This window comes from Sminthopsis crassicaudata, chromosome 2 (genome assembly GCF_048593235.1).
Source record: "Sminthopsis crassicaudata isolate SCR6 chromosome 2, ASM4859323v1, whole genome shotgun sequence".
Classification (NCBI taxonomy): domain Eukaryota; kingdom Metazoa; phylum Chordata; class Mammalia; order Dasyuromorphia; family Dasyuridae; genus Sminthopsis; species Sminthopsis crassicaudata.
The window spans coordinates 296,262,495-296,403,169 of NC_133618.1; the positions used below are offsets into that span (position 1 = coordinate 296,262,495).

Genomic DNA, 140,675 nt, shown 5'->3' on the forward strand with positions numbered 1-140,675 from the left:
TTTGCCTTAGTTTTTTTTTTAATTAACTCAATATTCTTAATATTAACTTATCTTTCACTTTGTCATAAAGAACAATTTTTGTATATTGACACATTCTGTTTTCCAGTAATTTATTTAACATTTTGACATTTGTATGTAAGTCCTCATTAATGGTACTGTTCTGTGGGTCACTTTCTTTGCCTTATTCCCTGGTTTGGGAAATAGAACCATGATTAGTTCATTGGAAGACCTGAATAGAGAATCATTATTCCCTATTTTTGAAAATACAGTTTATATAACATTGAGATCATTTAGATACATGATAAAATACATTCTTGAGTCCATCTAGTCCTGGTGACTTTATATATTAGTGGTTTGTTTGATTTCTTTTTCTGATTTTGCTTTGTCTTACTTTTGAAGGACTACTTTGATTTTACCTCTTCCCAACATGGCCTGGTACATCTGTGCACAAAACTCTCCTTAGAATCTTTCTTGGGGCATCTAGGTGGTGCAGCGGATAAAACACTAGCCCTAAAGTCGGGAGGACCTGAGTTCAACTCTGACCTCAGACACTTTACCTGGCTGTGTGACCTGGGCAAGTCATTTAACCCCAATTACCTCAGCAAAAAAACAAAAAACCAAGAATCTTTCTTCCAGAATTGAAAAAAAAATACTGTTTGTCTGGGGCTTTTATGAATTCCCAGAATTCATGAAGTTAGTTTTTAGTTCCTTTCCCTGCAGAGGAAAGAATGAAATCCCAATTATACTAGAGCATTCTCTTTCCTCACACCTGACACTTAAAATCCTGTCTTCCTTCAAAGTTCAATTCAGGTACCACCTCTTACCTGAAGATTTTCCTATAACTCCAGATTGCCTGTACTCCTTAAAATTGTTTGTTTTTTTTTTTGTGTGTGTCTATATTGCTTCCTCAAATAGAATACAAGATTCTTAAAGGCAATTATGCTTTCATTTTCACGGTATTTAATATATTCACATGTATTCACAGTATTTAACATAAATGACTGAAACACCGTGTTTAATAAATGATTGTTGAAAATTGTTATGATCAACTATAAATAGACTTGGCTCTTCTCAACAGGACAATGTTTCATGGCAATTCCAGTAGACTTGGGACAGAAAATGCCATCCACATCCCGAGAAAGAACTATAGAGATTGAATATAGATTGAAACATAGTATTTTCACCTCTTTTTGTTTGTTGGTTTGTTTGCTTTTGCTTCCTTGCATTTTTTTCCCCCTTTCTGGTATGACGTTTCTTATATAACATGACAAATATGGAAAATGTTTAAAAGAATTGCACATATTTAATTTATATCAGATTACTTGTGTTGAGAAGGCAGGAGGTAAGAGAGAGAGGGATAAAAATTCAGAATTCAAAGTCTTACAAAAACGAATGTTGAAAACTATCTTTACATGTATGTGGAAAATAAAATACTATTGAAAATTAATCAATACGGAAACTGGGGGATGATTGTTGAATTGCTATTAAATAATACAGTTTTGGAGTAAAATCCAAGTTCCTTTAATTTTTTTTTTTTTTTGTAAATTATGTAGACTGGTGAATATTCCAGATAATACTTGAGGATTGCAATAACAATAAAAGTTCTCTTCATTTCCTATTTTACCTTGTTGTGTTTTTTTTTCAAGGCAATTGAGATTAAATGACTTTCCCAATATTTCCTAATATTAAATATTTGAGGCCGGATTTGAATTCAAATACCCTGACTTCAGGGCAGGTGCTATTTTGCCTTCTTTAATCTTCAGGTAGATAGATGGCAAGAGTGTAGCAATTTTTATTTTGCCCAGTAGGTGACACTCTATCTTATCAACCCAGTGGTCCTATAAAGATCCCTTTGACACTTGTTTTAAAGGTTCTTTCATTTTTTCTGCCCATATAGAATATAATCAGCCCAATACCAACAACTTATGGATCATAGGGAACCAGGCAAAGAATAAGTAAGCTATTGACCAGGTCTTGAATTTAAAATGAAATATGAAAAGGAAAATATTGCCTTAAAATTTTGATAATATACTCATTGGCTCATTTTTCTCATATTCCATCTCTTCTAATATGGATAATTTCCTAGCTCAGTTTCTATCATCTATATTTGCATTACACAAGCTGTCACTTTTATGTAGTCACATTTTTTACATCAAAAAATGTTTAATCTGCAAAGAAGCTTCCTTCACAGAATACTTTGCACAATCTTTCTCCTCCACCCCAACCCCCCACAAAATATTCTTCCAGTATTTCCCTTTAGTATATCAAAGGGAAGATTCCAATGTACTCACATTCCTTTCCCCAAAGATCATGAGAAAGACCAAGGTAAAAGTTTACCCATTTAGAACTCACCAGGGTCATTTCTAAAAGCAAGGGAGAAACAAAGAAAATAACTCAGGGTTGGATTGATCACTCATTACTTACAAAGATGTTTTGGGAAAGTGCTTATATTTCTACTTACTACAGACTCGTCACTACTACTCATCTTACTTTTCCAATTGGCTCCTATGGCTAATTAGGTCTCAAATTGGGCTATCTTGATAATTTCTAACTATCTCTTGGTTCTCCCCCTTTTTTGGTAAAGTTTTGGAGGTTAACAGTATATTTGGGCAAGTTGAATTTGACATTCCTTTTTAAAACTGTATTAGATCAATAAATATAATAGACTAATCCAGTCTGTTCCTTGACTTTACTAATTCTGTAAAAATGTTCTTATTGATTTTTATGTGGGATACATTTTTTCCTTTGCATTCTTCAAATGATTCTTGCACTTTTTCTCTGAGTTCTTCTGTTCTGTCATTTTTGCTTTTAAATTTAAAACAAATTATCAACACTTTAAAAAAGATTGCTATTACATAAGAATATTACATTCTTTTTGCTTTCAATTGCAACTATAGAAATATAGTTAAACAGAACAAACTAAGACATTGAACATGCTTAATAGTATTATACTTCATTCTGAAATTGTAATCCACCACTTCTCTAAGAAAGGAAAAAAATAAGCTAGTTATCTCTGAGCTAGACTGGTTATTGTATGGATCTGAATTTGAATGTCTTCTGGTGTTATTTACATCACTGTGGTTATTGTGTGCACTTTGTTCTTAGTTCTATTTCATTTGTTCTGTACTAATACACTTATCAAATTTTTCTGAATTCCCCATCTTCATTGTTTTTAAAACTATAATAAGATAATATTTCATAGCATTTATATTCAACAATTTCCTCATTTATTCCCCCAAATTAAGTGCCTGCTACAACTAGTCACTGTGCTAAGTTGTTTTCCAGCTGCTTCAGTTAAGTCTAACTATTTCTAATCCCGTTTGGGGTTTTCTTGGCAAAGATACTAGAGTGATTTGTCATTCCCTTTTTTTTTTTTTTTTCTTTCTGAGGCTGGGGTTAAGTGACTTGCCCAGGGTCACACAGCTAGGATGTGTTAAGTGTCTGAGACCAGATTTGAACTCGGGTCCTCCTGAATTCAGGGCTGGTGCTCTATCCACTGCCATTCTCTTCTAAGCTCATTTATAAATGAGGAAACTAAGGCAAACTGAATTAGGTAAATTGCCAATGGGTCATATAGCTAGCAAGAGTATGAGGCTACATTTGAACTGAGGTCTTTCTGACTCCAGACTAAGCCACACAACTGCTCCTGGGAATACAAAAATATAAGTAACATATTCCATGCCCTCAAGGAACTTACAATCTATTGAGAAGATAGGTCTTATATAAGTATATATAAAATAAATTTCAAAAAAGTATGAATTAAAAATTTTAAGTCTAATTAAATTAGTTTAGTTTTAAAAGAATAGTTAATTTTTTTAAAATTTAGTTGGAAAAACAAAATATCAAGCAAATCAAAGTAAATAAAGGGGGGAAAAAAAAGGAAAAATATTTAGCAATACCAAATCTTAAACGATATTATATTATCAAAATTATCTGGTATTAAGAAATAGAAATGTAAATCAATGGAATAAAGTAGATATGCAATTTATAGAAGCAAGTAAGGATAACAACTTTATATTTGACAAGTGTAAAGAACAGATTTGAGGATGAGAATTCATTATTTGGGAAAAAAACAATGTTGGTAAAACTGGAAAGCAGTATAGCAGAAACTGGACATAGAGCAATATCTTACACCATAAACCAAGATGAGGTCAAAATGGAGACATGACCTAGATATAAAGAGAGATTTCACAAGAAAATTAGAATACAGAATATATTACTTATCAGACTAGTAGAGAGAGGTGAACTATTTATGAATAAGCCAGAAATAGAGAGCAAAATTAGATATAAAATGAATAATTTTGATTATATTAAGTTAAAAAAGGTTTTGTACAAATAAAACAAATTTAACAGAGCTCAGAAGGAAAGTAGAAAATTAGACAGTCTATCAGATAAAGGTCTCCTATCTAAAATATATAAAGAACTTCGTCAAATCTATAAGAATATGAGTCATTCTCCAATTGATAAATGATCAAAAGATAATGATGTAAAGCATTTTTTCCTAATGACTATAAATTGATTTCTTCATTAGAAAACTGCCTATTCCAAATCATTATTGATTAGAGAAATGCAAATTGAAACAACCTTTAATTATCATTTCATATCTAACAGTTTGACTAAAATAACAAAAGAGGAAAGTGACAAATGCTGAAGGCCATGTGGAAAAATTGGGATACTAATTCATTATTGGTGAAATTATGAACTAATCCAGCCATTTTGGAGAACAATCTGGAATTATATCCAAGGAATTATTAAACTTCCTATATCCTTTGACCCAGTAATAACACTACTTGTCTATTTCCAAAGACAGAGAGACAGAGAGAGGCACAGAGACAGAGAGAGACAAAGATAGAAAGAGAAAGAGATAGTAAGAGACAGAGACAGAGAGAAAGAGATCGAGAGACAGATTGAGAGAGATATCGAGAAAGAGAGAGAGAGAGAGAGAAAATGTACAAGAACGCCCTCATGGCAGGCTTTGTCATAAGAAAGACTTGGAAAAGATCTTCATCATATTTTATTTTACAGGGGAAATAGAATCTTGGGGAGATTTTTTTCATACTTCATAATTCATAACTCAAGAGCATTAGGGAAGAATTTGGTAGCTCAGAGGGAGGAATCAAGGAGGAGTCAGGTGGATTCTACCTGGCTGATCAAGTCCCAGACTTTTTTAAAGATATGCTCATCAATATCTCAAAGGTTATTTAAAGATGCTCAGAGGTTGGAGGGATAGACAATGGAGGACAAAAAAGAATTCCATCCTTACATGACTGATACAAACAGGATAGTCTGGGACTTAGTTATGCCTGATAATGGCAGAGAATAAGCCCATTTCAAAGTCCACATCATAATGGTGTCTAATTCTAGGGAGGCAGGGGGAAAGAATGAAAAAAAAATTTACATGACAATTTTATTGTATATTTAAGAGAAATAGCAAGTTGTTCATACTAGAGTTGCAGTTTCATGGACATCTTTCTATTGTACTATTATATAAATATTTGTTTTATTCCATAAATTAAAAATAAAGCTAAATTAATTAATTAAAAGGTGATTTTTGAGCAAGAAGAACAGCTAGATGAAAGGGGAAAGAAAATCAGGAAAAACTTCATGTAGAAGATGGCACCTCAGCTGAGCTTTGAAGAAATCTGGACAGTCTAAAAAAGTCTACTAAATGTGCAATTTACTATATAGCTTCCTAAAAATTCTTCTAACTTTCTGGACAATTGTTTTAAAAAAAACAGTTTAATAAATTAAAATCTTTATTAAAGGTGTGTGTGGCTTAGCAGCTCTTTTCTTACTCCCTTCTTTTCCCCACCACATTTGCACTGGAAAATAAACAAATTGCATTTGCAAAACCTCAGTAATTTAGATCTCCTTCCTGTTCTTTCTTCATAAATAACTGAAACAGGTCCTTCTAAAACACGCTATACTGGCACCTACTTAACCCACTTTTCAAAGAATTCTTCCTATACAGTTTTTTTTAATTACATCCTTTACACAAATAATATCTTTGTAATATTTTACAACACTACTCATCTATGACTTGCTTCATCTTCCTGTTTCCTTTGGAACCCCCTATTATGATACATGTGTTCCTGCCTGGGACAGGCCTTCTGCGTTCACTTCTCATCCAAATCTACTTCTGATTCTCCAGACTTTTCCACTTTGCCTTGTAGGAAAAAAGGATGAGTGTGGGCTCCTCACACTTTTCATATACTGTTTTTCTCCATTAATATGTATCTTCTTCTTAAGGTCAAGAACTATCTTTTTATTTATTGTATTTGTTTTTCAACCTTTACCTTAGTGCCTGGCACACAGTAATCACTAAACAAATGCTTCATTTATCCCTGTTTGATTGTTATCAGAGTTTTCCTTAAATCTTTCCATTATGAGATGTGTCCCCCTATTAGAATATGAGGTCCAAGAAAACAGAGATGTCTCATTTTTCTATTTGTATCCTCAGAACTTAGCACAGTGCTTGGCATATATTAAGCCCTTAATAAATATTTTCCATTTCATTCCATTCTCTTCAGGCTTCCCATTTGTTATTTCTACCCTATATATAATTTAATCCACTTTGCTTTCTGGTCATACATATTCTCAGTCATGATTTTATATAGTTTCATGTTCACTGGGCATCATTGTTAATATCTGGTTCTTTCTTATATTTACTTTATAATAAATATAAAGAATGTTCCATGTACATTTTATTTCTAAATCTGCTAATGCTCATAAAAGCCAAGCCCTGTTGCATAATGGTACATCTTGCTCAAGATTATAAAAGAAATAAACTAGACTCTTCTCACCTATTTTCTTTGCCAGAAACAAATGCAAAGGCATAAATACTAAATTGGTAGAAAACTTATAACTGGGCAGCTAATTAGTGCAATGGGTAGAGCACTGGGCTTGGAATCAAGAAGATTCCTCTTCATGAATTAAATCTGACCTTAAACATTTAATTAGCTGTGTGATTCCGGGGCAGCTAGGTGGCAAAGTGGATAGAGCACCAGTCCTGAATTCAGGAGGACCTGAGTTCAAATTTGATCTCAGACGCTTAACACCTCCAAGTCAATTAACCCCAGCCTCTGGGGGGGAAAAAAGAAAAAAGGCTGTGTGATTCTGAGCAAATTAGTTATCTCAGTTTTCTCATCTGTAAAATGAGCTGATGAAGGAAATAGCAAACCACTGTAATATCTCTGCCAAGAAAACATCAAACTGGGTTACAAAAAGTTGAATATAACTGAAAAACATTTTCTCATATCTCTTTAAATGATAAGATTTCTAAAAACAGCTCTTCTCTATCCAGAATCCAATTTTACCTTTATAACAGGAGAGTACTAACATTGCCTCCTGTTTCTTTAATTTTCCTTCTTTTCTGAAGATTTGTCTTGTTGATTCTTTCTCCATAATATCTAGCATCTGTTGTTCCCTTATCTTTACTTTTATGAATACTATGCTACATTCTCTTTAACTCTCACCTAAAATGTTGTAATAACTTACTAATGGGTTTTTAGGCTTTAAAAACCATCCTCCACAGAACTGCCAAAACAATCTTCTTAAAGCATGTCTCATTAATGCCATTCTGATGTAAATCCTGAAATCAGCTTATTCTCTCTCTTTTAAAAAAAAAATACTAAAATGTTCATCCTGGGAACTTAGTTTCCCAGATTGTCTTATTGCCATGGTTAACGCAATCATGATGTGCCCACATTGCCTTGTCTTTAAGATACCTTTAAGATATCTATGATGGAAATTTTCCAGACTGTTTTGTTTGTTCTCAGAGGAACCAAGTTTTCCAATTTAAGACAGTCTCAATATCAATACATATCCTTTATCTCCCCAACTCTTCCCTAGTATTTATTTCTCCTAGTCCCCTGAGAAATCACCAGCCTTATATTTCCTCTCTAAAAGATGTGCTTATGATGATGATTTTTGCTAAGTCTTTTCAGAACCAAGCCTGCTCTGAGGTACTGTTTCCATCCTCTTAGCATTTTCCTTTTAATAGTGTCTTTCTCTGTACTATAGCTAACTCTGGTAGGTCTGCTAAACTCCTGTACGGCTTTAGCCAATCAGTCAAGGGCAAACCCAGACTAATGGCTTATTCCTTTAATGGTTTCTTCCAAACTTCTTTCTTTGCTAACTCTATTGCTCTCCCAAATCAATATTACATATTTGCCATTCCTGGTGCCTATTTTACTTCTTCATTCTGTCTGTAATCTCTTCTCTCAAATAAATGTATTTTTGGCTATGAGAAAACCCTTGTGAATTTGTTACTTGTACTCAGTGCCTTGTATTTTGAATTTAGAATTTCTACATTGGTCTCAACAAATATTTTATGTAAAATCTTTTCATTTTTCTATATAGCTTCTGGAAAATAATGACAATTAAGAAACACTACCACCTAATAAACAATAACACTTTCTTATCTTAGCATTTTTTTTTTGTTTTGTTTTTTGCTGAGGCAATTGGGGTTAAGTGATTTGCCCAGGGTCACATAGCTAGGAAGTGTTAGGTATCTGAGGTCACATTTGAACTCAGGTCCTCCCTGACTTCAGAGTCAGTGCTCTATCCAATGAGCCATCTAGCGGTCCCCTTATCTTGGCATTTAAATCCCTTTACAATTTAGTTCTGGCTTCTCTATTTCACAATTAAGTGACAGTGGATGACACAAAGGATATAATACTTGGCTGGGAATCATAAAGATTTGAGTTCAAATCCAGCTTCAGACACTTATTAACTGAGTGCCTCTGGGCAAGCTATATAATTTCAGTCTTTATCAGTTTTCTCAACTATAAAATTAGGATAATAATAACACCTACTTCCCACAGGTTGTGATAATCAAATTAAATCCCTTTACAATTTAGTTCTGGCTTCTCTATTTCACAATTAAGTGACAGTGGATGACACAAAGGATATAATACTTGGCTGGGAATCATAAAGATTTGAGTTCAAATCCAGCTTCAGACACTTATTAACTGAGTGCCTCTGGGCAAGCTATATAATTTCAGTCTTTATCAGTTTTCTCAACTATAAAATTAGGATAATAATAACACCTACTTCCCACAGGTTGTGATAATCAAATAAGATTATATTCTCAAAGGGCTTGGTCCAGTGTTCAATACAGAATGGGTGGTTAAAAAATGCTTATTCTTCTCATTTGTCATCATATTCTCCATGTTCCAGCCAAGCCAATCTATTTGCCATTCCTTGAACTTGGCATTTGATTTTTTTGGTTATCTTTGTCTTTGTATGAAATATCCTCTTACCCTGGAATTCACTTCTTTCTCACTTTTATCTCAAAATCTTTGACTCACTTCACTTGCCATTTCTTCTTTAAAGCCTTTTTTGAGCCCCCTAGATTTTAGTGTTATTTCTGTCCTCAAATAATAACATTGGAAACTATCTTATTATATTTTTATATTATATCATGTTTATACTATTTGAGTTTTAAGTAAGCTTCTTGGAGAGAAAAATTGTTCATTTTTTCATTGCATTCCCAGAATACCTCACAATGCATTGTACATAGGAGATATGGAATGAAAGCTGTAATTGGATGTCAATGTAATATATATATATATAGTCTTTCAATCATGTTATAAGAGGTAGGCAGGTGGTTCAGTATACAGAGCCCTGAGGTTAGAGTCAGGAAAACCTGAGTTCAAATGCAACCTCAGACACTTACTATCTGTGTGAGCCTGAGCAAGTCACTTAACCCTGTATCTTTGCCAAGAAAACCCCAAATGAGTTCAACTACTGCCTCAGAATGTAGGGCTCTCTCCCTTGCTATCATCTCAGCTATGAATAAGGGAAGATTAGCCCCACCCCTCCCTTATTATCTTCTCCTCCATCTCCCCCACTATGTAAAGAATCCCCTTACTGTGGTCACTGAGAGTATACAGGAAATAACAATACATCCTGTTCAACAGCAGTTTTTACAAGGAAAAACAGGAACTGAATGTGCTTATAGACAGGCTGCTTGAATATTCCTGGAAGATCTCATTTTCCCCAGTTATGTTTTTGCATCAAGTACGTAATGTAATTTGTCAGGATGTCTTCCTTCTCTCATGAAATTAAATCAAATCAAGTCATGTCTTTATTGATCTCCTATGTATGCTGAGCCTGAGGATCTAAACATTTTCCTCATGAGTGTACCATTCATAAAAACTCTTCTAATATTAGGCTTTCTTTAGATGGCTGAAGGACAATTAAATCTACTTTAAAATTACAATTATGGAAAATATTTGCAGAAAGTATCATCACCATTATCATCTCTATCATTACCCATTATTCTCTGGACATTTTCTAGGTAGTTAACTTTGTGCCCAGGCTTTTCACAATAGATTCTATTCTTCTATTATTCATGTGAGAACACTTAGTGAAATGCCTGCTTAAATGTTCCCTAAATAGATAATATATTGATAGTCACTTGGGATGTGATTCTTAGATCTAGTTTTAAATTCCCCGAAATCATGTAGTTCATATTGCCAGATAATTGAAGCTAAAAGAAACAGAACTCATCTGGTACTACCTTCAGTTGTGAGATGGGTTTTTAATCTGGACAACAATTTGATTCACCCCAATTTTACAATCAGCTGTACAAGCAGAATATAGATACACATATACACACATATACATATCCCATAACACACATATATTTTACATATACATATGTGTATACATAAATAGAAATATGTATATATACATATCTATGTGTATATATCTATACATATATATATATATATATATACACACACACACATCAATAGTGGTTTCAAAATTAATAAAGGCCTTCACTCTCATGTCTGTCATTCAAGTTCCAATTTTAAGAAGTCTATTATAATTCAAGGTCTTTTATTTCCTTTTTCTTTTCTGGTCTCATTTTAAACTTTAATTAAAAAAAAACTTTGTTGGATATATATGAAGAGTCAAATACAACTAATCAATTAAATAACAAATAGAAATCTTGGGAAATATCATCTTAGTGGACAGTGCAGGAGGTTATTATTGCTATGAGAGGTTAGATCTGACAAAGGCTGGCCTAGTAGTGTAGATTTTGAATTAAAATAAAATAATCACTTGCAGATCATTTAACATTAGTAGAAGGAGGTTTACACAGTATTATCCAGGAAAGGATTACTAACTCAGGAAGATGTAGTACCCTTTTTTCCCATACAGAAATATGATGGGGTGACAAAGGGTAGTGTGGGATATCTATCAAGTTGAAGAATACTGACTTCTCTTGGACTGGCCTTTTATATTTCCATTGGTCAAGACTTCCCAACATCTTTTTGGTTCCCATATTCCTTGGTCTTCAGTAAGCTATCCAAAATTCCTTAAGGAAAGTCTATCAGTTGATAAGCATTTATTAAGTGATTTTTAGGTACTAGGCATTGTGCTAAGTGCTGGAGATACAAAAAAGAGGGGGGAAAAATTCCTGTTCCTGAAGAGCTCACAATCTAATGGGAGATACAATATGAAAAGAACTATAAACAAAAATTTATATTTAGCACAAATAAGAAATAATCAAGACAAGGCAACAGAATTAAAAAGTTCCCCAATTTCTCAACCAAAGGAACTCCAAATCTCCCCCACCTCCAACCAAGGCACTCCCCTCCCAAAGAGGTAAATTGATATGAAAGAAGGAGTCTGGGAGCCTTGGTGTGATTATAAAAGTCCTTTAATAATCATCTGGGTTATTTATATAAGGGCTGTCTGGGGAGCCTACTAGGTGATTCAATGGATCTCTGATCTCCCCCTTGCAGTCTGGGGCAGCAACCAGACTATTTGGTGTATCCCCATGAAATTGTAGAAATCAAACAAAGGAAGGAGGAGCTGTAGAGCTTCATAAATACATTAATGTGTTTTGGCTAATGTTTTGATTTACTACTTGGAAACTGGGCTTGATTCCCAAGACCCAGAAGCAAAACCATTACAGGTAGTTTAGATGTTCGGACACACAGGCTTAGTATCCTGGGAAGTTTCAGTAAGTTCCCAGACACATACAAGGTTATTTGCTGGATATTATATCCTTATAATGACTTCCTTGTTCTTGGAATGGCAAGGAAGCCAATGATATTGAATTGAAAAATAAGGAGCATGGGGTATAAGTGTAAAAAGATGGAAGGATGTCAAGCTAAGTTAGGAAGGCCTTTGAATTCCAAATAGAGGGTTTTGTATTTGATCCTAGAAGTGGTAGGGAGTTTTTCGAATTTGCTGAGGAGGCAAATGACATGGTTAAACTTGCACTTTAAGAAAAATCATTTTGGTGGCTAAGTGGAGAATGACGAGAACTGGAAGATACTTGTAATAGGCAGGTCAACCAACAAACTATTGCAATAGTCCAGGTGTAAAGAGTTGGGGATTCTCATCAAGGTTGTAGTAGTATCAGAGAAGAGAAGGGGATATATTTAAGAGACGCTGCAAAGGTAAAATTGCCAAGCCTTGGTAATAAATGGGATGGAATAGGGGGAAGATAGTGAATCAAGGAAAATACCTAAATTGGGAGCCTGGGGGCACCGGGGAGGATGTTGGTGTCCTTGATAGTAATAGAGAAGTTTGGAAAAGGGGAAAGTTTGGGAGAAAAAATGAGTTCAGTCTTGGATATGTTGAGTTTAATATATCTACTGAACACCCAGTTCAAGATGTCCAAGAGACAGAGATATAGGACTGGAGGTCAGCATAGTGGTTATGCTAGATGAGTAGATTTGAGAATCATCAGCTTAGAGATGACAAATGTATACATGGTAGCTGATAAGATCATCAAATAAAGTTGAATGGAGAGAGAAGACAAGAGCCCTAGGAAAATCCCTATAGGATGCCCATGTTAGTGGTAGTCATCCATCAAAGGAGACTGGGAAGGAGTGGTCAGGTAGGTAGGAAAAGAAAAGAAAATTAGACAGAAGAGAGGGTCTAGGGACCATATCAAAGGCTTCAGGGTAATCAAAAGGATAAGACTAGGAAAAGACTATTGAATAAGAATAATTAGTAATTTTGAAGAATGCAGTTTCAGGTGAATGATTAAGTGAGAAGTATACCTGTAGAGTTAAGAGAATGAGAAGACAGAAGCACCTATTACATATGGGCTCCTTGAGGAGTTTAGCATCAAAAGAACAGAAATTCAGGAATGAAAATGAGGGTGGCAAGATCACATGAGGGTTTCTGGAAATGGGGAGACAGGGGCATGCTTATAGGACGTATTGGCTTTCTAAAGCCAGTAGATAAGGAGAGGCTGAAAGTAAGGGAGAGTGGGAATTGATAGAAGGAACAATCTGCTGAAGAAGATGGGATGGAGCAGAATCCATTGTCCAAGTAGAGGAGTTTGCCTGGGCAAAGATGACATTTTCATGTGAGACAAGAGTGAAGGAGGAGGTGCTAGCAGAGATATTGGAATGAGGTGAGGTGAGGAGTAGAGAGGATGGAGTTTTCAGGATGCCTAGATTTTTTTCAGTAAAACGAAGCAAAGTTCTAAGCTGAGAGGGTGAGAGGATGTCTACTATAATGCTAATGTTTTTGACATATTTCAATAGGATAATAGAATTATTTACCAAATGTTCCCACATACCCCTTAACAAGCTTCTTTTACTCTCTGGAGATATTCATAGATTGGGAATCTCTAATTTAGGTGACCAGGGAGATTTAGAAACAACTGGACCCTTAACTCCCTGGACCAAACAAGGATGGGAACAGTTTTCTTGCTTTTAGGGGAAAAAGAAAACTTGTCTTAATTTACATGAGAGGTAGGTAGCCTTGGTAAATATTGTTCATAATACAAATTTGTATGATTGGTAAATAAATATTACTTATACTGGCCAGAGCTTAGTGTTTTTAAATAAATTGGGTATTTATAAGGAGAAATTCATACTCAAGTAATAATCAGGTTTAGCTACATTGCCTAATCCTTGGAAATACTTTTGCTGTGGTGTCTCATAGACTCCACTGCAGTACTTAACACAGGGAAGCCTCTATGATATCAAATGGTGCTTAATAAATATCAATTAAATGAATGGTTAAGAACCTTTGTTGTTGTTAAATAACTTTAAACTCTTCAAAGTACATTTGATACAAAACATGCAAAGTTATTTATAGCTGGGAATACATAGTATTAATTGAGGGAAAGGGCTCAATCAAGAGCCTTTTGCAGGGTATAGAAAAACAAACAAAATCTAATCTTTTTTGCCATCTTTACCAGAGTGACATATATAGTATTTTTGCTTTCATGGGTTGAAAACATGATCCCAAACACTTCTATTTAGGAACAAGAAACCAATACAAGTAGACTTAAAATGTCAAGAGAATTCTTCCTAAAATAGGTAGAACAATATCAGCACCTAGTGGCTATAGGAATGACATGTATGTTTTCTAATCATAAATGAAGAGAGAAAGAAAAGAATTGTTTGTTCTTAGGATTCTGTTTTTTTTCTTTCTTTTTTTTCTTTGGCAGTCAGAGAAGGTTTAGGGAAATAAAGGAAGGATTTGAACGAAAGATAGGAACTAATGAAAGTTGCAAAAAATAAAAAGGAGAAAAGAAATAAAATTGTTAGAGTATCTTTTAGAATCCATAGAGATAAATTAAGAGGGAAACATCAACAAATAATACAGCTTTGAAAGTAATATGTTGAATTGCATAATTTCATATGTGGTTTCTTAATTGTGGGTAGGCATAAGGGAAAGAATCTAGAACTCAAAAAAAGTTTATATAAATGTAAAAAATGGTCTTAAATGTAAGGGGAAAATATTAAATAAATCAAAAAAAGAAAGCATGTTGAATTTATTACATAGTAATATTGTAGTAAATACAATGCAATAATATTGTTGTAAATTCAACCCTATAGAATTTATAATATTATTAAAGCAAGCTTTATGTCATAGAAATTCATGGTTTCATATATAAAAATTTTTATTTTACATGTAGAAATGTATTTTCTTTCATTGTTCTTTAATTCAGAATTTTTAAAAAGTTCACAGGCTGGAAAAAGGGGAAATGTGGTAACACTTGTAGTAGGCTTTGGACTTTGCTTCAAATAGACTTCTATGGCCCATCTCAGAGATCATGTACTAGGGCTTCCCCAGGAACTTCTAGGAACTCAGTAATGGTGTAATATTTTAACCAAAACTAATTGAGGACTACTGGATCTCAATGGGTATTTACTTACGTAGAACCAGGCCAAAAAAATCCCACAATGGAAAAGGGACAACCTCAAACTTATTTAGCTGATACATTTTATTCATTTATATCTTTCATACTTCTAAGTGAAAGGGGAAACAAGTTTAGTTCCTTAAAGTGAAATTGTGTAAGGTATTATTCTAAACTACTTTTTTCTTCCTCAAAATATCTCTTATTAGCCTTCTTTTGAAATGTTGGTGTTTTTCCCCTGAAATCTGACTTGTTTAGAAATATGTATCTAACAAGAAGAAATCAGAAAATAAGCTTCTTGAGGGCAGGAGACATTCATTTTTCTCTCTAATTCCAGTGACTAGTAACACAGTGAGCGTTGATAAATGCTTTGTTGAATATAACTGATTTTTTTTTAAAAAATGGATTAAACAAAGATTTTTCAATGGAATTAATAAATTCTGTCCAAGAGCAAAGATAAAAAATTGAGACAGCCAAGTGCTTCTCATAGCTTCCTTTTCATTGTCAGTGGGAAGAAAACCTTCAAATTATACACCTTCCTGTAGATTTACAAAGATGTGAAAATACTCAGGTTTTTCAATTCTGGGAGAGCTATTTTTCTTCTTGACAAAAGATAGTTGATAATAGAATTCTCAAAAGGAAAAACATTTTATAATTGTCAAATAGATGGCATATAATAGGATTTACTGAAGGAACCCAAGTTCTTGTACATACATGAGTTAGTTGATGGCTAAGCACAGGTATTTTGGTGTGCTCTCTATCGGAAGAACAACCTTCTAATTTCATGCCAAAGTCAGATGTTGTACCTAGACAAAAGATAATTTTATTATTACAGAGTCCTGCACAAAAGAGTATGTTACAATATCTCTTGTGTTTCTATAGCAACCTCTGGATGGTTTTATCAGAGTAAAAATAAAAGCTAAATGTATGGCAAGCAGAATGGTGAAGATGACAGAGGGAGAAGGTACCCTGGCACATATGGTAAGATAAAAGTTGTAAGAAGATAAGGCTTATAGTATGTTAACATATATTCTATTTTTAAAAACCAGATTTTGTAATTTAAAATAAACACCAAAGAGGGGAAAAAAAGGTAGCTCATTTCACAATAGACTTTTTTTGTTGTTGTTGCTCTTGTTGAAAAATAAAACTGTAATGGCATGGGGAATTTTTCTTGCTTTGAGACCAGACAAACTTTAAAAGAAGGTAAGGAATGAAATAGGTCAAATAAAGGATATACTGTCATAAGACGTTCAAGAATCAGGGAATATTAAAGACAAAAGTTATCACAGATTCTGGACTCACCTCATATAGGAAGCCTTCTATAGTGGGTGAGAAGAGGTTCCTGTACCCCTCAACCCTTTCTCTAGTGAAAGATGTTCAATTTGTGTTTATAAATCATAAATATCCTTGGGGAAAAAACCCAGGAACTGTAAAACAAGAAATGAAAATGACATTTTAAGTAGTGATATTCCTATGATTAATATGTAGAGATAGGATTGGAGGAGTGGAGAGTAGTGTACCAAATTCCTCCCATAGCCTTCCTTTATGGAGGGCAGAGAAACTGCTTTGGAAAGGAACAAATGGTCTATGGGGGCGGGGCTATACTTTTAATTCAACAGAAGTATATTTAAAAGTATCACTATGAGCCAGAAGAAGGAAAGCAACTTGAGGCCAAGGACAATTTAATTTTTTTTCCCCAAACAAATCTTTAGAACTTAGAATAAGATCTTATACATAAACAGTGTTTATAAAATATTTGTCAACAAAATTGAATCATCAGGTTTTTTTCTCCTTCCTAGAATGTCCTGTCTCAAAATTATATACATATATATGTATATGTGTGTATGCATGTAAGTAGATTCTATGTATATGTATAAAATATATACAATCTAAACACATACACATTACACACATGTTTATATGGTTAGATATCTTTCTGCTTGTGCATATGTGCCTAGACATACATGTATACATACATGTTTAGGTATGTGTGACAGGTTTTAGGATAGCATGTATGCTACATATATGTGTATATGTATACACACATACACACAGATATATACACACAGATATACACATATACAGAAGAAAAAAGATCATAGGGCAAAATGGAATTAAAACATATTTTGTCTTTTTAAAGTTAATATACATATTCTATAACAAAGGACAAAAATTTGAGAGTTTGTTTTTGTATACTTTTTATTTTGTTTATTTGAATACGCTTGGTATTTGCTAAGTTTGTTTAAAAAAGAAAGAAAGAAAGAAAACAACAAAACTCATGTTGGACATCTTTTGTGAACTAGAATATTTATAGTATTTTTAGATTTTTAGTCCAACCTTATCAGTGTACCTATTAGAATGTAAGCCCTGGGCCTGACACATAGTAAATACATAGCGAATGCTTTTTCAATTATTCAAATAAGTTCAAGGCTTCTAAAGGCAGAGACATCTTGCTTTTGTTAATGATAATTTTGCAGAATAGGATCATATCTTTTAGAACTCTCAGATTTCTTTTTTTAGAAATTTCATAGGTCATTTACTTAAAAACCCTCTCATTTTGACTTTGAGGTTCAGAAAATTCAAGTGACTTGCCCAGTTACCCAGGTGGTAAATAATGGACTTGGAGAGGAGGTATCTAGATGGCACAGTGAATAGACCACCCTGAAATCAGGAGGACCTGAATTTAAATGGGACCTCAAATACTTAACACAATAGCTGTGTGACCCTGGGCAAATCACTTAATTGCCATTGCCTCACCAAAATAAATAAATAAATAAATAAATAAATAAATAAATAAATAATATGCTTGAGACTCATAAGACTCTCTAATTCAAATTTAATTTTCTTTCCATTAAATCGTGATGTAAGTAAAGCCTGATGGATAGGTATAAGTGTATATTTTTGTATATGTGTGTCTTAGTGGTGAGAAACAGTTTGGGAAGGTTAACCATAGGAAAGTGAGTATAGGCAGCTCCAGTAGAGGAAGTCAAAATAAAAGATGAAAAAAAAACAACAACTATTTCAAAGTTCTAGAATTTAATTTGGTTGAGACTGGGCAAGGAAGGAGAATAAATTTACCCAACTTTTACTAGATGCTCATCAAGATAGGACAGTAAAATAATAGTGCCCTTCAAAGATTTAACATTATAAATTTGAAGTACAATTGTTCTTTCATTTAAAATGTGATATAACAAACTTCTGAAGTTTAAAAATGTACTTAAAAATACAGTAAATTTATCTAGAGGTTAGTTTTCTGGCAAACTCAGCACTCTGGGTTGGAGTTGTGAACCTGAAGTTAAAATTGAAGCTCTGAAAGGGAAGAGAAGTCTCCTGAAATAGATGAAACTGCTAAATTTCACCCACATTATTTTATAAAATGTGGTTTGTTGTTTTTATTTATTTATATTTAAAGCAAAAAACAAATATATTTAATTTTTTGATTTCTAGGTCCATAGAAGCAACATTAGAGAGGTACAAAGGGAGACAATGAAAGCTAGAAGTGGCAGGTTACAATAGATAATGATTACTTGCATTCTGCATCCTTCTCTTTTAGGAGAGGAGGAGGGAGAAAAAATTTTTGGAACACAAGGTTTTACAAGAGTGAATGTTTAAAACTACATATATGTTTGAAAATAATAAGTTTTTTAAAAATAGAGAATGAAAGAGGAGAGAGAAAACTTATAAAAAGCAGACAAGAACTAAAAGTATAGTGTGAGTGAGTTCATTCCTGGGGGGTAAACAACCCTACATAATTTGCCTCATTGTACTATAGCAAGATACAATAATTTTAGCTCCTGATGATAATAATATTATCAAGAAAAAAAATTCAGGGTTTCATTTAATTTACTGTTTGAAAAGCAGAGATGTGATACCTTTGATAAACTCTACCTTAAAAATTATTGAAATATTAAAACCTAGAAGATTGGCCAAGTGTCTTAAATAATCCTAACAGACTTTCTGTTCAACCTAATGTGATATCTAGGTCTTACTCACACTCATCTCACACTTCTGGGTGATTAATTGAGATGGGTTATATTAAATAATCCACTCCTGGAATGCTATTTAACTTATGTGTTATTCTAACAGATTTTTAAATCACCATAATTTTATCTTGATGACTTGAAAAAACATTCCACTTTTTGTTGTGAACTATTCCAACTATATTGGACAACAATTTGGAACTATGCTCAGAGCTGTAAAACTATGCAAAGCTTTTAATCCAGAAACACCACTACTTGGTCTGTTTCTTAAAGAGACAAAGAAAAATGTAGAAACAAATGAATGGAAAAAAAAAAACCTATATGTAAAAAAAAAAAAATTACTGCAACTTCTTTTTTTTGTGGTGGCAAAGAACTGCAAATTGGGGAGATATCTATCAAGTGCTGAATGACTGAACAAGTTGTAGTATATTGTGATGAAATACTATTTATTGTTTTATAAGAAATTGATGCTGTATGGGAAGCGGAAGAGATCCCCTCTGCTTGTGAAGGTCCAAATGCAAAAGAATTCCTGAACTCCAAAGTTTGTGGCAAAAAGGAAGTTTTTATTTTTCATTAAGAAGCTCTCTTAGAGGACAAATCTTTTAATGCAAAGAATGAGTTAACAGAAACCTATGTCATGAGCAGATCTTGGCAGTCAGTTTGAGCTGATTATCAGACCAAGACCTCCCAATTGAATAAAAATCACTTTGAAGGCTTTTTTTTTCAGAATTTAGAGTTTCCTGAATGGGGATCTGGCTACCCAAAAGATCAATGAGGGATGATTTGCCTGAGATTTCCAACTGAATGATGCTGCTTATTTTAGGAAAAGCTTTTTCTGGAAAATATGCCTTCTCCCAGACTCTCTGGAGTCTGAGGCCTTCCTTTTTTTTTTTTACAGATCAAAGGGGACACAGTTTTTACAGATTAAAAGGGACACAATTTCACAGTTCACCCTCGTCAAAATGACAAGCAAAAGGAGGGTGTCAGAAAAATCTGGGAAGACATATAAACTGACGCAAAATGAGGTAAGCAGAACAAGGAGAACATTATATACAGGAACAATAATGTTGTGATGATTTTAGCTATTCTGATAGAGAAAATGATCCAAGATAATTCTGAAGGACTCTGCTTATACAGAGAGGACAGATGAAGTCCAAGTGCAGGTTGAAATAGTTTTTTGTTTTGTTTTGTTTTGTTTTTTGTAACATGGGTAATATGGGAATATGTTTTGCACTTTAGCCATCTAATTAATAATACATTGCTTGCCTTCTCAATGAGTGGGGAAGAGATTGTAGAGAATTTGAACTCAAAAAAAATTTTAAATGAATATTTTTTTTAAATCCTCCATGGAAGGAGATGAAGAGAGAAGAAAAACTTTATTCTGCTATTTCTAATTCCATACTGTATTTTGTAGACATAGAGACTGTCATTTTTCTTTGAGATTTATGTGATGGATGGCAGAATTTGAATATGTTCCATATATCTGTTCTTCCTGTCTCACTTACAAAACAGTATAAAATTGGATCTGCCACACAATTTAAACTCGTCAGGGCAACAGTGATTCTATAAAGTTTAAATATCTGCTTGCCTAAGTTTGGGGTGTATATTCTAATACTTAGAATCAGCAACATAGCATGAAATGGGGTAAAGCACAAGAAAAAAGTGAGTGTGATACTTAAAAGCAACTTGACGATCCTCTTCTTTTCATGATTCTCTGTAGCTTGATTATGCTTTACTGCTTGGTAGACTTTTTGGTTGCAAAATATAATTATAACCAAGGGTATCATATAACCAGTGCATGTCCGAAAGATGTTGAAGTCACTTTGCCATTTATCCAAGGGGTATTTGTCAAAACACAAAGTATAATTCTTATTAGTATCACAGAGTTCAACAGATGTTTCGTCTTTCCAGATAATGATGGCATTGAACATTGCTTCTATGATCCAGATTGATAGGCTGATGGAAAAAGCAATTCTTCTTGTTCTTAGGTAGGGAAATTTCAAAGGATAGACCACTGCCAAGTATCTATCAAGGGAGATGCAAGAAAGGAAGGCAGTGCTACTGTAGAAATTCACATACATCAGGAAAGCACTCATTTTGCACAGGGTAGAAGAAAATTCCCAATTGTCTTCATTCCAAGTGTAATGTATCCAGAGGGGTAACGTTGATGAATAGAGGAGATCAGAGAGTGATAAGCCAAAGAGGTAAACTCCTAATTCATTTTTCTTCTTCACTTGCATACATGAAACACACAGAGACCCAATATTGGCAGGAATGCTGATGACCATCACAAAAATATAAATGATGGGGAACAAATAGTGGTCTATATGGTGCTGTTCTTCAATACAGTCAGTTTTATTCATGATTTGTTTTTGTGGTTAGAACTTCAGTTCTGCTGGGTGGAATGCTGAGTGGAGCTCCTGATGTGGAGTCAGGAAGGCCTGAGGTCAAATCTGACCCCAGGCCCTTACTGGATGCATGACTTTGGACAAGTCACTGAACTTATGCCTCAGTTTCCTATCTGTAAAACGAGGGATAAGAATATTATCTAACTTCCAAGGTTGTTGTAAAAATATAATAATATTTATAAAGCACTTTACAAACTTTAAAATGCTACAAAAATGCTAGCTATTGTTGTTATTCTCTGAAAATATAAGAAAAAGAAGTATCTTTATCATTAGCTTTTTTTTTCTGGTCATATAAAGGTCATCAGTTAATTTTATTTTGTAATGTCATTAAATACTTGGGGCCTAGAGATTTTCCCACAAATACCTATGTCTTGGTGTCTGGCCATTAACTGAGACAAGCAGTTGTATTGAAACTTGATATCATGTAATCATAGTTCCAGAAAATTGACAAAAGCAATCAGTCAATTCATCACATGAACTTTACATAGGACCACATTTTGTCTCTCAATCTCTATAAACTTGTTAGCTTAGGCACAATAAGAATAATTAATATTTTGTTTTAGCAAAGGTTGAAATTTCTTCTTAAATGCCTTTGGTTCTGTAAGGAAAGATAAAACAATTATGACATATTTTTTATACTTCGGCTCTAGTTTAAAAGGAAGTATTCCTTAGTTATTTTGTGATTTTCAAAATATCTTTTTTCATTAAATCTCCTACAGATATTAAAAATTCCTTGATGTATAATTCTGATATTTTAAAAAAGCAAAATCATAGAGTTTAAGAGGTAAAAAAGAAACTAAATAGTTGTGTCTGTCATAGAGGAACATATAGAAAATAAGTTAGGTTTGTAATTATTATTTTTCACAAGGGGAATGAATTCCAGGATTTCCCCCCCCCTTCAGAGGATTAATAATATAAGATTGGAAAAGTATTTCTTCCCTGCCCCTCACATATACACACAGACACAAATATGCACAGAAAAGAAATAGTAAAACCATATCCATAAGTTGCACTTGTCAGTACAGAAAACATGGGGTCAGAAGATTTCAAACAATTATAAATATCATAACCACTACTAAAACATCTGTAATTTTTTAAAATTACCAATCAAAAATCTTAACAATGTACTGAATGATTTAAATTATGTATATTTAGACCAGCAGTATGAATACAGAGAGGCTGGGAGAGACTTACATGAACTGATGCTGAGTGAAATGAGCAGAACCAGGAGATCATTATACACAGCAACAACGATACTGTATGAGGATGTATTCTGATAGAAGTGGATATCTTCAACAAAGAGAAGATCTAATTCAGTTCCAATTGATGGACAGACTCAGCTACACCCAGAGAAGGAATACTGGGAAATGAATGTAAACTGTTGGTACTTTTGTTTTTCTTCCCAGCTTATTTTTACCTTCTGAATCCAATTCTTACTGTGCAACAAGAAATTCGGTTCTACACACATATATTGTATCTAGGATATACTGTAACACATTTAACATGATTGCCTGCCATCTAGGGGAGGGGATGGAGGGAAGGAGGGAAAATTCGGAACAGAAGTGAGTACAAGGGATAATGTTGTAAAAAATTACCTATGCATATGTACTGTCGAAAAAAAGTTATAATTATAAAATTAATTTAAAAAAAGAAGAAAAAGAAAGCATGACAAGTGGCAAAAAAAATTTAAAACCTCACGTAATTAAAAAAAAATATGTATATTTAACATATGATATATCAGACAAAAGACCATTAATCTTTTTGTTTTGCTAGTTAAATCACTTTTTCACATGCTCACATGCACAGACACACACACACACACACACACACACATACACACACACACAGATGGTGAAGGGGAATAGCATTCATCAGAAAATCAGCACAAAAGTTGATTTTGTTGCTAGCAGATAAACACAGTAAAGGTAGGATTGCATACCAGAAGTTTGAGTGAGAAAAGTATTGCTCTTTTCACTTAGTTTTTTTTTTCCTATCCTTTACATACTAATAAGTTTCTTGGGGGTCTTCCTTCTCTTGCCCACCTCTAACCCCTCCAAGATGCTCTGAAATAGACCTTGGAGATACAGAGTCCCAATCAGAAATAGAACTGAATTTAAAGAATTTCCTAACTCTAAGTCAGATAGTTAACTGGCTCATGGACTTCATCTTAGTTCAGATACTGACAGAAAAAAAAAAAAAAAAAAAAGACTAGAATTAATCTTAACCTTGGGGCTATCCTTTGTTAATTCTTTCAGGATGGAAACTTGTGCTGCCCTGTCTCTTTTTGAGACACAGATACCCTGTCTCTTGCTGAATATTTCTTCTGACCTCAGAGTTTATTCCCTGATATTTTCAGCAATCTGCTCCCATCTAAATATAGTTAGTTCTGCTAAAATCAGACAATCATAAAAATCATCATGCAATAAAAACCACAACGCTTATGGGGAACAATGGGGTGAGGAAGCCAATGATTAAAAAAAACTATCAGTCAACCATTAAAAGAAAAATATGAATTTAATAAAAATTAAAGCATATTTGTATATATATTAAATGGTTAAGAAATACATAAACATGACATCCATAGTCTTCCATATTTCCAAGGGGCCTAGGCTGGCCAAATTGATGGTTACATGGGAGAAGTTGACCTTGGCTAGGTGCAACGGGAGTAGTGGAGTAGGGAGGGACCATGACCATGACCAAAGTGGGGGACAGAGTGTGTGAATGAGGACCAGTACTTCTGTGTCCACAACTACTGCTACATCAGAAGATATACTATAACTATGGAAACTTTTCTTTGAAAAAGACCTGGAAATGAGTGTCAAAAAAGTAACAGTTTATGAGCTATTATGAAATAGTGGTTTTCTTCATTCTTGCTGTTTTTCTCAGAGTAAATCAACCATTACCAACTCCCAAATTTTTGCTATGTTCTAGTTGTTCCCTAATTTGTCACTAGCTGGATATAATTGGAATAAATTTATATCTTCAAAACAAGCATTATAGCAGAACCAAATTTACTGTGTTGTGGTGACTATATAGTGTATTAGTTCAAAAGATAAAAAAATTAGCTGTTCTAAAATGAAAAACAAGATACATGAATTTGTTATTTTATAAAAAGCATCTTTTTGTTGTTCTAATATTTGACAGTATTTAAAACAATATCTTTTTTTTTTTTTTTTTTTTAGCCTTGTTCAGTTTTTAAAGTCTGGGGTATATTTTACTAGTTCATTCTTTAATAACAAGCTTAATATCAAATATATGAACCTGTATAATGAACCTACTGGATATTTTACTAGCCATTTTCAAGTCCATGGAGACAGGCTTATAGTCTGCATATACATATATAAATGTATAAGATGTTCAAAGATAAGATGACAAAGAATGTTTTTGGCAAGATTTATAAAGCTCTAGTGGCAAGATTTATAAAGCTCTCCATATCCCCAAGCTAAGGCCCTTCCCTGTCATAGATCATAGGGAAACATAATCTTGATAAAACAAGGTGAGATTTTACCAAAGCTAGATGTGAATCTCCACTGATTTTCTTGAGACCCACACAGTTGGGGTACCTGTACTCTTAAAATTTATATTTTTAATAGGGGAAAGAAATGTTTCCATGAATCATCTCTCCACAGCCTAGAAAAAAGCTTAAGCAATAATAATGAGTATAAATGCAGTTTGATTTCTCTACTAGTAAACTGTTGAGAGATAATAGGTGTCATGAGAATTGCTATGGAATATATGCTTCTCATAATTTTTGTATCTTTTAAAATAATTTTTGGGTAATTTTAACTGACTTTGAGGAAAACTTTTAAAGAGTAGTATTGAATTAAAATTTTTTAAATGTTCTACTTCCTTTTTACTGAAAGTAAATGAAAATCTGCATCTCAAGAAGAACCTGAAAATAATGAGAATCTAACTGCAGGTTAAAGAAATATGAGTTTTTTTTTCAAAATAAGAAAATATAAGAATCTGATCATAACTAATTAAAATGATAGAATACATGAAGAAACTGTGATTTCCCCAGGGAAAGAACTCCTAAGGTGAGAAAAATTTAGTAAATACACTCTAGGTACCCAAAGGTTAAATGACTTGTTCAGTGTTGCATACTAATGAAGGTAGTTGACAATGTAATCAAAATACAATATTTTCACTGAACTTCACAGAAGTACTCAGTTTACTTTTTCTTTTGTTCTAAAGTATACTCCATAACAGTTAAAAACCTTCTAATCTTTGTGATATTTAGTATGAAAAAGAATCATTACATCATTTTGCAGATGAGGAAAAAGTAAAAATAGTTTTAAAAGCTAGAAATAGTTCCAGATAGCTAAACTAGCCTGCTTTCTTCTAGACTACATGAACTTAAACATAAACAATAATTTGCCAACAAATTATTTGAAAAAGAAATTAAATGTAAAACATCAGGAAAGGTATTTTTTCATTTTTCTTTCTTTGGATCTGGAGATTTCTTTCCTTATTACTTCTACGTTGGTATTTTAAAATCTGCTGACTATTATTCCTCAGGGTAGAGAAAACTTCTACTCTTCCTCATTTATGCCTTGCTATAACAGTGACTTGTTAGATTATGTGAACACATAAGTAATATTAAATTCTCTTTCTAAATGCTAGTCTGTTTATATAAAAATACATACATACATAATCATACTAACAGAAACAGTTTTTTAATTGTCTTCTCTCTACTTACCCAGGTGTCTCTGTGGTAGTAACTCTTTCGGCTGAAATACTTAATAAATCTGCTCACTTAAAGAGAGAAGAAAAAAAGCAGCACTGCCTACAAAGACAGGAAATTGCATAGTAAACCAATGAGGAAGCAGCATTTTGATATGAAAAAATGATCATAACTCAAGTTTAAGGGACATCGCCCAGAGAGTTCATAAGCTTGTTTTATTTTTCTGAAGTAAATTAAAGAAAAATGGTCAATTCCTTTCTCATTTTTTTTTCCTGTCTCTTTCTAGTTTTCATCTGAAACAGTTGGTTTATTTGTTCAAAGTATGACATTCAATGAAACCAGTATCTGCTTTAGTCTTATAGGAGCCAGTTTTGATCAATCCAAAACTGTGAGGTTTTTTTTTATTATAGGAATGCTCATTAGAAGGAAAATATATTTAATTTTATTTCATGCAATAATTTTTAAGTTAGAATGAGAAGAATTTTTCTTTAATCAATCTTTATTGATAGACTGGCTGACTCTTTGGACTATCAATAAAGATTGATTAATCATGTCTTGTGCTAGGCATTGTGCTAAGTGTTGGGGATATAAAAAAATGTAAAAGACCTCAAGAAATTCACAGATTAGGAAAAGGACTGTTCAAATCACACACAAACACACACATATATAATACACACATATATGATTTTATATGTACACATGTATGTACACATACACACAAACATATACATATTATGATGAAGTGAAAATAATTAATATTAGACTTAAGGGAGATTGTGAAAAGTTTCTTGTGGGATATTTAGTTGAGTCTTGAAAGACACTAGGGAAATATGAAAGTAAAATACAGAAAGAAGAAAGTTAGAGGCATGTGTAATGCCTGGACTAGCTCTCTGGAGGATCTCTGGATGAACCTTGGTTTTAGGTGGAGGAATGATGAAGGCAGGAGAACCACCAGGAGGATCTCTATTTCTATCTCTATCTTCTGTGGCTCCTCTGTGTATGTGTCTGAGTCCTAAGTCTGAGATCCGAGTCTGGATCTGAGTCTGAGATATGAAATCTCATCTTCAGTCCTCTCAGCCCTTAAATAACTCAGTATAATTACATCATTATATCACACTTAGTATATGCAACTAAAGTAATTACATCGTTATATCACACATATTACCTCATCAATCACACTGAGTAAGCACTCTGGAGTTAAGTATCCTTATTTCAAGTAGTACAAAGGTGGTCGCACCTTCCCTGACTTCTCAGAGAGGAAGGTGAGAAATTCCATAGGGAAAATGGGGAGCCAAACCAGATATTTTTAGCAGCTTTCCTCTGGGCTGAAGGGTCTTAAACCTTACTCAGAGTTCCCCCACTATCTGTGGCCCTCTACAGGCATGGAAGACTTTTTACTGTTACAAATTCCGCTGTTGAGAAATTTAAAAGGAGGTAAATTCGTATTTAGAACTTTTGGAAAAAAGTGTTTATTTCAGAGAAGTTGCTTTCAATCTAATTTTAAAATCTCATATGTGGTTCATATCTGAATTGATGTGCCAATAAAGAAAGAAACAATCATTTGAGAAATGGAATTCCCCTATTTTTTATTTTAGAAATTTATTGCAATAAACTTTTGTTGAGTATTTGGAAGTAATTACAAAATTATTAAACAGGTTCAAGAGATTCATTGTAGAAGGTACTAGGGATGCAAAGATAAAAACAACAGTTCCATTCCTCCAGAAGTTTATGACCTATTACGGGGGATAATATATATGCAAAAATAAGTATTAAACAAAGGAAGAATGTGATAAGAACAACACAAGGGTTATGAGAATTATGAGGAAGGAGTGCTGCTCAGAGAAGCCTGAGTAACTCTTCTTTGAAAGGGCACTGAATATTTTTAAACCAAATGGGGAAATAATTATCTTGCAATAAATGCAAGACTTTTAATTTTAATTGTATCATTAGTAGAGAGATCTCAAGCAAAGGGAAACTGCTAAAACATGGGAGTTAAGCTATATTTTAACAACTATGATATGTAGGAGCATAGAACTAAAGCTAAGTGTTAGATATCTAGTCTAACTCCCTAATTTTCTTTTTTTTTTTTTTTAAATTAAAGTTTTTTTTGTCTGCAAAACATGGGTAATTTTTCAGCATTGATCCTTGCAAAACTTTCTGTTGCAAATTTTCTCCTCCTTCCCTGCACTCCCTCCCCTAGATGGCAGGTAGTCCAATACATGTGAAAAATATTAAAATATATGTTAAATCCACACTAAAAAGATATATATATATATATATATATATATATATATATATGTATATATATATATATATATATATGTATATACAGTTATCTTGCTGCTCAAGAAAAATTAGATCTAGAAAGAAAAAAAAAAAAAAAACCCAAGAAGGAAAAAAAAAATGCAAGCAAACATCAACAGAAAGAGTGGAAATGCTATGTTATGATCCATACTTATTTCCCAGTGTTCTTTCTCTGGGTGTATATGTCTATCTTCAACACTGAACAATTGGAACTGGTTTGGATCATCTCGTTGTTGAAGAGAACCATGTCTATCAGAAGGGATCATCGTATAGTACTGTTGTTGAAGTGAATAATGATCTCCTGGTCCTGCTCATTTCACTCAGCATCAGTTCATGTAAGTCTCTCCAGGCCTTTCTGAAATCATTCTGCTGTTCATTTCTTACAGAACAATAATATTCGATAACATTCATATACCACAACTTACTCAACCATTCTCCAACTGATGGGCATCCATTCAATTTCCAGTTTCTTGCCACTACAAAAAAGGGCCGCCACAAACATTTTTGTACATGTGGGTCCCTTTTCCTCCTCTAAGATCTCTTTGGGATATAAGCCCAGTAGAAACACTGCTGGGTCAGAGCAACTCCCTCATTATCATAACTGTGGAACAGAAGCCCAGAGAGATCTCTTTCCTGAATGAGGTGAGTTATCTAGTTCAGTAAGTTAACATTTTTCAAAACCGAGATATGAATTGACACCTCTAACTCAGAATGGAGTATTCTTTCTATTGTACTCTAATACCTTCTAAGATCTTACCTCTTTAATAACATAAATGTTAAGGCCTACATATTATTTACATACCCAGTCCTACTAATAAGTATCAGTAAAATGAAGACAATCATTTACTTGTTTGTGATTCTTTTCTAAAAAATATATTTTTGCTGTTTGCACCTCCCCTTTTTTCTCTGTGGTTATAAATGAAGATTATTCCATGATGATACAATCTCTTACGTTAATTAAATGCATTATACTTCTGCTTTCAGGGAGAAGAAAAATTTTGCGTTTACCTCAGATGTTTTCATACTGTTCTAAAAAATAAGGATGTAAATGACATTCTGTTAAAACCCAAGAATCATGTGTCTCCCTGATTCAACAGGAGACAAGCAAAATGAGGCTGACCTAGAAAGCTAAAGATTTACCAGCTCTTTAGAACATATGGTTGGTATGTCAAGGCAATTAGGGCCCAGTCCTTTGAGAAGGTGGAATCTATTTCATCTGTGACAACTCAGAATGTGCTTCTAGAACTTCATGAGGGTTGTGTACTATTTGTTTTTGTTTGTTGAAGCAATCTTGCCCAGTCTAGAAGTGGTGCAGCTATATTTGGGCTATATCATGAAAGCTTTAAACTTGATCTCTTTCTAATGTGGGTGGGTTCCCCTTTTTTAGACAGTCCAGACTCCCATGACCTCACTGCAGTGGTTTTTGACTTAAGGTGGATTCCCAATTGGCTTTTGGCATACTATAGCTAAGAACTATTGAACTTTAGGGATCCATTAAGCTCAGTCTTCCATGAGAACTGGAATCAGAAGTATTTGTTGCCATGCCCAGAAACATGGTGTGCAGTGGTGATCATGTATTCAAAGAATGAACATGTATTCTGTGACTATCTCTTCTCTCCTTCTGGGGGGGTTCATGACTTCTGAATTAGAAATGAGAGTGCATAGAAAATTACAGTGGATAATACATTGTTGGTAGAATTGTGAATGGATCCAACCATTGTGAAGAACATTTTGGAACTATGCTCAAAAAGTTATCAGACTGTGAACACCCTTTGATCCAGCCGTTCTACTACTGGGCTTATATCCCAAAGAGATCTTAAAGGAGGGAAAGGGAAACACATGTGCAAAAATGTTTGTGGCAGCCCTTTTTATAGTGGCTAGAAACAGCAAACTGAATGGATGCCCATCAATTGGAGAATGGCTGAACAAAATATAGTAAATGAATGTTATAGAATATTTTTCTATAAGAAATGACCAGCAGGATGATTTCAGAGAGGTCTGAAGAGACTTACATGAACTGATGCTGAGTGAAATGAGCAGAACCAGAAGATCATTATAACAACAAGATTATATGATGACCAATTCTGGTGGACGTGGCTCTTTTCAACAATGAATTGATACAGACCAGTTCCAATGACCTTGTGATGAAGAGAACCATCTACACCCAGAGAGAGGAATGTGGAAGTTGAGTATGGTTCATAACATAGTATTTTCTTTTTTCTTTTTTTCCCCTGAGGCAATTGGGATAAAGTGACTTGCCCTGAGTCACACAAGCTAGGAAGTGTTAAGTGTCTGAGACCAAATTTGAAGTCAGGTCCTCCTGACTTCAGGGCTAGTGCTCTATTCACTATGCCACCTAGCTGCCCCATAATAGTATTTTCACTCTTTGTTGTTGTTTGCTTGCATTTTATTTTCTGTCTCATTTTTTCCAGTTTGATTTGATTTTTCTTGTGCAGCATGATAATTGTATAAATGTATTTATTAGATTTAACATATATTTCTACCATGTTTAACATATTTTGGACTACTTGCCATCTAGAGGAGGATCTGGAGAAAGGGGGGAAAATAAGAAAATAAGGTTTTGCAAGGGTTAATGTGGAAGAATTATCCATGCATATGTTTTGAAAAATAAAAAATTTTAATAAAAAGAAAAAAAAGAAAATGACAGTATAGACCTTTGTCTTGTAAATTACTGTGGTCCTCAGGGAGAAAGAAGAGCCTTCAATTATTTCTTACCCAGTATCAAGGATCCATAAATGAATATTTTATTTCTCTGATGTGGCTCATTGTTTCCTCTTCTTAGGGAATGAGTGTAGAAACAGGGAAGCACTAGGTTATGGCCTCAGTAACTTCAATAGGTTTAAAAATTTGAATCTATACCAGTTTGCTGAAAACGAGACCTAGTGAGGAAAAAAATCTGCTTGATCCATTTCCCAGCAGTGGATTAACTTGGAAGCTGATACATTATGTCCTTGCAAAAGTGTTTTATCGTTCCATTATGCCACATTCAGAAGTAAAATTAGTGAGAGAAAAGATTTGTGTAAATATACTTTGATTTCAAGCTCACTCTTTCTAGGGATCAAGGTACGGAAGGTAGAGTGTGCCTTAGTTTAGAGGTGAGAGATGTTTTGTACTTGGTTCTTATAATATAATTTCTGATAAAAAAAATATATATACATATATATGTACATATTTATTTTATTTGTTTGTTTTGAAAAAGTTAATTGATGTTATCAGGCTATTAGTGATCAGTGATTGACCCGAATGGACAACTGCTATTTGGGGGAATGTACTGATGAAGGTTCAAAAGAATATTAGAGAAAAAAATACCCTAACCCTTTCAAGTTACTGCTAGATCCCTTAGTGTCATAGGAGCCTTTCTTTGGGGATCCCAACTGTAACTGAGAGTTGCTGTTCATCTTTCCTTCTTGAAGGGGATCAATGTTATCAGGAGGATGACTTGTGCATGAATGGATTCAAGTGAGGCAGACCTGAGCAAAATCTTCAGCCTCAGTCTCTCCTCATTAAAGTTCAGTGGCCAGACAGAGGTAAAGATGAATGGCATTGGGAGAGCATTCTCCACAGCTCATGAGGACTATGTTAACTCTTCTAACAATGTTGCTTTTTATTTTGAATATACCTCAGAAATGTGGCAGCATATTTTGTAGAGGGTCACAGACAGTGAGGAAACTCTGGGTAAGGTATAAGAATCTTCAGACCGGAGGGAACCTGCTGACAATGTCTGGTTTGTCTTCCCATGTTCCCTAAGGGCTCTCGGCCTTCCTGAGAAGTCACAGGGCAATAACAACCTGTATTGTGATTGAAGCAGAGTGATACCAGGTGGCAAACTACATACAATAGCAAGCTGTTTATGTGGTCCCACATTCTCAGTGTTGTTTTTGTTACCTTATATAAAAGGGAAAGTCCTTGTAATAAACGGACTCCATTTTCCCCCCATCCTTAGGAGTCCCACCTCATCACTTCTCCACTAGGAAGGTATATTTAATCACCTGGAGTGGTGGCTCTAGAAAGCAATAGTATGTTTTGTCACCCCAACTTCAGGGCTCTAGAAAGTAGGACACAACAGTATTTGACCACCATCTTTCCTCAGACTCTGATGGAAATAATTCAGGACTAAGAAACTAAGAGCCTTTGGGACATCAGTGAGTCCATCCCATTGCTCAAAGCCATCAACCTGGGAAACAACCAGAACAACCACAGATGGTTGATTCTCTGGCAACTCCTGCTGTAGTGGTTTCAGGTACTAAAGATGCAGAAAAGAACCTTCTTGGCACCAAAATCCTTAGCATTATATAAGTTCCACATCAGAAACTGCTATGATTTTATTGGTGGAAAAAACATTGAAGAAAAGGTGCTACCATCTGTTTTGTCAATGCACCCTGAGGACCATGGGACCTTTTCTGACTTGCATGTAAAACTTTTCATGTGTTGAAAGCAGAAACTGTCTTACTTTTCTATTCCTATTCTCAGTGCTTAGCTTAGTATTTTTCATATGACAAGTGCTTAATGAATGTTTTATTCATTCATTAACATGTTATTCTAACGGTTTTTGGTGGTTTTAGAATCTTGAACATACAACACACTGAAATGATGGGAATTGGGAGAAAAAGTCAAATCATAAGGATCCTGGGTCAGTTCAAATGGCCCTATAGGACTGACCTAAATGGGTCTTAGGCCTAAAGTTTTTTAACTGAAGAAAAGCAACAATATTGTGGCAACACAGTGGATATAGATCAGGCAGCACGGTATAATGGAAAACATATTGAATTTATAGTTAGGACAAAGTCTGCTTGATAATTATTAGCTATGTAACCATGGGCATGGAACCACTTCATCTCTCTCTGAGCCTTATTTGTAAAATAGGAATAATAATATTTAACAGGGATTTGGGCCATTCCTGTTGTGCAGAGATGACAGCAGCAGTTGTCAGCTTTATCCTCCTCTAATTCCAATATTTCTAGTATTTTTTTCTGGTGCCTGAAAACTTTAGGTGCAAGTTTCCTGATCTGGTCTTAGTCAAGGAGGTGAGTTGGAAGCTGGAGTGATAGGAATGAGAAAAATGAATAGAAGGGAGTATATGTTCCCTAACTTTAAAAACAAACAAAACCCACCCCCATCACCACCACCACCACCACCACCACCCCCACCCCCACAAAAGCTCATTGCCAATTACTGGTTTGCTAGGGTGACATACTGTGTGGTTGCAAAATCTGGGAAAAGATAAATGGAATTCAGTTAGCCTACAGCTAGAAAAGAAAGATTTTAAATAGTTGAGTCATCTTCACAGACACAAGAAGGGCCCTTTTGTGGAAATGCTTGACCAGGGCTAGGAGTTCAATAAAAACAAAAAAGGTGGAAACATGTTAGTCCCAGGGCATATGGTCCAGACTATTTTATTGCAAGAACTATAAAAATTTCCTGAGGAAGGGGAAACAGCTGGCAGCAACAGTGAGGAGGCAGAGGTATTGGCAGGACAGTAAAGTAATGGAACCTCTAAGACTCAATGGAAACAAGATAGTGGAGGTAGTACTGAGTCATACACAATCCAACAACAGAAAACAAACAAATATCACATGGACCTGAAGAGGGTGGTGGTAAAATGGCAATAGTGAAAGAAATAGAGAGATTACTATAGTAGAAGACCCCTGACCTAAGAATTGGATGAAAGGTGAGAAACTCGAAGTATTAAGTATGGAACTGTGATGTGAAGGAGAAAGCCTAGACCCAGACCCATGAAAAAATGGTATTTATCAGTAATGTGGAGAAAGAGATAAGTCTTGTCTCTCTAGTAACCAGTGCTTTTCCTCCTTATTGGTGAGCCATTTCAGTTGTGAATGATCCTTTATGGCCCCATTTGGAGTTTTCTTGGGAAACATATTGGAATGATTTGACTTTTCCCTTTTCAGCTTATTTTACAGATGAGGAAACTGAAATAAACAGGGTGAGATGACTTGCCCATGATCACCTAGCCAGTAAGTACCCAAAGGTGGATTTGTATTCAGGACCAGAACTCTATCTCAGATCCACCCAACTATCCTTGCTTGAGGAGAGCCTTCTTCCCTGGGTAGAACTTAAAGAGTAACTATATAGGTCCTTATGTAAAGTGAGCCTACCCAAAGGAATGGCTTGCTTTACCCCTTTGATCCCTTTGATTCTTTCTCCATTTATGATGGGGTGGGGATAAAAAATGATAAAAAGCTTTAGAGTGACCATTTGGATCCCTGAGCAAGAGGAGACTCACCAGAGAAGAAAGTATTCTTGATTTTTTTTTGAACCAAGCCTGAATTAAGCTAGATTTTATAATTTAGGCTCAGGATTGGAATGAAATAAGTATGGAGGACTAGCCTTTTTTTTTAGGCCTCGGGTGACTAGAAAGTATTGTTAATGTTTTGAGCTCTAGTCCCTTAAAGTAGTCCAATTTCAGAAGCATCTTTTCTGACTTTTAAGGCAAAACTAGTCTGTCCCATGGGTCAGGAACATTAGTGAATGGTATAGCCATGCAACTGTCTATGGGCTTGGTTAAAAGTAATTCATACTTTGTTATGTATAAGAAATTTATTCAATATTCTATTGTTAGTTAAATGCTTGCAAGAGAACTAAAGATCTCTGGGGACAGCAAAAAAAATCAAATTCAGATGTTTCCAGGAACTGAGTCCTGGATGGAAGCAAACACAAGCCGTTTAGATGATTAAAACACTCCAAAACAGAACCTGTATTTTTGTGAAGAAAACATTATATAAATTAGAGCTAATATTAGAATACCATATTCTTACTCAGTGATTGCTTCCTATTCTGCATGATTAAACCATTGTTCTCTGCTTCCTTTCCTATAATTTTTCTTGTACCTAGCAATAATTTACTTGAGCTAATCTTATAATATTAAAAATCTCAATTTCCAAAGTTAGAGAATGTCTAAGCTTGATGGGGCAGAAAAATATAGTTACTATTTATTTCAAAATAACATCCAAGTTTTGATTCCTCGTAGATAATTTTTCAAAGAACCCTAATGTTTGCAAAATCTATGCACTAACTACCTTAGAATGTTTTATAATGTACATTTTCTCAGATAAATGATCCACAAGTTTGAAAGGAAGATGTTGTTCAATATTAGATACAAAATGTTTTATAATTTTATTGAAATTTATTGTGGGGGGGGGCAGTTAGGTGGCACAGTAGATAGAGCACCAGCCCTGAATTCAGGAGGACCCGAGTTCAAATCTGGTCTCAGACACTTAACACTTCCTAGCTGTGTGACCCTGGGCAAGTCACTTAATCCCAGCCTCAGGAAAAAAAAAAAAAAAGAAATTTATTGGGGATAAATCTGTGGCTACCTCAGTTGATTAGAGCATTATGCCAAGATGGTTTTTATGTGGGCTTTGCTATTTTAACATCTATATTGTATAATCTTAGAAATTATGTTATTAATAAAAAGGGAGAAATTTCCACCAATGAAGAAGAAATTAGAGCAATAATTATTTTGTCCAACTATATGTCAATAAATTTGATAATCTATGTGAAATGGAAGAATATCTACAAAAATATAGATTGCCCATATTAACAGAAGAGGAATTAAATTACATAAATAGTCTCATTTTAGAAAAAGAAATAGAACAAGCTATTAATCAACTCCTTAAGAAAAAATCTCCAGGGACAGATGGATTTATATGGGAATTCTACCAAACATTTAAAGAGCAATTAATTCCAATACTATGCAAACTATTTGAAAAAATATGGAAAGAAGGAGTCCTACCAAATTCCTTTTTGGACACAGATATAGAACTGATACCTAAACCAGGTAGGGTGAAAATAGAGAAAGAAAATTATAGACCAATTTCCCTAATGAATATTGATGCAAAAATCTTAAATAAAATATTGGCAAAGAGATTATAGAAAGTCATCCCCGGGATAATACATCATAACCAAGTAGGATTTATACCAGGAATGCAGGCTGGTTCAATATTAGGAAAACTATTAGCAGAATTCACTATATCAATCACCGAACTAACCAAAATCATATGATTATCTTATTACATGCAAAAAAAACCATTTGATAAAATCCAACACCCATTCCTATTAAAAGCACTAAGGGTATAAAAGCAAATGAACTTTTCCTTAAAATGATCAGTAATGGCTATTTAAAACTATCAGCAAGCATCATTTGTAATGGAGACAAACTAGAACCAATCCCAATAAGATCAGGGGTGAGGCAAGGTTGCCCACTATCACCATTACTATTCAATATTGTATTAAAAATGTTAGCTTTGGCAATAAGAGAAGAAAAATAGTTTAAAGGAATTAGAGTAGGTAATTAGGAAATCAAAATATCACTCTTTGCAGATGATAAGATGGTATATTTAGAAAAGCTTAGAGAATAAACTAAAAAACTACTAGAAATAATTCACAATTTTATCAAAGTTGCAGGATACAAAATAAATCCATCCAAATCATCAGTATTTTTATATTGTATCAACAAAGTCCAACAGCAAAGGATACAAAGAAAAATTCCATTTAAAATAACTGTAGATAATATAAAACATTTGGGAATCTATCTGCCAAGGCAAAGGAAAGAACTACATGCATAAAAGTACAAAATACTTTCTACACAAATAAAGTCAGGCTAATCAATTGGGAAAATATCAAGTAGGCTAAGCGAATATAATAAAAATGACAATACTACTTAAATTAATTTACTTATTCAGTGTCATACAAATCAAACTCACAAGAAATTATTTTACAGATCTAAAAAAAATAATAACAAAGGTTACCTGGAAGAACAAAAGGTCAAAAATTTCAAGGGAATTAATGAAAAAAAAAATGTACATGACAGTGACTTAGCTGTACCAGATCTAAAACTATATTTTAAAACAATGGTCATCAAAACTATTTGGTACTAAGAAATAGAGTAGTAGATCAGTGGAATGGGTTAGGTTCACAGGACAAAATATTCAATGACAATAGTAATCTAGTGTTTGACAAACCTAAAGACCCTAACTTTTGCAATACTCATTATTTGACAAAAACTGATGGGAAAATTGGAAACTAGTATGACAGAAAGTAGATAGATGTTAGGTTCTTACTAAGTGCTAATGAAATAATAAGATATTAGGTTCTTACTAAGTGCTAAGTCGGTACTTGACATTTTCTAGTTCCGGCCTTTCCTGGGAGTTTGACTTGTGAATTCCTGGGGAAGAGCTTGTGTGCTTGGGAGGAGCAAGTTCATTGGTTGAAGTGGTTCTTCCCAGAAGCCCTTGCATTATCCCATGCCCATTCTCTGGGAGGATAAAGAGGGCAGCTCTGGAGGAAAAAAGTCAGTCTCTGCTCTAGACCAGGCTTGACGCAGCTCTCTGCAGGAAGGGAAGTCACTTCTCTGGATGAGAGTTAACGGCAACTGTCTGGAGACAACGGTTCTCTACAGGAAGAAGATCTGTCCGAGAGATTTGAGTTGACACAGCAGATCTCCTCCCAGAGAGCGAGCGGCAGCTTCTGGAGACAACAGCACATTACAGATATTGACCCACACCTAACACCATATACCAAGATAAGGACAAAAGGTGTTCATGATTTAAACATAAAGTGAAATTATAAGCAAATTAGAAAAACAAAGGATAGTTTACTTCTTAGATCTGTGGAAAAGGAAGGAATTTGTGTCTAAAGAAGAACTGGAACTCATAATTAAACACCAAATAGATAATTTTGATTATATTAAGTTAAAAGTTTTTTGTACAGACAAAACTAATATAGACAAGATTATAAGGGAAGCAATAAACTGGGAAAACATTATTACATTCAAAGGTTCTCATAAAGACCTCATTTCCAAAATACATAGAGAATTGACTAAGATCTATAAGAATTCAAGCCATTCTCCATTTGATAAATGGTCAAAGGATATGAACAGACAATTTTCAGGTGAAGATATTTGAAACCATTTCTAGCCATATGAAAAGATGCTCTAAATCACTATTGATCAAAGAAATACAAATTAAGACAACTCTGAGATACCACTATACACCTCTCAGATTGGCTAAGATAACAGGAAAAAATGTGAGTAATGTTGGAGAATTTGTGGGAAAACTAAAGACACTAATACATTGTTGGTGGAGTTGTAAACTGATTCAACCATTCTGGAAAGCAATTTGGAACTATACCCAAAGGGCTATCAAGCTGTGCATACCCTTTGACCCAGCAGTGTCATTACTGGGCTTATATCCCAATGAGATCTTAAAGAAGGGAAAGGGACCCACATGTGCTAAAATGTTTGTGGCAGCTCTTTTAGTGGTGGTGAAATGGATGGACACTGTCCCCTGTCCTGCACTTCTGAGACCATGAGAATGTTACCACCTGTTTGAATTCTGTCTGAAGTCAGAACTGTGTCACCAGCTCTTCACTCCCTAATGCAGGTGGTATCTCCTGTTTCCAATTACAGCCACATATGGTCCCCAGATGTGCAGCTCTAACTTTATCAATAACCAAAGACCTTGACAATTTGACAAGCATAAAACTGAAATAAATATTGTTTCCTTGTTAACCTTTGCTGCTTGTCTGAGAATGGAATTTTAGTGTGATAAATGTTTCAGAACTTTCTTGTGGTTTTCTCCTATAAATATGTGTCCCTGAAACTACTCAGGGCTGACTACTCTAGTCTTGTACTAGGATGACTCAGTTGCTGGCCAGCTAATAAACACTCTTAAATTTACATTATTTTGGCTGTCCTGTATTTTCTCTTGCCTGGGTATTTCAGTGGTAAGAAACTGGAAACCGAGTGGATGCCCATCAACTGGAAAATGGCTAAATAAGTTATGATATATGAATGTTATGGAATATTATTGTTCTGTAAGAAATGAATGAATTTAAGAGAGACCTGGAGAGACTTATTAATGCTAAGTGAAATGAGCAGAACTAGGAGATCATTGTATATGACAACAACAAAATTATATAATGATCATTTCTTATGATCCAGAATTTTCAACAATGAGATGATTGAGGTCAGTTCCAATGATCTTGTGATGAAAAGAACCATCTGTACCTAGAGAGAGGACTGTGTGGAATAAGTGTGGATCACAACATAACATTTTCACTCTTTTTGTTATTGTTTGCTTGAATTTTACTTTCTCATTTTTTCCCCTTTTTGATCTGTATTTTTCTTATGCAGCAAGATAATTATATAAATATGTATGCATATTACTGGATCACTTGCCATTTGGGGGAGGGAGTGGGAGGAAAATTGGAACACAAAGTTTTGCCAAGGGTCAGTGTTGAAAAATTATCCATGCATATGTTTTGAAAATAAAAAAAAAAAAACTTTAATAAAAACAAAATTATGTAGTATTATGCAATTTCCAAAATACTGTTACATACATTATCACATTAGATTGTTGAAAGGAAAGTTCTTCATTTGGTGTTTTACCCTAAATGTAAGGACAAAAGTAGTAAAAAAAATTTATTACTCGGGACAAAAGAATTTAGAGGATTTTGTTCTAAGTACATCAAGAGAGCAACACATTGACAGGATGATCACTGAGGACCAAGACTAGCAATGGCTTCAATGTGGGGACAGCTTTTATAAATAATTTAAAGACAATCGGTATAGGTCCCCCTTAGCAGAAGAGGTTGGGTCCTTGCATTTCAATTCCTCTCCTAGATAGCAAGGAGACATTTTATAGAAAAGGGTATATAACAAAGAGCAGGTAATTCAAAAATCTTCAGACTTCCCAGTCAGTGCCAGCCCCAGAACTGATTGAGAAGCAGGACTGGTAAAAATAGAATACTGAGTTACCATAATTTTCAATGAGATCCTCACTTCTGGCTCATAGAATTCTTAATTTCCTTCACAGTTTAGCTTATGGACCGTTTCCTGCATAAGGCCTTTCTGTTACCCTTGTCAAAAAATGAGGAACACGCAATTTTCCAGAGCTAAGGCCGAGAAAGCAAGCTGTGCCCTGAGCTTCACATAACAACAATCCTTTGTGCTGAAATTCTGGATGATATCACTCTCCAGCAAATCTCAGAATTGTTTCACATAATTATTGTATTGCTTTCAGCACCAGGTGTTCTCTGAGCTCAGACAAGCCCCTAGTGTATCCATGTTCTGGTCTGGAAGCCCTGCTATGAACAAACTTGGCACATTGTTGCTGTTATGGCTCATTATCAGGGTTACAGTTCATTTAGCTGCCACAGGTAGAAGTACTAAGACCTCCCTAACACTCCCCCAACAAGATACAGGGTTCCAGAACATGTCTAATCTGCCTCTTTGCTTGCAAATCTTTCCTTCACTTTGATATTTAACTTCTTTCTCTAGCTTGGTTCTAAGCCACCCACAGGTCAGAGGCCATTTCCAGCTGGTACACACCCTCAATTATTGATTACTTTCCCTTACCCCTCCAAATTACTTTGTATCTTCCATTTATTTAGTTGTGTTCATGCTATGCACCCTCCCTCAATTCTACCCCACAGAATGCAAACTTCTTGAAGGCAAGGATTATTTCCTTTGTATCTTGATATCATATGTATCTCAATTAGCATCTGATACATGTTAGTTATATATGTATTAAGAATGAAAAGAGTTCTGGAGTTTAATGATGTTGATTCAAGGCCTATCTCTTCCACATCCTTGCTGTGTGATCTGGGCCAACTCAATTAACTTCTCTGGGGATTTATTCTATAAAATGGAGGGATTGAATTTGATGACATTAAGGCTATTTAGCTATAAATTTATGCTCTTATGGATAAATGCTTATTTAGAGGAAGCAATGTAAAGAATGTCATCAAAAAATAGGTGGTCAAAAAATAAAATGGATTAATTTGGTAGTGAGAATGAAGGATGACTGGTAGATGACTATGTTCTCCCTTGTTATCCTGATGATATTATGAGAGCATGAGAAATGTCCCAAGTACCTTAGGTGACACCTACATGGGTGGGTACTTAGAATTGTATTACATTGGCTGGATTACTCTCTTTATTAAGTGGGTAAAGGTAGGATCAAGACTATTTGCCTCAGATAAGGTTCTATTTCCTGTCATAGATGGCTCACTTATTTGGGGACTTCTTTGACTAATCTCTTTAAAATCTATGATCTAGCAGAATTCCACAATAAGACCCTGTTATCCCAGGAGAAGACAGCATTGCTCTTTGCTGAGGTAGACTGCATCCTCAGGGCTTACAAACTTGAAAGAAGGGATAGATCTAGGAGTGTTCTGGTAAATGCTTAAGAGTTTGAGGAGGTGAGGGTGAGGCTGCATACAAATACATACATACTCTTTTAAAGTTTAATCTGCTTTATGAATAGACTCTTTAATCTAGAAAAGTAGCAAAATAATTGTACTGCTTTATAATAATTACTCATTTCTGAGATGTACAATGGAGCTTTTAGAGCTCTTCCAGCAAATTTCTAGATGGATCATCTATAGCTGCCATGATCTTCTATCCTTCTCATGATCTAGCCTTGCCAACATGACACAAAAACCTCAGAATGGTTACACTACACTGAATGACTTTCATGAGCTGAGGAAACTAGATCCATGAAACCAATGATCAACAATGCTATCAATGTACATAGTCCAAAGATTGACATCCCTCTCACATGATGAGGTTAACAAGACTAACTCTTCCATTTCCCAAAGTGATCCCATTCTTTCTGATTTCTTCTATCAGATTGCCTCCCTATCCTTTCTGCTCTAATCAATTTTCAGTCTCTTATCTATTGGCTCATTACCTACTGTCTACAAATATGCCTATCCATTTCTTTTCTGCCCTTAAAAAAATCCTTATTTAAACCTTCTATCCCTGCCCCCTATCCTGTTTTCTTTTCCCCTAGTAACTAAACTCCTTGAAAAGGATTGTCTACAACTTCTTAACCCCTCATACTCTGGCTTTTGACCTTATCATTCCACAGAAACTTATCTCTTCAAAGTCATCTATGATCTCTTATTTCTTAGTCCTTATTCTCCTTGCCTTTTGTGACACTCCTCTGACACTCCTTTGACACTCCTCTGACATTTTCTATCAGGTTATCAAGATAGTATTCTCTTGATTCCTCTCCTACCTATCTGACTACTTCTCTGTCTCCTTGTTGTGCCACAATTCTCTTTTATTATCCTGACTCAGTTTCCCTAAATTGTCCTACCTTGGTTTCCCTAATTGTTCTTTCTCAGTTTATACTTGTTCTGCTCAATCCTTCAAAGCCACCCCTCCCTCTTAATAAGAATAATTGATAAGGATAAAAAATGTTATATTTTAGAATATCAGAATGCCTCTGCCCATCCCAAGCTATTAGAATATCAGATACTGTCTTATCAGTACTGCTCATCTCTGGGGTGCCTCCCCCCATTATGTCATCATTAACTCCGGAGGCTTACCCCACCCTGTCAGAGTCTCATTCCCACTCTCAGCACCCTGACTCCACCCCTTCTTCAGTCTATCCCCTGTGTCGGAGCCATGTGTGTATATGTCATTGAGAACTCAGATTGTTTGCTGGATCTTGGAGATGATAGTCTCATTCAGCTCTGGGACCAAAGCATGGATCCATTTGGTCCCAGTAAATCTCTCCCTTTTAAATAAATTATTAAATATTTTCTAACTTCTATCTTGTCTCAGTTTCTCTGGCATTACATCCTTTGATGAATCCTTCTTCAGGTAACATCCTTTAACCAGAGGTACTTCTTAGGATTCTTGTTGGAGTCCAGCTCTAGTTAAAACCCAGAGTGTGAACAACTGAGGCTAGGTGGAAGATATGCTTTGCAGTCTTGGTTTAATTTATCTGAAATGCCAGTCTTAAATATACCTGTTTAGACTAGTGTTACATTAGTTACCTTCAGTTGACATTATCATTCCAGGGTTAGTGCACATTCCATACTTTGACATTTCAGTATCCAACTTAACTATCAATACCAAGATACTTATCAACACAGAACTATAAATAGCCTAGTTGTGATGCTCATCAACATCAACAGAATTGTAAATAACTTGTAAATAGCTTTGATGTTTTGTCAATGCCAAGATATTTGTCAAAACAGAATAGTAAATAGCAGAAATTATCATACTAATGCATTTACCTCCAGTGTGTTCTTAATTCATTATTAAGGGGTAAATATTATAGTTAAAATGCTGGCTTGCAGGGCAGCTAGGTGGTGCAGTGGATAGAGCACCAGCCCTGAATTCAGGAGGAACTGAGTTCAAATCTGGTCTCAGACACTTAACACTTCCTAGCTGTGTGACCCTGGGCAAGTCACTTAACCCCAGCCTCAAAAAAAAATGCTGGCTTGCCTTCTAAATTTTGCTCAAAGTATGTCTTTCAAAGATAGAAGAGATGTCAACATAGGCAAAAAAGATTAAGGAAAAAGATTAAGGTATCAGTTTTTACTGACAAGGTTCTCAGAAGTCTGACCTAAAATAACTATAGAATTTTAAAAGTAGTGACAAACTTCTTTTCTGTTTTCCTAGGGTTTCAAAACTCTTCTATTAACAAACTATCAGTGCAAAAAAACTATCATCAGTGGGCTTTATGTTAAAATTGCCTTTATGATCATATCTCAAATAACATATTTCAGTGAATTATGTATGTTTTCTTTTTCTCCCTTCCATCCCCTTTTTCCAGTCAGGGAAGAAGGGAAGGAAGAAGGAGAAAGAAATTCTATGCACTATCTTCCTAGGCCTGGTGAGGTCTTAATTTAGTTGAATTTGCTTAATTTAATTTATACATATGCAGAAAACATTTCTCAACATTAGCATTGTATATTGGTCACATCTAAAAACCCACAAAATTATGAAATATGATGCAATTTTATACAATGAAGCAGTTAACATTATATAGCAGTTTTTTTTGTTGTTATTAAATACTTTTACAATCGTGTGATCTTCACAACATCATAATTAGTTATCTTTGCAAATCAGAAAAAACTGGGCAGAGATAAAATAATTTGCCATAAATTATATAACTAATACATTTCTGTAATTAAAATAGAGAATGCTAAGTTTACCGAAAACAGAGCTTGAGTGGCTTTTTCATATCACGACGCTATGTTGGGTACTGCCAGGACCATACAGATTTTTCTCAAGAAGTTGTTGGACAGAACCTGATGAAGGCTGGGGTGACTGGTGCCAGAATGATAGTTTCAGGTGCCAAGTCTTAGAGAATGCTGACCATGGGACCTGACCCCCACTCCATCGCCATTCCACCAAGCTGTGCTGAGGTATTTTGGGCAAGGGTTTTGAGTGGTCTCCATAGGCTGCTTTCCCTAATTCTACAAGTAAGGCAGAATTTGAATTGTAATCTCATCTGAGAGAAGTTAGCAAATAGAGAGATTCGGGCTGTATCAATTTTGTTAGCAATCTTTAACCCCAATGGAGTAAAAAGAGACTCCAGACAAAACAGAAGTCAAAAAATTGCTATTTTCCTAATTGTTGTTTTGATTAGTTGCCAAATTCCTTAATCAATTTGTCTCAAAATTTTGAGAATTTGCTTAGATGTTTTGCTCTCAAAAATTGAGAATCTGTAAAGATGTTATTTTAATTTTAATTAGCTAACTTTTTTGTGTAGTCCTTCAGCTTGGGCAGAAATGAAGTTCACAGAAAAAAGTTAGGCTTTTAAAGAAATTTTTCCAGCATTCTAACTACAGCATAGAGGGTTTTTCTCACTGGTTAACTTTGAAATCTTTCCAGTCACAAAATGTAGTTCACAGAACAGACATGACACAGATGTTCTGAGCAGAAACACAGATACAGACAAAAATGACATGGAAAAAGACTATTCTGGTACTGCCAAAAGCCATGAACTTGAAAAATAAAAACTATTTAGTCATTAACATTGTGCAAACTCAAACCATTCTTTTACACAAAAGAAATAATTACTATTAAAGACATCTCATTTTAACCAGCAAGATGTCCAGGCCTGAGGCTGTTTTATAAACAGCAAATTTCTGTCTGAAAAATATTAAGAGGTTCTCGAGCAGTATATAATGCAGTAATAATTGCATATAACTCATTCTGCTGTGTATATTCAGTGTTAAAAACATATTTAGAAGTAGGATGAATATATATATATTTACAAATGTAAATACCATCTACTACTTGCAGCTGATCCTCAGACTTCTTTTTGAATTAGGGTTAGAATCTCCTCTTAAAATTTTGAATAATTTTGTTAATACATGTGTTTCCAATTTCAAATACAGTTTTATCTAATGCCCCTCACCAATTTTTGATAATCATTTAGAGTAACTAAATTAGTCCTAATTTCTATTTTAAAATTGGCCTAGAATGAGTGATAGATTGCATCCAGAACATCCTTTTTCTCATACCTCTAAAATCTTCACTACCCCGAATTTTTATTTTTTATTATGTATACATGTTTTATTTTTATGCTTTTCTTATTTTTTGTAAGGTAATATTAATTTTGCTATCCTCTCCCCTATAAAAAAAAAAAGTCAAGGTGAGAAGTGGCATAGCAAAGAATATGTGTTTTCCCCCAAAATCAGAATCTACTCTCCAGGCATAACCGTGAACCCTAGCAATACCTGTGAACTAGATCCTAAAATGATACTTAGCATACCAGAAGATATCTGTGGTGATGAAGTGCAACTTTTTGAGTAATACATTTTTTCCTTGAGAATTTGAAAAATTTTTAGATAGTAATGTGTACAATAGGTACAAGAACCCCTTCCCAATTAACTAATCAGAGACATCATCAGGTACAATGAGAAAGCATTTATTTAATCCTTGCAGGGAGAGGCCCAGACATACCTGGGAACCATCCCAACTCCTAATATGTGTTCCTGGAACCTGGCCAGCTTTCAGCTTGTCCAGGTTTAAAAGCAAAAGGCTCCAGGCTTCTCATTGCATAGACTAAAAGCATGTAACCATCCTTGATCAATGGTAACCAATGTTGGCTGCCTCCCACAGGTCACATTACTTCCTGCAAATTCCTGTATCTCCAGATTCAAAGTTCATCCCTCTAGAGATCAAGTGACCTCCCCAAAATCCCAGTTCTGGGAACAGGGATCATATGACTCAATACAGAGAAATACTTCATCCAATGAGTCCCATTCAGTAACTTTTCCAGATTTTAATGCAGCCACTTGAAAAGTAGAAGCCTCAATATTCTAACACCTTTAATTCATTCCTAATCATTTTTGATTTCCTGCCCAGCTAATGCTTTTTTTTTTTTTTTTTTTTTTTTACAATTGGCATTAGCATTTTCAAAGGCAAGTTGTTTCAATAAAATTTAAGTTGCCTCAGCAAAAGTCATATCAGGTCCCTGTTCAGATTCATACAAGGAACCAAGAGGAGGGAAGTAGGTGAGGAAGTTATAAGTCATGCTTATTCTTCCTTTTTATTAGCATTTAAACATTCTATAGTTTTGCTTATTTCTTCTTCCTCCAGACTACTGATAGAAGAATCTACTTTAAGGATTTTTGTAGTAAAGGGAACTGTTTCTGAAGGTTGAAGACATATTTTCATAAAAGTCTTCAAAAAACTATTGAGGAGGAAACCCCAAAACTCTGAAAAATCCTTAAAAAAGAAAACCTCTTTCGACTCTGCCTCAGGGAGGGGACTCCACCCCAAGCACAAACAGTTTCATCTTTTTTTTTATCTGGCTCAATCCAGAAACTGGTTGAATTCAATTCAAATTCTAACCCTGGCTGAAACCCAGCCAGGAACCAATCTGGGACTCCACCCACAGGTCCTGTTAGCTAAATCTCTCATTATAAAAGAGCCAAGCTGCAGTGTTCTCTTTGCAGAAGTCCCAAACATGGCGGCCTTACGCCTGGCATGCCCAGAATCTCTGACCACTGGAAGCCTGGTTATGGTGCCCTCTTATTTCTACCTTCAACTTTACTAACTAAACTTTACTTCCAAACCCCATAATAAATATTTTTTATCCATCTAGGTTTTCTGGTCTATAAATTCCTTTACGGGGACTCTGCACCACCACTAGACCTCATTTAACTCTGTATCCTTGCGCCAAATCCAAGGGAGTTCCATTTGACTCCCTGTACCTTGAACCTGCCACTAGATCTCAATTAAAACCTAATTTCATTTAGGTATCCCCAATTCTAAACCTCATCACTATAATTGGAAGAGCCCCTTGTCATTTTTCCTTGAAATATTCCCCTATCTGTTTTCCTACCATATCCCATTTTCCCAAATAAATCGTTCCTTCTTGAGGAAACCAAGGATATTTCTACATATTTCTACAGACTCCAGAAATTCTTGTAACTGACCTGGGTAATTATCAATTCTTTTTCTTTAACTAATTTTTAAAATATTTTCAGATAATATTCTTATCCCTACTACCTGATTAATTTTGCCCCATTCTGATTCAATATATGTACTGCATGGATATCAGCTGGACAAGAATCAATTATACATTTTATCTAATTTTATATATATATATATATATATATATATATATATATATATATATATATATATATATATATATATATATATATATATGATATCTAATATTGTATATTCTATACTTTATATATTTATATCTTATTCCTAGTGGGTGAGACCAGGTGAAGTTTTCTCAGAGTCTATGAAAGTAGGTCAGACTAGACCTAAGTCGTGATCTCTATTCCCTGAGATCTGCAGGGCAGGAAAATCAATCCTTGGGCCCAGGTTGCAGGAAGTCACATGTTCTTTAGATCTCTAAAGGTCAAACCCTAAGTCAGCTTCAGGAAGTGACCCACACAAAGCAGACAACATTGGTGACCATTGGTCAGTGATGGTTACTTTCTTTTTAGTCCATGCAATTAAAAGACTTGGGTCTTTTGTTATTTAACCAGCTTTTCTGTTTCCTGTTTTCTGTGTCAGATCAGGCACATGTTGGGAACTGAGATGCTTCCTGGATGTGCTTGGGATTCTTCCTGCAGGGACTAAGGAAATGCTTTCTCTTTGTGCCAGAAGATGTCTCTGACTAGTCAATTTGCGGAAGGGGGTCTAGCACCCATCCGACACATTCCTGTCAACCTCCTGATAAATTATTTTTAGTGATAAATTATTTTTAGTGATAAATTATTTTTGGTGATCACTTCTTCCTTACTTTATCTTGCTTCTTTTATAAATTGCTCCCCCCTTATTTTATTGTGAGCTTCAAGAAGGCACTCTCCTGTTAGACATTCAAGTCCATTCCTGTTCAGGAGCCTTCTTTTGGAGACCAGCTCCAGAGAAAACCCAGAGTGTGAATACCAGAGGCCAGATGAAAGATATGCTGTCTTAAATATATCTGTTTAGACTAGTGTTACAACTTTAGCTACCTTCAGTAGATCTCATTATCATTCCAGGGTTAATGCACATTCCATACTTTGACATTTCAGTATCCACATTAACTATCAATACCAAGATACTTATCAACACAGAATTGTAAATAGCTTAGTTGTGATGCTCATCAATATCAACAGAATTTCAAATAGCTTTGATGTTTTATCAATACCTAGGTAACTTGTCAAAGTAGAGTAGTAAATAGCAGAAATTATCATACTAACGCATTTACCTCCAATATGTCTTTAATTCATTGTTAAGGGGTAAATAGTATAGTTTAAATCCTTTGTTTCCTGTGGCATGCCTTCTAAATTTACCCAGAGTATGTCTTTCAAAGATAGAAGAGATGCCAGCATGGGCATGGACTTACTGACCTTCTACATCTGTTAGAGATAGTGAGCCAGTATGGGCATGGATCCACTGGCCTACAGGTTCTGTCCTGAGCTTTCTTCTCCTTCTATACTACTTCACTTAGTAATCTCATCAGCTTCCATGGATTTAATAATTATCTGTATGCTGATGATTCTCAGATGTACCTATTTTACCTCAATTTCTCTGATGACCTATAATCTCACATCTCCAACTGTCTTAAAAACATTTCAAACTGGATGTATAGCAAGCATCTTAAATGTAACTTGTCCAAAACTCATCTTTCTCCTTAAACTCTCCCTTGTCCCAACTTCCCCATTACTTTTTAGGGCAACATTATTTTTTCAGTCCTTGAGGTTCACAATCCAGGTCATCCTGGATTACTCATTCTCTTTCACCTTTTTGCCCACTGCCTCCACCCTCCAAGATGCTATCAGGATCTGCTGATTTCACCTTGGCAACATTTCCTGGATTGCCCTCTTCTGTCCTGGCACTGCCACCACACTAGTGCAGGGCCTCATCCCTTCATACAATTATTATTGCAATCTGACTGCTTCAAGCCTCTACCTGTGTTAAAAGGAAAATTCTTCATTTGAGCTTTCACCCTGACTAACAAACTCAGGACAAAGGAAATTCAAAGGATTAATTATAAGTATGCCAAGAGCAACATTGAAGATCAGCAATGCCTTCAAGGCAGGAACAGCTTATACAAGGCAACTTTAAGACAATTCAGATATGTCTATCTCTGGAAAAGAGGCTGGGTCCTTGAATCTCATTTACTCCCCTAGGTAGGAAGGACAGGACTATGCAGTTAAGGGTACGTGACTAAAAGCTGCTGATACAGAAAGCTTTATACTTGCTGTTCCCTTCCCCAGTAGAGCCTCCCCTCACACTGGTTGATAAGAAAGACTAGGAATGATGAGCCAACATAATTTCCAACATGCACTGCAATCTGTTCTCCATTAAGCCACTAAAGTAATTTTCCTGAAACACAGTTCTTATCTTGTCACCCTTTACTCAATAAATTTTGTCACCTCCAGGATCAAATGCAAAATTCTCTTTTTGGTGTTCAATTCCCTTCATAACCTAGCTTCCTCTAATCTTTCTATATATATTTTTAAACCTTATTTTCCAACATGTACTATTTGATCCAATGACACTGGTCTGGCAGTTCCACAAACAAAACACACTATCTGGGTCTTTTTCCTGACTATGAATGCCTAGATTAAATGTCTGGTTGATTGGTTGATTGGATGGAGAGCTGACTCCAAGGAATGTGATTAAGAGCAAGCAATGGGCCTGGAAAGTAAGTAAGATTATGCCTAGGTAGGTATAGTGCTATTGTTAAAACTTTAATAAGTTGCTGAAATGTTATACTGATTTCAAAACAGGAGTTCCCTGGTACCAACAGAGCCAAAGGAATACGCGAGAACTGTGCAATTAGTGTAAGAAAATTAACTAAATGTGGTGTTGGAAGAGCTGGATTTCAATTCCAGTGCTCTGTGATTTGGCTCTAGGATTGAGAAAATCATTTTATCTTCCAAGGCTTCAGTTCTCATCTATAAAAGAAGTAGTTGGACTCAGAGCTGTCAAACTCATATTCCCAGGTACATTATTCAGTTTTCAATACTCCCAAGGACTCCCTGAACCAGATTAAAATGTAATTGAGAACTTTTTAATGAAATACAATGAAAAACAGATAATGTTATTATGTGGCTTCCCAAGTCAGTATGTGGCTTCTGGGGGTTCTTTGTGTGTGCTTTAGTGGTCCAATTTCTATTTTAGTTTGACACCATTAGAATGACAGCAGTAGAGAGTAGAGGCCAACCAAGTCAGTAAGCATTTATTAAATTTTTACTTTGTGCTAAGTGCTAGGAATACAAATCCTAGCACAAAGATAGTCCCTTCCTTTAAGAAGCTTACATTTAAAAACAACACATTTAAAGTAAAGCTGGAAAGGGGAAATGGGGTGGTAGATGGCAGGTTCATGTGCCAAGTAGTGCTCTTATAGGAGTGGGGGGAATGACTATTCTACTTCTCTGCCCAGCTGCATTGAAACTAGTTTCATGAGGTAGCTAGAGCAGGTATATAGATAAATTGAGTCTAATCCTTGGAAGCCTTAGCTGCCTCTTCTTTGTTTTTCCTTTTCTGAGTATAGGTTATCAATTAACTTAAGATAGAAAGTGTCAGGAATCCCAAACCATTCCTCTCTTTTCTTGCTACTAGGAGACACCTTGTTTACCAAACCAAGCCAGCTGTTCTTAGAGCTTGGAATAACAGTGCTGATGTGGGTTGTGGTCCCTTTAAGAAACTAATCCTTTCAGATGGATTTATTCCTTTCTGATTCCCAGCCCCTCCTAGCTGATGCATTAACAATTCAAGAAGCTAGGACTTTTGATTCACAAATCCTGGTCAAAAGCACCCCTTTGAATTCCAATGGAAGATCTGAGCTCTCCCAGTCCCCATGGGATCTGAGCCAACTTGGGACCCTCTACCCATGGGCCCCTTTAGCTAAATCTCTTATTATAAAAGAGGCAAGTCGGAGTCCTCTCTTTGCAGAGGTTCCAAACATGGCAGCCTTATGCCTGGCACACCAAGGATCTCTGTCCACTGGAACACTCTTTCTGCACTCTTAACTCTACCTTCAACTTTACTAACTAGACTTTAACCTTACTTCCAAACCACATAATAAACATCTTTTATCAATCTAAGTTTTCAGGTCTGTAAATTCCTTTACAGAGACTCTCTTTTTTTTTTTTAATTTTTTTTAATTTTATAATTATAACTTTTTTTTTTTGACAGTACATATGCATGGGTAATTTTTTTACAACATTATCCCTTGCACTTACTTCTATTCAGCTTTTTTCCCTTCCTCCCCCAACCCCCTCCCCCAGATGGCAGGCAGTCTTATACATGTTAAATATATTACAGTATATTCTAGATACAATATATGTGTGTAGAACCGAATTTCTTGTTGCACAGGAAGAATTGAATTCAGAAGGTAAAAATAACAGTTTACACTCATTTCCCATTGTTCCTTTTCTGGATGTAGCTGATTCTGTCCATCATTAATCAATTGGAATTGGATTAGCTCTTCTCTATGTTGAAGATATCCACTTCCATCAGCATACATCCTCGTACAGTATCATTGTTGAAGTGTATAATGATCTTCTGGTTCTGCTCGTTTCACTTAGCATCAGTTGATGTAAGTCTCTCCAAGCCTCTCTGTATTTCTCCTGTTGGTCATTTCTTACAGAACAATAATATTCCATAACATTCATATACCATAATTTACCCAACCATTCTCCAATTGATGGACATCCATTCATCTTCCAGCTTCTAGCCACTATGAAAAGGGCTGCCACAAACATTTTGGCACATACAGGTCCCTTTCCCTTCTTTAGTAGTTCCTTGGGATATAAGCCCAGTAGTAGTATAGCTGGGTCAAAGGGTATGCACATTTTGATAACTTTTTGGGCATAATTCCAGATTGCTCTCCAGAATGGTTGGATTCTTTCACAACTCCACCAACAAAGTATCAGTGTCCCAGTTTTCCCACAGCCCCTCCAACATTCATTGTTATTTGTTCCTGTCATCTTAGCCAATCTGACAGGTGTGTAATGATATCTCAAGAGTTGTCTTAATTTGCATTCCTCTGATCAATAGCGATTTGGAACACTCTTTCATATGAGTGGTAATAGTTTTAATTTCATCATCTGAAAATTGTCTGTTCATATCCTTTGACCATTTATCAATTGGAGAATGGCTTGATTTCTTATAAATTAAAGTCAATTCTCTGTATATTTTGGAGATGAGGCCTTTATCAGAACCTTTAACTGTAAAAATGTTTTCCCAATTTGTTACTTCCCTTCTAATCTTGTTTGCATTAGTTTTGTTTGTGCAGAAACTTTTTAATTTGGTGTAATCAAAATCTTCTATTTTGTGATCAATAATGATCTCTAGTTCTCCCTTGGACACAAACTCCTTCCTCCTCCACAAGTCTGAGAGGTAAACCATCCCATGTTCCTCCAATTTATTTATGATTTCGTTCTTTATGCCTAAATCTTGGACCCATTTTGATCTAATCTTAGTATGTGGTGTTAAATGTGGGTCCATGCCTAGTTTCTGCCATACTAATTTCCAGTTTTCCCAGCAGTTTTTGTCAAATAAGGAATTCTTATCCCAAAATTTGGGATCTTTGGGTTTGTCAAACACTAGATTGCTATTTTTATTCACTATCTTACCCTGTGAGCCTAACCTATGCCACTGATCAACTAGTCTATTTCTTAGCCAATACCAAATGGTTTTGGTGACTGTTGCTTTATAATATAGTTCTAGATCAGGTACAGCTAGACCACCTTCACTTAATTTTTTTTTCATTACTTCCCTTGAAATTCTCGACCTTTTGTTGTTCCATATGAATTCTGTTGTTATTTTTTCTAGGTTATTTAAATAGTTTCTTGGAAGTCTGATTGGTATAGCACTAAATAAATAGATTAGTTTAGGGAGTATTGTCATCTTAATTATATTCGCTCGGCCTATCCAAGAGCACTGAATGTCTTTCCAATTGTTTAAATCTGACTTCATTTTTGTGGCAAGTGTTTTGTAATTTTGCTCATATAATTCCTGACTCTCCTTTGGTAGATATATTCCCAAATATTTTATACTATCAACCGTTATTTTGAATGGAATTTCTCTTTGTATCTCTTGCTGTTGGATTGTGTTGGTAATGTATAAAAATGCTGAGGATTTATGTGGATTTATTTTGTATCCTGCCACTTTGCTAAAATTCTGAATTATTTCTAATAGCTTTTTAGCAGAGTCTTTGGGGTTCTCTAAGTATACCATCATGTCATCTGCAAAAAGTGATCATTTGATTTCCTCATTTCCTACTCTAATTCCTTGAATCTCTTTCTCGGCTCTTATTGCCGAGGCTAGAATTTCTAGTACTATATTGAAAAGTAATGGTGATAGTGGGCAACCTTGTTTCACTCCTGATCTTATAGGGAAAGGTTCTAGTTTATCGCCATTACATATGATGTTTACTGAAGGTTTTAAATATATGCTCCTTATTATTTTAAGGAATAGTCCATTTATTCCTATACTCTCAAGTGTTTTTAGTAGGAATGGATGTTGGATTTTATCAAATGCTTTTTCTGCATCTATTGAGATGATCATATGGTTTTTATTAATTTGATTATTAATATGGTCAATTATACTAATAGTTTTCCTAATATTAAACCAGCCCTGCATTCCTGGTATAAATCCCACTTGGTCATAGTGTATTATCCTGGGGATGATTTTCTGAAGTCTATTTGCTAATATCTTATTTAAGATTTTAGCATCAATATTCATTAAGGAAATTGGTCTATAATTTTCTTTCTCAGTTTTCGATCGACCTGGTTTAGGTATCAGTACCATGTCTGTGTCATAGAAGGAATTTGGTAGGACTCCTTCAATCCCTATTTTTTCAAATAGTTTACATAGCATTGGAGTTAGTTGTTCTTTAAATGTTTGGTAGAATTCACATGTAAATCCATCTGGTACTGGGGACTTTTTCTTAGGAAGTTGGTTAATAGCTTGGTCTATTTCTTTTTCTGAGATGGGACTATTTAGACTATTTACTTCTTCCTCTGTTAATCTGGGCAAGCTATATTTTTGAAGGTATTCTTCCATTTCATTTAAGTTATCGAATTTATCGGCATAAAGTTGAGCAAAGTAGCTCCTAACTATTGTTCTAATTTCCTCTTCATTAGTGGTGAGTTCACCCTTTTCATCTTCAAGACTAACAATTTGCTTTTTCTCTTTCCTTTTTTTAATCAGGTTTACTAAGGGTTTGTCTATTTTGTTGGTTTTTTCATAGAACCAACTCTTTGTTTTATTAATTAATTCAATAGTTTTTTTACTTTCAATTTTATTAATCTCACCTTTTATTTTTTGAATTTCAAGTTTTGTGTTTGTCTGGGGGTTTTTAATTTGTTCCTTTTCTAGCAATTTTAGTTGTAAGCCCAATTCGTTGGCCCTCTCTTTCTCTATTTTATGCAAGTAAGCCTGTAGAGATATAAAACTTCCCCTTATTACTGCTTTGGCTGTATCCCACACATTTTGACTTTAACCTTACTTCCAAACCACATAATAAACATCTTTTATCAATCTAAGTTTTCAGGTCTGTAAATTCCTTTACGGAGACTCTTGCACTGCCACTAGACCTCATTTAACTCTGTATCCTTGCGCCGAATCCAAAGGGGTTGCAGGGAGCTCTATTTGACTCCCTGTGCCCCTAACCTGACACTAGACCTCAAATAAACCCTAATTTAATTTAGGTACCCCAATTCTAGACCTCATCAGTGCCTTTCATCCATTCTCTGGATGAACTCTGCTGTAGCTAAATCACAGAAAATTACAGAATTGGCTGAAACCAGCACCAGGTGGTAACCAATCTCAGACAAGCATCTGAAGGAATCGTATACTAGTCATGAAGCCCTGCTAGGCAAAGGACTAAAAGACAAATTAGGCAAATTTATCTCAATGTTGCTGTTATCTCACTGCTGTGATTACATCTCACTGCTTGATTCTTTGTGGAGCCACACATATGGTCTCAAAGCCTTGGGTCTCTAGATCCTAGAGCAGACTCTGGTACATGTATCTAAATCTCCCTCTTCTAATGTTCCCTCTTCGTTTGTTCTTTTATGTGAAGAATATAAAACATGTGCTTTGTAGTTGATTCATATTAAATACTGATTAACTTTCTACAGATCTCTTTGGGGACACTGAGGCTGTTAGTAACTTTTTTCCTATGGTTGGAGGGATAGTGCAAAAGTCAAAGAATGTAGCAAAGACTTTATTCCTTCTTTTAGGTGAACAGGTTCCCTCAGGACAAAACTAAGTCTGGACAGTGTGTTTGGAGCCTTCCTTAGTAAAGAGGGAAAATACTTCCTTGAACTCAGGGGCCAATAATTTTAGATGTGCATGTTGATTTTCTCCATATTTGAATGTAAGTTCCTTGAGGGCTGGGAGTTGTATTTTTTTCCTTGTAGAGCTTGTATGCCCTCATACAGAGCACAGCGTCTGCCATGTAGTAATCACACAATAAATACTTGTTGATTAATTGCTTGACTCCCACTTCAATCCTGGAAGTGTCAAGTCAACTTGGTGGGGTTTGCCAAGATGTTGGGGTAACATGGGTTTTGATATCATCTCTGAAAGAATTCAGGTTTAGAACGTTTTCATATCTAGCAAGGGCATTAATTTGGGCATTTATACTTTTGGGGTAAGTGGTGATGCATCCTTCAGGTCTTCTCCTTAAGGGAGGTAGGCAACCCAGCAGGGTGAGGAGAGAAGTAAGAAGACCAAAAAAAAAAAACAAAAAAAGAAAAAAAAAAACCAAAACAAAACAGGAGAATTGGGTGGAGCAAGAAAATTGGATGATTTCAGAGGAGAGTTTGGACAAACTCAAAAAAGCCTAAGGGATTGAATTAAGGCATGCATGGAAAAGGTAAAAGGGCCCTTTTGCTTTAATGAAGTCTATGAGAAAAAGAAAATGAGAGTATTATTGGGATTGGAGCAGCAGCTAAGATGGCACCAGAGGCATTTATTAATCAACTATTCTAAAAAAAAAAAAAAAAAGAGTGAGAGAGAGAGAGAGAGAGAGAGAGAGACAGAGAGAGACAGAGAGAGACAAAGAGAGAGAGAAAGAGAGAGAGAGAGAGAGAGAGAGAGAGAGAGAGAGAGAGAGAGAGAGAGAAAGAAGAGAGAGAGAGAGACAGAAAGAGAGAGACAGAGAGAGAGAGAGAGAGACAGAGAGACAGAGAGAGACAAAGAGAGAGAGAAAGAGAGAGAAAGGTGCCTTGAAAGTCCAGCTTTCTCTGACAAGAGCTTGTTCTCTCAGCCTTGCTGTACAATTGATCCAAAGCTTTTTCTATTATCTACCTATTCTACCAACTTACCTACCTATTAGTCTGTATATCTATCCTCACTTCCTTTCCATTTTTAGGCTACCTACTATCTACCTACCTATCCATCCATCTATCCCTCCTCACTCCCTGTCTTTTTGATTAACACTATTTATTTTAAAAACATATGCATATGTTAGATAATTTTCAACATTCACCTTTGCAAAGCCAAGTGTTCCGAATTTTTTTTTTCCTTCCCTTCCCTCCACCCCTTCTCCTAGATGGCAAGCAATCCCATATGTTAAGCATGTACAGCTTTTTTTAAATACATATTTCCACAATTATCATGGTGCACAACAAAAATCAGAAAGAAAACAAAATGCAAGTAAACAACAACAATAAAAAAGGTTGTGATCCAAACTCAGTTCCCACAGTCCTCTCTCTCTCTGGGTAAAGATGACTCCAAGACTATTGGAACCGGCTTGAATCACCTTGCTGTTGAAAAGAGCCAACAGAGTTGATCATCATATAGTATTGTTGTTGAAGTATATAATGATCTCCTGGTCCTGCTCATTTCACTCAGCATCAGTTCATGTAAGTCTATCCTGTTGATCATTTTTTTTCTTTTTCTTTTTTTCTTTTTTTTTCTTTTTTTTTTTTTTTTTTGCTGAGGCATTTGGGATTAAGTGACTTGCCCAGGGTCATACAGCTAGGAAGTGTTAAGTATCTGAGATCAGATTTGAACTCGGATCCTCCTGAATTCAAGGCTGGTGCTCTATCCACTGCGCCACCTAGCTGCCCCTGCTGATTGTTTCTTACAGAACAATAATATTCCCTTATATTCATACCACAACCAATTCAGCCATTCTCCAATTGATGGTCATGCATTCATTTTCCAGTTTCTAGACCTATGAAAAGGGCTGCCACAAACATTTTCCCTTTTTTATGATCTCTTTGGGATATAAGCCCAATTACAGGTCAAAGGGTATGCACAGTTTGATAACTTTTTGGGCATAATTCCAGATTGCTCTCCAGAATGGCTGGATTCTTTCACAACTCCACCAACAATGCATCAGTGTCCCAGTTTTCCCACAGCCCCTCCCACATTCATCATTATATTTTCCTATTATTTTAGACACTCTGACAGGTGCCACACTCCCTTTCCATCCTTAAAGCCTTTCTCTTTATCTTCACCCCCTTTACATTCTTAAAGACTGTCTGTCCATCCATCTATCCTTTCTCTCTCTCTGTCTCTCTCTCTCTTCGTCCACCCATCCCTTCTCACTCCCTTTCCATCCTGAAAGCCTCCTTGTCATTTGCCTCTCTCCACATGATCCTGTGCCCAGATGGCGCTCCCTCACTCAGGTGACTACCTAGCTTCTAGTTTCCATCTACCGCCTTCTCCCGGTCAGGTGACCCCGGCGGCGGGATCATGTGACTAACATAATGGCCCGGGTCTAACCTGCCGGCACTGGCCGGCTGAGGCGTGCTGAGGGATGGAGACCTGCGAGACCGGGAGCAGCCTCACAGGGGCGGGGGGCCGGTTCCTCCTGCCGCTGCCGCTGCGGCTGCTCTCCTTGTCGCTTCTTCTGAGCCAGGCCGGCGCTTCCAGCGCGCGGTACTTTGACAGACATACTCCGCGCCGCGACCCCAGTTACGTCCTGGATGATGTCTCCGGCCTCGGGCGGGTGTTTGACGGCGTCGGCGGCCTGAGCGGCGGCGGGGTAAGCGCTGGAGCTCGCAGCTGCTGCGGGAGCGCGCGGCCTGAGGGCTGGAGGGCGCGCCGCGGGGGCGTCTGTCCCCGTTCCGCCGGGGGGCTGTCACGGACGGAGGCGACGGCCCCCAGGGGCCGTCCGTGCAGCCACTGCAGGGTGTCTCCTAGCCCTCTCCCCTTCCCCCCCGCAGCGGTTTGTGTGAGGCAGTGAGGTAAAGAACGCCGAGCGCTGTTACAAACTTGTAAAACCGGAGTGAATTTGCACTCAAATTTGTCATTAGTTCCCACGTACAAGATAGACACTTTGGGGATGCAAATAAAGGCTGTACAGGTAGTCCTGCCCCTCGGCCCTAAGGGGACCGGAGAAGATGTTTAAACAACCGCGTTCCCACTAACTACGCACAGAATAAATAATCCCTGGAGGGAAGGGACTAATAATCCCTGTTAAGGGACATCGGAATGACTTCTAGGGAACTGCAGAGCGCTGCCTGGGAGAGATCCCGACGGCGCTGTTTGTAAACTCCCCCCTTTCTTCGGACCCCCAGGGCATAGAACTGGGTCCGACACAGGGATTGCAGCATAGAACTTATTATGCGCCAGACACTGCGGTGCACCGGGACTGCCAGGGGACAAGTGCAATTCCTTGTCCTGAAGAAAGTCAGACTCACACGCATGTACAGATACGTTTTCCCTTCCCTTAGGAGGGAGCCAAACACCCGCCACACTCGTATAAGAATGCTCTGACGAGCTATTAGGTCCGGGAATGCTGCAAAGTGGTTAGGGGGGGGCAGGGTGCGAGGTCAACTTATTTATTTATTTATTTTTTTGGAAGGTCAACTTATTAAAGGTCTGCAATGCCGGAAGAAGATTTTATTTGTGATCTTAGCAGGAAGGGGTACTTATCTTCTGAGTAATGTGATTGACAGGTTACGTCATTTAACAAGTTCAGAAGATGCTCCTTGCAGATAGTCATTGTTATTGGGTAGACTCAATCAGAACAATTTTATAAACTCTCCTACCTGTCTTTCTTACACAGTTCCATACAGATCAAACTACAGAGAACTACTTCATAAGCTAATATATATATATAATATATAAAAATTCATCTGGAGTAGCAAAATCTGGGGAAATGATGAAAAAAAGTGGCAAGGTTTCAAAACAGTCACCAACAAGATCTTGTAGAACTGGGAAAGACTCAGGATAGATCAATGGAATAAACAAAGAACACAGTAGGTCTGATAACCTAAAAGATCCAGTTTTTCCCCCAGTTGATAGTATTTATTTTTCCAAATACACGAAGAGATAGTTTTCAACATTCATCCCTACCAAATCTTTTCTAAATGTTACTCCCTCTCCAAGACAGTGCTCAACCTGATAATAGGTTAAACTGGGGCAGTTCTTCTAAATATATTTCCATATTCGTCATGCTGCACAAGAAAAACCAGATCAAAAGGGAAAGATCATGAGAAAGAAAAAAAAAACAGATACAAAATGAATAATTCTGATTATATTAAATTAAAAATTTTTTGTACAAAAAATCCCATTGCAGCCCAGATTAGAAGGGAAGAAGAAAACAGAAAAAATTTTGTATACAAGAATTCTCATAAAGGTTTCACTTCTAAAAAACATGGAGAATTGACTCAAGTTTATAAGAATAAGAATACCAGTTGAATGGTGGAAGGATATGAACACACAACTTTCAGACAAATTAAAACCATTTCTAGTCACATGAAAAAATTATCTAAGTCACTATTGATTAGAGAAATGCAAATTAAGACAACTCTGAAGTACCACCACCCACCTCTCAGATTAGCTATAGTGACTGGAAAAGATAATGATGAATGTTGGAAGGGATGTGGGAAAACTGGGACACTGATTCATTGTTGGTGGAGTTGTGAACTGATTCAACCATTCTGGAGAGCAACATGAAACTATACCTAAAGGGCTATAAAACTATGCATACCTTTTGATCCAGCATCTCTACTGGGTCTGTATCCCAAAGATACAAAAAAGGAGGAAAGACACACATTTGCAAAAAAAATGTTTGTAGCAGCTTTTTTTATGGTGGCAAAAAACTGGAAAGTTGAGTGGATGCCCATGCTGATTGTTTCTTATAGAACATTAATATTCCATAACATTGATTATGTTATATTATTATATTGATTATGGTATATCAACATTATGGAATATTATTGTTCTATAAGAAACAATCAGCAGGATGATTTCTCTAGGCAAAGGCCCGGGGAGTCTTATATGAACTGATGGTAAATGAAGTGAGTAGAACCAGGAGATCATTGTACATGCCAACAGCAAGATTATACGATGAATCAATTCTGAAGCCAATTCCAATGGTTTTGTGATGGACAAAGATATCTGATCCCAGAGAGAGGAATGTGGAACACAAGCTAATTTTTTACCTTTTTTATTGTTTGCTTGCTCTTTTTTCTCTCCGTTTTGATTTGATTTTTCTTGTACAGCATGATAATTGTGGAAATATGTATAGAAGAATTACACATGTTTGATGGATATTGGATGTTTACCGTGTAGGGGAGTGGGTGGGAAGAAGGGAAGGAGAAAAAAGTGGAACACATTTTGCAAGGATGAATGTTTAAAGCTATCTTTGCATATTTTTTAAAAATAAAAAGCTTTTATTAAAAAAACATTAAAGATTTAGTTATTGATGCAAGAATTTACTGTATGTCAAAAACTATTGGGAAACTTGAAAGCAGTCTTGCAGAAAATGGGTACAGCCTTAGTCAAACTGTACGAGATAAGCTCCAATTAAATATAGACAGTGACATTATAAATAAATAAAGTATAGAAGTTATTAGTTAGACTTATAATAGTAACAATAATTTATAGTGTCTATTAAAGAAGAATGGGGTTATAAATACTCAGTACACTCAGTAAAAGAAGCACACTTCCTGCTTTCAAGGAGTTTTCATTCCAAAGGGGAAAGACGAACTAGTGGTGTACTGAGGAATACTGATGAGATGACTATGAAGATGTGTTAGTATTTATTTTACATAAGGACATAAATTATACTTCTAGAAAGAGAGAAGGTGGGGGAGGATGAGGGAAAGATTGGGGAAGGGAAAAAAAGGGAGTGGGGGAGAAAGACAAAGGATTTACCATTAAATCTCTTGGGGACATTTCTTTTCTGAGATGCACAAAACATTTCTGATAAACTAGTAGAACTAGAATCTAATGTCTGGAAGCAAATTTGACAGTTGAGGAACCACTGAAAGTTAATAAAGCCCTTTTCCTGGAAATTGGTTCTGGAAGGGAATGTTTTTTCAAAAGCAAACAAGATCAGTAAAATGGAGCTTAGTAGCTGTGTGTGTGTGTATTTTAAAATTTAATTTTTTCAATGAATGAACATTTCATCTTTTCTCCCTTCAACTTCTCACCTCTATTGAAAAAGAGAAAACAAAATCTTTATAATAAATAATGGATATTTATTAGAAGTTCCATTTTAGAGAGGCGTTGTTGTTATTGTTCAGTCCTATCTAACTTTCTATATCCCATGTGGACTTATCTTTGCAAATATGCTGGAGAGGGCTGGCATTTCCTTCTTCAGGTCATTTTATAGATGGAGAAACTAAGGCAGACTGTTTAGGTGACTTGCCCAGGGTCACACAGCTAGTAAGTGTTTGAGAGTGAATTTAAATTTATTTTCTGATTCTAGGCTTGGAACTCCTACCTACCTTAAGCTATGATTTTGTTCTCTAGATTTTTTTCAAGTCCAGAGGCTTTTCCTGTATCCTTGTCTTTTCCTGCAGCCTCTTTCTTCCATTGTTGACTTTCTGACATCTCCATTTTGAGGAAGATTATAGAATGACTATGATTCATTTTCTGACCTTGCCAATATGTCCCATTTTGAGCACTATGTTCCACTCCTTTTCGACTTCCTTGGATTTGTTTCCTTTCCCCTTTTTGATGCTAGCTTCTTATGAGCAGGTGGTATACTTTTGCCTGTATTTATATCCCCATTCTTCAGTAGATTATATACATATTAGCTATTATTACTATTATTATAGATCAAACAGCTTTAATTTGTTTATGGTGTCATACTTCATATCTAATTTGTATATCCATTTGGAGTTTATTTTGATCTACAAAGTAACATAGTAAGCTATGCCCAATTTCTGCTGGATTGCTTTCAGGTCTTAATGTAAATTTTTGTCATATGGTGAATTTTTGCCTCTTTGTATTATCATCACCCTTCTCCCACTCAAAAAAAAAAAAAAAAAAAAAAACCCAACCCAAAAGACCAACTAAAAATAAGGCTACTCTGCTCCTTTGCTTCCATATAGTTAAATTTATCAAAAGGGTACATAGTTTTACTGTCCATTTTTCCCTCAAGTCATTTAAATTTTCCTTTAAATATTTGGTTCATTGTTATTGTCTATGATATCTTTCAGCAAAATGTAGTTTCCCCTTTTATGTCTTTGGTTAACTTTATTTTTGATCATGGTTGCTAGACTTGTGTTTTTTTGTTGTTGTTTGTTTGTTTTTTTGCTTCTGTTGAAACATTGAATTCTGATTTCTGATCCATTCTGCTATCCTCTTGTTTTCTAAGTGAACTGATCTCATTCACTTCCATAATCATGTATTCTCTTCTTTCTTAGGTTAGTACATTTTTTTTTCCCTAGAGGAGAAATATGGTTGGTGCCAATGTTTATTTTTGCACCTGTAAGTACTTTCCCTTCTTTTATGATCTCTTTGGGATAGAAACCTAGTAGTGACATTCATTGCTGGGTCAAAAGATATGCAGTTTGTTAGCCCTTTGGGCATAGTTCCAAATTGCTCTCCAGAATGGCTGGATCAGTTCACAAATCCACCAACAATGCATTAGTATCCCAGTTTTTCTATATCTTCAACTTTCATCATTATCTTATCATCTTGTCCAATCTGATAGATGTTTTAACTTGCATTTCTTTAATCAGTAGTTATTTAGTGCATTTTAAATATAGCTTTAATTTCTTCATTTGAAAATTGTTCATATCCTTTTACCAATTATTATGTTTTTTTTTCTAAAAATTGCCTCAATTTTCCTCTTTATCCTTCCTGGCCTTTCGAAAGAACTGTCACATATAATAAAGAATATTTTTTTAAATGAAAAAAAAGCAGAAAAATTAGCAAAGTCAATCAAATGAAAAAAAAAATCTGAAAAATATTGCAATGTTCCACACTTGTACACCTTCCTCCAGAAAGGAAAGACTTCTCATAGCTCTTCATTGGTCTTTGGGACCAATCTTGAGCTTTGCTTTGCAACTTTTGCAAATTCACTGTCAGTTGTTTTCTGGTTGTTCTTTCTATTTACATAGCAGCTGTCTTTGTCCACCTTGTTTCCTTGACTTTATTTACAGCATTCTTTATCAGTTCATTAAGTTTTCATGCTTTTCCATTTTCATTTTATTTGGGATTTCATTGTAATGGAATATTATTCCATTATTTTCATGTGCTGCTAGTTGTTTAGTTTTAACCCAGGCAGTGGGCATGTTTTGTTTTCAGTTCTTTTTATAACACAAAAATTCCTGCTGATATTTATGGAGACTTTTTAAAAATTCAATCACCTCCTTGGGGTATATGCTTAGTAGTAGAATCTCTTTGTCAAAGTGTGTTGATATTTCACTCATTTTGTGTAATTTCAAATTGTTTTTCAAAATGTTTGTACTAATACATAGCTTCACCAACAATGTATTCATCTTTTTGTCTTAAAACCATTCCAACATGGATTATTTTCTATTTTTTGTCATCTTTACCAATTTGCTGAGAGTGCTTAGAGTTGTTTCAATATGGATTTTTCTTATTAATGCTATGGAGCATTCTTTCATGTGGTTGTTAATAATATTCAATTCTTTTTTTTGAGAATTTTTGTTTATATTTGACCACTAGTCATGTTAAGAGTAGTATTATATTTTAAGTTGATATACTTTTGTGAAAAAAATATAGGGAACAGAATGGAGAAGCATGGCAGTGAGTATTTGGAGTACGCATCACAGAAGAAAACACTTATTATTGATGTAGTACAGAGTAGCTGGGCAGAAAGATCTTTGGTAAACAATTCATAAGCCTAAACCCAAGTATGATGTATTAATAATGGAAGACTGCAATTAGAGTTTTCTCTATGCAAAGATAGCAGCTAGTATTTTTTTTTTTTTTTTTTTTTTTTACTCATCTTAATGAGATAAACATCATTTAATAGACAGAGGAACTAATCAAGGAGACTCGTATCCCAGAGATGAATCTTATTAACTTGAAGGAATTGGTTGTTGAAGGGAATCCTGGACAGACAGTACTACTTCATCTTAGAATTTGAGGAGACTCAAAACCCGAAATCTGTGTGACAGAAAAGGGAATTTTATTGTTCACTAAGAAGGAAGCTTTCTTAGTGGGCAAAACTCCTTATTAGGAATTTAGCAATGAGAAGTCAGCTTTGTTAGGAAGACAGACTTCTTAGTGGCAAGGTCCTGTCAAGAAGGCAACAAAGATTAACACTGAGAAGAGAATATCCCTTCAGTGAACAGAAGTCCTGGCAGGCAGCTTTGCCAAGTCAGCTTCGTTGGCAAGCATAATCCTGCTTAGGAGTTCTGCAAAGATTCAGGGTTCAGAGTTGAGCCGCAGAGCTTTGGGCTTCAATGCCCTAGGCCTAGATTTCCAGTGGGAAAAAAGATTACTTGGGGGTTTCCACTCAATAGGACTATCAGACCAAGATCTTCAACTGAGTGAGACCACTAACTTGGGGAGGGCTTTTCCCAGGGGAGAGCCTGAGACCCCACTCACCTTTCTTTTACAAATTAAAAGGGACACAGTTTCAGGGTTCACCCCCAACAAAAATATCAGTTGAATCATATGAAACAGTCAATTAGGGTTAAATGTAGATGGATATCTAGTATGTAGTGAAACCCTAGCTGTGATTTATAAATTATACAATAAGCCTAGATGGGCAACTTGGAACTTAGGACCTACTCTTATTCAACTGGTTTTCTTTGACCTTTATAGCTTTTGCAACCTAATTTTCTTCTACTCTTTTTGATCTTACTGTGTTTTTGATTTGTAACTTTCTAAAGCCATTTGTTTAAACCTTAGGCAGCATGTGGGTTATGACCTAGCAACCCTACGTTTTAAAGGTTATGATTACTTCTTTATTCTTCTGGTCTCAAATCCTAAAGCTGAAATAATGAATATAAACTAGGAATAAATTCAGTTATTAAAAATTAACACTAGAAGACACATAGCTCAAAATGGGACTGTCAGACCTAATAACACTCGTGAAAAGTTTTTTTTTTCGAGTTTTATCCTTGTTAATAACATTATCTTTTATTAGTATATTCTTTATATTTTTTTAATATATTACTTTTACTTTTTATATTATCACATTTTGTTTTGCAACAGTTTTGAAGAAGTGTGTTTTGTTTATACATTTTACAAATGAGTAAAAGACCTGGTTCAGTGGGCTTATACTGTTTCTAAAATGTCTTACTAGCAAATAGCACAATACATTGGTATGGTCAATTCATGGTTGAGTATAATTCAAGACTGATGGTTTTTGCTGGTGTAGATTAGAGTGTGCAGACACATTGCTTCTTTCTTTCTTAGCTGAAACTATAGAGACTTGTCCTGATGTGTCCCCCTTGAAATGCTTATAATTTCTTAAAAAAACATAAGAAAATATTGTGTTATATCAACAATATTCTAGAAATTTATTCATATGCTAGGAAAATGATTACCTTATTGATATTTCTCTCCCTTTTTTGTTTTTTTGCTTGATTTAAAGTTGACTTCAATTTCTGATTGAATAATATACATATCTTTCTTGACTCTTTTGCACTCCCCCAAATTTTAATGTTAGCAATATATCAGTCTTTTAAACTGAATCTATTTCTACTTCTAATATATGACTAAATATGGATAAGTTGGGTTTTTGGTTAGGTAGCTTTAATTGTTTTTAAAATTTTTCTATATTTAGTTTTTTTTCTTTGAAATCTCTTTTTTAGGCAACCTCCCGACTTCTGGTCAATTATCCTGAGCCATATCGTTCTGAAATATTGGATTATTTATTTAAGGTAATATTAAAGTAGGCATTTAATGGTTGTGTTAAGAGCTGTTTGGGAACTTTTAAATTTTGTCCATTTGGAATTAACTGCCATAAAAGTGGTTATAAATTTTAATTCTGTCTTTAAATTTTATATTGTCTTTCTTGCTTATAGAACCTGGGTGATTTTCTTAAAGTACTTTGAGCATGATACAATAAAGGATATTGTTGATATTGTTAATTCCTTTTCCTAGCCAAACTTTGGTGCATCTTTACATATTCTGAAAGTGGAAATAGGAGGTGATGGACAAACAACAGGTAAGAGTTTTGAAAAAAAATGAGATTTTGTTTTCAGCAGTGCAGTTAATGTTTAATTTTAAAGTGCATTCATTGTATTGGAATGTAGACATCCCTATTTTTTGTCTTGGAGCAGCTAAGTGGTACAATGGATAAAGTGCCAGGTCTGGAGTCAGGAAAGATCTGAGTTCAAATTTGTTTGCAGACCTTATCTATTGACACTGGGCAAGTCATGTAATCTTATGTGCCTCGTCTGTAAAAAAATAATCTGGAGAAGGAAATCATTGCTGTATTTTTGTTGAGAAAACTCCAGTTGGGATCACAAAGAGTCTGATGGAACTGAAAGACAACCAAACTTTTTGTCTCCATTGAGAAACCTTTATCATCTCACTTATTTGCTATTTAAGTACCAAAGATTGATTCCAAGTTAACAGAAATTAAATCATTAATGGGAAATAAGAGGCTTTAAAGATGATAGATAAAAGTGTAAAGTTTGGAATTTCACAGAAAATTGAAAAAGTGACAGTGATGATAGAAAAATGCCAAAAAGGAAAGGTTAGTCACTTAAAAATCACATTTCTCATAAAAACAAGTTATTTAACACTTAAAAAATATAGTTGTAAAGGAATTATGCAAAATTTAGAACACCTCATGCTGTTGGAATTATTGTTTTGATTAGACATGTCTGCCATGTATTATTAGCTTAATACTTTTGGAACCTTATACTTCAAATTAAAAAAAAATGTTGTGGATAATTTTATGAGCTAGATCCGATTATGAAAAGCTCTATGGGAAACTGATTCATTTTTGTTGCATGGAAATTCAGTTTTATACAAAGAATACCTACTTAAAATGAGTAGGTCAGTAGTGGAGGCCTATAATTTTTTTCATGAACATAATTTGTTTTTGTATTTGAGAAGAATAATAAAGGACCAAAAGACTAATTAAACTATGACTCTTCCAAAAGGCATCAAAAGGAAGTTATGTGCTTATTTTTCAGCCAAAGCTTAAACCTATAAATAGAACCAATCTAGATTAAGAACTTGAAAGTTTTAGAAGTCATCTAGTCTAATCCCTTCATTTTACATATTTAGAACTGTGACTTAAAGTTGTAAAGTGGCCTGTGGAAGGTAGAGCTAAAATCTGATCCTCATTCTTTGTATTGTACCCCAGTGACACCGAGGCTAGGAACAGAACTCTTCATCTCCTCCTGGCAGAGCTTGATTTAGGGACACCAAAAATTCCTTCAGATTGGGTATCCAGGACAGTGTTAGCCAAAGTAGTTCACCAAGTCAAGCTGTAGCAGTTCATTTCCTCATAGTAGGATAGATGAAAGCCATATGCCATGCAATGGAATTTAAACATTAATCCTAAAAGTGAGGAGAGAGAACATTTTTAATAGTGTTAAAAACTGAAATGCTTTGCAAATGCCAGGAAATTCAAAGGTCACAGAATTCCTTTAGCTAGTATAATATGATCATTTGTAACAGTTGTCATTGTTAAACTGAAAGCAATCCTTATTGTGTATATGAATATAAAGGGACTTACATGCTTACTACCCACCCACTCTTGAGGCTGATAGTCACAGGGCTTTTCATGTTCAGATTACAAATTTAGAACTAACAGACTCCTTCCCAAAACTGAAATCTGCTACTTATGGGAACAAAAAGTTTACACTGAAATAGAGGAGAATAGTTAAAGTCACTGTTTTTACTCATTTCCCTTCCCTCTCCCCCTCTGCTCATCCAGCCTGATGTTAGTCATGTGACCAAAAGTCAAAATAAGTTTTGCAGCAAATAATCTTTGGACTCTCTGATGATTATTAAACATCTTATCAAAAGAAAATGAATAGTGCATTGTATGCATAACCCTATTTCAAAATTCATTGCTTCCTTTTCAGTTAGTAAAGACAGGTTTACAGAATGAGAGCAGATAATTGTGATTATAAAATAAGGCCTTTAAAGGCTGGCTGGAACCAATTAAAAGCACTTTGTGTCTACTACCATTTGGTATTTTTTCTTTATATTCTTTTAGTCTTCTCCAAACAATTACAGCTTTTAAGACCATTAGGAACTCTGAACTGGGACTCATATAGAATGGAAAAAAAAATTTTTTCATCACAAGCTCAAAATTGAAACCGAAAACTGAGGGAAAAATCAACACTGTTATGAAGAGAATGAAAATGAAATTAGGGATTGTACCTCAGTTGAATGAGAAAGTCTAGGAGTAACACTTTAGAGATTTCAGATAGTGTGTATATATATATATATATATATATATATATGAAGATCAAATTAGATAAAAATTGTAAAGTACCTGGAACATAGTAAACACTAAATAAATGTTAGTTATTATTATTATTTAAGTCACCTTAAAATTTTTATTGATTTGTTTGTTTTTACACTATAGACATTTACAGATTTTTCCACAATTTTTACAGATTACAGAATTAATTATAATAGTACAGTATAGTATGCTTTCTAGACCTCCCAAATTGGGGTGCCAAAAAATACTATGCTTTCTAGAGCCCCCACCCTGGGGTGCCAAAATATACCATCGGACTAGCTTTCTGGAGATTCTCAGGACCATCCTTGGTCTTAGTGGAGGAGTGAAGAAGGCAGGAGACCCATGAGGATGGTCAAAGATAAGAGTCCCTTTATTTCAAGTCCTTTCAGCCCCTAAATACCTTAATACCTAATAGGGGCTATTAATACCTTAATAGCCCCTAAATACACTGAGCATGTGCCAATTATAGAACCATTACATCAACACAGCACACTGTGCAAGTGCTAACTATAAGCACTTATTGATATGTAAATTCCTCTTTACTGTAAATATCCCTGCCTTCCAGAAGAACACAGGTGGTCATGCCCTCCTTGACTTCTCCGAAAGGGTGAGAGGTACTAAAGGGAGATGGGGAGCTGAACCAGACATTGTCAGCAGGTTCTCTCTGGGCTGAAAGGTCTTATATCTTACCCAGAGTTCCCCCATTATCTGTGGCCCTCTACAGTACAGAAACATAATATAAAAGTACAGAGTACAATATTCCATATCTGTATAACACTCTCTTTTCTTTTTCTGAGACTGGAGTTAAGTGACTTGCCCAGAGTCACACAGCTAGGAAGTGTTAAGTGTCTGAGACTAGATTTGAACTTGGGTCTTCCTGAATTCAAGGCTGGCGCTCTATCCACTGCGCCACTTAGCTGCCTCCTAACACTCTCTTTTCTTAAAAAAAAATCAGCAAAGATTTATTTTTTTTCTCCTTTCTCATTCATATCTGTACCCCACTGAAAAAAAGGAAAAAAAAATATTCTGAGAAATATATATATCAGGGGTTCTTAAACTACAGCCCATGGGCCAGATGCGGCCAGCTGAGGACATTTATGAGGCCTGCCGGGTTTTGGCAAATGGGCTGAGGGGCAGAGACAGAGTGTGAGGTTTTGCTTTTACTATAGTCCCGCCCTCCAACAGTCTGAGGGACAGTGAACTGGCCCCTATTTAAAAAGTTTGAGGACCACTGATATATATAGTCAAGCAAAGCAAATTCCCTTAATGGCTGCATAATATACCCATACCCACATCCATACCCCATACACAGTCAGACAGATGTTTACCCTCCTTCCCGTCTCCATTACACATGCATATCTCATTCTGTTCTCTAAATTCTTCACTGCTCTATAATGAGACTAATATTAGAGGTGTCAAACATGTGGCCTGTGGGCCAGTGCAATCTGCAACATTCCCCCTGCTTCAGGAACCAAATTAAAATGTTTATGGGAAACAGTTAACAAAATAATAACAGTAGAACATAGTAAACATGTGGTTTTCTGAGTCATTATGTGGCTCATACAATTTCATCGCTGGTCCTCTGTGATCATGGTTATTGGATTGATCATAGTTCTTATAGCTTTCAAAGATATGTTTTTATATTGACATTTTTATTGTATGAATTGTCTTCTGGTTCTGTTCATTTCCTTTTTTATCATATAAAAATCTTCAAAACTGTCCATTTTTATAATATTGACATTTTAAAAGACTAGATTGTGGATAGGAACCAGGTAGAAGACATTCCAGGCAGAGTAAAAACTTCATAAGCACAGATGTAGACATAGAGTATAAGGCAAATTCTAAAGACAATAGGCTCTAAATATTTCTTGTGTAGAGATTATTTAATTTCAAGGAAAAGATATGAAATATTAAGTTTTGATCATTAAAGAAATCCTTCTATAAAGTATTCTCAGATTTCAGGTTTGAGCCTAGAATGTTGTTTCTTAAAAGTATGTATTTGGATGAATATAACTTAATGTGAAATGCTGTAAACTATAAACTTACTTCCCTTTTCCCCTCTGTCCTATTTAGATGGCACTGAACCTTCTCATATGCATTATGAAGATGATGAGAATTATTTCCGGGGCTATGAATGGTGGCTGATGAAGGAAGCTAAGAAGAGGAATCCTAATATTAAGCTTATTGGTAAGAATTTTAACTTTTGATTCTCCTTCAGAGCTTCCCTATGATCCTAATGAGGAAAGACCTTATTTTTATACTGGAATTACTCTTTAGTTTTGAAAAGGAGTTTGATTTTGAAAATCAACGAAATGTCATTTGGAGTCATATCTAATAGGTTAACTCACATATTTATTGAACATAGCCTCAGAGGACTTGGATGATTCCTGAAATGAACTTTCTCAAAGGATGAACATTAATAACAATTTTTAATTCTATAATTAAATGTGATTATGAAGTCATGGTATTTTTTAAGAATATGTTTCATAAATTCAGAATACTTATAGAAAAGTCCTTCCAACAGTGCTGTCCACAATTAAAGGATTATCAGAATAATTATAGTCTCAAGGTGTCTTAAGTTAATCTCAGTTAATGGATTCTCACTTAGGGATATCATCTTGTATATTAGAGGTGTTCACTATGTGTTTTGATTTGGTGTGTTTGCTAAATCAGCTCAGTTATTTTCTGTTTTCATGTTATTAATACAGGCCTGCAAGGGAGCCTAGAAATCTTATAGGCCAATTATTTTTAGAGTGAGGAAACTGAAGCTTAGAAAGGTTAATTGTGTTGTGATATGGGAGCCATCTGCCAGTGGCTGCTGGAGGTCTAACTCACACCTGTGGTATGGATCTCTTCATGTGAGAGGATGATGACGATACAAGGAAACTGAGAGGCATTTGTGTTCTTTGACCTCCCTCTTCTTCCTTCTTGCCTCTAATTTATTTTATTCCCAGTCTACAAGGAACATCTGCATTAGCAAAGGCTGCTTTGCAACTCCTTCAGGGATGTTATGATTCACAGCAATGGAGGCTGTTGGAGAATTGACCTGCCCCCTCACTTAGGCATGGTCCTTAACAATGAAGTTTCTGTCCAGTGTGGATTTTCTCATGTTTACTAAGACTGTGGCGCCAAGTGAAAGGCTTTCCACATCCATAAGGCTTCATCCCAGTGTGGATTCTATGATAGTTTACGAGACTGTTTTTGTATTTGAAAGTCTTTCCACATTGCTTACATTCATAAGCTTTCTGCAGTGTGAATTGTCTGATGGGAAGTAAGATATCTGCGCCATGTGAAAGCCTTTGCACATTTGTTATATCCATAAGGGAACTGACTTATTTAAAGTCACACAGGGACTGAGGAAAATTCAAACATGTTTATTTGTATGCCCTGTTTCCTCCCCTCCCCAGGTGATATATATGTATGATATATATAAAACAATAAAATATAACATAATATATTGGTACAAATTCACTAAGACATTATTAAATGAATATTAAATAGTAATATATATAGTTACTATATTATACATATTTTATAATGTCATATAAGTGATATATGTCCACATCCTATAAAATATGTAATATACACATATAAAGTATATATGTAATATAAAAATAAAAGTAATGTAAGTCTGTACATTATATTATGCTTAGTATATTATCAAACACCATAAAATATATAAAATACATGCAGTATATGCATTACATATAAATATATGATATAGTATATAGTTATATTATATATAATATACTATGTAATAGTACAAATATATGAAGTGATATTTTACTGAAACATGAGATTTTAATGTACAATAGTATATATAATATAGTTGGTTGGTTCTTGTCAGTTCTTGAAGACCACCAAAATGACATCATTATGTTGGAGTCAGGGTACAGTGTATCTGTGGCTGATCAGACCAATATAGCTCTAAAGGCTCTAGCACAGGTCAGGCTAAGAGTTTATGTGAACATTTGGAGTGTTTCTTTGGGGCTACTGCAATTCTGCTTCACTCACAAGTGTAACATCTTCTTTGGTGGATGTGGACATGCCATGCTGGTTAGGCTTGCCAGTTTCCAATGTCAGAGACATTGGGCATGTCCTTGTGTCACTTCCTCTGACCGCCACATGAGCACTTTCCTTATGTGAGTTTTCCATAAAATAGTCTTTTAGGCAAACTTATGTTTGGCATTCAAATATGTATGGCCAGTGCATTGAAATTGTACTCTTTGAAGTCGAGTTTGAATGCTTGGCAGTTTAGCTCAAGAAAAAACTTTAGTGTCTGGTATCTTATCCTCCCAATGATCTTCAAGCTACTGCCATTTGCAATCTTGCTTCATTCTGTTGGTCACTGGGAAAGCTCAGGAGCTTATCACATATTATTTGGAGCTTGTGCAAGCATGCCATCATGAAAAAAGTATAATCCTGATGAATTTCTCTGGGCAACCAAATTTTGACATAATTTTTAATGAGCCCTCCTGACTGATAGGCCTTGGCCAGATCAATAAATGTTTTTTATAGACCTCTGCTCTGTTTCTGGCATTTCTCCTAAAGTCGTTGGGCAGCAAACACCATATTGATTATTCCTCAATCCTTTTTGAAGGCACACTGATTCTCAGGTAGATGATTGTCTTCCAGGTGAAGGATCAGCCTACTAAGGAAAACTCTGGCAAGAATCTTGCCATCAAGTAGTTAAGAATAATGACAATATTTAATCAGTCATTCTTTGTAGTGACATAGTAATCATTTAATGATCTCTTGTATTTACTAACCAAATTTTTACTAATATTCAACTTAAAGTTTAGAATTAGATAGATTTAACTCTTAGAGTAGATCCAAATAAATTAGATAGATACCAACTCATAAAATGTTCCCTTTTCTCTTTGAAGCCATAGGCATGTTTCCCAATTATTTTTTCTTTTTCAATAAATTTAAATCAATAAACATTTATTAAGTGCTTTCTATACACTAGGCACCATGCTAAGTTCTGGGGATACAAATAAAAAGAAAGTTCTTGTCCTTAACAGAGTTTACAATCTAATGAGAAAAGACAAGCTGAAATGGAGTACAATTCTAGGAGGTACCCAGTATGGAGCGTGATAGTCTGTGGAGTATAAACATAGATGGAAACAAATGGAAAATGGACAGTTACGTGAAAAGTTCTAAGTCTTCTGAGAAAGGAAGCTTTGAGAGAAGTTTAATACCCTAACTTCCTCTTCTCCTATTTATTTATTTATTTATTTATTTTTTATTAAAGCTTTTTTATTTACAAAACATGCATGGGCAATTTTTCAACATTGGCCCTTGCAAAACTTTCTGTTCCAAATTTTTCCCTCCTTCCCCTCACTGCCTTCCCTAGATAGCAGGTAGTCCAATACATGTTAAATATGTTAAAATATATGTTAAGTCCAATATGTGTATACATATGTATATAGTTATCTTTCTGCACAAGAAAAATCAAATTTAGGAAAAAAAAAAACCTGAAAAGGAAAACAAAATGCAAGCAAACATCAACAGAAGGCGTGAAAATGCTATGTTGTTTACACTCAGTTCCCAAGATTCTCTCTATGGAAGTATATTGCTCTCTTCATTACTGACAAATGGAACTGGTTTGAATCATCTCATCGTTGAAGAGATCCATTAAAATTGATCATCATATAGTCTTGTTAACATGTATAATTATTATCTCTTGGTCCTGCTCATTTCACTCGGCATCAGTTCATATAAGTCTCTCCAGGCCTTCCTGACATCATCCTGCTGGTTGTTTCTTACAGAACAATAATATTCCATAACATTCATAAACCATAATTTATTCAGCCATTCTCCATTTGATGGGTATCCACTCAGTCTCCAGTTTCTGGCCACTACAAAAAGGGCTGCCACAAACATTCTTGCATATACAGGTCCCTTTCCCTTCTTTAAAATCTCTTTGGGATATTAGCCCAATAGTAACACTGCTGGATCAAAGGGTATGCACAGTTTGATAACTTTTTTGGCCATAGTTGCAAATTGCTCTCCAGAATGGTTGGATCCATTCACAATTCCACCAACAATGTATGTGTCCCAGTTTTCCCACATCTCCTCATTATTTTTTCCTGTCATCTTAGCAAATCCGAGAGGTGTGTAGTGGTATCTCAGAGTTGTCTTAATTTGCATTTCTCTGATCAATAGTGATTTGAAACATCTTTTTATATGACTAGAAATCATTTCAATTTCTTCATCTGAAAATTATCTGTTCATATCCTTTGACCAAATTCCCTACCTTCTTGACTCCATCATAGAAGTTGTGGAAAGAGTTGAGAAGGTGTTGGGTGTGAAAAAAAGTTTTGTTCTCAACTTAGAAAAAAACTTAGCATTCAGGATTATTATTGGAAAAGAACATAGATGCTATTCTATGACATTCACCAAATGAAAATTTATTAACTTATCGTGTGTGTGTGTGTGTGTGTGTGTAAAACTAAGTATTACTTGTGTATATATCTATAAAACTAAGTGTTACTTTTTATGTAGATTAGACTTGATCTATTAACTTAACCTTTTATCTGTTGATAATCTCTTTCTTTAGGATTGCCATGGTCATTTCCTGGTTGGATAGGTCACGGTCAAAACTGGCCCTATGCCCAACCCCAAATTACTGCTTTATATGTTGTGTCTTGGATATTGGGTGCTAAACAACATCACAATTTGGATATTGATTATATTGGGGTTAGTAATATATTTAAAATACTTCTGATTTATTTATTTTTTTTTAACCATATGTGTTTAAGATTTTATATTTATATTTAGACCCAATTTACATTTTATTTTTTAACTGGTCTTGTCATAGGCTAAATTTTCCTTTGATAGTTGATAGTGATAAAATAAAATAACAATTACATTTACTTTTTTGGAAATGCCATCCAGTTTTCTCTCTGCTTTTATTTGGAATGCTGCAGAACCATGTTTTAGTCCTATTCCTGCCACTGAAGAACTGAGATTTAGGGCAAGTTACTTACCCTATGGGATTTGATTCCCTCATGTAAAAGGGAACATGGTGCTTCTAAAACTCTGTGATTGTTTAATCATAATGGAGTTTGTTCCTATTTCTTGTTCCTATTCTTCCCATGGTCATTAAGTATTTGATTTTTCCATTTGGCTCATTAATATATTTTTTCGGTATCCATTTAGTTTTCTGACTAATTCTAACATGGCTTCCTGATTAATTTTTTAGGCCTGGGATTAATTTTTTTATCCTGTTGTCTAAGTTCTAGTAAATTATGCAATAAATGCTTGATTGCTTTAAAACAAAGCGTTTTTTTGTTTTTGTCTTAAACAGGCATCCTGGTGCCTTATAAACTATAAATGTATGAATTTCATGAGGAGGGAAAGTAAAAAAAGCAACAGTCAAATAATTTGAAATATGGGAAGGGAATAGAATGGTCTTTATGATAACTCTTGTTTTATATTCAAAATTTTATATTTTAACCTTATCTTTAAAATTTTTGTTTTGTAGATTTGGAATGAGAGATCATTTGACAGTCAATATATAAAGGTTTGTAGTACCTTGAAAGGCTTTATTTCCTTGCTGTTGTTGGCAGAAGAAAATCTTTATGTTCCCCTGAAATTAAAGCTGTGGCAACTCCAAAACATTTTATTTTGTTGCTTGTAAAATTATTGCAAAAAAATCTCCTTTCATTTTGGTGTTTTAGCATTTGTTTCATGTCATAATGACAAATTAATTCCATAGATGACAATAAATTTTCAGCCCTTTTTTCGTGTTGGTATATTTCAGCAAAGAAAATTTTGAAAAAAGATAGGAATAATTTTTTTTCTTTTTTTTTTTTTTTAGGAGAAAAGCAGGGATAGGAAATAGGGGTTGTTTAGATTTTTGGTTTCATTAATGTAGGGAACTTGCTGAGAAGAATCTGCCTCTATACATGCAAATGTCTCCTGTTCTGCAACTGAGAGTCTTAAAGGGCTGCTAGAGAAAGAGAGAGATGTAGTGGTCTTTCTGAGTATTAGGTCAGCTCTCGCTACCCCTTTCCTAGAGGAATGATTTCTGTTTGTCAAATCATTCTCAGTATTGAGATTTGAACACTTGTAAGTTTTTATTTATAGGAAATAATCTCTTTAAAAGTACTTAGTATAGCAAAAGAATAAAAGATAGTAGATAAGCTACCTGCCAAAAGGAAAAGATGAACATAAACTCATAATGTACTCTAACTTTGAAATAATCAAGAAAAAAAAATGGTGTAAGTTAAGACTATTGAAACATTTCTCCTTACTGAAATTTAAATTAAATAAAACACTTTTATTTAATATTATTATAAGAAACAATAGCTTATTTTTTTGTCTTTCTAGTTGGGTTCATAAAGATGTGCCTAAATTATTATCAGAACCATGTTTTCATGAAGTCAGAAAACTTCGAAAAAAAATCCTGAAACATCTTTATTGAGCATAAAATTTAAAACAGATTTTTTTTTCCCATCCATTGTTTCAGACTGTATTTGCAATTACTTTGTTTTCCTTTGCAGTGTGAGCATGTTTGCTAATCTTGTTTACTGTATTTCTCTCTCTCTCTATATATATAATTGGACCAGAATTGCACAGTATGATAAGGCATGGATTAAATTTATGCTATGCACTGGTTGTATGCAGTACTCATAACATGAGATCATGAGTGCATTGTAATTATTGAAGTCATTGATTTTATTTCAGACAATAATTTCTCTCATTTAGCTTAATTATAGTTATTTAAATAAATAGCATTTGTCTTATGATAGAACTTTAATTTTTTTTTTTTTTTTTTTTTTTTAAGTATGAGGTAGTTTAGTATAATTTATAGAACACTGAGCAGGAAATCAGGAAGACCTGAGTTCTAATCTCTCTTCTTTTTTTTTTGTTTGGTCATAGTTTTCAGAGATCTAATGATTTTTGAATTAACTTTTCCAAGTCAATTTCAGTTCCCTCTATTTTTCCAGTCTCAACTTTAATCTAATTGTCTTGTGCAAATTGTTGAGTTCTGTTTATTCCATTTTATTTTTCAGGGAATTCACTGCTTGAGTAAAGTTCTTTTCTTTTCTTCTTCTTTTTTTTTTTTTTTTTTTTTTAGTATTCTCTTCTAAGCTAATATCCTTTCAGTTTTTTTCTTTTGAGATACTAATTTCATTTCTAATATCATTTTTTAAAAAATTTATTTCCTTTCTTCTAGCCAATTTTGTAGTCTGTGTGGCCATGTCATATTTTTTATTTCTTCCAGGGCTCTGCTTATACTTGTTGTAGTGTTGTTTTTCTTATGGATTGACTTTTTGGTTCACACCTGATAGTATTTGTCCCTTGTTTTGGACATTTCTTTTCAGCCTTGGCTCTGGGTTTGGCATTTGTGCATAGATTAGTCCATCACAGTCTTCTTACTAGGTCAAATGAGCCTTGTTGGGTCCTGTGCCGGACTGTCCGTGCACACTATTCTAGACTTCCAGGGCTGTACATACAGTCTTCAGGATATTCCTGGATACACACGAAGATAAGCCGATCTTGAGGTGCAAAATAGCCTTTCTTTATTGGTAATCTCAGCAGGGGTTAGCAGGAAGTAAACAAGAGAGTGCAAGAGCAAGTGTAGCCTGCATCTCTGAGTTTATTTATATTTATTCTCCTCTGGGATTACCCAGAGCCTAGCACATTGTGTAGGTGGATCCACAGAAGGGAAACACCTGGAGTTAGTGCTGCTTCCTAGGTGGAGATCTAGTAACAGGGCACACCCCTCGCCATCTCAAGGAATCTATTAGTAGTTCCTTTAACATCTACCAGACACAACCTCCTGCCTCAGAGGCCAAGCCCTTTTTTACTTCCTGGGCCACCTTCCACCTGACATGGTGTATATGGCTATTCTCAGAGAGAGAGAAATGTCCCTAACATATCCCCCTTTTTTATTAATAAGGCTGAGTGTTCTTATGTTTATACTTTAAGCACCTCTATAGATTTTCTAAAAATATGTAGAAAACAGCAGGCAAAAGCAGAAGAAGCAATAATATACAATAGAGGGGATGAGAAAGGAAGTATGTTTGATCCAATAAGCCGCTGTCATCAGGGTCATATTGCCATCAAGGCAGGTATTGGTAGCAGAGAATTAGGTGAGGCTATGGAAGGATTTCCCCAACTTTCCTATAAGGGGCCATCTCAAGCAGTCCAGACCCAGACCCATCTGTGGGACAAAGGGACAAAAGTCTCATCTTCTGGAGCTGCTTTTGACTGATAAGGGGCGTAGAGCTGGCCCTACCGGTGGGTCTGGACTGAACAGGGGAGATGAGTGAGTTGTAGGCAGCAGGGTCTGGTGCGGAGTGTCAGAAACGGGTCTCAGGTGATTTCAGGTTGACCAAGTGGTTGGAATTTTTTGCCTCAGAGTCTGGAAGAATCAACTCTCCTTGTTCTTTCGGGATTCCATTAGCTTTCCCCAATATGACCTGCAAAATGTAAATATCCTGGCCCTTTCCAAAGTACTAAGGATGGACCTTGCCAGTGTCCTTCATCCTTCCGAAGGACCTTTAGAATGTTCTCTGGTTCTTGAAGTGTTATTTTTGTGGGGTCTGGTTTTCTGTCCTGTTTATAAGGTTGTGCCAAACGTATCATTCCTGGAGACAAACCTGTATCCCTATTCAGGTAACGTAAAATTGTAAGTATGTAAGGCCTTATCCACATCTGTCTGTGTGGGCCATTAAGGATTCTGTCTACTTCCTCCCCTTTTCTGTTTAACAAGGGTGGCCTTTAGGATGCAATGGGCCAGTTCACTAGGGCTTTTTCCACTGGGAGGGGCCATTGGGATACTCAAACTGGTTTGTTAGATTTCCATGTTAATGGTGTGGGTGTATGAAAGGTGGTGCCCAAACACCCAGTGACCCCAATTAAAAATTCTGTGCAGGTGGTATATAAACTGAGGCTCCATAAGCCTTCAATTTATCTCTACCCCTTAGATTGTACCTGAAATCTGCAACCACCAGGGGTGTGAATATCCTCTGTTTATCAGTAAACTGCCAGGGCAGGTCTTCTGCTGCAACCTATGCCTACTGTGCTCCTCTACCCCATTAACTATTGTAGCATCTGCACAAACCTGCCATAAAGGGGGCCAGAAAAGCTGTTAGATAACAGATCTATCAGCTCCAGTGTCAATTAGCCTTTTAAATGTTAATATCAGAGTCTGGCTCATCTAAGAGTACTTATGCTATTAGCTCACCCTTATCTAAAAATGCTGGCGGGTCATGTGTATTAGTTACCACAGCCTGAGATTGTTCTGTTGTAATCACTATGGTGTGGACTATAACGGGATATAGATTGTCAAGCCCACCATAAGCACCACTCTTAGAGTTGGGTCTAGCATGGTTATGTCCTGGGTCAGTTTGGAAACTTCCCCCCATTGCAAAGGGGAAACCTGAACCACCTGGCAGAATTCTGAGATATTCCTGCTGTAGTCCTGATTAAGTTGCTGGAAAATGCCTTTCCTCCACCTGATAAGCTTGTTGTGGGGCCCTCCAGGAGTCCTTTATCCCATTTCCTGAATTATTTTTGCGGCACTCTTTTGCATAATGTCCTGGTTTATTGCAATTATGGCATATCCCTTTTGAGCAAGTTCTCCTACCTGTCTGATGGCACTGAGCTCTAACGTGACCAGTTTTCCCACACTGATAACATATCTTGATTTTCCTAAGCTTCATTCCCTCTGGGACTCCTTTAGAAATAGCAGCTGAGAGGGCATCCTTTTGAAAAGCACTGGAGCCAACATTCACATCTTTTTATCTCCTCAAGGCTCACGTCCCCATCTAAGGAGAGCATGACTTTCTGGCAGTGGGCATTAGCATTCTCCCTAGCTAATTTCCTGAGAAGAACCAGCTGCTTCTCCTTTACCTACTAACCTCTTAACAGCCACCTGTAGGCAAGCTACAAAAGCAGGGTCTTTTGGGTCTTGTTTAATTTTTGTCATTGAGGCCCTCTGCTTCGAGATGCCTGAATTTTGCTAAATGCTCCTTGGGTACATTGGGACACAACTGCATACACAGTTGCATCATAATGAGTTTGATCCTCATTTCTTTCATACCTTCCAACTCCTACTATTTTATGGAAATCAAATTGAGGGGTGTGGCTCTGAATCTCTTACAAAGAATTTTGGTAAATGCAAACAGTCATCCATTGCAGATTCCCCAGGTCTAAGGCAGACTTTAGCAATAATCTTCCCATCTTTCGGGGTTAGTATACTGCTGGAGGGTAAGAGAGCCAACAGCTCCCTAAAGTTTGGAGATTCAGGTATTAACTGCCTCTTTTAGTTCAGTAAGGATCAGCAGGGAAGCATTCCTCTGGGAAGGTGGAAAGTGGGGAAGTAGAATATGCCTTGGAGATGACCTTCCCTCAGTTCACCTGTTTTTTTCATACCTCCCTGTTTACTTCCTCATTCCTCATCTTAATCCCTGCCTTCTCTTGTTTTATCTTACTATTTCTTGCTTCCTTGTGTTCACATCCTGCTTTTATCCTCATTACCTCTTCCTGTAAGGTCACATCTACTTTTGGCTTGCTTGCTTTAGTGTTCTATAAACTTCTTACCCCAGCATCTCTCAATCCAGGACCCTAACAAAAACCTGTCCCATTTTTCATCCTGGACTTACTATCAATCTTGGGGTCTATTCTAGACTGCCAGGGCCATACATATCAGTCTTCAGGATACTCCCAGATACAGACGAAGGCAAGCCCATCTCAAGAGGTGCAAAATAGTCTTTGTTGGTAATTTCAGCTGTGGTTAGCAGGAAGTAAGAACAAGTTTATGTATCTGCCTGCATCTCTCTCTCAGTTTATTTATACTTATTCTCCTCTAGGATTACCCTGTGCCTCAGCACTGCGTAGGTTGATCCACAGAAGGGAGATACCTGGAGTTAATGCTGCATCTTAAGAAAAGATCTAACAAGAGGACACACCCCTTGCCATCTCAAGGAACCTTTAACACCTGCAAGACACAATCTCCTGCCTCACAGGCCAAGCCCTTTTTTACCGCCTGGGCTTGCCCTACCGGCTGACATGGCATACATGGCAATTCTCAGAGAGAGAGATACATGTCCCTAACAGGGTCCTGTTGACTATCATCTGGATGCCCTTATCATTGGCAATCCAGACAGGGATGCTCATGTTAGGGTTTAGTTGTTAGCATCTTTCTGTCTTGTTTAGCTTCCAGTGCTTTGAGGAGTGCATAGTGAGGTGATAGCTTCCTGACTGATGGTTTTTAGGACCTGGTTTTGTCTTCATTTCTATTTTGACAGGTTAGGATCTGACTGAAGGCCCCTAGCTTGCAATAGCTTGCATTTTTTAGGAGTAAAGGCAGACAGTCTTTATGTGCTTTTGTGGGAACTCATGTTGCCTTCCCCAGTATAGCTTCTCTCCTGCATCCTCAGTTTCTTTTACTTGTGCTCCCATTGGTTTCCCTATAATGGATCCACTTTTCAGATATTGAGATTTCCATAGAGTTGCTGCTGGCTTCCTTGGTAAAGCTCATTTCTGCCTACTTTTTTTTTTTTTTTTTTAATGCAGTTTTAGCTGGATAAAGGAAATTGCTTCTTTTTTTCTTTGGTTTCCTTTAACATTCATCTTTTCTTTATTTCATATATTTGCTGGTGTTTACATGGGAAAGCTGAACTTTCATGTCACCATCTTTAACTGAAAGTATTAATGGAATTCTTATCAAAAAAACTTGTGTCTTATCAAAATCCCAATCATCCTTCATGCTCTACTTCCTTCAAAAATATTTCTTTAGTTACTTATCTGTAAATGTGTTTGTACCACCCCCAAGTAAGCACAAGCATTTTCACCTTCAGCAAGGAATAAAATGATTTTTCTCTTAATTAAGAACAATATTTTTAGACCAGTCTTTCTCATGTTTGGATTTTTTTTTTTTGTCACGTTGTATAGATTAATTTTAAAGTAATGACATTAATCGTTTTTTTTAAGGTAAAGTTGTATTGAGACTTAAAATTATGTTTAAAACACTAAGCACAGTGCCTGGCACATAATAAATGCTGTCTAAATATTGTTCAGTTATGTCTGACTTCAATGAACCCATTTAGGTTTTCATGGTGAAGATACTGGAATGATTTGCCATTTCCTTCTCCAACTCATTTTATAGATGTGGGAATTGAGGCAAATAGTGTTAAGTGATTTGTCCAGGGTCACATATGTACTGTCTGAGACCAGATTTGAATTCAGGAAGATAAGTGTTCCTAATTTCAAGTCCCATATTCTAGTCACCTATCTGCTATATAATATTGGCTAATCCTATTAATAAATAATAAATTATGAATCATAATAACTGAATTAAGTTAATAACTATTATAAAACAACAATTATAAAATTAATTTATTGTTATATAAATATATAATTATTATAAAATAACAATAATAAAATATTAATGTGCTAATTTTTCTTTGCTTGGATTCTTAAGAGTAGAGATTACATTTTTACTTTGTACCACCCCCAAGTAAGAACAAGCATTTTCACCTTCAGCAAGGAATAACATGATTTTTCTCTTAATTAAGAACAATATTTTTAGACCAGTCTTTCTCATGTTTGGATTTTTTTTTGTCACATTGTATAGATTAATTTTAAAGTAATGACATTAATTGTCTTTTTTAAGGTAAAGTTGTATTGAGACTTAAAATTAAACATTTTAACTATAAATCTGTGTATATAAGTGAAATGTTTAAAGTATCTTTTATTTTCCCATACCATAGCTCTTCCTTGAACCTCTTTTATAAAAAAAAAAAAAAAAAAAAAGACAAGGAAAAAAATAGTTCAGCATAACTGCTTATCAGAACCCAAATCTAGTAACTTATGCTGTTTTGCACATCTCTTGCTAGCCACCTTATCATTAAAGGAAGAAGTTATATTTTCCCCAACTTTTTCTTGGTGTCCAAGTTGGAAATTATAGTTGGACAATATTCAGTTGTAGTTTTGTTTTTATTCTTATGTTGTAATCATAATGTATATTGTTCAACTGGTTTTTCTTTGTTCTCAAGAATTATTCACCTTTATTATTTCTTACCATGTAGCAATAGTCCATTATATTCATGTACTACAATTTAAGCTATTCCCTGGCCAGTGAACACTTTTTTTTTTTTTTTTTAAGTTCTTTACTACTACAAGAAGTGATGCTATGAAAATTTTTATATCTATAGGACCATTTTTTCCTGTCTTTGATCTCCTTGAGCTATATTATATTACCTTATGGTAGGATGTCCATACTGAAAGCTTTGGACTTTTTAATCATTATATTAGGGTATTATTCTTTTTTGTTGTTGTTGTTTTTTTTTTTTGTTTTGTTTTTTGCTGAGGCAGTTGGAGTTAAGTGACTTGCTCAGAGTCACACAGCCAGACAGTGTTAAGTGTCTAAGTTTAGATTTGAACTCAGGTCCTTCTGACTTCAGGGCTGGTGCTCTATCCACTGCACCATCTAGCTGCCCCTATTACTCTTTTCTTTAAAAAAATAAATCATTAGCTATTTCTGAGAGCTATTAACAAAATTGAAAATCCATTTAATACTTTTACTTTTTGTTTTATGTGTGACTTTTATCTCTTTAAAGGTATTAAGAGAAATGCTTTCTCAGAATGGCCTGAAAAGAGTGAAGATCATAGCCAGTGATTACCTCTGGCTGCCCATTTCCTTTGCTATGCTACATGATTACGAACTCATGAAAGCTGTTGATGTTATCGGGTAGGAAATTCTTGAAACTAATTATTTTTTTCTATTTGCCCTTTATTTGTATTTGTATTTATTTTGAGTTTATTTTTTCCACATTAGACTGTAACTTTACAAAGTCAGCATCAGTCATCTGTTTCCTTTAATTAAATATACTTTTGATAAGACATTTATACCAGAAAGATTGTGCTTTTGTTTTTAACATGTTAGTATTATTTTTAGCTCTTTTTTTTTTTTTTTATCATAGTATAAGTATAGGTAAGAAGTTTTTGAGAATTTGCAAATCTGTGAAAAGTCTTTTGAGACTTGGTAGAAGTCAGTTCATTAATATAGGATACAGAAACAGTTCTGTGTTAAGGTTTGTGGCCATAGTCCACTGTTAGTAATATAAAATTCTTATTAAATAAAATTTCCCTCCTTTGATGTGCATATTTTAAGACTATTTGGGTTCTATCTTGCCTTGATTCAATTTCTATTGTTCTTCCCCTCCCCAGTCCTTTCTACTTCTTTTTCCTTGCTAATTAGCTCTTTAATCCCAGTTTAAAATTTTAGCATTTTCAAACAGAAGTGATCTTAGATAAAATCTATCCCAACCATCTAATTTTATAAATGTCAGCACAGTGCTTAGCACTTAGCACTTAATAAACACTCGTTAAATTGCTATTGACTGACAAATTAGAAAACTTAAACATTTATTAAATGCCTACTTTGTATAGGAAATATTACTAGTTTCTGGGGAGGATATTAAAAAAAAAAAAAAAAAAATATATATATATATATATATATATATATACACACACACACACACACACACTTGGTCCCTACCTCTATCAGTTCATTAATCAACAAAATTTATTTAATGATTGCTATGAGGCAGCATGCTAAGTGCTGGGAGTACAAAGAAATGAAATAATTTTGCCTTATCCTGTCAGGGAAGATACATATAAATAAATACATACTACAAAACAGCAAAAATTCAAGTTTGGCTGGAATGTCATAAACAGAGTGTGTGGAGGGGAATAATATCTTCTGACTTACTGTTTGCTGTTAGATCTTTTGTATTCATGTGAGATGTTAAATATAATTTTTAAGTCTGAAAAAATGACCTATTTTCTATGTGTTCTATGATGTTTGGGTGTGTCTTACTACCTCAATTAAACTAGATAGCTGCAACAACTGCATAATAAAAGGAAAGTGCTAGGTGAACTGATATTATCTGTGTGACCTTAGATGTCTTTCAGTCCCACTAGATTTGTTTTCTCATCTCTAAAAGAGTGGATTTAATTTCTGGATTATAAGGACATCTAGTACCTGTCCCTCATACTGTTATTTGTGGGGAAAAACTCTGACCATGAATTTTAATCCTATAATAAAAGTGGTAATGGCTTCTCCCTCCCTGTAAGTAGTAGTAATGACATTCATAGTACTATTACTGGTAGGTATTTATTAAGTAACCTCAGGAGTTGACATTGCATTAAAACCAGTAAAAAGTCTGTAAAATATTTTAAAAATCTATTTTCATTTTAGAGTACTTTATTTCTAGAAGGCTATTGAGCTGATATATTTACTGTTCTGTTTGCATAGTTATAGAATCCTTTATTATGATTTAGAGGTAGAAAGCCCCTTAGAGATCCAATTCCTTCATTTTATTGAGGGATAACTAAACATCTACATTTATCTTGCTCATGAAACTTTAATTTTGTTATTTTATTTTTATTCTAAATTTTACAGATGTCAAAATAAAATAAGCATTTCATGAAACTTTGTTACTCAGTAGTCTCATACTGGTTGTTCCTTTTAAAATTTAAATTTGCTTTTATCCAGCCAGTCATCAATTTATCTGTATGTCTGTGTAGCTGTCTGTCTTTTTATCCATCCCTATTTCACCCAAGTTAAAAGAACAAAGGCCACTTATAAGCTGATAGCTTGATGATTGATATGGAAGTGATAGAACCATTTTCTACCTCCTAGGCTAGTTCATTTTTCTTTAGGCAGTCTGGTTTCCCTCTCTCCCCACCATTCCCTCACCATATTGGTGCTGGACTCAGCACAGATACCTTATATTGTGTTTGCCCTACTGTTGGTCAGAATTTCTAAGTTCAAGTAATCTACCAGTCTCAAATACTTTGGCAGAAGGGACCCAGCTGGGTGTTCCTTGGTAGAGGAGCATCTTCTGTATCTCACTTCATGTACTTTTTAGTAACTAAGCATTGAAATGGATGCTAACCTTTGAATGAACAGAACTTTCTTATTAGTGTTCTAGATTATTGCTTTTAGGCCTTGCTTTCTCTCTACTTTGTCATGTTGCCCCTTGGGTATATCCATGTTAAGTACTTCTTGCTTTTAATTGATGGACAGAGGAAGCATGGTAAAATAGAAAGAAAAACAATTTTGGAGCCCAAAAGATCTGAGTTCAAATCCCTGACCTGTATATCTTCAGGCAATCTTTGAAACTCACTGAGTTTCATTTTCCTCATATGTAAACTGTGGGGGTTGGACCACATAACTGTAAGTCAGTAATCACTTTAAATGGAGTCCTAGGATCCTCTGCAGTTAAAATAACTAAGTAAATGCACACAGTGATACTTATTTGTTGTGTTCTTGTTGAGGTTGGGAAGGTACCCCAAAAGGTTGGGGTCACAGATTGATGTCACAAGGTATCTCAAAAGAATTTGTAGGAATTTCCTAGTCACAGAGTAAAATTTTTGGCAACTCTAGCACCAATTGAAGTGGTCTAAATTTCAAGAGAATTTAGCAAAGAAACAGAAGCATACAGACATATTTATCTAGTTCTTCATGTTATAGATGTGCTAATTTTATGACCCAGAGATAGTAGAACTAAAGAGAAGTCTCTGAAATTTGGCTATCACTGATCAACAGATTATTCATCTGTCAATAGATAGAGAATTAGAACAATTGTATTCATAGGTTGGGTGTAGGAGAAGCCAGAGGACTTAGAATCACTGACTTATTTTTAAAACAGAAGCCCCCTAAAGCCAGGGGACCTTAAAATTATTGCTGTCTCCCCTAGCAGCTATCTTACATAATTCTCTTTTCTTTTCACCAAGATAATGATCCATGAAATAGGTAGAGTGGAAAGGGGAAATTTGATCAGATCTAGACCCAGAATGGAGTCCTGCTTCTTCAACTAATGTATGGGGTGGTCTTGGAGAAGTCACTTCCTTTCTCTAGGTTTAATTTCCTTGTTTCTGAAATATGGGGATTACATTAGAATGCCTCCAAGGTTCCTTCCAGCCCTTATGTTTCTATTTTTTTCTATGATTTTTTTTTGGGGGGGGTTAATTTTTCAGTTGTGTCCCATTCTTTTCATGAACCTGTTTGGGCTTTTCTTGACAAAGTGACTGGAGTGGCTTGCCATTTCCTTCTCCAACTCATTTTACAGATGAGGAAACAGGTTTAAGTGACCTGCTCAGGGTAACAGTTAGTAAATATCTGAGGGTATATTAGAACTCAGTAAGGTAAGTCTTCCTGACTCCAGGCTGGGTACTCTCACTGTGCTGGCCATTTTTTTCTGATTAGCAATAGGCTAAAAACCTGGTATTCTGGGTTGACACATTTATTTGCAAGCTAAGTGTTCAGCTGATTCTTTTTGTCTTCATTAGGGAATGTTAGCTCATTAAAGTAGAGTTTTAAGCCTGACAATGTGATAAACTCTGTTTACTCCTTTCTAGGGCTAATTTTGGAAATATTCTTCACCAACCTAGAGCCCCCTAATGAGTATATTTAAGGCAAACAAAACATTTGCATGAGAAAAGAAATGTTAGTATAGATTGTGTTAAGGCTATTCACAAGCTGTGGGCCTATAGATAAAATTTATGTAGGTTTTGAGCTACATAAGGACTTCCACATACTTATATAATCTTTGCCTTTGAAAGGGATTCACCACATTTAAAAAGTAATAAAAATGTAACAGAAAGGGATAGAGCAGGGGACATCTTTATGGAAGATAAAATGTATAATCTGGAGAAGTAGAATATGAAGTATTTTTGGTTACAAGGAGAGAACGTCATTTCCAAATAAAACAGTCCTAGTTTTCTTTAATTTCAAGCTAGAATGCAGAAAATAACATCAGCAAATTAAAAGGTTTATGCAGTTCCTATTCCAGGTTAAGTTATTAATAGAAAGTAACTATATCCATATTTATTTGTTTGTTTATTTCTTACAGGTTTTGACCATTGTCTTTCAAGTAAGATAAAGATGAGGTTCTAATTGATGAGATTAGATTTTGGGGTCAGGGAATCAAATGATGAGAATAGGATTCCTGTGGTTAGGGAGTTAAATGATGAGGTTAGTGGCAGATTTAGGGTTCATGGAACTAAATGAAGAGATTTGGCTTCCCTAAATCCCTTTAGCATTTGGTGCATGGCAGGGAGTTGTGGGAACCCCTTCTAGCAGCGAAGAGGTTCTTTGTAAAGGGATTTACAAACCCAAAAAGCTAGACTGATAAAAGTTTATTATAGGCATTGGTAAGTCAGCCTTTGCTATGCATGAATAAAGACTGAATTCCTTAGTGGCAAGGTCCCAGAAGAGAAGTAAAGTTTCTAGTAGAGAAATTCCAACAGAGATATATAAAGCCTTATCTTAAGTTAAGAGAGTTAAGAGAGGGTAACGCTGAAAGAGAATATCATTTCAGTGGGCAGAGGGTTCCTTGGCATAGCATGGCATGGCATGTTAGGTCCTCTGCAAGGACTGAGTTTAAAGTTGCCGTTTTTATAAGGAAATTTGAGACAAGTTTCAATAGAATGAGATTCCCTTAATGCTGTCACTGCCCCAGGCCTAGATGAGACCACTTACAGGCAGTAGTTTTGAGCCAACAATAGGGGTCAGTAGAAATCCAGATGTCCAGCTAAATGAGATTACTTCAACTAGTCCCACCAAGATAAACCACTTTATCTTAGTTCCCTGGGGCTGTCTCTCACAGAGGTAGGGTTCAAGGAAACTCTCTCTTTCAAGGAGCTTCAAGTGGCTCATTTCCTAAGTCAGAGAGAGAGAAAGAGAAAGCGTTTCGGGGCTCTCCTCGTCAAAATTAGGTTTGTGGATAGCAAAAAGGGCTGCTATAAATGGCATAGTGGACCTGGAGTCAGGAAGATTTACCTTCCCATGTTCAAATTTGGTCTCAGACATTTACTAGCAGTGTGATCTTGGGTAAATCACTTACCCCTGTTTGCCTCAAATTTTAATCTGTCAAATAAGCTGGAGAAGGAAATGCCAAAGAAAATCCCAAATGCCAAAGAAAATTCCAAAGAATTGAACACAAGTGAATAGTAACTAATTTCCCCCCATTGCTCCATGATGTTTCTTTTTTGGTTGAAAAGAAATCTGCATGCTTAACTGTGATTTCGTTCCTCATTTCTTTGAGATGTAGAGCTGATGATGTGTATATGCAATAGAAAATGGTGGTTTGGGAACATATTGTAAAATAGTCTGCTTTCTTCCCTGAAACTATCCTAGTTAAGTATATTGAAGGCCAGAACTATTTTGGCTTTTCTTTTTGTACCCTCTGAATTTAACTGAACTGTGCTTGACACACTGGGTACTTAATAACTACTTGTTGAGTGAATCTTAACCATACATGGGCCTGAGAGAGATGGCAGGTCCAAACAAGGCTATCCATATTATATCTCAGGGAGTAGAGAATTTATTGTGAAAACAACCGAAAGAGAGGGAGGGAACCAAATCTTCCTATCATTAAATCTATCTACCCAGACAAGATAAAATGCTTCATTGATGAGTGAGTCATATGCAGATATCACTGAAGTTTATTAAACATGGAGAAACCTCCTTCCCATTGCTTTTTAAATATTTCCTACTAATTCTCTTGTTAGGGAGAGTAATCCCTATAGACTATATTAGCATATAGTCTGATTAAAAAAGGAATAACAGATCATCAGAAGGTATCCAAGTTCAAAACAGGAGCTTTCTTATTTCTCTCATTTTCACAGAAATATTTACAGAATCAAGATTTGGTCAACATTTTTGAGGTTGTCACTTCATAAAAGCAATCCTGTGACCCTCATGCTGGGAGAGGGAAAAAGCTCCTTGAGGGCAGGGATTCTGTCATTTTAAAAAACTTTTTATTATCTTGTTTACTTAGCCCTTACATGTAATAATCAATTAATATTTGTTGATGTAAATTGGTTCCATAATTGCACAGTATTAGGTGAAACATAGTTATAAAGGAAATTAAATTCACAAATATGTGTCTCAAATTATTGTCCAAGCAACATTGCTTTTGGGTTTTATGGTTCTATGGGGTTTAATAATAGTCTATTAGTGATATTATTGTGAAATGATTTTGGTTAGAATTAAGGTATGCCTGAAATACAGTTTTTACAAAGTTTTCATTAAATATAAAATAAGTTTGGAATTTCATTAAAGGTTTAGTCCTGAGCTGTCTGGGGTATTTAGTTCTCCAGAATGACTCATTCCTTAAGGGTCTTAAGTATTTGAAATTTTACTGTTTTAGTTAATTCATATTTTAGATTTGTTAGGTATCCAGTATAAATCTCTAAATATGCATTTTATGCTTATTTACAACTGTTTCTCAAACTTCTCACCATTTGTTTTGAAATGGAAAACTAAGGCACAAATAGCCTTGGTCTTTGTTCATTTTCTCACACTTTTTTGTCCTAGGGCTCATTATCCTGGAACTCATACTATACCTGAAGCACTGAAGACCCAAAAAATACTTTGGTCTTCAGAAGATTACAGCACTTTCAATGATGAAGTGGGTGGAGGCTGCTGGGCCCGTATCTTGAATCAGAACTATGTGAATGGCAACATGACTGCGTGAGCACATTTCTATAACAGTACACTGAAGTAGCTATACAGGGATATCCTGCAACCATCTCAAATGCCATACGAGAGTTGATTGTTAAATTTTCGTTATGAATGTTTGCACCTTATAAGTTGGCAAATGCTGTAAATCAGGCTTGATTTATTGTTTTGTTGACTGTCTAGATTTTAAAAAGGGATGAGTAAATGTTAATAATACAGATTAAACTTAAAAAGTGTTTTGTGCATATATTTTCCCTCCTGGAAAGCTGGTTGTTAAACATTTACCAGCATATTCATGTGTATAGTAATCTATAATTTGCTATAAATTAGCAGCTCAAAAGAAAAAAATACAAAACAATATATAAATTCACTTTTGTTTAGTGAGAAGTATCAGAAGTGGGAAAAGAAGAACATTTTTGGTTACAATTTTTGACAGTTCTTGACTTTACTATTTTTCTTTCCCTTGAAAAGAAGGAAGTTTATCTAAGAGTTTTCAAAACTGTTGGTGTTAGGGACCTTCAAGCTTCTACAAACTTAAATTGTACTATAAAGAAGTTTTGATCTTGCTCATTTGCCAAACCAATTTTCCAGCACAATCGCTTGGAATTTGGTGGCTAGTTACTATCAGCAACTACCTTTTGGGAGAGATGGATTGATGACTGCTCAGGAGCCCTGGAGTGGACATTATGTTGTAGAGAGTCCTATCTGGATTTCAGGTAGGTATCAAATTCTTCCTGGTAATCTTCCTTCAAAGAGATAAAATACTACGTATTTAGAATAAACTTAGGGCAAATTAACCAAAGAAATAGTTTTTGTTGCAAAGATTTTATGTAATGCTATGTTCAGTCAAAAACTTTCAACCATTCAATGTATCAATCAAACTGAGCTTACTTTCTGCTTTCTGAACTTTCAATTCCATTTCCTACTTTGCAGATACTATTATTCCCTCTGCCTGGAATATACTTTCTTCTTACTTCTACTTCCTGCTTTCTTCAAGGATTAGCTCAGGTTCCATCCTCAGAAAAATCTTTACCGAGCCTTTACTGTGGTTGTCTACATTCCTTCCCACAATTATCTTACATTTATTTATCTATGTAAGGGTTGTATATAGAATATAAACTTCAGGAAAAAGTTTATTTTTCAATTCTTCTTGGCTCATGGTTAGTGCTTAATAAAAGTTTGTTGAATGTAATTGTTGAAAGACTTTTCCTTCACAAATTAAAGTTATCACACCATGTTTCACAACTAAAACAGTATTTAACATGAGAATAATGAGTTACAAAAAGTGTAACTTATGGAGTATTGAATTGGTTGTTTAAAAAATTGAGAATTTTATTCATCTAAAAAGAGGATATTTAAAATATAAACTGGACTTCAAATTAATTCAGTAATAAGTTATACTAATCTACTGATTATTCATAGTCCTCAATCTAATCTGTACCATAAAGATTAATTCCAATAGGAGTCAGAAGCTAGATTATAATCAACTTTAAGAGCTAATCTAAAATATTTTATTTTATCCTGGAGATTAATTAATAGGAAGCTAATGAAACTTCACAGGTAGGGAAATGATATATCCAGAATATGGTATAGAAAGATTATTTTATTGTTGTGTGGAAAATGGATCAGAGAGTAGAAAGACTAGAACCTAGGAGACTAGTTAAGGTATTGGAATAGTTTCAGTAAAGGGGATGAGAGCTTGCAGTGTGAGTGGAGATAGGAGGACAGACGGCTGAATTATTATGGATGTAGATTTGATGGCACCTTATTGGATGGGGGAGGAATGGCATGTGAAGGTAGGGTAAAGTTCAGAATTATTCCAAGATTGTAAACTTGGTTTCCTTTAAGGATGTTGGGGCTTTTAATAAAAATAGGAAAGTTTGGAGAAGGAATGGATTTGGGGGAGAATTTCATTGTAAACATTTCAAATTTGTGATGCTTATGGGATTTCTGGCAGAAGATATCTAGAATAATTAAGGGTGTTTCGTGATGTGTGTGTGTGTGTGTGTGTGTGTGTGTGTGTGTGTGTGTGTGTGTGTGTGTATGTGCGTGTGCATGTGTACAAGAAATCAGTCAGTGTTTTTTTATTCAGTGGTAGGGGTTAGCTCCTATACCCTAAGTGGGTTTTCCTCTCCTTAAACCATCTGATCTCAATGCTGCTGATGAAAAATAATTTCTAATTAGTGATCTTCTTTTAGATGTACAATATAAGCTCCACATTATATATATGTGGACATGTTCCAGTCATGGTTATCTTTTACAATGTGCCATACTACCTTTTACTCTACACTAAATTCATTTGTCCTACTTGCCCAAACTCAAGATTAGAGGTATAAACATACCAGCTGGATGTAATTGAAATAGTGCAGAATTTAAGTGGGAGTCAAAGTAACTGGGTTTTAGTCAGAATTTGCCATTGAATTTAGACTCTGAATGCACTTCAGTTACTGACTGCTGTCTGTGTGAAGTTGGCTGAATCACTTAATTTCTCTTGGCTATAATGTTCTCATCTTTAAAATGAAGGGATTGAGTTAGCTGATCCTTTCTTGATTTAAATCAAGTTCTCTTATTAGAAATGTGACCTTGACTAGATTACCATTTTGGATTTAACCCAAAAAGAGATTATCATACTTGTTTGTCAAATACTTTCTCTGTAACTTTGTTAGATACTAGGTAAAAAAAAATGGACTTGATCCTCTCTTTCAAAATCCAGGCAACAATCTAGTGTTTGACAAACCTAAAGACCCCAGCTTTTGGGATAAGAACTCACTATTTGACAAAAACTGCTGGGAAAATTGGAAACTAATATGGCAGAAACTAGGCATTGACCCACACCTAACACCATATATCTAGATAAAGTCTAAATGGGTTCATGATCTAGCTATCAAGAGTGGTATTATAAGCAAATTTGAAGAACATAAGGTTGTTTACTTCTCAGATCTTTGGAGAAGGAAAGAATTTGTGACCAAAGAAGAATTGTAATTCATGATTGAACACCAAATAGATAATTTTGATTATATTAAGTTAAAATTTTTTTGTACAAACAGAACTAATGCAGACCTGATCAGAAGGGAAGCAATAAATTGGGAAAACATTTTTACATTTAAGGATTCTAATAAAGGCCTCATTTTAAAAATACATAGAGATATATTTATAAGAATTTGTAAGAATTCAAGCCATTCTCCGATTGATAAATGATCAAAAGAAATGAACAAATGATTTTCAGGTGAAGAAATTAAAACCATTTTTAGTCATATGAAAAAGTGCTCTAAATCACTATTGAGCAGAGAAAGTTAAATTAAGACAACTCTCAGATACCACTACACACCTGCCAGATTGGTTAAGATGGCAGGAAAAGAAAATGATGAATATTGGGGGGGATGTGGGAAAACTAGGACACTAACACAAAAATCCAGGCAACACAATAGGTGTATTTGGGGTGGGATACAATGGCTTTTTAGGGACAACTCCATATCAATTGATATTTAAAATTCAGATAGAGCAAAATTTAACTGAAATAAATTGCAAATTGTTTTTGTTTAGTAAGTTGAAAGAAGATTTTTTGATAGATTATTTCTATACAAGTAGGAAATAATTAGATTTGAACAAAAAATATGGTTAACACGGAATGATGCTCATTTCTTTTTTGAAACAAACTTTGAGCTTTTGTTTTAAAATTTCTTTTTGCCTTTCCACAGCTCATACCACTCAATTTGCTCAACCAGGATGGCAATATCTAAAAACAGTTGGCCATTTAGTGAAAGGTGGCAGCTATGTTGCTCTTACTGATGGCTTAGGTAACCTCACTATTATCATTGAAACCATGGTAAGATTTTTAAAAACTGATTTAATTAACTGGTTGCTGTAGAAAGGATTAGTATTTACAAAAATATTTTTCTTATGTAATTTTGTTTCCCACAACTACTGAAGCATTTCTAGCATTTTTTTTTCTTTAATTTACTCCTCCTTTCTTAGGCTTTTCCTTCAGCTAAGTCGTTCTTATTGCTGTGCTCTAAATATATACTTTCTTGCCCCTTACTTTACCTCATATGACCATCTGACTTGTATGTCCTTCCTCTCCACTAAACTTTTTTTTTTTTTTTGAGGCTGGGGTTAAGTGACTTGCCCAGGGTCACACAGCTAGGAAGTATTAAGTGTCTGAGACCAGATTTGAACTCTGGTCCTTCTGAATTCAAGGCTAGTGCTCTATCCACTGCGCCACCTAGCTGCCCCCTACTAAACTTTTATCTCTCCTTTTAATAATCAGCTTAAATCTTGTTCGTTGTGTGAAGTGTTCTATGACTACTTCCTCCCTACATCTGTGCTTCCATCTCCTTTTCTCTTATAAATTTCCTGTGTGTCTAGTAGATTTACGAGATGGAATGTCTTATATGAGGAACAGTAAATAGGCCAGTGTCATTGGATCCCAGCGTATGTAATGGAAGAATGTGTGGGAAAGTAGGAAATGTAAGGAGGAAAGGGTGAAGGCCTTTGAATGCCAAACAGAGAACTTAATATTTGATGCTGGAGATGATAGGAAGCCACTGGAGTTTACTGAGTAGGAGGGTGGAATAGTCAGACCTGAGGTTTAGGAAGATCATTTTGAAAGCTGAGTGATGGATGGACTAGAATGGGGAAGAGACCGAAGGTAGACAGAGTCACCAGCCAGCCTATTGAAGTAATCCAGATGTGAGCTGATGATGGACTGCAGTAGGACGAAGACAGTGTCAGAAGAGAGAAGAGGAGGTATAGGAGAGATGTTACAAAGGTAAAAATGAGAGATTAAATATGAAGGCACAGAATGACAAGAACCTTGATAATGTTTTTTATGCTGCTTCTCGTATATGTATACAGACTCTTTGAATCTCAGAGTGGGAGAGAATTCGGAAGGTATGACACAAAACTCCATACCTAACTCAGGTTTCTTTATTAAATGTCTTGACATTTAGTCATCCAGTCTTTGATTAAAAATTTCCATTGAGAGGGAACTTACTGCTTCTTGAAGGAGCCCATTCCACTTTAATTATTAGGACGTTTCCCCCTAAATCAAACTTAAATTTGCTTCTCTGCAATTTCCCAACTTTTACCATCTTCTCTTGCCCTCTGGGGGCAGAGTAGGACAAATGTATGTGACAGTACATTTCATCTATTCAGCAGTCCTTCAGACATTTGGAGGCAGTTATTATATTTCTCCAGGCCAAATATTATCAGTTTTTTTTCAATTCTTTGCCTTTCTTTAGATCCTCTAATTTGTCAGTGTCTTTACTAGACTATGACATTGAGAAGTGAACATAATACTCCCAGTCATATTTTCCTCCTAGTGTCAGTTAGGGGAGTTCACGTTTCACACTGATTTAATTTTGAGTTCATATACTGAGAGGTTTAGTAAATATCAATTGCATATTAACCAATCCCTTCCCCTCCCCTGGCATTTTTCAGATGAACTCTGTCTTGTTCCATCTTTCTTGTTCTAAAATTATGTAGTTGATTTTTTTTTGGAATCCAGGTATAGAACTTTTATCTCTAATATCATCATATTCTTTTTGGCTAATTGTTTTGCCTGATGATCTTTTTGGATCCTGATTCAAATATTCAGTTTATTAGCTTTCCACCCCTGCTTTGTATCATCTGGAAGCATGCTATTTATGGTATTATCCAACTTAGTGGTAAAAATGTTAAACAGGATAGTAAGTCATCGTTAGTAATATATTGTAACCTGTTTATAATTTCTGCCCTTTTTTCAATTTACCCTTTAGGTGTTATTTTAATTCTTCTAAAATGTGTTCTATGATTTTTAATTACATGATATCCTGGGGAGAATGCTAGTACTTAGAAACAATTTCTTTAGGAGTATGCATGACAGAAACACACAATTTTCTCATTGCAGTCAAACCTATTTGTGCAAGTATTCTGAAAAGCAGCTTTCAGTTATGCAAGAGAAAGTAATTACTTGTTCATATCTTATATTGCAGAGAGCATAGATACCAAGAACAGCACTCATATAAAAATTTTTTTCATAGGAGCATTATTTTTTTATAACAACAAGCCAGAAACAAAAATTTATTCTCATTGGCTGGAAAGTAGATGAAGAAATTATCATATGTGATATGATATGATATGATAATATGAATTATTCCTTTGTCATATATAAAATTTAGAAAAAAATTGAGTAGATTTGCATGAAATGTTGCAGAGAGAAGAGAGCAGGGCCAAAAGAACAATACACCTTAGTGAGAAAATTGAGGCCATTTGCTATGAATTTTACCTTTCCTACTCTGTATCTCAAAATACCTTGATGTTATCTCCTGTTCTCTCTACCTTACTCTACTCGAGTTTTTAATGGAAAGTATAAAAGAAAAAGAAAGAAAAGCATGTAGAGACCTTCCATCTCCTTCTCCATGTCCTCTGAGGGAAGGAGACAAAAGGATGGAGCAATGGTTTCTGCCAACACAAGGCAACTTCTGCTGCTCTCCTGATCATCCAAGTGGATGCACCTCAATGCAAAAAGGCTGCAAAGAGGAACAACCTTCCCTTTAGCCTCAGGCCTGCTGCTGGGCTTATTTCTTGAGGGAAGAGGAAGAAAAGAGGCAGGGGAGGCAGGGGAGGCAGGACTCTTGTCTCCTACTAAGTAGTTTCCTGCCTAATCTTTGGCCTTCCGAAGAAAGGCTCTCTCTCTGCACCCTTTCACAATCTTAATTTGCTCCTCTGAGAATCTCTTCTCTCCAGGCTTTTGGGACACCATTCTATTGCTTCTCTGCTTTATCTTCCTGCTCCTCTGTCTCCTTTGTTGGATCCTTTTCCAGACCACAGATATCTCTCTGGCTTCTGTCTTGAACCTTCTTTTCTTTTTCTTCTTTATTGTTGATGTCTCTGCTGACTTTCAGTCTTGCATCTCTAACTGACTTTCAGACATCTCTCATTGGATTTCCAGTAGACATTTTGAACTCAACATGTCTAAAACAGAACCCATCTTTCCCCCTAAATCCTCCCTCTCTGTTCCTACCTTCCTTCGTCCTGGATTTCTCATGATCTCTTCCAAGCTGTTAACAAGACTTGGTGATTTCATCTTGGAATGTCTCTAGAAGAATCTTCAGGTGCAGGCCCTTGTTACCTCATCCCTGAATTGTGGGACTGCCTATCTCAAGTCTCTCTCCACTGCAGTCACTAAAGTGACCTAAAGCTCAGATCTGATCATGTTACTCTTCTATATAGTAAACTCCAGCACCTTTCTATTGCCTCTAGGAGCAGATATAAAATTGGCATTTGGAGCTCTTCAACCCATAGGTCCCTCCTTCCTTTCCAGTCTTTTTATACCTTATTTCCCTCCTTCTATCCAGTGACCCTGACCTTTAGCTATTTCATGAACAAGACAAGTAAGGATAGAAGGAAGAAAGGCTGTTCAACAAAACTAACGATTTATCAGCCAGGGCTGACTGACAATACATGCAATTTGCCTGATGCATATGAGTGATTTACTCTATTGGATATTTTTGTGGCCATATACCTAATTGAAAGGGATAAGTCAGTATCTTAAAAATGAAAATTAATACATATTTCATATATAATTGGGAATTAACTTTTAAAAATCTTTTTCATAAAATTATTATTGAACTTTCTGATATAAATCAATGGGAGATTAATGAAATATTTTTTCAAGTGAATTTGTTTTGGATAACTAATCTTGTGACATATTAAAATTTGGAATAATAAATATTTAATTACTTTTCCTCATTCTTTTTTCATTTAAGAATTCCCCCCCCCTCCTCGTGTCCCGAGGTAATTGGGGTTAAAGGACTTGCCCAGAGTCACACAGCTAGGATGTGTTAAGTGTATGAGGCCAGATTTAAACTCAGGTCCTCCTGACTTCAGGGCCATTGCTCTATCCGCTGTGCCATCTAGCTACCTCTCCTTTTTCTTTTTAAAGTATAGCAATAAAGATGACTTAGTACAATAGAAATGAGGTAGTAATTATGGTCAAGGATAATCTATATTTGATACTGGTTAATCATAAACCATTTACTTTCTCAGCCCCAGTTTCTTCATCTGTAAAATAGAGTTATTAATAATTATGGAACCAATTTGCACAATGGTTTTAAGGAACAAGTAGAATAACGCATATAAACTATAAACCTTAAAGTGCCACACAAGTATCAGTACTATTCTTTTTTTCTTTTTAAACAAGGGATGTTTAGTTAATTTAGATCTTATTTGGAATTGTTTGATTTTTTTTTTCCAGACTCATAAGCATTCAAAATGCATAAGGCCGCCTCTTCCTTTCTTCAAAGTGTCAGAACAAATTGCAAATTTCTCTCTTAGCGGATCCTTTGTAAGTATATATATATATGAAATAATAGGACAAATGTACCAGAAGTCATGTGTTATCTCGTTTGACTAATGTTAGTCATCTTGCAGAGAAGCTTATTATAGAAACTGCCTTTTAAAATATATTTCCAGAAAAATTACATGGTCACGTGCTTTGAAATTTTTAAAAATAATCATTAATAGCTTAGATGAACCCTTTAAATAAAAAGTTATCCTGAGAACTTTGTACATAAGAAGAAATGGAATTATACATTTTATATAAATGTTGCGTTTAAAGATTGAAAAAATAAGTGTTTCTCAGACTCTGATTTTTTCTATGGGAACTTAAGTGAAGCATATGTGCAAAAACTTAGAACTGAGTTTTTAAAAAAAATTTATTTTAATGATATATAATTTTTACAATTTCAAGTAAAGATGGTTTTCAACATTCATTTTTGTAAAATTTTGAAGTCATTTTTTTCCTTTCTCTTTTACTTCCTCCTCTCTAAGACAGTAAGCAATCTGATATAAGTTATACATAAACAGTCAATTTTTAACATTTCCATATGAATTGTTGGGAAAGAAAAACCATAACAAAGAGAAAAACCATGAGAAAGAAAAAAACAAATAAAAAAAAAGATGAAAATATTATGATTTGATCTGCATTCAGTCTCCACAGTTCTTTTTCTGAATATGAATGGCATTTTTCATTTCAAGCCTATTGGAGTCTCAGATTAGTTGATCATCAAACAGTCTTGTTGCTCCTATATACAATGTTTTTCTTCATTTTGTTCACTTTACTCAGCATTAATTTATGTAATACTTTTCAGGATTTTCTGAAATCAGCCTGCCTGTTCATCATTTCTTATAGAATAATAGTATTCCATTCCCTTACATCCATAACTTATTCAGCTATTCCCCAGTGGATAGGACCATCTACTTATTTTCCAATTCCTTGCCACCATTAAAAGGGTTGCTACTGACAAGTTGTGAAGCTGGGCTTGGACAAAGAGGAAAAGAAAGAGAGACAAGAGAGACGGACAGAGTGTGAGTCCACATGACAAAAATTCACGAACCTTAGTTATCTGTGGCAAAAAATAGGAAAGTTTTTTTCTTTTTTCACTAAGAAAAGAATTCTTTTAGTGGACAAAAACTCCTAATTCAATCAGGGGGTTTTGTGAAGAGGTTTGTTGATGGAAAACCCAAACTCCTTATAAGTAGCAAAGTTTGAATAAAGGAGTAGCATCTTGCCCTTCCTCATGTTTCTTTCTGGTCTTAAAGACAGAAAAAATTACTTAAGCTATGCCACTGTCAAAAGATTCAAACTGAGCTAAATTAGCTCTTTAACAACTCACTGTTGTCATAACATGTTGCTTTATTTGCAAAAACCCTTGGAGACAGGCATCAAAATCTTAATATCCCACACAAAGTCTAACATTTCAGTGACTGCCAACTCTCTATATATTGCTGATGAAAAATAGCTACATTAATTCTTACCTTTTGCAATTACTGCTTTGACTCTACCTTCAGAGGTTCAGCATTATCTTTTTCTGCAATTGGGAAAGAGTCCAGAGGAGAAAAAATAAACAAACCTAATTTGAAGTTCAATTTGAAGTTGACTAATAAGTTTAGCATGTTTTGGCGTTGTTTACTTTATTTTATAATTTTAGAAATTGTAAATCTGGTCTAGCTTAAAAAGAACTCTTATCTTTTTTGATGCTTTTCTCTTTCCAGAAACAATTAAGAACGTTACAGGTGTGGTATTCCAAACTAGGGGACAAAACTGGAAATAACTCTGTCTTATTCAAACAACTACCTCCTCTAAAGGTAGGGATTAGTCATAATTTATAGAAAGCAAAACTCTTTCCAAGGCAAAACAGGTCTTGCATTCTAAGGAAACAAGCTTCTTTTGTGTCTTTGAATTGTAGTCTTAGCATTGTCTTCTGCATGTAAAATATTATGTGTATGTGTGTACAGTCTTTAGTTGAAATAGTATGTATCTGGAAACAAGATTGTAAAATGAATTGTTGTAAATAGGTGGTTTTTCCATGTTATCAATGTCTTAATCAGGATTTGTGTTTTGAACCAGGGATTTGTGATAATATATCTATGTTTAGAATATAAGAATATAACTATGTTTAACAATTTATCACAAAAGCAAAGTTAGGAAAACTGCAAACCTGTCTGCTTTAAAAGAGTAAAGTTTTTGCTCCAGGTCCTATAAGATGGACATAAATTATTTTTGTGTATTCTAAAAAGAGATTCAATGTACGCCAAAGTGTATTTGTAATATAGGAACACAGCTATCCTACATTAAATCTAAAAATTATGTACTAATTGTGATAAGTTTGAAATATTAAAATTAACAAATTCTGAGTAAACAGTAGCATTTTATGGTCTTTTCCACCTTGGTGGAGTCATAAAGATAGGCATGATTATGCAAACAAATAGAAGGTAGAGGCCCTGGAGGGGAAGAGAGGAGGAGGGGAGTTTGTGTGTGTATGTGAGAGAGAGAGGCAGAAAGGAGTAAGGATGAGAGAGAAGAACAGGAAAAGAAGGTGAGGGGGGAAGGCGAGATAAAAGAAGGGAGGAACAGACAACATACTGAGAAAGAGGGAGACAGGAAAGGAGAGAGAGAACATCTAAATATATAGATCTATCTGTATATTTATTTGTATATATGTGTTTATATGTATCCTTGTGTCTCTTTCTTTTTTCTTTATCCTCTCTCTTTCCCTTTCTTTCCTCTCTATGTATAATATGTGTTTATATGCATGTATCCTTCCTTGTGTGTGTGTCTGTGTATGGTCTGTCTGTCTCTTTCTTTCTCTTATTCTCTCTGTCTCCATGTATATGTATGTGTGTATATATATTTTATATGTATATATGGACACACACATACACACACAGAGAGTTTTGTACAGAAAAAACACATACCAGAGTTTGCCTAACATCTTAGTTTGACTTTGGCCAAGTCACTTCTCTCATGACCTTCACTTTCTTCCTTACTTGTCAAGTTTGATTCTCACAAGGACTTAGGAAGTAATATCTGAAGTTCTTCTAGTGACAGCTGAAGTCTTGTGATTTAAGCCTGTCCAGATAGGAGCCCTCTTTGGATTTAACCATTGTTTTCCCTTTTCCTTTCAGATTAATAATGGTACAGTCACATTAAAATTGGGTCTGGATGAAGTATATACTTTAACAACTATCACTACAGGTCAGAAGGGTAGTTATCCTATTCCTCCGGAGTCACAACCATTTCCAAAAAGCTATAAAGATGATTTCAACATTCGTAAGTGTTTTTTTTTTTTTTTTTTTTTTTTTTTTTTTTAAGTAATTTAATATGGTCTTTAATTTTAGAATTAGATCGGGCTGTACATCAGTTTGTTTTCATTGTGAAGTCAGTATAAAATCTCAATCATAAATGCATTAATCCTCTAGGTTATTTCTAAAAAAATCTCTCTGAAAGAGTAAAGTTAGCTTTATTGAAGACATCCAATCTTAGCTTTGAATAGATGTTTAAGTAAATGATTCATGAGTTTTATGGCAAGGGAATCTTATGAGACTTGCTGACTGTCACTGGCAATAAATCAATCAAAAAGAATTTATTAATGTGCCAGGCATTGTTCTCAGAATGCTGAGGACAGAATGATAAAATGAAAAATAGATTCTATCTTCAAACATGTACAAGATGTCCAAATTGTAGATAGTAGTTTATCTGAAAGGGGAGAACAAAACAATGCTGGAAGGATTAAGAGATGTTTTCTGTCCTAGGTGGGCTTTAACTGAGTGAAAACTTGGGGAAACTAAGGGACAGAGGTAAAAAGGAGACCATAACAGGTATAAGGGAATGGCTAATTCAGAGACACATAGATAGGAAGGATATGGAAAACCAGCTAATAGGCTGTTTATTTGAGGAGTTTAAAAAGGCTGTTAAATAGGAGTTTTAAGAGGGGTATAAAGTATAAGAAAATGGGCAAGAGAGGAAAGTGTAAAGGACCGCAGATAGTGGAAGAACTCCGGGTAGGGTGTAAGACCCTTCACCCTGGAGAAAACCTGCTGATAATGTCTATCTGTGGCCCTCTACAGGAAAGAAACTTTAGATTTTATATTTGATGCTGAAGATAATAGGGAGCCACTGGAATGTATTGAACAGGGATGTGATACGGTCACATAAAGATGACTTGAATGGATAGTGGATTGATTTCAGGGAGACAGAAATCAGAGAGATTAAATAGAAGAATATTGTAATAATTCAGGCTAGAGGTGATGAGGGCTCCAATACAAGTATTAGTCAGGTGAATATAGATAAAGGATTCATAGGAGAATACTGTGGAAGTAGGAAAGTCAAGATTTGGATGTATGGGATGCTTGTGAATGAAGAGTCTAAATGCTACTGAAATTGGGCACCTCATTGCTGATGTGAGGCTATCAGGACTCAAATCCAGGGTGTCCCTAGTTGCAAAATGGTTTGTATCAAGATGTATCATAATAGAAGCCCAGCCATAATGTCCACAAATGTTCAGTAAAGCTTAGTGGTTGCCTATTGAAAACACCCTTAGAAGTAGTTTGGCTAAGTTAGCTTTCTAAAAAGTGGCTTTGTATCTCTTTGGAAGAATTCATTAACCCAAATTCTCTTTGTAGAAGTTTAACTTTCATTGATTTCCATGGATTATCAATGAGTCTGTGAGATCTGAGCTACTAATGTTGTAGAATTCTGCTGTGCCAGAGGCTGCTTTTCATCTCTGAAGCTATGAGGTTATGCTGAGACCTAAAACTTAGGCTATTATTAATTAGCTATTAAAGCTATGAAAGTTAGAATTCAAAGGTAATCCTTGAAACCATCTTCTCAGATAGTTATGGGACTCAGATAAATTTCCTTATAAATAAATGTGAGATATTGTTAAAACTGCTTTCTGTTGCCTTCAGCAAGTATGAGAGGCTCTTATTTAACAGTAAAGAGAGGCTTGTGGATGTCCCAATACAGGTCGAACTTGAGACAAAAAAACTATGTTATATTCATTTTCAAAAATGGAGGAAAAATATCTAAATTCTAGCTGTTTTAGGTTCTTTAGGTTCCTTCTATACATATTATAATAAAAGCTAGAGAAAAGACTGAGAAGTGCATTGAAAAGACATTAAAATTAAATTGCAGTGATTGTTTCCTAGTAAAGGCAAAGAATATGTGATTTCAAAAAAAATAGGTTTAAATTATTATATAGAATTTAATATATTTAATTTATTACATAGAAGATAATAATAGCTAGCTCCTTGTTAATATGAAATTTTAAGCCCTGGTCAGTTTGTATGTGTGTATACACAGGGTTACATGTACACACATGTAATTATATGCATGTGTATGTGTATAACATTTATTTTAATTGAAAGATTTTTAAAAATTTGCTCTGTGGATGACTAGAAATATAAATCCAAAATATTTAATATACATGAAATGATGACTTATTTTCAAAACAGGTAATCCACCTTTTAGTGAAGCTCCAAATTTTGCTGATCAGACAGGAGTTTTTGAGTACTTCACCAATGCCGAGCAAGAGGGGGACCATGCCTTCACCTTACGTCAAGTGCTCACTCAGCGACCTATCACTTGGGCTGCTGATGCAGATCAGACCATCAGTGTTATAGGGGATTATAACTGGTAAGTACATTGGTACTACAACTAATGGCCTTGCTATCTCTGTGGTCCATATTGAGGCAGTTCTAACAGTTAGTCTTGTGTTACTGCGCAATGGTTTCTAATTATCTATTTAATAGAGTTGTGTTCTTCTCTATCTGGACTTCGGTTTCCTCATGTATGAAATGAGGAAGTTAAATGAGACAGTCTCAAAGATAGGAGCTCTCCCCTCTGATTGTCTGACAAAATTGCAAATTCCTTCTTTTTGAAGAGGAAGAGAATTGTGCCATTTCTGCTAATTGTTCAGTTCAGTATTGTAGAAGCATTTTGACTCAAGTGAAAACGAACTTGAGTGTGATAATCCACGGAAATCAATGAAAGTTAAACTTCTACAAAGAGAATTTGGGTTAATGAATCCTAGAATGAAATAACTTCTGATTCATTTGATAGTAGTCTGTAAATCATGTTTTGTAGCTGTTAGTCTTAGATTGCCACCTGCTGGATGAATTTTAGGATTGTACTGATAATTCATGTTGTGGAATTTAAAGTGAATTATCGTTCTTGTCCAGTAGGTGGCATTAGTAAGAGGCAAAAGTGGCTTTTACAGTTGGAACTTTAGCCATCAAACTGATGGCATTGTTTTCTCTATCTTTTGCAATATCAAATTAGAGAGATGTAACATAAAATCTGAGGAAATATAGGTTAAAACTCTGACATCAGCATTTGTTCCTCTGTGGTCATGGACTTTCCAGATGAAAGGTTAGGATGATTCTCTTTTGGATTTTGATAAGCACACATTCATACTCAGCCTTTCTGGAATTTTAAGCTCTTTGAGGCGAATAACATTTTTTTATTTTCGTGTCTCTAGTACCAAGCCCTCTGCCTTACACCAATAACACGTCTATCAGTCAGTCAGTTAGGCAGCCAAGGAACATATTTATTGAGTACTGATTTTGTGCCAAGGATTGTGCTAAATACTGGGAATAAATAACTATGCCTTTGAAGTAAGTTATGAGTTTTACTAACAAAATAACGTAAATTTCTAAAACAGTGAATTAAAAGCAAGCTACTTTTCCCAGCCTAGAAAGGGAATTAAATTTAAGGCCACTAATTTTATCCAAATACACAAGCTCTTTTTAATAAAGATTTTATAGCATTGTCTGACACTTGGTTTTTTCTGGACAACTGAAAAAGATTAATTAAATACCTACTATTTGAACTCATAATGTTGTAACTGAGAGGAATCTTCTATTTAATTTTTTTAAAAAAATGTATTTAAAAAAACAGAATAGAAAAAAGAAAAGCAAAAGGAAAACAAAACAAACATTGTCACATACCCAACAGAACATCAGGGAGGATTCAGAATATATAACAGTAAATGGCCAGTTCAAGAAAGGATATATAGTAATAGAAGAAAGGAATTATAGTCATGTGTCCATCTTTTTTTTTTTTTTTTTTGCTTCCTTAGAGATTATTCTTTTGTTCTTTGCTGTGCACTTTTAAACTTTATTCTTTCTTTCCTTTTAACTCCCCCTCCCTCCCACTTCCCTAAGCAGGCTATAGTTAATCAGAAATTATATATACTTCTATACCTCTCTTTTTCTCTCTCTCTCTCTCACACACACACACAAATACATACATATATATACCCACACTCCCACCCACAGATCCATCATACATACATATATCTGTATACATACATACATAGAGCAACATGCATGCATATCTACATATATTTAGACACAAATACATACATGCATTTATCCATATGAAAACAGGCATCTAAAACAATATTAGTATGGCTGACATATAATGTAAATTCTTATAATTCTTATTTGATTGAATCTTTAAGTGTGACTTTGTCTAAGATCTTTTTTTTTTTTTTTTTTTTTTCTGAGGCAATTGGGATTAAGTGAGTTGCCTAGGGTCACACAGCTAGGAAGCTAGGAAGTGTTAAGTGTCTGAGACCAGATTTGAACTCGGGTCCTCCTGAATTCAAGGCTGGTGTTCCATCCATTGCACCACCTAGCTGCCCCCCTACTTTTTTTTTCTAATAGATTCTACTTCTGATCCTTGCTATAGTATTTATGTATATCTCTTTCCATTCCTGCTAACTCTTCTGCTTTAATTTTCTTTTTCTTTCTTTCTTTCTTTCTTTCTTTCTTTCTTTCTTTCTTTCTTTCTTTCTTTCTTTCTTTCTTTCTTTCTTTCTTTCTTTCTTTCTTTCTTTCTTTCTTTCTTTCTTTTTCTTTCTCTCTCTTTCTTTCTTTCTTTCTCTCTCTCTCTCTCTCTCTCTCTCTCTCTCTCTCTCTCTCTCTCTCTCTCTCTCTCTCTCTCTCTCTCTCTCTCTCTCTCTCCCTCTCTCTCTCTCTCTCCCTTCCTTCCTTCCTTCCTTCCTTCCTTCCATCTATCCATCCATCACTCAGCTAGAAAATGTTAAGTGTTTGAGGTCAGATTTGAACTCAAGTCCTCCTGACTTCAGGGCTGGTGCTGTGTCCACTGTGCCTCTTAGCTTCCCCCTCTCATTTGATTTTAAAATTCTTTTTCTGAGTTGTTCCATAAATTCTCTCTGAGAATGGCTGAGGGAACCATTTAACATAACTCTTTGGAATAGAAGAAATTTGTTTTTACATTCAGTATCCTCTGAAGAAGCATGCTGGCCTTTCCTATTCCTGTACTGAGTTTCCATGGTTGAGTTCTTTCCTCTTTGCCGTTTCTTTTTTTTTTTTTTTTGAAAGAAATATTATTGTAAGCACCTCTAATCATGAGGTTGCCCCACTGCCTCTCCATTCACAAGTGTGCTGGTTCCTTCTGACCCAGGGCCACATCCCTGCACAGCCCAGTTGGGGCTGGCATTCCTAATCAGCTCCCTCAGTCTTCCCAGATTCAGACCTCCATCTCTGCAAGCTGTCCAGGAGGTGAAAGTTTCTGTGGCTCCTACTGAGGCTCCAACCAAACCCAGCTAGTCCCAGGGGTCCCCCAGTGGCATTTCTATGGAGCTAGCCTGAAGATGTTTGCACTTCATACTGGCCAATCTTCAGCCTTCTCAGGTTGTACCAGTAGGACCTCTGTTTTACCCCCAACTCTGCTTGATTTTTCACTAGTCCGTGTTTGCCCTGAAGTGCAAATTTGGTTTATTAGTGGGAGAAATCTGAAGAGTTTGAAATTTGTTAATCTATTCCACCATTTTCCCAGAATCCTCTCAGAATCTTCTATTTAATAAATGTTTATTAAATACCAACTTTGTGTGGCACTAGGTAATACAATGGATTGCAGGCTGTCTCTGGAGTCAGGAAAATCAGCTTGCTATGTGATCTGCAGTTAGTCCTTGACACTAAGGGCACGCTCCTCACAGGATTTTTGTGAGTATCAATGAGGTAATGAAGTATATTCCAAAAATTGGAATGCAGTTTTAAGATAATAAAGCTTTAAAACTACATTCCAACTTTTGGAACATCTTTATTATGTAAGTCCTAGCTGTTGCTGATCAATGTACTAACTGACTAGGCTAATTCTCGAATGATATGTAGTTCATCACTGTCTTTGAGGCTTTCCCCAGTTCGAATAAGTCCTTCTGGAGCTCATGGTCAAGCTGCCTTAGCTTTTGAGGATCTAGCATCACCTCTACATCATCAGAAAGCATCAGAGTAGGATTTCACTGCTATTGAAAAGATTGCATTTTTATGTTAGATGAGAATGATAGCATATGAATTGTTTCCTTTTTCAAGCTTTGAGAGAATATATTTTAGCCATAGAGTACAATATTCAAATATACAGAGGCAGAAGGGGGCAGGATAAGATAAGGAAATTTGGTTCCTGTATAGAAGGCATAAAAGGAAGTAACATGAAATCCAGCTGGAAAGATGGGTTGGAGCAAAATTGTTTTGTACATGGCAGGCTAAGAAGCTTGTTACCTATGGAACTATTGAAGATTTTTGAGCACAGGAATTACATGGTTAGCTGTAGCTTAGAGGACCTATAAAGATTGCACTGAAAGGGAGACTAGTCTAGAAGATACTATAGTAGTCCAGGCAAAAGATGGTGTTGCTTAGGGAACATTTAATCCAGCTTCCTCCTCTTATATATGAAGAATTCAGGCCCAGAGAGGTTAGATAAATAGTTGAACACTACTAGCTAAGTTTGTAGGACTGGAATTAGAATCCAGATTTCTTTATCCCAGTCAGGTGTTATTTTTTTTTGAACAGGGAAGATACCTGATAAGTAGGAGTTGCTTATCTTCAATGTATTTAAATCTATAGTAATTTAATTATAGTTTTGGAAGAGATCATCATCCCAGTCTATGGACTTTTCTGTGATAGTCTTGAGTGATCATCGGTTCACTTTTAGTATTAGATGGGGAACCCAGAATCTAATTGCAGGCTATTAGATTTTTTCAAATCCCCAATTTATTAATTATAGTTCATAGCATTTATAAAATACGTAGGAACATTTAACCTGTAGCTTTACATTATAGCTTTTTGAAGTAGAAATAGTAATTTCCTTATCTGAATGATAAAGAAGTTAAAATGGAAAGTCCCTTCCAGTTCTAATATTCCATGATCTATGTCCTAATATCTCTATATAGAGAGAAACCTGGAAGCACAAATTGCAGTTTAATCCCCCTAAATAGTCTTCTTGCCTTGAGTTTCTTCTACCTCCAGCCATTGTTTTATTGTCATATTGTTCTTCCTAAAATATTACTTTCATCATATCACTTTCCTGCTCAGGAGCTAACAATGACTCTTCATTGTCAACCTTAACAACTTTTTATGTTTCTGTTTTTAATTTTATTTCTTTCTTTTTTTTTAAAGGTCTTTTTTTCTTTTTTTAATCTTTCATTTATTTAATATTTTCCCCAGTTATATTTGAAGCTTTTTTTATATTTGTTATTTTAAAAAACCTTTTGAGTTTCAGATCCTCTCCCTTTATTCCTACCCCCAGCAACCATTAAGAAATTATATATTAAATTGTGCAAAAACCTTTCTGTAAAAGAAAAATAAATCTCCCACCCAATAAAAAAATCCTCAAGAAAAATAAAGTTTTTAAAAAAGAGAGTATGATTCGATCTATATTCAGACACAATTAATTTCTTCTCTGGGTGTGGATAGGATTTTTCATCATAGTAGTCATGAGTCATTGTACTGCTGAGAATAGCATAGTCACTTACAGCTAGTCATCCCAGAATGTTGCTCTTATTTTTGTGTACAGTACATTTCACTTTGCTTGAGTTCATGGAGGTTTTTTCCCTAAGAACAGTCTACTCATTTCTTCCTATAGAACAATAATCCATGACAATCATACACCACAGTTTATTCAGCTATTCCCCAACTGATGAACATCCCTCAATTTCCAGTCTTTGCCCTGAGAAGAGAGCTGTTACAAACATTTTTATATGTATAGATCCTTTCCTCCCCTCCCCCCCTTTTAAATCTCTTGGTATTCGTGCTTATTAGTAGTATTGTTAGGACAAAGAATATGAATAAATTTATAGCCCTTTGGGCATTATAGATCATATCTTTTGAGCATTTATCAATTGGGACATGCTTTTTTTTTAAATTAGTTTCCTCTATGTTTGAGAAATAAAGCCTTATTTATAAAAACTTGCTTCAATCTTTTTTGGAATTACTGTTGTTGACTATATGTTCCCCTATTTATTCTTTTCTTTTCTTTTCTTTTCTTCTTTTTTTTTTTTTTTTTGCTGAGGCAATTGGGCTTAAGTGACTTTCCCAGGGTCACACAGCTAGGAAGTGTTAAGTGTCTGACACCAGATTTGAACTCGGTTCCTCCTGATTTCAGAGCTGGTGCTCTATCCACTGTACCACCTAGCTGCCACCATTTATTCTTTTCTCATTCTCCTTTTCCTTTCCTTCCTCAAGTGTTTTGCTATTGACTATTTTATACCCCAGTATACTCTTTCTTTTATCACCCTCTCTTCTTTTCATATCTCATTTCCCTTCTGTTAACTTGCCATTTAGGAAGGATTGTTGATTTTGTTGCTTACTTTCTAAGATGACATAGGCTGGTAAAGAAAAGAAAGCCAATTTTAAAAATTGTTATATGAAGAAGGAGGTGTAGGATATTTGCCATTTTACTTAAGTGAAATCAAGCCTCATTTTTTTTTTTTTTTTTTTTTTAAAGAAAACTACAGAAATAGTGCCACCAGAAAGTAAAACAGCTTCATTTCTCAGGAGGCTATCCCCCCTCTCTCGTTTAGCTTTCATGGAGTATCAACAGAGTAATTTTTAGCACTCTGAATAACTTTAACTGAAGCCATGTAAAACTTTCCATCTTGTTAGCAATCATTGATTGTAATCAGATTGGAAACTAGAAAATTGCCTTTCGTTGCATATATCTGAACTCTGCAGCCTGTGTATCAAATTTACTTAGTTTATTGGCTGATATATGTATTTTTTCTTTTGCTTTCATCAGCACTACAGAGGAATTATGATTGTGGAAGAGTGAACTGTACTCTCTTCTATTTCATCCATTATCTATAAAATTTCCTGATAAGTGCTGAATCCAGAATCACTTATGGGTTGTGATATGTGAAGTAGAAGAAAAATGTAAGATCTCTCTCCATTTAAATAGAAAGATGAGTTTATTGTGCTTCCTATATTGTGGCCCTTTTAAATATTATCTGAGTAGCTGGAATGAAGTAGGAGTATTAAGTACATAATTGATTAAATATGATCTCTTCTCAGTAGGTTTATAGGTTAGGTAGTAAAGAGAAAATTTTTTATTCTTATACATGCACTTGTAATTGTGAAACTAAGATTGTTTTTGTTACAAAGTTGTAGAAAGCCATAGTTTGATAAAACTAGAGGGTACCCTAAAGTTTATCTAGTTTAGTCTTATTTTACAGATGTGGAAGCAGGGACATCCTGCTTTTCAGTAAAGTTATCCCCTTCCCCCAATTAGCTATTTATAATGGGGAGATGATTTTATTAATTGCAGTTTCAGTTTCAAGATGCAACTTTAATTTTATTTTCCTTTGAATAGAATAGTCATTTCCAGTGTGTGAAAAATAATTTTAGTGCCAGCACCCAACTATCCATAGTGTCTAATACCATGGGAGCTTACTGAATACTTGCCTACTGATTAAAGATCTTCAGTAAAAAGGAATTCTGAGAGTAAACAAAACCTTCCACTTAATCCTGGTTCCCACTTGCCTTCTTGCTGACCTTACTCAGAATTTCATTATAAAAATGTCATTTGCTTGCCCATACAGTTTGGAGGAATTTGTCACTGAATAGTATATGAATTAATTTCAGAGATAATTTTGTCACACAACTGAATAAAATGATTGGAATCATACAGTTGCTCCTGGATGATATAAAATAAACCCAAGGAAAATTCATTGTGAAAGCTATAATTATTAAATATTACTTAAAAACTTATTATCTTTTTGGTGGATAAGTTTCATTGATGTCTTAATCATTTGACAACATTTCTTACTAACAATCCCACCTTTGACATCCCTGATTCCATTTGCCCCACCTCCCACTTCAAAATTGAATCCTTCTTTGTAAAGGAGAAAAACAGTGAAGCAAAAGCACCCCATCTAATGATCACTTCTGACAGTATAACTAATGTTTAGCCCTGATAGTCCCCCCCAACTATGCTCAAAGGAAAAAAATAAAATTACCTTGAGTTTGGCTTCTCTTTAGTTTTTATCATTTAAAAAATATATTCTTGGAGAATTAGTGACTAGATTCATGTTTATATTGATTATAAGGAAAAAGGGAAAAAAGAAGTCAATAAGTATTTATATAGTGCCTACTGTATGCCAAGCATTGTGCTAAGTCCTTTACAGTTATCTCATTTGATCCTCACAACGACCTTACAAGGGTAGGTGGTATTATTATCTCCATTTTACAGTTGAGGACACTGAAGCAAACAACCTAAATTCCTTGCCCACAGTCAGACAGGCCCCAGTGCTCTATCAGCTGCACTAACTAGCTATCAATTTAGGATGTAGGAGCCTATTAGCTGCCAGTCAAAGCCTTGTTTCCTCAGAGATGCTCTGGCCAAAGACTTCTTTACCATTAGTCAGTCTCCTGTTGGTGATTCTGTCCAGAGCAGACCTCAGGTTTTTGATCAGGACCTAAGTACTTCTAACTTTTTCTGAATGGTAGAGCTTCCTAACCTAGAATCCAGGGTCTCCTCCTTATCATAACATTGCTTCAGAATAGAGCTTCATGGAGGAGTCATCCAAAGCGCCTGAGGAATTTTCTTCTGAGTTTTTGCACATAGAACCTACCAAGTTACAAGAAGTTGTCTTTTGTTAATTTGTATGTTCTCTCTTGAGTATGGTTAAATTTGGAGGTAAATACTTCCAGTGACCCAATAACAAAAACAACGTGTGTATGTACGCGTGCGCGCGCGTGTGCGCCTGCGTATGTGTATAAAGCATTTTGCAGTTCTTAAGGTGCTTAAGGTCATCCTTTCTACATAATGGGGCTTAGGAACACAGCACCCTCCCAAAGTAAAAAATTCGCACAAAATTTTTTGACTCTTTTGTACCAGAAAAGAAATCATAATTTTTTCTTTTATGGGGTATTATAGTACCCTATGGTAAAATTTGTATTAAGTATTTAGTCATAGACTCTGTGTCATCTGCTGGTCTTCAGATGTCTTCTTTGGCTTCCACAAAACTTCTACAGAACTCTCCCCAAATTCCCATTTAGTTTCTTATGATGACCTGCAGTATATTGAAATATTGAAACTGTGATGGGGGAAAGTCACAATCTGGAAGGGATAAATGTATGTATGTACACACACACACACACATACACACACACACACACACACACACACACATTTTAGTATTGCAAAGGTAGTTTTCACCATTCATCCTTGCAAAACCTTGTATTCCAAAATTTTTCCCTCTCTCCCCTTCCCCCTTTCCCCCTCCCCAAACAATCCAATATGGGTTAAAGACATGTAATTATTCTGAATATTTCCATATTTGTCATTCAGTGGAAGATAAATTAAAACAAAATGAAAAAGACATGAAGAAAAAACAAATAATAACAACAACAAAAAAGGTGAAAATGCTATGCTTTGATTCATATTTGGTCTCTATACTTTTCTCTCTGGATATGGATGGCATTTTCCAACCCGAAATCTATTGGAATTGCCTTGAATCACCCCATTGTAGAAAAGAGCCAAGTCCATCACAGTTGATCATCACATAATCTTGGATAACTGTATATGTTAACTTTTACTATTAATAATACAATTAACTACTAGATATTATTAACTTTTAGAAAACGGCAATTTTCCTACCCAATATAAATAAAAAAGCAAATGTTTACATAATACACTTAATTTCTATTTAGAGAAGTATAATTTTGGTGGGAATTAATGGATATTTTTTCTTTTCCTAGGAAGGATCTGGCAATAAGTTGTGATGTCTACATAGAAACACCACATGGTGGTGTATTCATTGCTGGAAGAGTAAATAAAGGCGGAGAAGTCATCCGAAGTGCTGCAGGAATTTTCTTCTGGGTTTTTGCAGATGGGACCTACCAAGTTACAAATGATCTTGGTAAGTAATTATTTGTATGTCACTTGATAAACTACTGTTTATTGACTGTTCTTGTTGAGTTTTTTCCATTGTGTCTGACTCTTTGTGACCGTATTTGGAGTTTTTAGCAAAAATATTGGAAACTTTGCTATTTCCTTCTCCAACTCATATAATAGATGAGGAAACTAAGACAAACAAGGTTAAGTGACTTGCTCAAGATCACTCAGCTAGGAAGATTCTGAGGATAAATTTGAATTTAGATCTTTCTGACTTTAGGCTGAATTTTGTATAGTACCTGGCACATTGGGGATGTTTAATACATTTTTGCTCTACCCTATTTTTTTTATACTTATACTCCTCTTCAAGAACTTCTCAGTGTAGACAAATTGATGCTGCAGTTCCTCAATCATAATTCCCATTCATTCTCCCATCTCTTTGCCTTTGCAGTGGCTATCCCTATACTTAGAACATATTATTCCTTCTCTGACTCTTAAAATTACTAGATTCTTTTAGAACTGGTCATTTAGTGAGAGTGAGGAATAAAAACAGAGGGTTAGCTCCAGTGTTGTACTGGTACCTTGTATACTACTATTAATTATTATTATTGTTAGTAATAACAACTGATGATACTAAGAGATCTAAATTAAGGCCTCTGAGTCATTAGATAGACCCCCTTAAAGAAAACTTGTAGGATATGGACAAATGTTGCATACTCATCAAATCAGATAATTAGTAAGGATTTTTAAAGCACCTATTAGGTTCCTAGTGTTTTGCTAGTCCCATAGGTTGAAAAGATATGTTTAGATTGTTATTTGCATTATGAGAAAAAAATAACTTAATGAAATCAGTCATCATTTGGAATGTTTAGGTAAAAGATAATATTGGACAGAGTTCATATCTAGTTACAGTCTACAATTCACAGTCTCTTCCTAGATACTCTTCTCCCCATCCTCCACCCCGCTACCCCACCATCCCTTTCTTCTGTTCACAAGCTAAAAAATGGCCTAGGATGGCCTTGTGACCCTTGTGGCTATTGTGATTTTAAGCATAGACTATTGGAGTTTACCCCTCTATTATAATCCCAAGAGAATGCCTGTTTCTTGGGAAGTTTGAAGTCTGCAAATCAGACCAAGTCAAGTGAAAAAAAATATCGAAGTGATAAGCACATAAATCAGCAAGTCTAGCTAAATAATAAAGACTTTAGAACAGAAGACATTTTTCATTCTTTTCAGAAAACAGTAGATTCTCTAAAAAAGAGAAAGCAGAATTAGAATGCAAGAGTAGAGACAAAAGAAAAAGTAACGGGAGAAAAAAAACCTTTAAAACACCAAATAAGATGGGAAGGACATGAACTTGAATATCAAACTTAAAATTTGAATTTGAAGAGATAATCTAGGAAATATAGGTCTTCCAGGAAGAAAATAAAAAATCAAGCAAAAGAAACTCCAAATATCATACTAAAAGGATAATGACCAAGTCCAAATTAAGAATTTCCATTAAAAAACCCTCAAATTTAACTGGCAAAGAAAATATCATACTAAAACTTCAGAACTACCAAAGAGATAATTTAAAAGCCAAATCAAAATGATAACAATTCGTTTGGTGGAGGAGCAAAAAAAAATCTATGCAAGGGAAACAATAGGTGGAAATGAAGGGTACGTTACCACACACTACATTATCATATAGTAGCCAACAAAATATTTTGGTTTTGGTTAAAAGAGATTTGATAAATAGGACAGATGATAAGGGAGAACCAGATAAACAAAATCAATAAAATAGCTTAACCTGATAAGAAAAATAGAGTGGAAAATCAATTAGCAAACTTGAATTGATAGTAAGCAGAGAGGAAATAAAGTATAATGTATGGTTATACTCCAGAAAACTCCAGAGAGTTCAAAAGAAGTTGATAAATAAATATAAAAAACCCCATCATAATGTGTTTTCAGTATATATCAGATCTATCCACATCACTTCTAAAACAGTAAGCAATCAAAAACCCATGACTTTGTTGAATAAGCAGCTTTGCTTATTCATTTTGCATATCTACACAATGCTTAATATTGGGTTAGTTATCAATGACAATTTTTTGAGTACTGGGTAAATTTGATATTTCTCTCAGCCAGACTGTCAGCAACTTAAAGGGTCTTAAAATGTCTGTAAATATTTCTATATTAAGTTTGTAAATCCAAAGCTAGCTAATTTCATGAAGAATCATTCCTAAAGCCAAGGATTAGATGTCATGTTGATGAGGTCCTGGGTAATTTGGTGGGATTTGTATAGAAAGCCTGAAATACTGATATGATTTTAATATTTTCTGAGGCAAATAAGTAAAGGCACTGATGGGGGTCACCTTGGCCTTAGACTCCCACCCCTGTGAAGATCTTAGGAATCTTACTAATTATGATGTCAAACTTCTGAGGCTAAATTTCCCCTACACATCTGCCCATAGCCTGTGCCATCTTTGTTGAATCCCTTTTGGAATTAGCCTGCCTCAGCATTCTGCCTCATGATGGCTTTCTCCTTGTAGCTAACTCTTTTAGAGTGCTCAACTCCTTTTAGAGTTAGCCTGCCAAGCAATGATGTCATTCCCTTCCCTTGCTAACCCTTTTTAGTCTGCTAAACTCCTCTCTGGATTTGGCTTGGCATTTAATGGTATACTCCCACATCCTGCTGTATTCTCTTTCTCCTGGTTAAGTGAGAGTTGCCCTGAGGAACTTCCTTGTTAATTGTTAAAAACTTATTTTCTCACTAACTATATGCTCTCTAGAATCTGTTTCATATTTACCACTTCCTTTTGTTCATAACCTCTTCTTATAAATAAAAGTACCTTTTGGCAAAAAGATGTCATTGTGAATTCTTCACATATGTTTTGTACTTTGTGCTTTGTGTTTAAACTAGGAACTGCTGCCCTAACCTTATCATTTGGGGCTGAACCTCATCACTCTTAAGATCCTAACCTGACCCTCGTTTCTATGATTTGTCAGGGGAAAAAAAAATTAATCCATCTGTGTTCTTTATTTTCTTTTGCAGCTAGACTGTTGATATTAACGAAAGGACATGCTAATGTTAGTGCTGGGAAATGGTACACCCTCACTCTGAATATTAAAGTAAGTAATGATGTTCAAAGGGCTCACAGCTAAAACATTCTTTTCAGGTAATATCTAATGATGATGATGATGATGATGATGATAATGCTGGAGAAACTGAGGCACGATAGAGATTAGAGAGGGTTAATATTTTATTAGAGGGAGTGTTTGATAGCCAAACAGGATCCATGTCCAACCCTAGCTAGGTGGATGGGACTCTAGTCTAAAAAAATCCAACGATAAACAAGGGATTCCAGAGACTCTTATAGGGCTCCAGTGATCAGGGAAACAAAGGCAAGGTGGGATAGAGCACTGGTGAATTCCAGAAAGGACCATAAATTCTGATAAGTCTGAGACCAGAAACATATGTCCAACCATCTGAGATAAGCCATCTGGAGTTTTATGACTTTTTGGAATGCTAGAGTAGCCAGAGCTCTCAGCCCTAATTATTTCCTTCCTAATGGCCAGGAAAGGGGGTTGTTGCTACCAGGGAAACTGAGGCATAAGATGATGATAGGTAGTATTTATATAGCATGTACTATGTGCCAGGCACTTTTGCTAAGTGCTTTACAATTATGATGTCATTTATTCTTCACAGTAACTCTGAGAGGTAGGTGCTATTATACCCCATTTTGCAGATTAGGAAATTGAGGAAGAAGTTAAATGACCTTTTCAGGGTCACACAGTTGGTATTTGAACTCCAGCTGGATTTGAGCTATTCAGTAAATATTCAGTAATATTGAATATTATCCTAGTGCTTTATTTACTGTGCCACCTAGCTGTCAGTAGTATCTTTTTATTTCTTTGATTCATTATTTTTACCAGTGAAAAGTAACACTGGTTTAAATAATAGGAAGTTGAATAAACTATTTAGTTAGGTTAGTACCAGGTGATTGCTGTATATTAGTAAGCCCTGTTTCCAGAATGTTGGTGAATAGCTTTGGGCCCGTATATGAATCATTTAACAATTAATGCTTTTTTTAAAGCAGAAATTTTGCTTTTTGGCTACTAAAAAATACTAGTTGACTAGCACTACCTGGGGGTTTATTTTCCCAACTTAAACTAATTATAGCAGTGAACTTTCAGGAATGGGCAGTCATTTTAAGCTCAAAAACTTGGCGGTTCCAAATGATTAGTATCTAAGATAGTTGGCAAAGATCTTGGGTCACAGTTGGTTTTTATGTAAAGTAGCTTACTTTGGGTCTTATAAGTAGTCTTGCCAGGAAGCATAGAAAGGCGTATAGAATAGGGAATATGCTATTGTGACTTTGACAATAACTCTTATTGTGTCTTATTGGATGCCCTAGATACAGTGCTTAATACATTATAATTATTTTATTTAATCCTCACAACAGCCCTAGGAGATAGGATATATTAATACTACCCTCATTTTATAGATGAAGAAACTGAGGTTAAATGACCTGTCAAGTTAGTAAGTTTCTGAGGCTGGATTTGAACTGGGTACAAAGAGGCATTTTACCAATAGGCTAGCCAAATAATAGGGTTTACATATATTGGCATTGCTGCCTCACAATAGCCCCTTATGGGTAGTATTTTTGCTCTAGTAGAAGGTGAGCCTCTTAAGGACAAGGACTGTTTTCATTTTTTCCCCCCAGTACAAGCTTGGCCTATTGAAAACATTCCGTAAATGCTTTTTCATTAAATAAACAAATAAATGCTCTTCAGAATGTGGGAGTTGGCAAGGCTATATTTCCTGCCCAGATCAGTCTGCAACAAGCATTATGTCAGTTTTGGATGCCATATTTAAGAAAGAATATTGTCATTCTTGAATACATCCAGAGGAAGGTTACAAAGTAAATTCTTAAAATCATGTATAGGAAATTTGGTTGATGCTGAGGTTATTTAACCAGGAGAGTAGGAGAAATATGAGGATGATAATTCTTCAGATACTTGAAATAGCTGTCTTGTTGAAAAAGAGTTATACTTATTTTGCTTGGCTCCAAAGGCCGGACTAGGAGCTGTGGATGAAAATTAAAGAAAGATTTTTCACTCAGTGTAAGAAAAAATGTCTTAGTAATTAGAACTTAATATTTAGAGTACTGATCCTCCTCTAAGAGGCTTTCAGTTTTTCAGTGAGTCCTAGTCTTTGGTGATAAAAGACTAATTTTTAGCCTCTTGATGTGCTACTGGTCCTTTGAAATGGAATTGTTCACAATGACTATATAGTAATTATCAGTATATAAACACAGATTAACATAAACATGAAATTATGAATTGATTATTTATTTTTAATTTCCTATGTAACTGAAAAGCATGATAATTTGTTACTAAATTTGACTCCAGTTTTAACTATTATTAACTATATTTTAAATTGATGAAATATTAAAGTAGGTTTTTTGACATCAAATTATATGTGTTTGTACATATGTATGTGAAAAAGAATGATAAATCAATAAATTAGTATTTATTAATGTCTCCTATGTGCCAGGCATATGGCACTGGAAGAAGAAAGTTATCTGAATACCTTTTTTTCTTTTAATTTTAACCTTTAGCCTAAATTTTGTTAAATTAGGTGTTTTTTTTTATAAAAATGCAGTAATAAGCATATAACTGAGTTAGATACTAATAAAATTGAATTTTTACATAGCATTAAGGAAAAAAAATATGAATTTAGTAATTTTTTTTTTTTTTTTTTTGGACAGGATTCTTCTGTTAATGTCATACTAGATAATACACATCTCTGGGAAGGTGTGCTACCCTTATATCCCAAAAATGGTTGGGCAGCAATTGGAACACATAGTTTTGAGTTTGCACAGTTTGACAACTTTCATATAGAGGCTACAAATGTGCATTCTTGAAACCCAGATAATGACTTTTCTCTCATCCATTCTTCTTTTGAATTTGGAGTCAAAGTTAATTCTTTAGGCTTTTTGAGACTGAACACAATGAAGGAATTTGTATTTGCATACTTGATACTACTGTATATTTTATTTACTTTTTTTCTTACAGCTATTTTAATATTTAAATATCACTTCACAGAATATATATTGCTTCCTTTTCTTAACGATTTTGCTATTGAGATCTCACAGTGATTGTATTCTGATATTGAAGGAATTGAACTCTTTTATCTGGTTTGTAATTAGTTTTATGATTTGTAGACTGAAGGATTTCTCTGTATGATACTAATAAACATAACTTTAAAAACTTGTTTATTATTGTTTGATATGCATGTGTCTCATGTCATGATGAAAGAAATATTTTATTATTCTTTAAAGAAACTTTTGTCTCTACTAGATAATTTCATGCAATGCTCAGAAAAGCTTCAAGGGCAGTCTTTTATGGATTACTGGTGTTTTATCCTTACATTCTAAATGGATTTTTTAAAAAATGCTAATGAAAGGAAACCATTTCTGAAATGCCTTATTAGTAAACTACCTCCTAAACTTATTTCTTCAATCAGTAACAGAGAAATGACTAGATAATTTGGGATCTTGATTATGTATTATTGCTCTTAATTATTTTTTTTTTTTAAGTTCTTTTCTTCATTCTTGGAGTAGTCAATATTTTTGCTCATAGAAAGAGGGGGAGAATCGTGTCTTGGCATATAACACAAAGTGAAATTGTTGAATGACTTTTTGAGTCACATTAGCAACAATTTAACAGATCTTTTATACATTGATCAATTTATATTTGAAGAGTGCTGCATGTACTTTTTATAATATAATTTGCTTCTAAAAATTGGCATGCTTTAGGAATATCTCACTTATTCATGTGGATACACTTCTTATAGAGTAAAACTAGTTTCTAGGAGAGGTTAAATGTGTCATTTCACCACTTTTCAACTACAAAAATGAAGAGTTTAGACTTAGGTGCACTATAGGATACCTATTTTAGTGCCAAAAAGTTGAATAGCTCTGTTATATTAATTTATATTTCATTAATATTACATTTTTTGATGATTTGATCTTGGCTGGAGCCTTTCATCCATGAAGAAAATGTTTGCTTCTCAAGTTTGAAGGCTAAACAAAATTTAGGATGAATATTTATTCTAATGAAGATGAACTATTTAAGATTTCTAGCCTAACTCATGAAACCTTTCCTGATTACCTATCTTTCCATTGATTTCTCTTCTCAATATAATTGAGTATAGACCCTGCCTGATATAGTTTAATGACATAAAGTCTTCCAGCTGATGTTTTTGGTTTTTTAAGGAGAAATTTAATTGCTGTGTCACCTCTAGTAGTTAGCACAACATTGTCTGAATGATATGGACTTGATAAATGTTCAATTGTTGGTTATATTTACTCACAAAAACTATATATGAATGGATACTGCTACTCAGAGGTATGTGGCTATTCATTAAAGTTTAAATGAACATTTATTTGGAAATCCTCCATTAGCAATTAAGGTGAAAGTGAACAATTTGACACATTTTACTTTTGTCTATATAACTTATAGTAAGACCTTTTCACTAATTCAGATACTATTTTGTTTCAAATTTGTGATGCTTTTCTAAAGGTCATCATATCTTCTGAAATGCTAAATATATCTTAATGGCTTAACTGATACTAAAAGAGAAAAGATGATAACAAGCCCTTGTTCTCTTTCAAAGGCATCAGGAATAGGATATTTGGTAAGTTACTTTGTTTTAGATATGTAGCCTGCTTAAGAAAAAGTACCCTACATTTCTGATATCCTTGTAATAAACATTTTATAATACATTTAATAACACTGCTATAATTAGTGGTGTTATTGAGCCATTTTACAATCATTTGGATTCTTTGTTACTGCATTTAGGGATTTCTTGGCAAAGATACTGTAGTGTTTGCCATTTCCTTCTCCAGCTCGTTTTACGGATGAGGAAACTAAGGCAAACAGAGCTAAGTGATTTGCCCAAGGTCACACTGCTACTAAGTGCCTAAAGCCAGATTTGAACCTAAGAAGATGAGTCTTCATGATTCTACTGTTTAAGAGAAGAATAAAGGCCTAAGGTGAATGTTGTCAAATACTGTAATAGCTAATCTGTTGCCCATAATTTAATTTAAAGAATATGTCTCTTTTTCCTTAAATTTCCTAGAGCTCTTTGGTACACTTTTATTTCTCACAGCCTACCTTGTTCTTGTCTGTGGACCTCTTCCCCTATCCTCCATGAGCCTTCCCTGTTTCCCAACAGAACATGAGGTATTTGATAGTCTTCTCGATTTTTTTTTTTTTTAAATTTCGTGAGCTCAGCATGATGCTTGGTATTACAGTAGGTCCTTAATAAATATTTGTTGAATTGAATTCCACATAAGAATGTAAGAAAACTTGAGGTCTTATGTAGTTAGTTGTGTTGATAGTAACTATATTCTCTAGAAATAGTATTCATGCTTTATAAATTTTAGCTCATGCAGAATTAGAGTTTCTGTTATTTCTTTCCCACCACTCTTCCATCCCCAATAAGGACCACTTAATTTTATTTACCCTTAGAAAGTACAAAATGCTGCCATTTGGGTAGAAGTCAGAGGAAATTTCTATGTTAACTGTTATTTCCATTCTCCCAGAAATTCTAAAATTCACCTGGAAGAAGGGGAAAAATGCACACTGAGTCAAATAATTCAACATAAGTGATTCCTAAATGTTCATATCCATCTTTTGTCCCTCTCTGGGCTTCCTATCCAGCATTATGAATCATCCATTGAACATTTACAACTATAAATATGTAAATATAAAAATAAATAGCAAAGCTATCTTAAATTCCCATATTGAAAATAGAGTTCATTCTCATTTCCCTCAAACGTATCCCTTTTCCTAACATTTTTATTTTCTGTTGAGGACAATACTATTCTTTCAGTCACACAGTTGCTCAACTTGGAATCATCCCTCTTCCTGATCCTTCAGGTCTAAATAAAATCTAAGACTGCTGACTTCCCATTCTATCTCCTATCTATTCCCTTCTCTCTGCTCACACAGCCCTTATCCCAATTCAGTCACTTTTCACCTTTTGCCTGCCTTGACTATTTTAACAGTCTCCTACTTGATTTTTTCTGCTTCAGACCTCTACTCTCCACTCCATCCTCCACACTTCAGCCAAAGTCATAATAAGTATATAAGTATAGTGTACATTAATTTTGTTTATTCACGTTATATTCTACTGAAACATCTTTGCTACCCTCTCATACATAACATTCCATCTCTCATCTCTGTGTCTTTCATGCCTGGAATTTACTTCCTAACTTATTTATGCCTCTTAGAATCCTTAGGTTCAAATAAAGTCCTACAGGACTTCCAGCTTCTAGTACCATCCTTGCCACCACTTCCTGCCCCCCAAAATAATTTATTTAGATTTCTATGTATACTGTTTCCTTCCTAATATAATGTAAACTCTGAAGGTGGATGTTGTTTGTTTTTGTTTTTCTCTCACTGGTGCCTGATACCATATCTAAAACATAGAAGTTATACAATAAATGCTTATTATTTTTAATTAGTCTAATGTCACAGTTAAAATTAAGGTAGATTGAAACACAAAATTTTGAGCACAATTTATTAGTAAAGCATATATCTGTCATTCAATATCCAATAAATATAATCTTAGCTTCCCCCGCAAGCTATAACCTTTGAAAGAAGGGGGTAATCTTTATTTTATAGTTATAGAAAATAGGCGAGCTAGCAGCATAGATGGAAGAAAACTGGATAGAAATTGGGAATGAGGACTACCAAGAACCATCTCCTTTCCTCTTGTGACTAAGAAATGTTTGAGTCCAGCTGCATTTACAAAGACAGAGATGATAAACCAGATTTCTTTGTATAACAAAGCACACATATTTGAAGGATACCTTGGTGGTATACTAAACCAGACTCTCTGGTCTCCACCTGCCTCCTTTAAGAATTATATGTTTTCTTGACATAAAAATAAAACCGTGATTGACAGGAGAATTGGATTTCTAAACTTAACTCATTACAAAGCAACAGAATTTCTGAACTAAGTTCAGAGACAAAGAATCATGACTTAGGCAGTTGTAGGACAAAAATCAATTAACTGCAAAATGGATCCATTTAAAAAACACAGAATCAGTCTGGTTATTTCATTAAGAAGACAGTTCACTTATTTTTTGCACTAGTGGAACAAGATTTTTATGTGTTTAAAATGCTGTTAAAATTTTAAATGAACTGTTGTATTATAATAAATAAGTTTATTATAAAATGATGTTTATTCAGTATTTATACTTTCTTCAAGGATTTGATACTATATTGGTTGACAAGTAACTACAAAACTACTTGATAGAATGAAATATGGATCATAAAAAGAAGTTCATATTTTTTAAAAAATTAAAAAACATTTTTATTAGTATAGTCTTGTGGAAATGCATCTCAGTGTTCTTGGGTAAAAGAAAATATGACCTTTTACACTCCCTGCCTGGCCTCAGTACATGCTAGTCACCACCAATAGGACCCCAGCTCAGCTTTCGTAGACCAGTAAATTGTGAAAAACAAATCCAATAAGAGAAATACGCTTTTGATTAATTTGATTAAAAGAAAGATAGAAGAAAACCAAATATCCAGTTTCAAAAATGAAAAGGTTGAAATCACTACCATGAAGAGAAATTAAAGCAATGATTAGGAAATATTTTTTCCAATTATATGCTAATAAATCTGACAATGTCAGATAAAACAAATCCTAAAAAATCCAATCTTACAAAAAGAAATTGAACAAGCCATTAATGACCTCCCTAGGAAAAAATCCCAGGGCCAGATGAATTCAAGTGAATTCTACCAAGCATTTAAAAAAAATTTCTTCCAGCACTACATACTATTTAGAGAAATAGACAAAGAAGTATTACTACTAAATTCCTTTTGTAATACATGGTGCTGATACCTAAACCAAGAAGAGCTAAAACAGAGAAATAACATTATCGACCAACTTCCCTAATGAATATTGATGCAAAAATTTTGAACAAAATACTAGCAAGAATTACTAGCAAGGGTTATCACAAGGATTATACACTATAGCCAGGTGATATTTATACTAGGAATTCTGGGGTGGTTCAATATTAGGAAAATTTGTCAACATAATTGACCACATCAATGACAAAAATAATAGAAATCATATGATTGGTTATTTCAATAGATGGTGAAAAAGCTTTTGATAAAATACAGGACCTGTTCTTATTAAAAACATTAGAGAACTGGAAACTTCCACCCAGAGTGCACTTGCCTTCCCAGCGCATCTTCTCTTTTTTTTAAGGGTTTAAAGTTGCCACTTCAAAGTTTTGCCATGGATGATGATTTTTGCTGTTCTTGTTGACAATAGCTCTTGGATGGCAAACCTTGCCTTGTCTTTGTTTCCATTGTTAGAAGCCCCATACTGATACTGATGATGGGCATGGGCCAGAATGACAGCTATGTGGAGGATGAAGCTTAGAGCCAGAAAGATGTTCTGATCCTAAAGTCCCCCATTGAACATGGTATTGCCACCAGCTGGGATGACATGGAGAAGATTTAGCATCATAATTTCTACAATGAGCTCTGTGTGGCCCCTGACAAACACTCTGTGCTACTCACAAAAGCCCCCCACTGATTTGCAAAGCCAACAGAGAAAAAAAATTACTCAGATTATGTTCGAGACTTTCAACACTCCAGCCATGTACATTGCCATCTAGGTTGTGCTGTCCCTATATGCCCTGGTTATACCACTGATATTGTAATAAACTCCAGTTATGGTGTGGTGGACATTGAGCCAATATATGAAGGTTATACACCCCCTTTCTTTCCTCTGTCTGGATATGTCTGGCTGTGATCTCATGAGCTAGCACATGAAGAACCTGACCAAGAGGGAACAGTTTCACTACTACAGCTGAGAAGAAAATTGTGCATGACAACAAGTAGAAGCTGTATTAACATTGCCCTAAACAGGACATGGCTACTGCTTATTCTAGCTCTTCTCTGGAAAAAAAATCTATGAGTTCCCTCATACTCAGGCTATCATAATTGGCAATGAGAGGTTTTGATGTCCAGAAGCTTTCTTTCAGCCATTTTTCTTAGGTATGAAATGCTGTGGAATTCACAAAACTACCTTCAACTCAATTATGTTGACAGATATGAATGTTGACATCCATAAGGATCTATATGCCAAAACTTTTATTTTGGTGGTATCACCATGTATCTAGGCATTGCTGACAGGAAGCAGAATGAGATTACAATCCTAGTCCTTAGCCCAATGAAAATTAGAATCATTGCCCCTCTTGTGTGGGGGCCCCACTCTGAATTGGAGGGTCTGTCCTGGCATCTCTTTCCACCTAGCAGATGTGGATCAGCAAGAACCCTTCATTGTCCACCATAAATGCTTCTAAATGTGTTTTGGTTGTTGTAGTTTTTTGGAAAGGGTGTGACATGAGAATTGAACTCCCTTCCAAAAAACGAGGTGAGATTGGCATAGCTTTAATATATTTAAACATACAGATATACATATATTTATATACACACACACATATTTAGGATTTAAAAACTGGAATGGTGAAGATAATGAACAGTCTAAGTATGTTGGAGACAAACATCCCCAAGTTCTACAGTGCATCTTCAGGACTCTACATTTTCAAACAAGTCATTCCAAATATTGTATAATATACACTGTTATAGAGAATTTCTTGCCTCTAAGAAGGCTTTCTTGCTCTACAGATAGAGCAAAGCAGCTACTTAACAAAAATCCATACATGGAAGGAGGAGAGGAGGGAGTATTGTTTTACATGTAAATTACATAATCCTTTAAAAATATTTTTTCCTTAATACTTTTACATTATTAAAAATTGTCAGTGCTATAAAGAATGGCCCTTTGTATTCCCTCCCTAGCCCCAACATAGATGTGAATGAAGATTTTATAGTCTACCCATGAGCTAGAATTGATATCAGTACTTGAAGGAGAGGAGGGAGCTTTACCTGTACACTGACTTAAGACCAATTCAAATAAAAGTGCACATGCTGAAAAAACAAAACAAAAACAAATACTAGAGACCATAAGAATAAAGGGAGCATTCATTAAAATATCAAGCAATATCTATTCAAAATCATCAGCAAGCATTATCTGTAATGGGAATAAGCTAGAAGCCTTCCAGATAAGATCAGGAGTAATGCAATTATGCTCATTATCACCAGAATTACTCAATATAATTTTAGAAACATTAGCTATAACATTAAGGGAAGAAAAATTGACAGAATTAGAGTAGACAACGAGGAAATAAAACTATCACTTTTTGCAAATGATATGATGGTATATGTAGATAAAACTATTTGAAGTAATTAACAACTTTAGCAAAATTGCAGGATATGAGATAGGCCCACATAAATCATCAGTATTTCTTTATATAATCAATAAAGTCCAACAGCAAGAAATAAAAAGAGAAATTCCACTTAAAATAACTGCACAAAATAAAGTACCTAGGAGTGTATTTGCTAAGACAAACCCAATATGAATACAATTACAAAACATTTCACACAAATGAAGTCAGATTTAAGTGACTGGAAAAGTATCAATTGCTCATGAGTAGCCCAAGATAACATAATAAAAATGATAATTTTGCCTAAACTAATTTATTCAGTGCCATACTAATCAAACCACAAAAAAGTATCTGATAGGACTCACAAAGTATCAAAATTCATCTGAAAGATCAAAAGACCAAGAATATTAAAGAAAATAATGAAAAAAATTACAAAGCAAGATGGCCTAGCAATACCACATCTCTAACTGTATTATAAAGCAGTAATTGTCAAAATTATGTGATACTGGTTAAAAATTAGAATGATGGATCAGTGGAATAGATTTTGCATACAAGACATAGTCAATGATCATAGTAAAATAGTGTTTGTTAAACCTAAAGATCCCAGATATTGGGATAAAAACTCATTATCTAACAAAAATTGCTGGGAAACTTGGAAAACAATAGGAAGCAAATCAATATCTCACACCATGTACCAAGAAAAGATCAAAATGGGTGGATGATTTAGACATAAAGTATAATATTATCAGCAAATTAGAAGAGTAAGGACTAGTCTCCCAAAAATTCATGATCAAATCAGAATAGAGAGCATTACAAAATGAAAAATAGATAATTTTGGTTATATTAAATTGAAAAGCTTTTGTACAAATAAACCAATGCAACCAAGATTAGAAGGAAAGCGAAAAGTTGGGAAACAAACTTTACAGAAATTGTTTCTGATAAAGATTAATTGTCTCAGATATAAAGAGAACTTAGTCAAATTTATAAGAATACAAGTTGTTCCCCAATTGATAAATGGTCAAAGGATATGAACAAGCAATTTTCAGATGAAGAAATCAAAGCTATGGGCATGTGAAAAAAATACTCTAAATCACTTTTGATTTAGACGAAATAGCAATTTATACCTATCAGATTGTCAAAATATGGCAAAAAAAAATGTTGGAGAGAATGTGGTAAACTGGGAACACATTAGTGCATTGTTAGTGAAATTGTGAACTGATTCAACTGTTCTGGAGAGCAATTGGAAACTATGTCTAAAGAGCAAACAAATTGTGCTCACTCTTTGACCCAGTGATGGCACTACTGGTCTGTATATCAAAATAGATCACCAAAAAGGGGGGACATATATATATATATATATATATATATATATATATATATATATATATATATATATATATGTCTTTTAGTTGTTTGTTTCTCCCTCACCCTTTCTTGTGTTTTTTCCCTTTTGATTGGATTTTTTGTGTGTATGCAGCATGACAAATATGGAAATATATTTAGAAGAACCTATGATGTATTGCTTGCTGTCTTGGACAGAGGGAGAGAGAGAAAAATTTAGAACACAAGGTTTTGCAAAGGTGAATGTTGAAAACTATCTTTGTATGTATTTGGAAAAATAAAATACTATTAAAATGTAAAATAGAAAAGAATGCTAAATTTTTTCTTGACATGTAATTAGGGAAAAATACTATTTAATGAAAAAAAAAGAAAAATAAAGGATTATAAATGGCTAAGAAAAGGCAGATCACATACTTTGGAACCTCAGCCACTTCTCAAGACTGCTTCAAGTACAAAAAAAGAAAAGAAAATATTGGAATATGATACAGTGAAGAAAAATTACCTTTTTTTAAATTAAATCTTTTTATTTTCAAAATACATGCATAGATAATTTTTCAGCATTAACCCTTTCAAAACCTTGTCTTCCAAACTCCCTTTCCCCTATCCCCTCCCCTACATGGCAAATAATTCAATATATGTTGTTAAACATGGTAGAAATATATGTTAAATGCAATATGTATACATATTTCATACAATTATTTTGCTGCACAAGAAAAATAAAATAAAACAGGAAAAAAATGAGAAAGAAAATAAAATGCAAGCAAACCACAACAAAAAGAGTGAAATTGCCGTTTTGAGAACCACACTCAGTTCCCATAGTCCTCTCTCTGGGTGCAGAGAGTTCTCTTCATCACAAGATCATTGGAACTGGTCTGAATCATCTTATTTTTGAAGAGAGCCATGTCCATCAGAATTGATCATTGTATAATTTTGTTGTTGCTGTGTGCAATGATCTCCTGGTTCTGCTCATTTCACTTAGCATCAGTTCATGTAAATCTCTCCAGAACTCTCTGAAATCATCCTGCTTATCATTTTTTACAGAACAATAATATTCCATGACATTTATATACTATAACTTATTTAGTAATTCTCCAACTGGTGGGCATCCATTCATTTTCCAGTTTCTTGACACTACAAAAAGGGTTGACACAAACATTTTTTCACATGTGGGTCCCTTTCCCTCCTTTAAGATCTTCAGACAGCACAGTGCATAGAGCACCAGCCCTGAACTCAGGAGGACCTGAGTTCAAATCTGGTCTCAGACACTAAACCCTTCCCAGCTGTGGTGATCCTCGTCACTTTAACCCCAATTAAGCAAAAAAAAAAAAAAAAAAAAAAATTCTTAGGAGTTTCATTGTTATTGCACTGAATAAGTAGATTAATTTAGGTAATATTCGCTTGGCCTATTTGATATTTTTCCAGTTAATTAGATCTGATTTTATTTGTATGGAAAGCATTTTGTAGTTATGTTCATATAGTTCCTGACTTTGCCTTGGCAGGTAGACTCCCAAATATTTTATATTATCAACAGTTATTTTAAATGGAATTTCTCTTTGTATCTCTTGCTGCTGGATTTTGTTGGTAATATATAAAAATGTTGATGATTTCTGTGGATTTATTTTGTATCTGCAACTTTGCTAAAGTCATGGATTATTTCTAGTAGTTTTTTAGTTAATTCCCTAGGGTTTTCTAAATATACCATCTGCAAAGAGTGATAATTTGATTTCCTCACCATCTATTCTAATTCATTTCTTTTTTCTTCTCTTATTGCCAAAACTAACATTTCTATCTAATACAATATTGAATAGTAATGGTGATAGTGGATTATCTTGTTTTACTCCTGATCTTATTGGGAATATCTCTAGTTTTTCCCTATTACATATGATACTTGCTGATAGTTTTAAATAGATTCTACTGATTATTTTAAGGAAATGTCCATTTATCCTTATACTCTCTAGTGTTTTTAATAGGAATGGGTATTGGATTTTATCAAATGATTTTTCTGCATCTATTGAGATAATCATACTTTTTTAAATTTGGTTATTGATATTGATAGTTGTGCTAATAGTTTTCATATTGTTGAACCAGCCCCGTATTCCTAGTATAAATCCTACTTGGTCATGGTGTATTATGCTGGGGATAGTTTTTATGGAGAAAAAGAACCTATTTCAAACCCTGAGGACACTGAAAGCAGATCACCTCCAAATGAAGCCCCAAAAGGTGATATGAATTGGTCCCCATCTCACAAGAAATTCAAATAATTCAAAAAAGATATTTTTAAAAAAATCTTTTTATTTTCAAAACATATGCATGGATAGTTTTTCAACATTGACCGTTGCATAGCCTTGTGTTTCAGATTTTTCCCTCCACCCTCTCCCCCTGATGGCAAGCAATCCAGTATATGTTATACATGTTAAAATATATGTTAAATCCAATATGTGTAAATATACTTGTACAATTCTCTTGCTGTATAAGAAAAATCAGATCAAAAAGGAAAGTAAATGAGTAAGAAAACAAAATGGAAGTGAACAACAACAAAAAGAGTGAGAATGTTATGTTGTGATCCACATTCAGTTCCCATATCCTATAGATGGTTCTCTTCATCACAAGATCATTGGAACTGTCTTGAATCATGGCATTGTTGGAAAGAGTCACATTCATCAGAATTGATCATCATATAATATTGATGATGTTGTGTACAATGATTTCCTGGTTCTGCTCATTTCACTCAGCATCAGTTCATGTGAATCTCTTCAGGCCTCTCTAAAATCATTCTCCTGATCGTTTCTTATAGGACAATAATATTTCATAATATTCATATACCATAACTTATTCAGCCATTCTCTAACTGATAGGCATCCACTCAGTTTCCAATTTCTTGCTACTATGAAAAGTGCTACCACAAATATTTTTTGCACATGAGAGTCCCTTTCCTTCCTTTAAGATCTCTTTTGGATTTAGGCCCAATAGAAACACTGCTGGATCAAAGGGTGTGTATAGGTTGATAACTTTTTGAGCATACTTTCAAATTGCTCTCCAGAATGGTTGTATCCATTCATAGTTCCACCAACAACATATTAGTGTACCAGTTCTCCTACATTCCCTCCAATATTCGTCATTATCTTTTCTGTCATCTTAGCCAATCTGACAGGTGTGTAGTGGCATTTCAGATTTGTCTTAATTTGCATTTCTCTGATCAATAGTGATTAGAGCACCTTTTCATGACTAAAATGGTTTTAATTTCTTCATCTGAAAATTATCTATTTGTATCCTCAAAAAGGATCTTAAAAGTGAATTAGAAGAAAAATGAGGAAAGGAAATGAGAACTTTGCAAGATTTGGAAAAGGAAACAGAAATTATCTGAAGAAAACTTCTTATGAAATGTTGTCAACTGATATTAAAAAAGACATCAATGAAACTTATCCCCTAAAAAGGTGTAACAAAAAGGTATGTGTGTGTGTATGTATGGATACTCATATTTTCTTATTTATTGCATTATTCTTTGTGTCCATAATTTTTATTTTTCTTTATTTTATAGATAAGGCTACTGAAGCTCAAAAAATCTTTATGGAGAGAGATGTGGTTTTTATATCCCCAATGCTTAGCACATTTCCTGGAACATTGAAGAGATAGAACAGGGGCCTAGATCTATGTTTTCTCTGATAGAAGGAGCCCTCAGTTAAAGGAAATAATTTAGCAAAGCGGGTTGGCAATCTATAGGTTTAGAGAGTTGGCTAGAGCACTAAATGCTTAACCAGAGTCTCACAACCAATGTTTGTTTAAGAGGTAAGCTATGATCAGGTCTTTATAACTTTGAAGCCTTCTCTGTCCCTACTATACCATCATATTGTTTGCTAGTATGTGTTTAAGAAACACTGTTGAGTATAATTGAATTACAAACTCTCTTGATTAACATCTCTTTACTAGGACTTTTTTTCATTTTTTGGTTTGTTTATCTATAGCCTTTGTCATTCATTTATGTGGAGCAGTGAAACAATAAGTAGTTGTGAAGCTAGTATCTGTGACAAGGCTGCTTATTCAGGATTTTTTTTTTTTTTTTAAGAGCAAACACAGATTGCTCTGTGTTCAATGAGGGAGAGTACCTATGTGACAAGTATAAAATCAAAGTCAGTATTCAGAACTGACAATAATGAAAACAACTTATACATTTTTCTTGGAGGGGGTCAAGTATTCCTTCTTCCTTTATAAAATAGAAGCCAGGGTTTTCTTCCCCCTTTCTCTGTTTTGACAAAACATAAATACTAGACAAGATCATGTGTTCTTTAAAAGGAAACAGAGTATACACTACCACATTCAGCTGTACAGGGTCTAGTGAGTCAAGTTCCCTCAAAGATTGCCATGGCAACAACCTCACAGAGCTAAGATGCACTGAGGAATGAGACTCTCCTTCACAGGGAGTTACATAAACATGAGACTCTTCTGTTGACCCTCCTGCCTCTAATGGTCTTTCCCAAGGCAAAGAACAAAGTGTGATGGGGCCAAATGGAAAGATTGACTGTGAGAATTTCCACATTCTTGAACTGCAGATTAAAAAAAATGGGGAATAGTTTCATGTTAATTATGTTTAAGCTTGTAAACAGGCTTTGAAAACAATTGCCAAAGAGTTTCCTAGATATTTTGATCAGTGACCCAAAACAATCATCTCCATCTGGATGTTTTATTGACATCTCAAATGCAACATATCCAAAATGGAGCTCATTTTCTTCCTTGTTAAATCCTCCAAACTTCCCTTTTTCTTTGATAAGGGTACCGTCATTTTCCGAGGCATAACCTGAAAGAATGTCCTCAACTCTTCTCTCTCCTTTCTTCCTTTCCCTGCCTCAAATCTTGTTTCCCATAAGTTGCCTAGGTTCTTCAACATTTTCTCCAATCTGTTCCTTCTTTCTACTCACATGGCTTCCATCCTAAAACAGATCTTCATTATTGCTCATTTAGGGTATCTTTAGTTCAGATTTCATACCCTTCACAAAACTACTAAATTAATTATTCCAAGACTCAGAGCTGCTGACATTTCTCCTCTGCTTAAAAAATATTTAATGTAAAAGAAGATATAAGTCACAAGACTGGCTCCAATCTATTTTATAATTTAATTTTTTATTTCTCCCATTCTAGCACTGATGTTTTCTATTAAGATGGACTACTTTCTATTTTCCAAATTCAGTGTTCCATTTTCTATCTCCATATATGTGTTCAATTTACTTCCTTCTCCACCTCTATACCTCAAATCTATGCTCTTCATTGCTGCTTCTAATTGTCCTTGAAGGAAGCTCTTTTAATCTTTAGTGAAGATTTTCAAAATCGACCCCTCACAGCTTGTTGATACATAGTCCCTCCTCAAATTACTTTGTAATTAGAACTCATATGTGCTTGGGTCATAACCCCTAATAGAATATAAGCTCTTATTTTTGCCTTTGTATCTTCTGTACTCAAGTCAATGCCTTGCATACAGCAGACACTTAACAAATGGGTTTTTTGAATTTAATCACTGATAGAATTATAGCTCTTTGAAGTGACTGTTCTAATGGATATTATATCTTGTCCCTTTCTCACTGCTGTCAAGAATGAGATTGGCTAAATAGTAGCATAGGCAAGCAAGGTCATGTTCTCTCTCAAGGTCTCCTGCTGTGTTCAATTTGTGGTAAGACTAAATGAAGTTTGAAAATCAAACTCCAATTATGCCCATTATCTTCATTCCAATTGCTTTATATTTACAGAGTGGGGCAGCTAGATAGCTCAGTGGATAGATTGTCAGATTTGCATTTAGAAAGAGATAAGTTCAAATCCATATTTAGATACTTACTATAGCTGTGTGATCCTAGGCAAATCACTTAACTTGTTTGCCTCAGTTTGCTCTTTCGAAAAATGGGGATAATAGCACTTATCTGCCAGGGTTGTCATAAGAATTAAATGACATAATTTTTGTAAAGGGCTTAGCATAGAGTAGGTTTATAAATGTTAATTATTATTGTTGTTTATCAATAATATTAGCACTTGGCAGTGTTTCCCTTAATTCTGTGCTGAGCAATATGTCCACAAAACTGCTTTTGACAGTATTTGGCTTCTTCCTTCTATGGTCTTGATATAGTATGGTATTGTCCTTGGTATGGTATACCTGCTGTAAGCATTGAATCAACCATTTCTTAAGCACTGACGATGTTCACAGCTAGGTAGTCAATGGATGAAATACTCTGGAGTCAAGAAAGACCTAAGGTCAAACTTGGCTCCTACACTTACTAGCTATGTGACTCTTAACTCTATTTGCCTCAGGTTCCTCATCTGTAAAATAGTTGAAGGAAATGGCAAACCACTCTAATATCTTTCTCAGGAAAACACCAAATGGGGACTTCCAGAAGGTTAGATAGTGGAATAAGCAGTTATTGTAACTCTCCAATATTCACCTCTGTGCAACCACAAGACAGATTCTGGAGGAGATGGAAACAGCAAGGAGAGAGGGTGAAACAATCTGTTAGCCCAGGAAACTTGGAGGATCAGCAGAAGTCTGTCTCACTCAGGTAAGAGGGGGCTCAGGAAGATGAGCCCCACCTCAGCAAACTAGCAGGAGATTCTGAGCCCTGGCAGGCAAATACTAACACCAAGACTCCCCACTCCACCATGTATTCTGGCATAGCCTTGAGAATCAGCAATTTCCAGTTAAACCATCACATGCTTGGGTGTAGCCCCAGGCAGGCAGGCATCCTACAGAGACCAGACCATCAAGAACTTCAGTATACCCTCAGGGAAAAATAGAAACATCCCCTCTGGCTTCAATGCATGTCAGTCACCACCACTAGAATCCCAGCTCAGCACCAGGTAAGCTTCCAGACCCCTACAGCCTTCAGCAGCACCCATTATGCCTTCTTAGCACAGCATTAGGGTTCCCTGTGGGTCTCAGTGTAATATTAAAGCAGCACCAGTTAAATAGCCAGGGCCTGCAGCTACTGACACAAGAAGCCTGAGAACCCTGAGAACAAAGTCAAATTTAAAAAGAAAGGGAAAAGGCCAATTTTTAAAAAAATGGTGAGCAAGGAGGCAGTTAGTGGCACACTGGATAGAGCACCAGCCCTGAAGTCAGGAGGACCTGAGTTCAAATCTGACCTCAGGCACTTAACACTTCCTAGTTGTGTGACCCTGGCAAGTCACTTAACCCCAGTTGCCTCAGTAAAAAAATGTTGAGCAAAAAACAAGGAAAAAGGAAAAGAAATTTGACAGTAGAAAGTTATTATGGTGATAAGGAAGATCAAGACACAAACTCAGAAAAGTACAGCAAAGTCAAAATTCTATGAGCAAACCCAAAGAAAAATGGGAAGTGGTCTCAAATCCAGAAAGAAAGAAATCATAGAAAAAACTCAAAAAGGAGCTTAAAATCTATAAGAAAGGTAAAAGAAATGAGAATGATGTAAGAGAATTATGAAAAAAAAATCAATGGCTTAAAAAAGTTGAATTAGCCAAACAGGAAAAGGACATGCAAAAATCCACTGAAAAAAATCAACTCCTTAAAGAGTACAATTGGCCAATGGAAAAGAAAGTACAAAAGCTAATTGAGGTAAACAACATCTTCAAAGTCAGAATTGAGCAAGTTATTCTGTGAGACATTAAGAATCAATCAAATTCAAAAGAATGAAAAAATGAAAGAAAATGTAAAGTACTTCATGGAAAAAAAACAAAAACCCAACTGATCTGGAGAGACAGTATTAAAGACATAATCAAAAGGAGGATCTGGATAGCTTCTTTCAAGAAATTATCAAGAAGATTGTCCTGATGTCCTAGAAGCAGAGGACAAAATAAGCATTGGCAGAATTCACTGATCATCTCAGGAGATCCCCAAATAAAAACTCTAAGGAACATTATAGCCAGAACTGTTAGGTCAGGGAAAAATTCTACAAGTGGCCAAAAGAAGTAATTCAAATAAATTACAATTAGGATTACACAGTACTTGACAGCTACAATATTAAAGGACTGGAAGTCATGGAACCTGATGTTGTAGAAGCCAAAGAAGCTAGGACTACATTAAAAATCATTCAGCTGGAGAAATTAAGCATAATACATCAAAGGAAAAAATGGCTATTCAACGAAATAGAAAGATTTCAAACTTTCATAAGGAGAAGACCAGAACTAAATAAAAATTTGTCTTCCATATCAACTCTCAGTAAAGCATTAATAGGTAAAATGGAAAAAAGAAAATATAAGGAATTCTATAGAGTTAAACTGCTTATATCTGCACATGGAAAGATGATACTTATAATTCTGAAAATTATCACTAAAAAAGTACAGCTAAAAGAAATATACATATGCAGAGAATGTGAATATAAGGTGAATCGGAGGGAATGACATTAAAAATAAAGGATGAGAAAGAGGAGTACAGTGGGTGCAGAAGGAAGGAAAAAGTAAAATGGTGGAAATTATTTCATATGAAGAGATGTGAAAGACCTATCAACAATGAAAGGGAAAAATGGAATGCTGAATGATAAGTATTGCTTGAAGCCTACTTTCATCTGTATTGGTTCAAAGAGGGAATAATAAAAATAATCAGTTAAATATAGAAATCTATCTTCCCAACAGGGAAGCAGGAGGGAAGAAAATTGAGTATAGGGGGAGGTGGGGACTGACAGAAGGGAAGGTTGATTAAGGGAGATGTTAGACAGAATCAAAACACAAGTGAGGAGGAAAAGGGTGAAAGGAGAGAGTACAAACAGAAGAAAGAATGGGATGGTGGGAAATACAAGTAGTAATCATGACAATGAATGTGAATGGGATAAACTGTCACAAAATGAGAGCACATAGCAAAGAGAATCATGTTGTTTACAAGAAATACTCTTGAAGTGGAGAGACACCCACAGAGTAAAAATAAAGGATTGGAGAAGAATCTGTTATGTTTCAGTTGAAGGGAAAAAAAAGAAGGTATACCAATTCTGATTTCAGACAAAATGAAAGCAAAAATAAACCTAATTAGAAGAGATGAACGAGGAAACTATATTTTGTAAAGGGTACCATAGACAACTAAATAAATATGAACCAAGTGGCAGAGCATTTGAGTTTTTAAAGGGGAATTTAAATGAGTTACTGGAAGAAATAGTCAACAAAAATTGGTTACTAAAAAATAAACAAGAAAGAAACTAAGTCATAAGCAAATTAGAAGAACAAGTCTACTTGTTAGATCTTTGGGAAGGGGAAAAATTCATGACCAAAGAAGTGATTGAGAACATTAAAAATGCAAAATAGATAATTTTTATTATCTTTCATACAAAAACTTTGATACAAAAAACCAAAGCAACCAAGATTAGAAAGGAAGCAGAAAGCTGGGAACAATCTTACAGCAAATTCTCTGATAAAGACCTCATTTCTGAAATATGTAGTGTACTGAGGTAGAGTTATAAGAATACAAGTCATTCCCCAATTGATAAAGTGAAAAGTTTTCAGATGAAGAAATCAAAACAATATATAGGCATATGAAAAAGTGTTCTAAATATCTATTGATTAGGGAGGTATAGGCTATTATCCCTATTTGACAATGGAAGAATATGAGGTAGATAGAGGTTATGTGTCTTGCCTACCGTCATATAGCAAAGTAGGAGTCTAAGGTAAGATTTGAACTTCGGTCTTCCTAACTCCAAGTTCAATGTTAGTCATGCCCCTCTATATTTTTTTGCATTCATTCCATATTTATTTATTTATGAGTATGATGTGTCTCTCTTATAGATTATAAGCTTCATGAGGACAGAGTAATTTCATTTTTATGGTGTGTGCCTAGTTTCTGATACATAGTAAGCATTTCATAAATGTTTCTTGATCGTTATGTTAGTTGAAGCTACCTCTTTACTCTTCACTGAGAGCATTCTGGCAGCCATTAAGCAAAATGTCAATTATTGAACTTGAGTAATCACATAATCAGATATTATATTATTAGTAAAGAATTGTTAATTATATTTTCAGAGTAAAAAAATGCAGCCTAAATGAAAAAGTCACTGCTAATCCAAGAGAAGTTATTTAGAATTTAATAAAAGTCTCTATCAATAAGTAAAACCTAGTTTTACTGTTAGCACATTAAACGCATTTTGGAGAGATGGGAGTGCAAGCTGGTAATCTGATTTTAAATGCCTTTCTACTAATATGCATTTCCCAAAGGAAGAATTTTGGCATGTTTGCACCACTAAACCATGTTGAAAATGTTGTTGCTATACTTTCGTTTTCATATTCCAGGAACACTTCCTTTATTCAGTCTCATTGGTGGAGCTGTCCCAAGAGAATGGATTTTCCAGGTAACTGAAGCTTATCCCCTTTAAGCACCAAAACATTTCATTTTAACTGTTTTTACTAGGAATCTTTTAAAAACAGATTATTCCTTTCCTTGCCTTCTTAAAGAGGATATTAAATGTGATCTAACTTTTTGTATATTTTTCAAGGCTATCATTTTAGGTATTGAGCCATTACATAATGATGCCCCTTAGGTAAGGTGTAGAAGAGTGCTCCTCAAAATAAAAGGTTCCAGATTGCTGTGCTTTTTGAGGGGTTTTTATTTGTTTGTTTTTTTTCTCTTCCCTCCCTGTCAGGCTGTAAATTGTCACTTCTTCAGTGTTTGAAGCCCCTAGCTACCAGACTAGCCTCTTCTAAATGACTATTCCTAATCTGTTGTAGACTGAGAAATGAAATAAGCAAGAATTTTATGTAAAACAAATTAT

The 140,675-nt window shown here is 34.9% G+C and overlaps 2 protein-coding genes across 6 annotated transcripts; one reads left to right on the forward strand and one right to left on the reverse strand.

Annotated features, from left to right (window-relative positions):
* Positions 1 to 15,530: 15,530 nt before the first annotated feature.
* Positions 15,531 to 26,269, reverse strand: GPR65 (G protein-coupled receptor 65). Of its 4 annotated transcripts, none has more exons than XM_074289813.1 (4): positions 26,218 to 26,269; positions 22,713 to 22,808; positions 16,433 to 22,116; positions 15,531 to 15,936 (listed from the first exon to the last, which is right to left on the reverse strand). In XM_074289813.1, exon 3 carries the CDS (start codon positions 21,471 to 21,473, stop codon positions 20,487 to 20,489), a length of 987 nt encoding a protein of 328 aa, XP_074145914.1. In that variant the 5' UTR covers positions 21,474 to 22,116; positions 22,713 to 22,808; positions 26,218 to 26,269; the 3' UTR covers positions 15,531 to 15,936; positions 16,433 to 20,486. The 4 variants fall into 4 exon arrangements, with proteins under 4 accessions (XP_074145914.1, XP_074145916.1, XP_074145913.1 ...); XM_074289815.1 differs by having other exon boundaries at positions 16,433 to 21,631; positions 22,713 to 22,878; positions 26,218 to 26,266; XM_074289812.1 differs by having other exon boundaries at positions 22,713 to 22,878; positions 26,218 to 26,266.
* A 32,196-nt stretch (positions 26,270 to 58,465) lies between these two features.
* On the forward strand, positions 58,466 to 121,591 carry GALC (galactosylceramidase). Of its 2 annotated transcripts, none has more exons than XM_074289816.1 (17): positions 58,466 to 58,769; positions 66,763 to 66,831; positions 67,055 to 67,118; positions 71,457 to 71,570; positions 75,946 to 76,085; positions 76,873 to 76,911; positions 84,965 to 85,095; positions 91,735 to 91,890; positions 92,470 to 92,594; positions 95,577 to 95,704; positions 100,115 to 100,204; positions 101,914 to 102,006; positions 103,327 to 103,471; positions 105,655 to 105,835; positions 115,201 to 115,361; positions 118,371 to 118,447; positions 121,090 to 121,591. In XM_074289816.1, exons 1-17 carry the CDS (start codon positions 58,542 to 58,544, stop codon positions 121,243 to 121,245), a joined length of 2,097 nt encoding a protein of 698 aa, XP_074145917.1. In that variant the 5' UTR covers positions 58,466 to 58,541; the 3' UTR covers positions 121,246 to 121,591. The 2 variants fall into 2 exon arrangements, with proteins under 2 accessions (XP_074145917.1, XP_074145918.1); XM_074289817.1 differs by having other exon boundaries at positions 58,489 to 58,769; positions 76,873 to 76,918; positions 84,973 to 85,095.
* Positions 121,592 to 140,675: the final 19,084 nt, after the last annotated feature.

Coding starts and splice junctions, on each gene's coding strand:
- GALC (XM_074289816.1), top strand. CDS start 58,542: ATGGAGACCTGCGAGACCGGGAGCAGCCTCACAGGGGCGGGGGGCCGG. Junction 58,770..66,762: donor GCGGCCTGAGCGGCGGCGGG/GTAAGCGCTGGA, acceptor TCTCTTTTTTAG/GCAACCTCCCGACTTCTGGT. Junction 103,472..105,654: donor TAAAGATGATTTCAACATTC/GTAAGTGTTTTT, acceptor TTTTCAAAACAG/GTAATCCACCTTTTAGTGAA.
- GPR65 (XM_074289813.1), bottom strand. CDS start 21,473: ATGAATAAAACTGACTGTATTGAAGAACAGCACCATATAGACCACTAT.